This window comes from Ursus americanus, chromosome X (genome assembly GCF_024610735.1).
Source record: "Ursus americanus isolate L20-20 chromosome X, mUrsAme1.1.p, whole genome shotgun sequence".
In the NCBI taxonomy this organism is placed as follows: Eukaryota; Metazoa; Chordata; class Mammalia; order Carnivora; family Ursidae; genus Ursus; species Ursus americanus.
Window position 1 is genome coordinate 79,522,025 of NC_142164.1, and position 144,179 is coordinate 79,666,203.

The following is a 144,179-nucleotide window of genomic DNA, read 5'->3' on the forward strand; positions in this document are numbered from 1 at the left end:
TGACCACTCTCTCACACCATACACAAAAATAAACTCCAAATGGATGAAAGACCTCGATGTGAGGCAGGAATCCATCAAAATTCTAGAGGAGAACATAGGCAGCAACCTCTACGACATCGGCCACAGCAACCTTTTTCATGACACATCCCCAAAGGCAAGAGAAACAAAAGATAAAAAGAACGTGTGGGACCTCATCAAGATTAAAAGTTTCTGCACAGCCAAGGAAACAGTCATAAAAACTAAGAGGCAGCCCACGGAATGGGAGAATATATTTGCAAATGACACTACAGATAAAGGACTGGTATCCAAGATCTACAAAGAACTTCTCAAACTCAATACACGAGAAACAAATAAACAAATCAAAAAATGGGCAGAAGATAGGAACAGACACTTTTCCAATGAAGACATACAAATGGCTAACAGACACATGAAAAAATGTTCAAAATCATTAGCCATCAAGGAAATTCAAATCAAAACCACACTGAGATACCATCTTACGCCAGTTAGAATGGCAAAAATAGACAAGGCAAGAGACAACAATTGTTGGAGAGGATGTGGAGAAAGGGGATCCCTCCTACATTGTTGGTGGGAATGCAAGTTGGTACAGCCACTCTGAAAAACAGTGTGGAGGTCCCTTAAAAAGTTAAAAATTGAGCTACCCTATGATCCAGCCATTGCACTACTGGGTGTTTACCCCAAAGATACAGACGTAGTAAAGAGAAGGGCCATATGCACCCCAATGTTCATAGCAGCAATGTCCACAATAGCTAAATCGTGGAAGGAGACGAGATGTCCTTCAACAGATGACTGGATTAAGAAGTTGTGGTCCATATATACAATGGAATATTACTCAGCTATCAGAAAGAAAGAGTTCTCAACATTTGCTACAACATGGATGGCACTGGAGGAGATAATGCTAAGTGAAATAAGTCAAGCAGAGAAAGACAACTATCATATGATTTCTCTCATCTATGGAACATAAAAACTAGGAAGATCAGTAGGAGAAGAAAGGGATAAAGAAAGGGGGGGTAATCAGAAGGGGGAATGAAACATGAGAGACTATGGACTATGAGAAACAAACTGATGGCCTCAGAGGTGAGGGGGGTGAGGGAATGGAATAGACCGGTGATGGGTAGTAAGGAGGGCACGTATTGCATAGTGCACTGGGTGTTATACACAACTAATGAATCATCGAGCCTTACATCAGAAACCGGGGATGTACTGTATGGTGACTAACATAATATAATAAAAAATCATTAAAAAAATATTATTATAATAAAAAAAGAAAAAAAAGAAAAAGAAGGTAAAAATAAATAAATAAATAAATAAAATTCAAAAATTAAATAAATAGTTGATTGGGATTAAGGAGTGTACTTGTGATGAGCAACGGGTGATGTAAGGAATTATTGAATCACTATATTGTACATCTGAAGCTAATATAACACTGTATGTTAATGATACTAGAATTTAAATAAAAATACACAAAAAATTGAACTCTAATAGTTTTATTTTTGCTTTTGCTTTTGCTGTTGATTTGATTTTTCCTCAAGAATCATGGGTTAAAATTCTGAAACGAATTTCTGTGTAGACTAGCATTGAGTAAATAAATAAATTATATACATAGTTGGATAAGGGGAGTTATGTTTCTTACTGTCAGAGAAGGGGTTTACAATTACTGAAAGGAGAAAGTTGAAATGAATCCTGTATTGGACTGTAATTTGAGTAATAGTATGAACTCATGGTTTTTAATATGGATGTTAAATAGATTAAAATATGGATACATACACACATACATACACATATATATCTCCCAGATGTGTCCTCTGAGAGAGCCTAATAGCAATGATACCTCAAAAGCAGTGAGTACACTTAACACCCAGAGCTTGGTTTATAAGCACTACTACCCACAGATAAAAGCCAGGGCTCCATGGCGAAATGTATGATGGCTGGGGCAAGAAACATTCAAGATGAATCTGTACTACCTTGCTGTGCCAAATGTGAGAAATGTTTTTAAAAAATGATGGGGGTATTTTAAATGGACTCAGGAGTCAACTTGAAGGGTTTCCTACTGACCAAATCTGTAACTATTATCATATCTAAATAATTAATCTTAGTAAAGAATTATAACACATTGAATAGAACAATAATGAGTCAACACTGATACACATACATGCTTATATGCATTCTTACATGGGAAGGTAAAGAAATTTCCTTACAGCAAAATATAATCAATATAGAAATCCAACCATCCAAGCTGGCCCCAACACATCATTGGTCATTAGCAACAGGAAGTTTTTCTTGCCAATGCAAATAAATCAATGTTACTAGAAAGATGTCAGAGACTCACAGAACTGAAGGGTGACTGAAGAAAGTAACTTGAGACCTGGATAGGAAGCACAAAGATAGGAATTATCTGGATCAGGATTCTGCTCTGGGGATAAAATCACATAAACTATTCTTTTTCACTCCTGTGTCAATCACTTAAGTTTCAAAGTCCAACAAAAGGACATGTGATTAAGTAAGAGTAGATTGCATGCCTGCCCCTTAGCAATACCAGAACAAGGAGAGGAAGAATCTGGCTTACTCTATTTCAATAGGGGGAGGCAAGCATCTAGACATGTCATCTCACAAAGACTACATACAAGTTTTCTATTAATGCACAACAAATGACCACAACTTGGGTGGCTAAAACAAAATCCATTTATTATCTCGTAGTAATTGTAGGTCAGAAATCTGGGCATGGTTTGACTGGTTTCTCTGTTCAGGCAAGCCTGAAATCAAGGGGTTGGCAGGGCTACATTCCCTTCTGGAGCCTCTGGGGAAGAATCCACTTCCAAGCTATTCAGATTGTTGGCAGAATTCCTGTCTTTACGTCTGTAGGTCTGATGTCGTTTCTTTGCTGGCTATCTGCTAAAGGCCTCACTTAGTTCATAGAGGTCACCCAGGAATGGAGAATTTCATTGCATCAAATCCCTCTGATTCTTCAAATATTTCTTGCCAGTAAGAGTGCTGTTCCCTCTAAGGGCTCACCTGATTAGGTCAGGCCCACCTAAGATGATTTCCGTATTTTAAGTTCAACTGATTTGAGACCTTAATTACATGTGGGAAAATCCCTTCACAACAGCATCTAGATTAGTGTTTTATTGAATAATGGTTAAAAGGTATATGTAACCAAGGGATGGGGATCTTGTAGGCCATCCTTGAATTCTGCCACAGTTTTACCTACCACAAAAATGGGGGAACTGTATTACCTAAACGGAAATTGAGTGCCACCAGGAAAGATAAATGGATACCAACAAGAGAAATATTCACTACAGTACATTTGTTCAATATCTGTACATATTTTTGCCATCCCATACTTTGGAAAAATGCCAACAGTGCAACTATTCTTCATACAAGCAAAATGCATTCAGTCATCCCCAAATGGAGAGAAACATAAAGTCTTATCAATCCTAGCATCAATTCTAGTTTAGGATCTTCAGATGACATCCATTCTTCCTCTAGTTCAAATGAATGCTGTATCAATATTCTGTAATAAGGTGGATAAATAAAAACTCACTGTTACCAACTCACCATATATAAAATAGTAAGTAAAAGAGAAATACAATGGGACACATTAAAATATAAAAATATATACATATTACAAAAAATAAAATATGTAACTACTGTAGTCTTCATTTCTAAAACTGGTTACCAGGTCAAAGTTGGTATAAACTCTTTCTTTACTCTCCACACCACTTTTTCTGTCATCAAGTCACCATCTCAGTCAGATGGGCTCTTTACCTAGAAAAATGATTCAAACATTTGCAGCAGCCCCTGCCTGAGAGCTTATACTAAGGATATAATAGGAAAACATGTTTGTGACCTTGCGGGCTTTAGCGTAAACATCAGAGCACAGTGGCTGGGAACGCCAGGCTCGCTCAGGGCAGAACGCTGCCCCAACCGAAACTTGATTGCCCTTGACAATAGCCCGTGGGGTCCATAGAAACATGTTTAAGAATAGGCCTCACTTGCTGAACGTTAGATCATCTAATCCTGTGACCTTCCTCGTGACGTACTACTATTCACTAGGATGTAATATGGATTATTCCCTTGATTGTCTTTGATTGTTTATTGCCAATAAATACGCAAGGTTGCAGCTATTTGGGGCGATCGCACTCTTGGCAGTGGAGCGCCGGGTTGTCGTCCCCTGCACCCATGCTGTCTTTCACAAGCTAACCTGTCTGTGCCTCGTGCTTCTCCCGAATCAACGCCGCGGCACTGCGGTTGGTGTCGTGGCAAACATTTATTTATGTGTATAGTCTGAGGGATTGGTAGCCTTGCACGTATGGGGTTGCTGTAATAGCGTAATAATTTTAACCACTTTGGGATGTGATAAAGGCATCCCAGAAGATCTTCTAGCCTCCAGACACACTCCTTTCTACCCCCATTATGTAGCCCCAACCCTACTTCCTCACAAAAATTGAAATCAATCATCTTAGCCAGTACACAAGCCCCCATTTTTACTTATTTGTCCATTGACATGATGATTCCAAAACTGCCAGGTGGACATCTCAACTTTCAAATCAATGGAATCATTGTTGAGTAACCTGATAGAAACATGCCTTGCTTGGGTACTAAAAATTCTAACCCAGTAGAGCCCAAAGTTACAGGGACCATAAACAAAACATTTTGTGAATATGTCTTTAGGAACAACACTAACTTTCATCATTTAGTTATTAGACCTAGGAATCCTGGTTGTTGACTAGATGGTATTATGTATATTGGTGGCTAGTTTAGAATATATACTATATATTGTAGGACAGCACCTCTAACACATTAAGTGTTGTCTCTTGACTGGTGGCAGCCATAATTGTCTTCAATAAAGTCATTATTCCATTGTATAACTTTTTTCTGAGTGGAGCAGTGTATGATAAAACCAGTGAATTCCATGGGTATAAGCCAATCACCAGACTTTGGGTTTTAAAGTGAGTCCCTTGATCAGAAGCAACATTGTATGAAATTTCAGAACTGTGGATGAAGCATTCTCTGTAAGATCATAGATGATGGTGCTGACAGAAGTACTGCAGGCAAAAAAGGCAAATCCATACCTAAGATACTCATTTATTCCAGAAAAATTATAAAGCCAAGTAACTTATTCATGATATAATTGGTCCAAATTAATTACCATACTCCCAGGTACCTGACTGGTCCCCTTGAGATTGGTACATATCAGGAACTCAGTATAGTGTTGCCAAGTTGGGCATTCAGCAATTGGTAGGAGGGTGCTCACATCAGCCCTTGTGATGGGAAACCATGTTGCTGAGGCCATATATAGCTTCTGTTCGTGTTACTGTGACCACAGGTGCCCATTGAGCAAGCACAGGAGTAGCTGAATAAAGAGGCTTACTGACCACCACTGAGTAGGTCGTATTGCCCACCTGATTACTGAGAGAGCCTTTTGGTGAGCATTCACAGCTTACATAATAGTCTCATGCTCCTGACCAGTCCCAAGAAGTTCATATACCACTTCCCTAAATCTGTTTTGTGTCCATTTCCCCCAAATGTCTTCATTCAAAATCTCTGCTAATTGGGATGAACCATTATCCCTGGACTTGGATCTGGATGCAACAACTTGTGAAACTTAGGTTTTTTTCTTTTTAGAGAGGAGTGAAGACATTTTTGTTTGCATGAAGAATAATGGCATCATGTCACAGTGTCCTTTTTCCAAAGGATGCAATGGCAAGAAGTGTGTATGGATGGATAAGTAAACTTTAGTGAATATTTGTTAAAATAAAAATAATTTTTATTTTTTACTTGTTATTCTGATGTAAGTCAAGACTTACAAAAAAAGTTGCAAGAGGGACACCTGGGTGGCTAAGTCAGTTAAGCGTCTGCCTTCGGCTCAGGTCATGATCCCAGGGTCCTGGAATCAAGTCCCATGTTGGGCTCCTTGCTCAGCAGGGAGCCTTCTTCTCCCTCTGTCGCTTCCCCTGTTTGTGCTCTCTCTCTCTCTCTCTGACAAATAAATAAAATCTTTTTTTAAAAGGTACAAGAATAATAAAAATAGTTCCTGTATACACTTAACCTAGATTCCCCAAAGTTAACATTTATTGTATTTATTTTATTCTCTCTTTTTCTCTACACACACACACACACACACTTTTTAAGGCATTCTCTTACAGAAAACAGTACAGTAATCAAAATCAGACCACTAACATTGATATAATACTATTATCTAATTTAAAGACCTTATTCAATAGATTTTGCCAACTGTCCAAATTGCACGAGAATTTTGTGATCAAGTAAGGGACAGAATCAAATCTCTTCTGGGGTGTGAAAGGACAGACAGTGCACTGAAGCCCAGAACAGGGTACAGTCCACAGGGATAGAGTTAAGGGGGCTTCCATGGGTATTGGGCCTTTCTGCCACCCCCAGGCTCCAATGATACAACCTTTCCTCTCTTTAGGCTTCCAGAATTCCCTTGTGACCTTCCACACCTCTGGTGTTGCCATAACCACATTGTTCTTTAAATAAACTTTACTTGAGACTGATTGCCCCAAGACTCTTTCACCACTTCAGCACCTAACACAGCTTAGAAGATCCACAGAACTCCATCACTATTATATAGACTGCTATCTCACATAGCACAAAAAGTGGGGGAGTCCCCAGAGATCATCTATTTTCATCTCCTTCCCATTTGCAGTTGAGCAACTGAGGCTCAGAGAACTCTGAGACTATTAGGGGCAGCTGGGAGAACATCTCATTGGCTTCTCGTAGACCTGGTGTCTTCCCCATACATCACACAGCTGGTCTACATTCCCTCCCTACAGAAGAGTCACAATCTGCACACAGGATGGAGCTGGGGGTGTGGGTGGTGATGGATGTGGGAGCGAATGACTTCAAGGAAGAACTGTACTTACCTTGGGGAGCTAATGGATGGGCAGGTCATTCCTTTCTGAGACTCCGAAGTAGAGTCCATCTATCTGAATGTGGGAGCCATAAACATACACTGGGAGAAATCTGAGGTAGGTGACAGACTCTGTGGCCTAAGTTGGCACATGGTGAAAGCACCCACCTGAACAGAAAGGCTGTCCCAATCCCACAGAGCTTGGGTGTTTCATACCAACAAGGAAAATAACCAGCACCCAGAAATGCAGGAACCATGGCCCAGGCCTGAGGTGCCATAGAGATGCAGGGCTAGAGCATCCTCTATCCCCAAAGTCCTCAGGTTGAGATTCCCCAGAGGCTTGCCTGAGAAAAAGGTCAGAATCCAGGCCCGGCTGAAGGCAGGAAGCCTGGCAGTGAGGACAAGAGGCAGGAGAGGGGCTGGAGCTCCACAGTGTTGGCTCCTTCCTATTAATCCTGGGCTCTCTCCCCCCAGAATGTGGACATCACTCCGGAACCTGAGGAAGCCCTGGACACCATCCCTGCACACCATCCCTGCACATTATTGAGCCCTTCCCAGGAGGCTAAACTGCCTTTGCTCTTGCTTTTTTCTACCCTGGGAGCTCCTGTTTCTGTCCTTGCCCACTTGCTTGGGTACCACCAAGCCTCTAAGGAAGTTATGGCCTAGGCTTAATTTCATCCTCAGTGATAGCTCCAGTGAAGATTTCAGCAGCTCAAGCCAGGTCCTTGTTCAGTCACAAGGCAGTCTAGCTTTACACAAAGCCTTGTCTTATTTCCTCAATTCTTATTCTCTAAGCAACAAACGTTACTCTTTCTCCTTGTAGGAGGGGAGAAGAGGCCAATGTGAGTTCTCCTTCACTGTCCATAAAAACTTGTCTCTGTGATGAGGCCCTGCTCCTGCTGGGGTGAGGGATTGTGAGGGCTTTCTAGAGGGACAGGATCCTGGGCAGCATTTCCAGAGATGAAGAGGGGGCCTCGTGAACCTATCTCTCTCTCTCTTTTTTTAAAGATTTATTTATTTATTTATTTATTTGACAATGAGAGAGACAGCTAGAGAAAGAGGGAACACAAGCAGGGGGAGTGGGAGAGGAAGAAGCAGGCTCCCAGCGGAGGAGCCTGATGTGGGGATCGATCCCATAAGGCCAGGATCATGCCCTGAGCCGAAGGCAGACGCTTAACGACTGAGCCACCCAGGCGCCCCGAACCGATCTCTTTATGGACAACGTGGCTAGGGTTGAGATTTTTTCTCACAGGAGACTCTAGTACCTGGATCATAGTGTTCTCTGCTCCTACTCCTGCCCCCATCCTGGAGTTATTTCACTTTCCACACGGATAATACAACCAACACCCTGGAATCCGAGGGACATCATCTCTAGGAAGTTATTTTCCCTCCCCTTCAACCACCCACTCTCTGGACCTTGTCATTAGCTGGAGTTCTACCCCCTCTGCCTTCTTAAATACAACTATCTGACCACCTACACCCTCTCTCATTATTTCTTTTAATGTCACTCCAGGACACCTAGCAGCATGTCTATCACCTATTAGTCACTTCAGTAATATTTATAAAGTAAACCATACTAGTTCTTGGACCTCATTAACATCTGTGTTCATTACCTCCTCTTTTGTTTCCCAATCCATTAACAGGATCTACCCATATTTTTACCAGTCGAAAGCTAATCTGCCTCTCAGGCTAGAACTGAGGCCCTCTCTTTCCCATATAAACAAGTTGATCTCTCCCCAACATGGAAAAACCAGACAGCACATCTAATTCACTTTGCAGTTTCAACGTTTATTTCTGATACCAAAACTTGACAGCACACAAGGGGGAAAAAAGCAACAGACAAGGAACAGCAAATAAATTTATCTTGCATGCCACTTTCAGTCAACAGGATGTGGCTCTCTAGATAGCTGTGTTTAGAAGGAATCTGAGGCTTCAGCCTCACTCAGGGGAAAGACTATTGCAACTGATTAGCAATATCTGTGAACATAAGAAAAAAATTAACAATCAATGACATATTTCAAATAGTGAGAAATATAAATACCAAACAGTGCTTCCCTATACTTCCCTCATCTCCCCACCATGGGTTTCCTAGGACTCCCAGATCGTGCACATAAATACATTCCCACAGACCCTATGTCTCCCAATAACCTTAACTGCCCAAACCAAAGTGATATACCTACCCAACATCTCACTCAACCCAGAAGAAACCAATGGCACCAAAGTTGGCAGCGAAGTTGGCACTGGCTGTACCACCAGGGCCAATAATGGGGCCAGCGAAGGTCTGAGGAAATCTGGAGCGGGCATTCTGGTGGTATCTGGCCCAGAAGGTAAATGGGATTCTAGACCAGGGATCGCCAAAATCTCCTTCCTCATCCCAGGTCAGCAGCTCAAATTCAATGTCATCCCAGCTCCAGGGACCAGATACGGCCTCATCTCCAATCCCCATGCGGGTTCTCGCCTCAGCCCGGGCCTCAGCCTCAGCTGCAGCAGCGTCCAGAGCATCCAAGGCCTCATCTGCAGCCTCCATGAACTGCGCAGTCCAGTCACGAGGATCTCTTTTCTGAACCTGAGATGAAGAATAGAAAAGAAAACAAAATCCGTAATAGTAGGAGTTAATATTTATGAAGCACCCGCTATATATTTAGTACCCTACTTTGTGCTACTGATTACATAACAGCAACAATAAATACCACCAGTAATGCAGCACCTACCATGTGCAATACCTAAGGTCTTATTCCTGCTCTGGACCTTTCCCAGCCAGTCATACCTCACCCCTTGACCTATCAAGTCTAGAGCAGTTCCCCTATTACCTCTGCAATGAATCTCAGCACTTTCATCTTGCTAGTTTCATGGTAGGAACGGAGGCCCCAGAGGAACTCATACTCAGGAGGGTTGCTGTTGGGCACTCGTCTGTAATCCAGGTACCTTATAGAGCAGAAAGGTCTTTGTTTCTACCCAGGTAAGAATCGTAGTCCAACAATGCATCATACTATTTTTGACACTCCCAATTTCAGGTAGCAACCTCCCCAGGCTCATTCCTAAACCTAGCTTAATTCTATTCTTTTTTAAAATTTATTTTTATTGTTTTTAAGTAGGCTCCACATTCACTGTGAAGCCCAATGCAGGGCTTGAACTCATGACCCTGAGCTTAACACCTGAGCTGAGATCAAGAGTCAGATGCTTAACCAACTGAGCCACCCAGGTGCCCCATAAACCTAGCTTAATTATATTCTTATAGCCAGGCCTTCAAACTCCTGTACCAGTGCTTCTACATTAAGCAGTCACCTAGAACTGCCGGGCGGCTTATATAAGGTCATAGAAAGGACAATACTTAATCTCACCCTTTGTGTCACGGCTCTAGCTCCACGTTCTTGTAATCTTGTTACCGAGACACAGTTAGCCCATTGCAATGATTAGTGTGCAGTGTAAACCTCAGCCTTGGAAATGTCTACTGTGAGTAGATATTACTTGCAAGATAACTATACTGCAGAAAAATCCAACCACAAGCAGGGATACTCAATAAACACTTCCAAGTATGTATGTGTTTTTCTATGTGAATATATATGTATAGTGTAAGAAATGAGCATAGGAAGGACTGTCTGAGGCTGACCAGCACATAGAACTCATGAGGACCAGAAAAAAACCGTTAGAGATCACTTACTTTTGCTTTACAAACTCGTAAGTGAGAAGTTTCCTCAGATCTCCGAGAAGAGGATGTCTCACCCTGACAGTATAAAAAAAGAAACCCATATTCAGAGACTGTGACACTGCCCAAAGAAAAGAGCTTTCTAGAGGTCAGAGATGAGAGAAGAGGCATAGAGTTCAGAATTATCTGCCTATCCACCCAGGTCACATCTTTGGGCTCTGTACCTCCCCAAACCAATTCCCCTAGACCACCAGGCTGATGCAATCCTGGGACCATCCTCTGTTGCCAAAGGATGATATAAACAGGCAAGAGATGAGAGAGCCCAATCATACCCAGGACGCAGTCCCATCTTGCGTAGTGCCTCCCAGAGGACAGCTGCAATGGGAGGCAAGGGGAGACAAGGGACGGAAAATGAGCATGAAAATCAGGCTGTAGCCAACCCCCAGCTGCAGGTCCAGCCACTCACCTTCACTGGCACGGTTGCCATTCATGAAGATGACGCCCAGTATCACTAAGAGGAGACCCAGCTTGGGTGTGTCTTTGGTCCTAAAAGAGTACAAAAAAAATATTTTCAGCAGCCATTTGTATGAGACACCCCAGACAGCTTACCCATCTAGCTTCCCCAGTATTCCTCAGCAAGGGGGTAATTCTACCTCAGTGCTGACCATGACCTGGTCTATGATCCTAAATCTTGGACCCTGACCTACTTGACATTCCTGGGAAAAAAGCACCACTGAGAAAGGCAATGTTCCACCTCTTTTCCCATCTTACGTTCCCAGTATGCCAGCCAGGGACTCGGGGGTACTGATGAGAATATACAGGTGTTCTTCTTTGTCAATCTCCTTCAGTTGAATCCCAAATTTCTACAGGGACAAGAAAACAGACTATGAAATTACAATATCTAGCACCAGCTACCCCTGCTCAGTTGCTCACCTCCCTGTGAGACTTCAGCTCTAAACTCCCAGTAGGAATTCCATGAATCTTTGATATCAAAACCTTCGCTCATTATTCCTATTCCTCAGGGCTGCCTTCTCACCTTCTCCAGGACAAAGCATGCACGTTCAATGATTTCTGGATAAACATCAGTGTATTCACGGATGATATCCCTCAGCATTTCTGTAGGAGAGAGAACAGAGCACCTGAGCTGAGCAGGGGCCACAGAGCTACAAACCCTTTGCCAGTCTTGTTAAAGGGAACACGCTCAGGGTTCTCAAGGATGAAAAATGAAGAATCAGCCACAGAAAGAGGGAATTGAAGGGGAGGGGACATATAAGCAAAGGGATGTCCACAGAACATGGGGTGAGGGGAAGGGCAGAGTGCTGGAGGAGGGCACTGGATGCCTACCTGAGCGCTTGATGGGCACCTTCGTATAATCTTTAAGCATCAGGTACTTGACCAACTTATTTGCCTAGGAGGGGAAAAGGAAATCATTAAAGTTATTAAGATATTTACAGGAAACTTGATTGAATTATAGATAAAAGGACAAGACAAGAGGAAGAGACAGAGAAATGACTGGGAATAACAGTTCTTACTCTTTCCTGAAGAAGGGCCACATCTCGGGGCTGTGAGGCACCCAGGTTCTGTGAGGCACGCGAATTGGGAGAGGGGCGCAGGTTTGGTGAGGGTCGCAGGTTCTGCCAGTCAGGTGGAACTGGCCAATCAGTGGGGATCCAGTCAGGTGGGAGTGGCCAGTCAGTGGGAAGTGGCCAATCAGGTGGTAGAGGCCAGTCAGGTGGTAAAGGCCAGTCAGGAGGGCCTTGCCAATCTGCAGGACCCTGCCAGCCTGGTGGGTTCTGCCATCCAGGTGGGGTCTGCCATCCAGGTGGATTCTGCCAGGCCAGTGGGTTTGGCCAGACAACCGGACCAGGCCAGACAATGGGGTTCGGCCAGATCACTGGATTCTGCCAGATCACTGGGTTCGGCCAGATCACTGGGTTCTGCCAAGCAACTGGGTTTTGCCAGGCTGGTGGGGTCTGCCTAGCTGGGGGGCTCTGACGTGCTGGTGGGGTCTGCCTGGCTGGCTGGTTTTGCCAACCTGATGGGTTCTGCCAGGCCAGTGGGGTCTGCCAGAGCACATTGGGGGGTGCTCCAGGTGGGTTCTGAGTGGTGACTGGAACCGGTGCAGACCTCCATGTCCCTGTAGCCAGTGGGGCCCGCCTCTGATCCCCACCGCTGTTCTCATCCACATTCAAGTTATTAATCTGCATCATCAGAGAGAAGAAAGGTCCAGGGTCACCAGATGTTTCTGTTTCCTCACCCTATCTATTCCAGGAAGGCCCCCTAAAACCCTCACCTGTAGTGACAGCCTGACCCACTAGCCAATGGTCACCCTGAGTCCAGGGCTTGTCTTTCACTGTCTTCCAGGCAGGAGTTTCATCTCTGAATCAGGTCAGGAGCAACCCAAGGGTGGGGCCTGAGGCTTCTCCTCTTCCTATGTCCAACACTGGCTCTGCTTGTACCACCCTGGACAAATCACTCAAGTCACTTCACCTCTCTGGGACTTAGTTTCCTTCTCTGTAAAACTGAGACTATGAACCCTAGCTGGTAATATCTTGAAGATTTAATGAGATAACCTGTGAATGTGCCTAGCTCAAGACCTAACACATAGTGGCTACCATGAAAACGTAAACTAATTATATACAGAGTATGTATATATATATTATGTGTCCATGTCTCATCTCCCCATTAGTCTGTGGATATTCAGAGGACAGAAATTATCACATTCACCTTATCAACCCCTACAACCTAACTGAATACAGGCCATCATATATGTATGTTTTGTTTTGTTTAGAACAAATGAACCTCAGAGAAGAAAGGAGAGAGCCCAAATCAAAGTGGAGCTAGCAGGGATCTCACCTTGCGGGTCCTCTTGCCCCGTATTATAGTCCTGGACTCCAGATTCTGAGCCTGGGAACCATCTGCTGATGTCTGTGCAGCTGCACCATCAGATTCAGGGATACCTGGGCTGGTCTCTACCTCAGTCTGGGAAGTGGCCATCTTGGCTTGGTTAATATTCTGGGTCTGGGTATCAACTGTAGGGGCCTTAGTGGTGTCATTCCAAGCCTTAAAAGCTGTCTTAGGCTGAGTGTTGGCCATCTCACTGGCACTGAGAGACTGAGAGAAATTGTAGGTGGCATTTGGGCCCACCTTAGTAGTGGCATTCTGGGCCTTAAAGGCCATCTCGGACTTGTTAGCAGTTAACTCACTGGTGGTCGCTGCCTGGGAAAAATCATAGGCAGCATTTGGGCCCTTTGGGGTGGCATTCTGGGCCTTAAAGGCTGCCTTAGGTGGCGCATTGGGCATCTCCTTGGCATTAAGAGCCTGAGAGAAATCATAGGCACCATTTGGGCCTTTTGTGGTGGCATTCTGAGCCTTAAAGGCTGTTTTGGGCCTAGCAGCAGCTGCTAAAACCTGAATATCAGCCATCTCACTGGCTGTTGGGGGCTGTGAACTCTGGGGACTAGCATTCGGGCCAGCTGCTGTGGCCTGGTTGGTAGGTGGAGCCTCCGAGATCTGGATGGCCTCCATCAGGGTCTGCATAAGCAAGGTGCTGTCTTCTACGGAGGCCTCAGCCTGCAAATACAGGGGGAGAAAATGAAATTTCTGGGCCTCCGAAGCGGAAGCAGGAGTGTAGGGAGAGCAGTGCAGGGGAGGTGCAGGCAGGCGAATGGTGCAGAAAGGCTGAGGCGCAGACCACCAGCAAGGGGAGATGGGAGGCGGAATGGTAACAAAACGTGTGGTAGGGATGGAATGGGGCAGGACCAAATGAGGGGTGGGGCGGAATGAGGAGTGGGGATGAAGTAGAATGAAGGGGGCGGTGGGGGTTGATGGAGGAGGTTAGAGCAGAGCAATGCGGTGTGCGGCAGGAGCTAAAGACGTGAGGGGAGCCAGAGCAAGGGTGCCGCCTGGAGGAGTTGAGGAGAATAAGGGGGGTCGCAGGGGTGGGGAATGCAGGAGAGAGGGAGGGTGGCGGAGGGAGGTTGGGGGAGGGGGTGGCAGACTGCTCTAAAAGCGTCAGGACTGTGGAAAAAAATGGTTCCTTACCCAACCCGCATTCTCTGGGCAGATTGCCCTGACTACTAACAGGGTCTCCCCTTTCTCTAAGCAGGGACTGATGGCTGAAAAGGGACGCCCCTCCCCCCCCCCCCATAAACCATGGGAATTTGAAAGACGACGGAGTCTAGGCACGAAGAGGGCAAAATCAGATCCAGGCTTTTGGACGGCCAAAGGGACCCCAGGGAACTGTCGGCTAGGGAAATGGTGGGGTGGGGAGTGGAGATCTCACCTGGAAGCCGAGGAGGCCCGCACCACAGTCCATTTTCTGAGCCATGGCTCCTGTCCCTCTGGCAAGAGCAGAGCCTGGGGGATGTGGGGGAGGAGCTGGGCGTTATACCACAGAGGGCAAATATGAAGAGCCGAATTTGGGTGGGGAGGTGTCTGGGATTGACTGTGGGGGCGAATGAGGCGCTGAATGTGAGGGGGAACGGGCGGGATCAGAGTGGGAAAAGTGAATGGGTGTCAGGATGGAGGCTCTGAATCCCGAGAAGCTACTGACGGGGAGAAGCTTCAAATCGTGATTCGGAAAGCCATTAACAGTTCTGAATCCAGGGGGAGTGGGTTGGGACTCGCATATGGTAAATTGAATGGAGGTTTCGAATCGGGAGGAATCGTATGACAGTACAGATTGAGGTCAAGAAATCTGTGGAGATTTTTAACGATGGGAGGGGTTCGGAGAACGAACAGGGGTTCTGAGCAAGGGAGGATCGGGTGAGGGGTGTGAATGGGGGGTTCGGGGAGTGGAAGGGGGATCGGAATCCGGGGTAAAGGGATCGAAATGAAAAATGGGGGGCCCGCACCAGGGGGCAGATGCCCTGTCTGGGGGCTAATTCTCACCTTGCCTCAGGCCCCAACCCCAACCCCCTCGTTGCCTCCCTTCTTCACGACTCAGAGGATCGGGATTGCAGTGCTCGGCTCTCCGCAGCCGCACCCTCTCCTTGTCCAGGAGAAAATGCCAGCGCGGCAGCTAGGACGACCCCGCCTCTCCGCCTAATATACCACCCACCGCCTCAGATAGTTATGCGCATGCGCAAGAACTGACCGACCAAATAAAAGTCCCGCCCGCTTCCCCAACAAAAGCTTCGTCCCGAACACCATGGTGCGCATGTGCAAGGGGAAGCAATCCCGCCCCTTTGCCAACACACCATCCCACCACCAACCAGGTCGACAGTATACCACGGTCCCACCTCCTTCATCAATATCCCCTCCCCCAAACAGATGCGCTGTGCCTTTAGGTCCCACCCCTTGCCCCACACACCGGCCCCCTACCTTTTCCGCAATGCGTCTCTGTTCTATCCCTCGCCTTCTGTGGCCCCTCCTGTCCGGTCGGCAAGCATCTCTAGCCCCCTGCCTAGCACCACTTAGGTCACTATTAAGGAGGTGTCCGTGTGGGGTCTCAAACTGCAACAAGTGCTAGGCTCCCGCTAAGCTCACCCAGGAAAAGGAATGGCCAAAGAGAATACACTGTTGGAGGTAGAAGAAGTCTGCACCTGCCACAAGAATCTGTATGATCCCCCTCAACAGATCCCAGACTCATAAACATTAGCTTCTCTCCTGCTCTTTGTGCAGCTCCAGCCATGCGCATATTTTGTGTGCAGGTGAGGAGCGGAGGGAAGGGAACAGTTTGAACATCACAGCGCAATCTGTGCTGGGGCTTGTCTTTCTCTTAAGGCAGCCCTGGGAGTGGATATCAGCATCCCCATTTTACAGGTCAGAAAGCTAAAGCACAGACACACTGCATGAACTAGACAAGGCCAGAGCCAGTAAAGAGAAAATGCAAAATGTGGGCCTTAGGTTTTCCTTAATCCAAAACCCATGTTCCACTAGTGCTGGCCCAGGAACTGAGGCACCCTCCCCTCTTCAGTTTTGAGCGACAAATCCCACACATACACCTCCCCTGCCCTGTCAACACCTGTCCCAAACAAGCAAGGTTTGTGTTCTCCGGAGACTTTAAGCTCATGCTCTGCATTTAGGAGAACATAGAGAGAGACCCTTAGTCCCCACCCCATGTGGGTCCATCCAGGTGTGGGAATTGTTCCTGGGGGTCCACTCCCTGCTCCGATTGTCAGTTCTCTCCCTGTGAGTGGCACAAACACCGCTGCCCCTGAGGCCTTCCTGGTGCCTGCTTGAGCAGCCAGGACAATCAGGCACCTGTGCGTCTGAACCATGGCAAGCCCACATTCAGTGTAAATGTTTACCCTGGTTCCTTCCAGGGCTCAGGCCTCAATTCCTGGGACGAATTGCTGGGCCATTCTACCCCTAGCTGTGTGAGCTGTCTCAGGTCATTCCACTTCTCTGAGCCAGATTCTCAATATACAAAATGGGAAGCACAAATAGCACTGACTGGAGTTGGACCCAAGGACACACATGCTGCTATGCTTCCACATGACTGGAGACTCAGACAGAAAATCATATACAGATGTGAAATGACTCAAATTGAACTGATACTTTCCAAAAATACAAGGCAGACCTTGGTACATTTCACATTTGTTCTGGCATCAGCTTCTGCCAGGAGTCTGCATATGAAAGAAAGCTAATGCTAGGAAGGATGGCAGCATTTGGTCCCCAAGGGCCAACATCAATTCTGCCTGGCTGGATGACTTTCCTCATCTGTTGCATAGCAACCTCCCCTGTCAGCTGCCTGTTTTTCCTCAGCACTTCCTCTGTAAAGTGTCTGCAGTGGGACGTGATCAGACTCAGGAAAGAAGGTCTGAAACACCATTTTAAATGCTATCTGCTTCTGTATCTGTATCTCCAGTCTTGGTTTGGCCTATGAATTCTAGATCCATAATCCAACTGCCTGCCTCTCTTATGCAACTGGATATCCCTCAATATTTTCAAATTTAACAGTCTCAAACTGATTCCTTTGTTTATATCCTCTTCCTCACCAACACTGTGTTTCTCCTCTAGTCATGCCACTCTCTCTCCCTTAGAACAAAAAGCCTTTTAGGGAGATGGATTTTTATTTATTTTATTCATTGCTGTGTAACCTGTACCTACAATGATACCTGGCGTATTTTATATGCTCAAAAATGTTTGTTAATAAAAGAATGAATCACACCATCCACCCTGTTGCTCAAGCAAGAAACCTGAGAGGTATTCTTTTTTCCTTCCTGTGATGAGTTCACTTACTTTTCCTTATACAAACAATGCATATTTGTCACTAAAAATTTAAATATTGGGGCGCCTGGGTGGCTCAGTCGATTGAACCTCTGACTCTTGATTTCAGCTCAGGTCACGATCTCAGGGTTGTGAGATGGAGCTCCGCTTTGGGCTCTACGCTCAGCAGGGAGTCTGAGATTCTCTTCCTCTCCCTCTGCCCCTTCCCCCACTCACACACACTCAAAATAAATAAATAAAATCTTTAAAAAATGAAGATAAAAAAATAAAAATTTAAACATCAAATATTTTAAAAATTAAGTAAACATCACTCCAAATGGCACCACACCACCCTGAGACAACCGCTAGTAAGATTTTGATGCTACCTTTTCACATAACATATATATGCTTACATAAATGGGATCATATGTCATATTTTAAATTGCATTCTTTTGCTTCTGCCTCCCACTCCTTTCCTCCACCTCAACCCTCATCTGCCAAACATGCATTTTAACAACCATTTTTATAACTTTCCATGTTCAAAAAGTCATCTTATTTTTTTACTGTTTTACAAAAATTAAGATCATATACACTTCAATGTATCAGATTTATTTTAATTAACACTGATCTACCTCTTCCCCACTCTTTTACATTGCTGCATAATATTCCATGATAGGGATATACTGCAACGTAGTCAATCATTTCCCCACTGATGGTCATTCTAGTTTCAAGGTTTTGGGGAGCACATACACACAAACACTGCAATAAAATACTTGTACATATATCCTCGTATTTTATGCTTAATGTTCTTCATTCCTGTGACACCAGATGCCCAGGAATAAGACTGACATACTGTACAGTGCTTGGTAATATAAAAACTTTTTCAACCTTTTGCCAATGTGATGTGTACTTTATTGGTATCTCCTGTGGCTTAATTTACATTTCTGATGTAAATAGTGAAACACACATTCATATATTAATGGAACTATTAGATTTCTTTTGTAAAGTAATTGTGCAAGTACTTTATCTTGTGTTGTCTGTCTTATTTTTAGAACTTCTTTATATAGTCCCACAGATGCTTACTGAAAACCCTTAGGGCTAGATATATTTCAATTATTTTTTTCACATTTTAATAAGGGAACACTGTGTATATACTCTATATTACATAACAGTTCAAACTGCAAAAGCCTTTATAAAGGCCAGATGTTCACTTTTTCACACTCCCGTAGCAGCCAAGAGAATGTGATCTAGGATTTACCAGTGTGGCAGGTCCTGAAAACTACCCTGAGGTTCGATGATTCACTAGAAGAACTCAAAGAACTCAGAGGTGTTATGCTCATGGCTATTGTTTATTACAGCAAAAGCATACTAATTTTAAATCAACCAAACCAAAAGGTGCACAGGAAAGATTCCAGGAGAAACCAGGCGTATGCTTCTGGCTGTCTTCTCTCAGTGGAGTTGGATGGCCAGTGCTTAAATCTCCCAGCAAGATATGTGGCAACCTGGGAAATTTCCCTGAGCTGGGATTTTACTGGGGGTCAATCAGATAGGCACTAGACACTCGTGTGGCTGACCTTAGTTACTCAGCCTCCAGGCTGTGCAGAGGTGCTACAAGACCAGAGGCCCACTATATAATACAAAATGGGCCAAGGCCCACTATAAATCACACTGTTAACATAAACTATCTAGTATGGCCCAAAGTTCCAAGTGAACAAAAAGACACTCTGATCAGGCAGGATATTCCAAGGGCTTGGAGATTATCCCCCAGGAGCTTGTTAAGAGCCAGACCTATCTTTGGAATGTACAGACATTTTTTGGAAATCACAGGATTTATAGACCCCACACACCTGTGGAATCAATTCTTTTCTACAATCCAGTTTCTAGGAGCAGCACTGGTAGCAGGGCTAAGGGCAGCATCTAGTATCCAGTGTTCAGTGGTGGCAGTAATGGCAGCCAACCAGCTAATACTTATGGCATGATTTTTGAAAAAACAAATTATTTTATTAATTCTACTTTAAAAGTTTTTTAACTTTTTATTTTGAAATAATTATAGATACACAGGAAATTGCAAAGATAATACAGAGAAGTCCTATGTACCCCTTCAGCCAGTTCCCCCAATGGGCACAGTTATGAAACTGTAATACAGTATTAAAACCAAGAAATTGACATTGGTATGATATATGCATATAGTTCTATCACATGTGGGGAGGTTTCTATAGTAATCACCATAGCAACCAATGTACAGAATTATACTAACCCCACAGATTTCCCTGTACCACCCCTTTACACTCACATTCATCATCCTTCCCTCCACTATCCCTAACCCTTAGCAGCCATTAATGTGTTCTCCAACTTTGTAATTTCAACATTTCAAAAGGTTATAAAATTGGAATCATACAATGTCACATTGTGACTTTTTCTTCACTCAGCATAATGCCTGTGAGACACACCCACATTGTTATGTGTATGTGTTAATGGTTTGTTCCTTTTTATTGCTGAGTACTATTCCAGGATATAGATGTGCCACAGCTGGTTTAAAAATTTACCCACTGAAGGACATCTGGGCAGTTTCCAGTTTGGGGCTATTACGAATAAAGCTGCTATAAACATTTGCGTATAATTTTTTTTCTGTGAACATAAGTTCTCATTTCTCTGGGATAAATGCTCAAGACTGCAATTGCTGAGTAGTATAATAAGAATGTTAGTTTTATAAGAAACTGCCAAACTTTCCCAGAGTGGTTGTATCAATTTTACATTCCCACCAGCAATGTGTAAATGATTCATTTTCTCCAAATCCTTGCCAGCAACCTGTTGTATTTTTTTAAGCCACTCTCATAAATGTGAACTAATAACTCATTGTGGTTTTAATTTGCATTTCCCTAACGTCTAATGATGTTGAACATTTTTAACATGTACTTACTCGCCATCCATGTATCTTCTTTGGTAAAATGTTTCTTCATGTCTTTTGCCCATTTTCTAATTGGTTTCTTTTTCTCTTTTCCATTTCTTTATTTCTTGCCTTCTGAAGAGCTAAACTTTTTTGTAGAATTCTGCTATTCTGTTTGTATCCCTCTAAAATTCCTATGTTGAAATCGTAACCTCCCCACAGATGATAGTATTAGGAGATGGGTCTTTAGGAGGTGTTTAGGTTGTGAGGGTAGAGTTCTCATGAAAGGGATTAGTACCTTAGAGGCTCCAGAGATATTTTTAATCCCTTCCACCATGTGAGGACACAGTGAGAAGAGGCCATGAAAAGAGGGCTATGAATAGAGCCCTCACCAAATGCAACCATGCCGGTACCCTGAACTTAGGCTTCTCACCCTCAGAACTGTGATAAATAAATTTGTTGTTTATAAGCTACTAGTCTGTCGTATTTTATTACAGCAGCCCAAATGGACTAAGACAAAGTCTATTTTATCTATGTTTTTGAGCATATAACATTAAACAGACTTTTATAGTGATTGCTATAGGTATCACATTATATATATTATATATTATCATTTCATATATATGTGTGCGTATACTTGTATATACACACATATATTTTATTTTTTAAAGATTTTATTTATTTGTCAGAGAGAGATTGTGAGAGAGAGAGCACAAGCAGAGGGAGCAGCAGGCAGAGGGAGAAGCAGACTCCCAGCTGAGCAAGGAGCCTGATGCGGGACTCGATCCCAGGACTCTGGGGATCATGACCTGAGCCAAAGGCAGATGCTTAACTGACTGAGCCACCCAGTTGTCCCAACACACATACATGTTAAGGTTTTACTGATATTGGCCTGACTGAGAGAGATCTGGGTGCCTAATTACATTTACACACACACACACACACACACACACACACACACACACATACACATTTATAAAATTTATTTCTTGCAGTTCTGGAGGCTGAGAAGTCTAAGATCAACACACCACTCATGTAACACTTTGCCAGTTTGGTGAAGTATAGAAAACTTACCTCTGTTTACATACTTTTACCATCATTTATATTACATTTATAATATAATTTATATATTAAGTTTATATATATATATATATATATAATCATCTTAAATATCTCTTCATACACTGAGAACTACAGACAGATGGTGTCCTAATTCTGGCTTCAATCATCAAGTATAATTTAAAGAACTCAAGAGAAAAAGGACTGTCTCTATCTCTGTCAAATAAATAAATAAAATCTTAAAAAAAAAAAAAAAGGGGCGCCTGGGTGGCACAGCGGTTAAGCGTCTGCCTTCGGCTCAGGGCGTGATCCCGGCGTTATGGGATCGGGCCCCACATCAGGCTCCTCCGCTATGAGCCTGCTTCTTCCTCTCCCACTCCCCCTGCTTGTGTTCCCTCTCTCGCTGGCTGTCTCTATCTCTGTCAAATAAATAAATAAATAAAATCTTAAAAAAAAAAAAAAGAGAAAAAGGAAAGTCTATTATGTTTACTCATATTTTATTTTGTTGTCCTCTCTTCCTTACTGATGGTCCAAGACCCTTTCTCTTATCATTTCCTTTCTTTTTCAAGAACTTCCTCTAGCCATCCTTTTAGGATAGGAAGGCTGGTAACAAATTCTCTTAGTTTTCCTTCTTTTGAAAACGTCTCAATTTCCTCTATATGGTACTAAAGAATATTTTTATTGGATATATAATTCTGGGTTGACAGTTTCATTCTCAGAGCACTTGAAAAATACTGTGGCCTCCATGGTTTCGAATGAGATATCTGCTGTTATCAATTTGGTGTTCTCCTACAGGTAAAGTATCATTTCTCTGTCCGGCGGCTTTCAAGATTCTTAATTTCTGTCTTTAGCTTTCACAAGTTTGAAAATGATAAGCCTTGGTACGAATTTATTTGGCTGTATCCTTTTTGGAGTTTACTCAGCTTCTTGACCCTATGGGATTATGCTCTTTTCCAAATTTGGAAAATTTTCAGCTACTTTTCTAGCCCTTCTTTCTTCTTCTGTGACTATGACAACACCCATGTTAAATCTTTTGTAATAGTCCAACAAGGGCCTGAGGCTCTGTTTTTGTTTTTCACTCTATTTTTTTCTCTTTTGGTATGACTGGATAATTTCTATTGTTCCATCTTAAGAGTTCACGGATTTATTCTTCTGTTATATTATTCTCTTGTTGAAGTCACCTACTGAGGTTTTTTTTAAAGTTCATTTATTAGATTTTTCAGTTCTTAAATTTCTTTTTGATTCTTCTTTGTATCTTCTATTTCTTTGGGAGATTTTCTTCTTTTTTAAGATTTATTTATTTATTTGAGAGAGAGACAGACTGAGAAAGCATGGGCAGGGCACAGGGAGAAGGACAAGCAGACTCCCCGCTGAGCAGGGAGCCTGATGTGGGACTCCATCCCAGGACCCTGGGATCATGACCTGAGCCCAAGGCAGACACATAACCAACTAAGCCACCCAGGCACTCCTCTTTGGAAGATTTTCTGTTTCTTTGTTGAGACTTTCTATTTTTCCATTTGTTCTAAGAATGCTCACGACTGTTCACTGAAACATGTTTATGACGTCTATTTAAAAATCCTTGTTCGATGATTCTATTATCTGTGTCATTTTGGTGCTGGCGTGTGTTGACTGTCTTTTCTCATTCAAGTTGTAATTATCATAGCTCTTGATATAACTAGTCATTTTCAACTGAATCTTAGATATTTTGCATAGTATGTTATGAGGATTGAATCTTATTTAAATCTTCTGTTTTACCACACGTAGCTAGGTCCACATTCCTACTCAGCCACCACTGGCACCTGAGAGAGAGGGGCTCGTTTTCATTGAGGGCTAAGTGAGAGTTCCAGCTCCATACTAAGGTTTTACTGGTATCAGCCTGACTGGGAGGGAGCTGGGTACCTAATTACATGGTAAATGTGTATTATTTTTAGTGCTGGGTGGTAATAAAAATCCCATTTGTCCACTGTGCCTTCTTTTGACGTGACTTCATTGGTTAGGGGGAGATGCATCTCATTATCATCTTCAGTGATAGAGAGCCAGGCTCCCCACATAGTTTCTGACATTGTGGGGACTGGGCTATTATTCCCACTCCCTATTTGCCCTTCCCTGACACTCTGTCAGGAGATTAAAGACCTCATTACAGCCTGGCAAGAGTGGAAGTAGAGGGTCTCTAGTTGGCTTTTGCTGGTAGGCACAAGGCCACAGTCTCCCCTCTGGCATTTAGCTAGAGTAGGGCAGTTATTGTCTAAAAAAATTTTTTTGTCTTGCTATGCTGTCTCTGTCTTTTAGATATGTTAAGAACAGAGTTATGTTGGGGCTTTTTGTTTTTTGGTCTATGTCCTTTGGTGTTTCCAGTTTGCAAGCTTCTTCAGCATCTGCTTTGGGATATATGAGGCCAAAAGAAAACCCAGGAAACTCACCACCATGTCACTCTTTGGGATCCAAATTCCCTAGAAGGTTTGCCATCTTATCTCTAACTTTCAAGGTCTTCTCATGTTTGGTTTATATACAATGCCCAGGGATCAATAGGGGAAAAAGCGTATCTATACCATTTACCCCTTCCTGCTGGAAGCAGAAGTCCTCAATTCTGATGCTTTTTAAAAATGTACAACTATTGGAATTTATAATGTACAGTCATACTGTAAGAAAAATAATTTGATCTCTTATTTTACAATATATACAGCACTTATTTTGTTGTTTTAGATGATCTGCTAAAACATCAAGAACAATTTTGGGTAATAATCTCAATAAGCAACATCCTTTTCTTTTTCCTGAAATGACTTTACCATTTCACCATTTAGAATGTTTGTTGTTCTTTTATACGTAGTTTTAAAAACCATATTTAGTAGTTTCTCTTCCTATTTTACTTATTCATAATATTTCCTCTGCCTTACTCACAAACCTAATCCATCACCTATTCCTGTTGAGTCTACCATTTTAAGTACACCTTAATTGCATTCTATTCTATCTTACTGTTAGAAAGGAGCATAGAGGGAGAAATAGAGAAAGAAAAATTCAAAAGGGGGGAAGAGGAATAGATAGAAGAAGGAAAGAAGAAAACAGGGATCAGAGAAAGGATGAATGAAAATAGCTGCAAGTAAATCGAATAATTAAGATAAGGAGAAATAAGAGTGGAGAAAGAATAGATATTAAGCTGAAACAGAAAAACCAGTAAGAAGGAGAGTAAGGAAATAGAATACAGAAGGAAGAAGAGATGTAGGATAGAAGAGTATGAGGGGGAGACAGGAGGAGTTAGAGAGATTAATAAGTAGATGAAAGGAAAATTAAAAAGGAGAAGGAAGAAGGGGGTTTCATGGGAAAGAAGGGAGTAGAGGAAATGATGAGGGAGAAAAGATTTGAAGTAAGAGGGACAGGGACAAGAAGAAGAAATGACATGGAATCACACCTTTAAAAACGGCAGATTTCACTCTGCAGAGAGAAGAATGTTGAATGTAAGAAGTTCCTCTTTTTTCCTCCTCAAATACCCAGTTCCCTTTACATTTGGTACCCAGCAAAGTGCCACAGGTCATTTCTCACATGATGTCACTCTTGCCTTGAGGTAAGACCACTGTGGTTTTCAACTAGTAAGAACCATGTGCCCCACATTTTGAACAGATAAATTTGTTTACTGTACTCATCATTTATCACATACTTTCTGCTGCTGGTTGTTCATCAGGTATGAATATTATCTGACAAATTCAGGTATGCAGGAAATACAAGTTTTCTTTTTCTCTGCAACTCATTTTATAAATTCTATGTCTTTGGGGTTGTGTCTCAGTTATGAGACCTTGGGGTCAAAACATCAGAATGGGTTCTGTTGAGTAGCCCATATCCACTCTGACATTCATGTGATATCTGGTTCACCAATGTCTGTCCAAGCAGGTAGCTATTGACTTGAACCTCATTCTATACTACAAAACCCTCTTGGGGTCTGACTCTCTCTGAGGGCGTCACATACCACTCATATACATGGGAAATATTCCGCTGCTCCTATCATATAATGGGGCCTGTTCATCTCTGTGAGGCTGTCTTTGCTTACCACATTGTTTACTCCCATGATACCCTGAGCTGAGAGAAACCATATGAGGAGGCCTAAAGCTCAAAATCCCTATAGACACCACACAACCATTTCTATTTTGTAGTCTTCATCTCTCCTGGCCTTACCCAGGAAGTGAGGCACAAGATCACATTGGTAGAGGATCTCACAAACCAACCTGGGGTTTCTTTCCATCCCTGAAATACAGGGCCTAGGTTTCTCCAGTTTCCAGGAACCCACAGTATCTACTGACTCTTTGCTTCTTGTCTGTTTTTCTTATCAACACAATGTGAAGATGGAGGTACAGCCTTGAAAAGAAGTGATAAAAACAACAAAACGCTAAACAAATTAAAAATCAATGACTTTTCTTGGACCCGACAGAGAAATGATGTTTCAGAACAAACCACCATCCTGAAATCTTGAGGAATAGGCAAATCCAGAATCACAAATGAGATATACTTACCTGAAACAGAAGCCACTAAAGCTATAAACTTGTAGGAACACTTAACTGATAATTTTGACAAGATGCTGGAGGCTGTGTGTGGACTAGAGTGAAAGTGAGAAACTCCTGGGAGTGGTAGTCTTGGGGGGAGGCACACTTTCATGGGCTTTACTTCCAGGAATCTCACCGGGTTCTCAGAGTGCAGATCCAAGAAAGACACCCTTGTGGCCCTGGCAAGTACAGAGGAAGAGTCCTTGTGAATATCCTTATGAAATATGCCCAGAGCCTTCTCCACAACAAAGGCCTACTCTCCAGGAGAAAAGACTACCAGAACCTTGTTCCAGAGCCATGGAGGAAGGGTATCCTTCTCATTCCAAACCCTCTAGCTTTCCTATCTCACCTAAGGTAGGGGCACAGAGAGGGGGGCTACACAAGAAGAAATACCTGTAAAGGTCACAGGCCCACTAAAACTCTGAGATTTAACTGGAATATTACAAAACACTCCCTTTTCTCCCATACCATACCACCACAGCAACAGGGCTCCAGTATATTAACAATGGGCTATAACACAATGAACTGCAAGACAAAGACTCTCTAAGGAAGGGGACTTAAGGAAGCCCAAAGTCAAAAGAGGAAACAAAATCAAGGATGCTAGAAGAATATGGAGCCTCTGACACCTAACGCTAAAGGAAACTTTAAACAAAGCCCACTCCTAGCAAGATTAACATGTATCTTCACACTAGAGACCAATCTATCTAACTTCCTATTACCTAAACATCATATCCAGCTTTCAACAAAAAATTAGAAGGCACACCAAAAAGCAAGAAGAAAAAGTCTGAAGAGACAAAGGAAGCATAAGACTCAAATATGAAAGAGTGTTCGACTTATCAGACAGGGAATTCAACACACTGTAATTAATATGTTAAAGGATCTAATGAAAAAAAAGCAAACGACATCAAGGATATGGGTAAAGTCAGCAGAGTGATGGAAATTCTAAGAAAAAAACCAAAAGGAAATGCTAGAAAAAATCATAACAAATGAAGAATGCCTTTGGTGAACTCATTAGTAGACGGGACACAGCTGAGGAAAGCTGGAAAGTGGATTAAGAGATACCTCCCAAACTGAAAGGTAATTAGGAAAAATAATTTTTAAAAACCAGAACATTTAAGAACCATAGGACAATTTCAAAAGATGCAACATATGCATAACTGGTACACAGAGGGAGAAGAATGAAGCAGAAGAAATATTGCAAAAAATAATGCTAAGAATTTTCCAAAATTAATGAAGACAACAAATCAGATCCAGGAAGCCCAAAGAACATCAAACAGGTAAATACTAAAAGATTCACACTGAGGCACATAATTTTCAAACTGCAGAAGACCAAAGACAAAGAGAAAATCCTCAAAGAAGCTAGAAGAAAAAAGTATCTTACTTATAATGGAACATAGGTAAGAACTACTGAAGGTTTCTCATCAGAAACCATGCAAGCAAAAAGAGAGTGGAGTGAAATATTTAAAACATTAAAGAAAAAAACCCACTGACCTACATTTCTATATCTAGCAAAGTATCCTTTAAAATTGAAGGAGAAATACTTTCTTAGACAAACAAAAACTGAAGGAATTCATCACAGTAGATCTATCCTACAAGAAATGTTAAAAGATTTTCTTGGAGCAGAAGGAAAACAATATAGGGCAGAAACTTGGAACTACATAAAGACAGGAGCACTGGAGAGGGAATAAATGAAGCTTTCCTTCAAAGAGCAAATAAAAACTGCAATTATAGATATTTTGGGATGCTTTAATCAATGGAAATTTATGCAAAACACTTCCCCATTATTGCATGCAAAACATAATAGAAACATAAACATATATCCAGGATAAAAATAAAAAGATGGAGTAAGTTATGGTACACAATAAACAAATGATATATTAATATCAGACACAGTACTTTATTTTTTTAAGATTATTTATTTATTTATTTGACAGAGAGAGAGGCAGCGAGAGAGGGAACACAATCAGGGGGAGTGGGAGAGGAGGAAGCAGGCTTCCTGCTGAGCAGGGAGCCCGATGTGGGGCTCGATCCCAGAACGCTGGGATCATGACCTGAGCCGAAGGCAGACGCTTAACGACTAAGCCACCCAGGTGCCCCCAGACATAGGACTTTAAGGTAAAACATTATTTTAGATGAAAAGTTCACTGCGTAATATAAATATACAAATCATAACTTAACAGATATGCAAGAAGAAATAATAAAACCAAAATCATAGTGGAGTAAATGATAAAATAATCATATGAAATAATGGGTCCTTCTTGAAACTTCTATATAGGTACTATACATTGAGACCCAAGCATAAAACATATTAGGATGCTTCCTACTGGGTATCTACCCAAAAAATACAAAAACACTAATTCAAAGGGATATATGCATCCCTATGCTTATTGTAGGTAGCCAAATTATGGAAGCAGCCCAACTACCCATTGATAGATGAATGGATCAAGAAGATGTGGTGTGTGTGTGTATGTATATATATATACATATATATACATATATGGAAAGTAATTCAGAAATGTATACTTATATACATATACTATATATATATATATATATATATATATATATATATATATATATATACACACACACACTATACACACACACATACACACACACAATGGACTATTATTCAGCCATAACAAAGAATGAATGGAGCTAGAGAGTATAATGCTAAGGGAAATAAGTTAGTCAGAGGAAGGTAATACCATATGAACTCACTTCTATGTGCAATTTAAGACACAAAACCAACAGGTAAAGGGAAAAAAGAGAGAGAGAGAGTGAGACAAACGAAGAAACAGACTCAACTACAGAGAGCAAACTGATGGTTACCAGAGGGGAGGTGGGTGGGGGAATGGGTGAAATAGGTGACGAGGAATAAAGAGCACACTTATCATTATGAGCACTGAGCAATGTATAGATTTGTTGAATCATTATATTGTACTAATTGAAACTAATTGAAACTAATATTATACTGTATGTTAACTATACTGGAATTAAAAAAAACTAAAAAATGTAAAAAACATTATGGTGCCTCAAAATGAGCACTATAGAATTCTTACATCCTTCCATGTTTTTGGATGGAAACTAATTAGATTTTACCTCCCTTACTTATATCTGTGTAAGAATTTTAAAAGAAATTTAAGTATGTGTACTAGATGCTACGCATTATAAGTGCTGGGGAAACGATGAGCAAAAACACATGTATTACCTCTTTTCAAGGACTACTGGATCTCAGTCAAATGTAAACAAAACTGAGTCCAGTTAGACTTGTACAATTTTGAGATACTTTATGGAGTTTTTAATGCCAATTTGCAGCATGAGAGCAGGCAAAGTGATATCTCAAGATGACATCAAATGATCTTGGCATACATCAAAAAGAACGATTTCTCAACATCTGCTGCAACATGGACGGTACTAGAGGAGATAATGCTAAGCGAAATAAGTCAAGCACTGAAAGACAATTATATGGTTTCACTCATTTGTGGAACATAAGGAATAGCAGGGACATCAGTAGGAAGAGGAAGGGAAGAATGAAAGGGGGGTAAACAGAAGGGGGATTGAACCACGAGAGACTATGGACTCTGGGAAACAAACTGAGGGCTTCAGGGGGTGAGGGAGAATGGGATAGGCTGGTGATGGGTATTAAGGAGGGCACGTATTGCATGGTGCACTGGGTGTTATACACAAGTAATGAATCATGGAACTTTACATCAAAAACTAGGGATGTACTGTATGGTGACTAACATAATATAATAAAAAATATTATTATTAAAAAAATAAAAAAATAAAAATGCTAAGTAGTTTGGGAAAAAAATGATCTTGGCATAAACTTAAATAGGTTACATCTTCCTTCACACTGACCAATTCCCTATTCCCTTCCAATTAATTCCTCACTCCCATCACTACAGCAATTAACATTCCATTAACAAGGAGAAGGTTATCAGAAGAGACAAGAGGAAGTCTGCAAGTAGAACCTCCATGCAGTTTGAGGGTGTTTGTTTGATATCTCATCAGATAATCTTACCATATGGGCTTTTGGTATCTTGTGACTTAGAGCCCTTCTGTCATTTGCACTAGAAAATTCATAGGTATATCTGAATGTTCTTGGGTACCTGGGATATGACTTAGCTCCATAGGTGTCCTCGATGTTCAGCATCAATATAACCTAATTTGAGAATCATGAAGCATTAATAACTGTTAACAGGTATAGAGCTGGACTTCAGTCATCACATACTTCGGCTTATGGCATTTTCTGATTTCATTTTATGAAACAAGGATCATCTGAAAAACACTGGAAAAATGGTCCATACCAACTCCAACATCGCACACACACCCCCACATGCACAACGATAATATCCTGCATCTGAGACTGTTTTGAGAACATAATGTTACATAATAATTATTCTGATATTATTATAACATTTTCCAAGATACTAAAAAGCCTTTGTAAGCTTCTTTATAATTATATAATATCCCATTATATAAATGTACCTACTCAACTAATTAACAAAGGTGTTGTTTCTATTTATTTTTGTTCATTAGATTATCATTGTGGTGATTTTTCCCCACAAAGTTCTGTGCATATCTCCAATTATTTCCTTAGGGTGTATTATTAGAAATGGAATTACTAGGTCAAAGGGGTATGAACTATTTTAAGGCTGTTATTCAATACCCAAATGCTTTCCAGAAAGTTTTATCAACACTAGTAATGTAGAAGAGTTCTCAAGTACCCTTGATCATATTCAGTATTTCCTTTAAAAATATCTTTTCTGGTTTGATAGACAAAATATTTAATTGATTTAAATTGTATTTACTTTGTGATTAATGAAGGGGAACACACTTTTCAGTGTTTTTTAGTCATTTCTACTTCTGTGAGAGTTCTTTAAACATTAAGGATATTAACTTTATGCCTATCATATTTGTTGCAAATACATTTTTTTGGTTTGTGGCTTGCCTTTTAATTTTGTTTGTGAATTCCTGATCTAGGAAGGCATGCAACTATTACCTTCTTTTCCACTGTCATTTCCTCCATTTAAAAAAAATACCAGGGATGTCCTTACCCATTCAAAAGCCAAGCAAATATTCATTTTTATGGAAAGTAATTCAGAAATGTATACTTGGCACCTAAAATAATCTATACTTTCTTAGTAAATTACCTATGAAGACTTTGCACTTAGTGGGAAATTATACAAATCTAAATTATTCTGATGTTTAAACAATGACAGAAGCCTATTTCTATTACAGCATGAAGAAAACACAATACAAATTTCGCAGGATATTGAATGTGACTTTTAAAGTTGCCTCAGAATTTTAAAGACACACAGCTTAAAAAAAAAAAAAAGATACCAAGTATCTCCCTATTCTAAAGGGAGCCACCAAGGAGTTCTGAACACATCTTACAGGACTTATGCAGAACAGCAGACTAGTCACCCTACTAATACTTATTCTATTCCTTTGACCAAATGTACTTAGAGACTAGGAAAAATTAGAGAAGAATTCACAGTGTTGTAAGTCTTTGGCTTGGGAAAGAGTGTTTTCCCTCCTTTGTCAAAAAGCCATGGGAGGAGGGATCTGAGGAATCACTTATAGAGACTGGGGGAACCTGCATGGGGTAAGAACAGAGGGAAGTATTTTATCACATTTTGGATATTTAATAATTTCTCTCCAGATTGAAATTTGTGATGATTACTCAAGTTTGACTCCCTCCTAAAGGCTTTTCTACATTAACTGCTTCCTATGGCTTCTCTTCACTTAATTAATTCTTCATTAATTCAGTATAGTTGAATTAACATTTGAACATTGGTTCAAAGACCCATAATCACTACATTCATAGGGTTTATCTCTACTGATGAATTTTCTGATGTTAACAAAATCTGAAGCCTGCCTAAAGGCTCTTTAATGCTCTTTATACATGTTTTCTCACCATCATAACCTTCTTGGTGACCTGTGATCTCTGAAACTGAAATTGGATAAAGAAAGCTAAGATCCTGTGACCCACACCATGGGCTGCCTGTCCTATGTATGGGTTCATCCTCATGTACGACAGTGTCTGAGATTAGAGCACAATTATTCTAACACTTACTATAGTCTTGGATACAATCCTGTATCTATCCCAAGCCTAAAACATCTATCCTTTGAAGGGAAGTTAATCTGCCTCTTTAACTTGACTTTATACTCAGAAATATAAGTTTGAAGTCATGAAGATTTACCCTTGGAATATGTGGTTATATCCCATGATCCAAAAATCTTTATACCCCTGATTTTGAATATGTTTCTTGTTTTGTTCAGACTCTTCCTTCTCATCTTGATAACAAAAATTTTAGAAGTACAACTGTCACTTATATCTGATACTTGGCAGTACTGAGGAAACCAACAAGCTCAAAGGAGAAGAGAGGAGAAGGAGAGAAAAGGAAGAGAAAAAGAAAAAAAAGGAAAAGTAAAAGGAAAGGATTATCTAACGAGTCTCCACCATACAGCTTCCTAAGAGGCAAACCAGGGACTGATTTACCCTCCAACCTGAGAGAAACACTTAAAAAAGGGGGACAAACATATGAAATCATTGTTTCTAAGACATCAGACATCAGGCAGTGAAAAACAGTGATCCCTGAAAGATGGGAGTGGGCAGGGGATGAGGTGAGCCTTTTCAACTTGGAAGAGTTTCCAGTTCATGGTGCAATGAAGGAGAATGCAGTCAGAGCTCAGAGGATTTCCTTCGTTGAGGTGACAGAGATGAGATCAGAAAGAACAATGTGGCTAGAGTTCAGAGAAGAGAATACCAAAAAGTAGAGAGCTGCACTTAAGGAGAATTCTCAAGAATTTCGAAAGATTGCCATAAAGTATTCAGCAGAATACTGATCAGTTAATGCATATAAATAAGTACCCAAAGCTGGGGAAAGAACCACCCAGAAAGATTAGAGAACACTAAGTACCCAAAGCTGGGGAAAGAACCACCCAGAAAGATTAGAGAACACAAATGTCAAAAGCTCACACAGGTCTGGGGATCATGCCTGTTCCTGCCTGTTCGCACCTGTTCCTACCATCCAGAGCAGAATAACTCATAATTCCTGAGGCATGGGGTATTCAGATGGACCTTGCTTCACTAGTCTGGGATAATTAGCTTTATGCAAAAACATTTCTGTGGTCCTGCCTAAAACTTAAAAGACTCAAAAGAGATTTAACTGCTTCTAAATAACTACATCTTATAATAAACCTCAAGATGATGTATAATACAAAAATATCTAGCACCAAAAGGCAAAAAATTTACCAAGATTTCACCAAAATGTAGGGTTCAAAAGGTAAAGTTCATAATGCCTAGCATTCAAAAAACAAACAAACAAAAAAACAAAGCCAGGCAAGCCAGGAAGCAGAAAAATATGAGGGGAAAAAAATCAATCCAAACTGACCCACAACTTACACAGATGTTATATATTCAGCAGACAAGCTCATTTAAAAAGTCACTGTAATTGGGGTGCCTGGGTGGTTCAGTTGATTTAGTGTCTGACTCTTTATTTCAGTTCAGGTCATGATCTCAGGGTGGTGAGAATGAGCCCCACCTCAGGCTCCAGTGGGCTCCACACTGCGTGCAAAGCCTGCTTAAGATACTCTCTTCTCCCTCTGCCCCTCCCTCCAATCCGACAGTTCTCTGTCTCTCTCTCTAAAAAAAGTACTATAACTGTGTTCCTTATGTGCAAAAAGCTAGAAGAATAGTCATGTTAAGTAGAGAAATGAGACATTTTTAATAAGGTGCAAATCATGTCTAGTAATAAAAACCATAATATTTGAAATGAAAAATTCACTGGATGGAATTAACTAGTAAATAGATGAGTGAACCTGAAGACATAACAACAGCAAATATTCTAAATGAAATAAAAATAAAATACATTTTAAAAATAAATGGAGCACAGAAGTGCCTTTGTTCATGCCATTTCCTCTTCCGGGAACACTCTTCCCCCATCCCAACCATCCACCCATCCTTCAACCAGTTAATTCTGAATCTGCCTTCTGGTCTCAGTTCAATTGTCACTTCCTCCTTCGCTGGCCTTCAGAGTGGGTCAAACCCTCTAAATCTATTCACAGAACCATGCACTTAGCTTCCACAACACTTATTACAATGTCAACCTCACAAATATTTGGGTCTGTGATTAATGTCTGTCTTTAATTACAAGACAGTAAGCTTCATGAGGGCAGAGAAAACATATCTATTTTTGTTTACCATGATATCTCCAGCATCTCAAACCATGCCAGTCTTATAGTGCCCCTGTACATTGAATCCTACCTGTATCTGTTACCTCTGGGATTTTGATCTTTTAATTATACTCTCTCCCATATCTGCAACCACTCTCCTCCTCTCCTGGCTATATCCAACCTAACATCCCTTCTTTCTTATTAAATAAACCTTGACTTTTATTATAGTTGACAACGTTCTTAGCTGTAAACTTATATTTCCCAGACACCCTTACAAATAGTGGTGGCCATGTGTCAGTTCTGTCCTATGGATTTAAGTGGAAATTGTTGGGTAAAATTTTTGGGAAAGCTCCATATAAAGGAGACTAATTCTACTGACAAGGTATTTTGTTCTCTCCTCTTCCTTATCTTCCTACCTGAAACAGACATGATGGATAAAGTTGTATAAGGCATCCTGCAACCATGAGGCCCCTGAAAGATGGGAGCCACATGCTAAAGATCATGAAACAAAAAAAATATATGTATGTGAGGGGCACTGATGAAATCATGGGGTTCCTGGACTTCAATCCACTGGATTTTAGATAAGAGAAAGATATCTCCTAATCATTTTAAACAACTCATTTCCAGATCTATTACATGAAAAATTTGTCTCTCTTACACAGTTTTTAACAGAGTATCTCATTCACACATAACTCCCTCTATGACTTATAATGACTACTTTATGACTTATGATATCTACACACTGTCCCAATTCTCCGAACTATCCCACTAGCATGCACACTATCTCTATTACTCCCATTCCTGCACATCCACTGTCTTATCCTATATTATACGCACAATGTCCATACAGTACCATGACTCTGTCAAATACAATTAGTTCTAATCAACACATAGCACTGCCATCACTCAGCCACACCTATAATCACTCAATCGCTACATTATTAGTGTCTAAACACACCCACTGTCACACAGTCCATAACCCCACTATAAAACCTTCGTCATCTTCCAAAACTTTCCCACATGCTCATGCCATCTCCCTATTATACACTCACAACCAATACCCACATCAACTCTATTGTCACACACATTCTTTTCCTGTTCCTGACAGTTGAAACTGCATTTTCCCATCATACGGATTTATTCAACAACCCCACTCAGACACTCATGATAGCCACACTCCAAGTTATCATAACACTTTTCCACTCCCCCTTATCACACATACTCACCACATCTATCTGCTCCCAAAAGTAGATACACTTCTCATTTCCCCCAGCATCACACACACATTCAAACACTAACCCTATCACTTCCACTATGAATCTGTCTTCTACCATCACTTAAACTTTCCCCATTCCACCCACTGTCTACATCCTCCCATGGCTACTTGAAATACCCATTCACATTTTTACACATAATAATCCCAGTCTCACTGTGTCCTTTACCATTATCTCTCCTTCCTCACTCTCACACACAACCATACACACACATGCATAATTCTCATCTTTCACAGTAGGACATACATCGTGTCCGTAACTACCATTACCACATATATTCTGATCTTGTCCTATCACTAGCATTCACACTGGCAACCCCTTCATTTTCAGTGATTTCAGACCATTCTCCCTCATTATTCACACTGTCCCCAATGTCATGATTATCACACATACCTTGCTTGTTCATATCACTCCCACTATCCCACTGTCACTCAATCCTCTCCCCATCTCTGCATCAAACACATGGCCCAGATTATCCACAATTTGGTGCCCTTTCCCTGAAATCTCATTTTCTTTTCTCCCTTCCCTTCCCTTTTCTCCCCACCCACACCTATACACTTTCCCAACATGTGGCTACTACATGAACCCAGATAATACAGAGAAATTTCTCACCTGAAGCTTCACTGCAAAGCTCTAGTAAGTAGAGGAACGTATCATGCTCAAAACGTATAATATTTAATGTTCTCACTTGGTAAATAGTTGTGAATGGATTCCTTTTGGTATATTTGCCTTTAAGAAGCATTTCTTCATGTTTTGTTACAGCATTTAGATGAGGTTTTTAAATACTTCACTGATGTGTCTTTAATTATGATCTATGCAGTTAAGCTATCCGCACTATACGTAAGTCTTCCCAAAATATACTAATAGCTTTTCTTGTTACAGCAAAATTGTGATATTTTTGGTCCTGAAGAGACAGACAGCTTCAAGCAAATGGCAATACTGAATATATCACTGAGCTGTGCTGGAGGGAACACTTAATCTTTACTTCTCATATTTCCATGTGGAAGAACTTCAAGTAGACTAGCACTCCTGCTTTTCTGCCCACAGGAGAATGAATGAGTTATAAGACTAGTATGTTTGAGAGACATATCTGAGTGTGCTTGGCTCACGCTCTTGCCTTCTGCTTTTCTCCCAGGGGTCTCTATGCCTATGGAGAACATGCATTCTGACTAGCTCCTTGCCATGCAATAAGGAGCCTACTTTCGGCCTGGAGTCTCTCGATTTTTCAGCATTGCTTGTAATTGCCTAGGTAAGTCTGCCTAATTCTGGGGCCCAGCATTAGGAAGTTCACACTAACACCGCCTTCTCCAATGATCTTTATCAGCAATGAAGATGATATTTTGATCTCCATCTATCTGATTCCTAAATTTATATTTCAATTGGTTCTGAACCTAGGCAGGGAAGACAAATTGTTATTTATTGGTCTTTTAAAATACCCACACCATTGAAATCATGAAAATTCTTTACCAGCTTTATTGTTTTAATACAGAGAAGTTTCTACATGAAGTTTGTTTTTGATTAACAAACACTTGGCAGAAACGGAGAATAGGTCTAAACAAGGAAACTGTATGTCCACCACCCCTAAACTCCCAATTCCTCTGGATTAGGGAGTCCAAAATCTGAAGTAGAGTTACCATTGTACAGTAGGTGCTACTTAATCAGGATAGTGGGGAGCAGGCACTAACTGGACCTATCTTCCTTGGCCATACTGTTAAGTCCTAGGAGGGCAAAACCAAAAGAGCTCTGTCATGGGACGGGGTAGCAAACCTTTATATGGAATATTAGAAAAGGGTTTAGCCATTCATCCAGATGTAGGGAAGCCTTATTAAAGAAAGATCAATGTGAACCATTTCTTAAAGGGTAAAAAAACCTTTTAATAAAAAACTAGATTTAGTCTGATAGGATGCTCCTGTTAACAAGTTCTCTAAAAATTTAAATCTAACGGTCATTTTAGTTCTCATTCTTTTTGCTAGTTAGCTTCATGCTAGCTTTTGAGCCCTTGCACACAAACTTAAATACTGTGTTTGTCTGCTCTCAATGAAAGAACACCTGCAGAGTACAATTTGTGTCCAAGGTAACTAGGACCAAATACTGAAATTTTCAGTTCTACCCTGGGACAATCAGTGGTGTGAAGAAATGCCAACTGTTCTCTGGAAATGCAACAGTGTGAGGATTAGAGTTCATATGTGACCTCTTTTGCATAGGAACACTTTTCATACTTACACAGTTGGTGTTCTAGAGGTACTGACTCAAATGCGCCTTTTCCAATGTACATTGGGGCTAATAAAGTGATCACTCATAAAAACAGACATATAAGCAAAACTATGTCTCAGCAGTCAAAGAGAAATGAAACAAAAGTGTTGGGTAAGATATGTGAAAACCTGACTAAAGAGTAATAAGAACAGCTAAGAAAAGTCAAGTACAGCACACACATGTCAAAAATTTTCTGTAAGTTCAAAGCTTTAAAACGTTTCAATTAAATAATAAAATGAAAAATGACGGGTCACTAATGAGCTCCGAGTTACTGGACTAGAAAATGAAATGCAAGATTTATACCAAAGCACTGAAATAATCATAATAATTACTATTATTATAAAGTAATAGAGTCAATGAATGACAAAAGACTTAGGGACCTACCATGTGAATACAGGTGGGTGGATAGGGGAGTTAAAGGATAAAAGAGACATGGGCAAGAGAGGCCACATTAAATAAATGACAGAAAGGAATTTCCCTGAGCTAAAGAAAGGGCCCTCTGAATTCCAGACAAGATTGATTTACCTATCCATTCACCCATCCATTTATTAATTTATGCTTCCATACAGTCATTTAATCAATAGATTAGTAAGGACCTATTATATATCTGGCACTTTTTTAGGCACTTAAGATATTTATCAGTGAACAAAATAGGCAAAAATCCCTGCCTTCACGGAGCTTACATTCTAAGACACACTTAGGCATACCCTGATCAAATTTCTGAACTCAAAGAATAAAGAAAACATCCTATAAGCTTACAGGTAGAAAAAGTTACCTACAATAGAAAAAATAAATTAGACAGACATAGGACTTTCATCAGTAATAGCAAACTTCATGATGTCATTCACCAATTTTCCCAGAAATGGCTTTATTAAATTCTCAGGGAAGGTGAAGTCAGTCTTTGACCCAGAACCTGTTTTCTCGGAAGACTTTAACAAGGGCAATATTACCCATTCCTCATGCAACCAGATTTGTGCTTGCTTTTCAATTTTTTCAAAACTGAACAATATGTTGTTTATAATACCACCTGTAATACATATAGATGATAAAACTGTAAGAAAACCAAGGGGATTATTAATACAATGCCCAGAGTAGTGCTATCTCAAGGTGGAGGCAGACAGGAGTGTGACCAGAGAAGGGCAATGGGGAGGGTGGGCACTAAGGTACCACTAATGTTCTATTACTTGTCCTGGCTAGTAGGTTTACTGGTATTACTTTATTTATATTATTTTAAATGTAAATAGCAATTCATTCAACAAATAATAAGTGCCTATCATGTATCAGGCATTATTATTATTCAGGCACTGGGGACACAGAAATAAGATAGATAAAAATCACTGTCCTTATGGAGCTTGCAAATTATTAAAAGAAATAATAAAATTTCTAGAGCCTAAGCACAAGAACATATAAACTAAAGGAGTCTACCAAGTGTCCAGCATAATAGATGCAATATCTACACGTCATCACAAAATTTCAGAATATCAGTGATGAAGTGGAAATTCTAAAAGCTTCCAGGAATCAGGAGTGCAAATAGTCCAGACTGAAGCAGAACAAAAGGCCTTACGAAGGGGATTTCCAGGAAAAAAAATTTTTTTTGATAATCTTACTTGGGAACATGTTGGAAAAAAAAAAGAACCCAGACATGATAGATCGGAGGGAAAGGAGAGGAATATATTAAATTATGGAGGTGAAAAGCAATTATTATCTCTAGAAATGACAAAAATGTATATAAGAGAAATATAATCACAATTACCTACTTGTCTCTTTAGTGTACACTGTTTGCACAACCACAATATAAACATTATCATTAACCAAAATATATGCTACAACTATATAAAAAGATGGAGAAGAAAAGTGGAAGAGAAAAAAACAGTTTAATCTACATCTACGGTAAATAGGCATATTTTGTTTTATTGCACTTCGCTTTATAGAGCTTCAGATATAGTTGCATTTTTTTTAAAGATTTTATTTATTTATTTGGGATAGAGAGATCTCGGAAGAGCGAGCGAGGGACAGAGAGAGCAGAGAGAGGGGCAGAGGGAGAAGGAGAAGCAGGCTCTCCACTGAGCAGGGAGCCCAACACGGGGCTCCATCCCTGGACCCTGAGATCATGACCTGAGCAAAAGCTTAACCGACTGAGCCACCCAGGCTCCCCAGGTAGTTGCACTTTTTTTTTTTCAAATTGAAGATTTGTGGCAACTCTGCATCAAGCAAATCTATTGGCACCAATTTTCCAACAGCATTTGCTCACTTTGTGTCTCTGTGCTACATTTTGGTAATTATCACAATATTTCAAATTTTTTAAGTATTACTATATTTGTTATGGTGATCTGTGTTCAGTGATTATAACTCGCTAAAAGCTCAGATGATATGATGATCAGCATTTTTTAGCAATAAAGTATTTTTCAATTAAGGTCTGTACGTTGTTTTTTAGACATAATGTTACTGTACACTTAGTGGACTACAGTATAGTGTAAACATAACTTTTACATGCACTGAGAAACCAAAAAACTTCATTTGACTCACTTTATTGTAATATTCACTGTTTTGCAGTTGTCTGGAACTGAACGCACAGTATCTCCAAGCTATGCCGGTATAGCTATATTATTTAGCATTATTGGGATAAAAACCAGAAGAAATAGCTAATATATTTCAAAGCTGGCTACTTCAGGTATTTGAGCCTGGGAGGGTGGGAAAAGGTGAAGGTAAACACTACTATTTTTTGTTACTATTTAGTTTTTAAGCCATATATAGGCCTTACTATAATAAGTAATATATATTATGCTATTATATATAACAAAAATACAAAATAAAATATATTTCAGTTATAAAGGGAGCCATTTAATTATAAAGGAAAGGGATGTGATGAGAACTGGGATTTACTGAAATTAATATGGCCAACAGAACAGATCAAAAGAGGTGGGGAACATATAAATGTAGAAACTGAAGGGCCCCCAATGTTTGCTTTTTATTCTTTTGCAACTCTTTTGTAAGGGGGTGTTCCAAATCTCTCTTAAATTGTAGCAATCAAAGAGGAGTTTTACACTTAAATGACTGCCAGAGGACCTGGTAACCCCAGTCTTACCGGTAGAGTGGGACTGGGAATTATGGGTCCAAATTAGTCAGGGATGGGGGAGCCTGGAGACTAAAAACAGGAAAGGGGTATTTATTCTGGGAAAGAAACTCAGACCGCCACAAGAGGGCACAAGGAGAATGCAACAGTTCCTCTGGTTCCCCTCCTACCTTTCCGATCGCTCTTTCACAGTTTGCTTTGCCCTCCCTTAAAATGCCTGTTTCTGGGATTCTGCCCTGCTCTCCCGCCCTCACCTTTTATTCCCTCACTCCACACACCCCTGGAGCAATTTCATTCATACCTTAAAACCACCACCTCTATGCTTAATGACTTCCAAATCTTTCTGTAATCTTACTTGCTTCACAACAGCTGAATAAATTCCTCGTTACCTACTGGACATTCTGAAGGTGCCTGAGACTTTGCATGTTCAAAATTGAACTCATCATCCCTCCCCACCCCGCCAAATGCCTTTTTTTTTTTCCAGGATTTTATTTATTTGAGAGAGAGAGCGAACAGGAGCGGCGGGGGTGGGGGTGGAGGTAGGGAGGAAGGGCAGAGGAAGAGGGAGAAGCAGACTCCCCCACTGATCAGGGAGCCCAATGCAGGGCTCAATCCCAAGACTCTGGGATCATGACCTGAACCAAAGGCAGATGCTTAACCAACTGAGCCACCCAGGCGCCCCTCATGAAACGGCTTATACATCTTCTCAACCACCTAAGGCAGAAAGAAAATGGAGGATTGTCCTAGATTTCTTCTTCTCCATTGGCCCTCCCCACAAATCCAGTCAGTGACTGAGTTCTTAATTTCTCAAATGTATGTATTCTCATTTCCTTCCCACTGCCTTAACTCAGGCTTCAACAGCTCTCCTCTTCTGTAATAGCCTCTGAATTGGTCTTCCTATACCCAGTTCTGTCTTTTCCAGTCTATCCATTTTACTCTCATCGACTGGATAGTTCTAAAATGCAAATCTGATCCTGTTTATCCCTTGATTAAAATCTCTAAATATCTCTCCGCTGTTCTTAGTATAGCATTCAAGGCTCTCCCTGATCAAACTACTGTCTCCTTTTCATTATACCCTCTCTCACTCTCTATGTTCGAACTACACTTAGCTTCTTAAACATACCACAAACACACTGTAAACACAGAGTTATTTCATGATGTATCTTTGCTCATACCACCACGGCTTGAAATGACTGAATCTCTTCTATTCCTCAGCCCCAGCAGTTAACACTGGTAACATCTACACACATTTCAATATTTAACTTAAGCATTAATTTCTTTCTGGAACCCTCTCCCACCCACTGAAATTAACTATTTCCTCCTTTGTGCCTCTAATGTATTCTATATATATTCTTTTTATCAAACTTGTAATATTCTGCTGTGTATATTTGTTTACATGTCTCTTCTACTAATATCTCTTCTGCTCCTCTGGGAGCAGAAAAGCATGTCTTATTCACATCTCTACTCAAAATATCTACCACAGTGGCTGGCATAGAGAAGATGCTTAACGAATGTTTCTGAATGAATAAGAGTCATCATGAGGATGTAATTAATATATGAGGTCAGTCTGACACCAATCTCGCATCTATGGCAGACGTCAGTAATTAACCCCAATATTGTCCCCCTTTACCTCAGAATCATTCTCAAGACAGCATACTATGAAAACCTATTTCAATCAGCTGGAATTGGCACGATATATACAATTTCTTTCTCTTCCTGGAGCGTAGCCTGTCACAATGACGTGCCTCAATAATTATCAGAGTTGATCTAAGAGAATTAACACGGGATTAGGCAGATATTTCCTAGACAATGTTGGCAACAGTATGACTACAGCAATGGTACATGTAACAAAGGAATGTTGTAGCAAAAATCAGCATTGGGAGGTAAATTCTGTTCATGTACATCTAGCACTGCCCATTGGAGAGACATCTTGTCATCAGAGAAGACAAAACCCCATATACTGGCATTCTGACTTATACTTCAGTTTTGTCAATTCATTCAGAAAATAGTCATCTCTAACTAAAGGTCAGAAATCTGGTAACAAGTGAAATGCTACACCGGAGAAAACAGGTAACAGGCCTACCGCACTTAGTGAAACAATGGATCGACTTACCTTCTTCATTTCTTCTGCATCCAGACCCCCTGGAAAAGTACAGTGGAGACTAAAAACCTCTTTCTCAAATAAACAACAATCTACTGGAGCATTTTTTCAAAATTCCAAAATTTCACTTTAATCTCACTCGCACTGATCTTCGAATGCTAGAACAATGAATATTCCTGTGGCAATTTCAAGTCGCAGTTCCTCTGAATACTGGGTAACAGACAAGCAACCTATATCTATACCCATCCAAGGAGAAAAATCATAGCATATACCCTAGTTTCTCTACTTCTTATGGGCTAAATTCTGTTTACTTTGGCTTGTCTAGTTATAATTCCTAGAATGACCTGGCTCTGTTCCTAAAGCTCCCAGCACATTTGTCTGTCTTCCATCCCTACTCAGTCTTTTTTAGAATTGGACTGCTCTCCCTTACTTCCTGATGATGAAGCTGTCCTAGCTAATCCCAGAGCCTGGGATTGTTCTCTACACTACAGCAAATTGCCTAAACCATGAGAAGTGGTTAGGATGGACATTTGAGAACAGAATTTTGTTATTAGTGAAATCTTCCAAGATTAGAGGTAATAATCCCTATTCAAAAGGAGTTATAGGATAAACTCTTTATAACCCTTACTCCATTTTATGGAGCCCAATGTGCAGTTTCTGGGAGTATCTACCAGATTCCAAATCTGACTTAAAGCTTCCAAAACTCACTGCACTGAAGAGTGAATTCCAATTTCTCGAATGAATTCCTTAATGATAAATAAACGCTAACACATCTCTGAAGATTTACACATTGCCATTATAAACCCCTAACAATTAAATTATGCAGGATTCAAATCCTGGCTCTTCCAGTGATAGCTATGTGACCTTAGGAAAATTCTTCCATCTCATTTCTTCAGTTTCTTCACATGCAAAACAAGGATAAGATTTCCTATATCACATGATTGTTGTAAGAGTTAAATGATTAAACACACTACATAAAGTTCTTATACTGCTTGGTACATGGTAGATGTATAATTATATGGAATAAATGTGAAGTATTTCAATCAACTTTTATTATGAATCTTTTTTTTTTCATTTCTATCATGATCTGATTTTCTCACAAAGACCTTCTCACATCATTACATTAGTAAGATGCCTGTAATGTCTAACGCTGAGTAAGACGCCACTTCAAATTGAAGGCCTTTTCGGGATGCCTGGGTGGCTCAGTCAGTTAAGCATCTGCCTTTGGCTCAGGTCATGATCCCAGAGTGCTGGGATCGAGCCCCACATCGGGCTCTTTGCTCGATGGGGATTCTGCTTCTCCCTCTGTCCCTCCCCCTGTTCATGTTCTCATTCTCTCTCTCTCTCTCAAATAAATAAATAAAATCTTTAAAAAAAATTGAAGGCCTTTCCACATTCATTGCACCTGAAAGATTCTTCTCTACTATGGACCCACTGATGTCAAATAAGACTAAACCTGCTGAAAGCGTACTAACATTTTTTATAAACACAGAAGATCCTGCCTTTATGAATCACTTGATGATAGATAAAACTTAGCCTGTAAGGATGTGGAGAAAAGGGAACCCTCCTACACTGTTGATGGGAATGCAAGCTGGTGCAGCTACTCCAGAAAACAGTTTGGAGGTTCCTCGAAAAGTTTAAAATAGAGCTACCCTATGACCCAGCAATTGCACTACTGGGTATTTATCCCAAAATACAAATGTAGTGATCCGAAGGGACACCTGTACCCCAATGTTTATAGCAGCAATGTCCACAAGAGCCAAACTATGGAAAGAGCTTAGATATCCATTGACAGATGAATGGATAAAGAAGATGTGGTGTAGAGGAGGAGTTAAGATGGCGGAGGAGTAGGGGACCCCTTTTTCAGCCGGTCCCCTGAGTCGAGCTGGATAGGTACCAGACCAGCCTGAACATCCACGGAATCAGCCTGAGACGCAGGAAGATACATCCGGATCTCTACAAATGAACATCTCCAGCGCTGAGTATTGAGGTACGAAGAGGGGAGCCATGAAACCGCACTAAGATATCGGAAGATAAAAGGAAGGGGGAGGAAACCGCCGCGTTCGGGCGCCGGGAAGCTGTAGCCACCTGCACGGGGGAGCGGGCGGACTCACGGAGGGCAACCGCGAGAGAGCGGACTGAGACCGGTGAGCCGGGAGCGCGCGCCACCAGGCATCTCGCGGAACTCCGGAATCCCGGTCTGCTCACTGGATCCAGACAGAGACGGGGAGCTCCCGGAGTGCGCGTGGGGCGGCTGGCGGGCCACCTGCATGGGGGACCAGGCAGACTCGCGGACGGCACCCGCGAAAGAGCAGACTGAGACCCTGAGCCGGGAGCGCGCCCCACCAGGCTTCTCACGGAACTCCGGAATCCCGGTGTGCTCACCGGAAATAGACTGAGACCCGGAGATCCGGAAGCACATGGGGGCGGCTGGCGGATGGCTGCCTTAGAAACACAAAGGACAGAGACGCGCCAGCCCTGCAAGTGAGGGCTGGGACGCCGGGTGTGGGGCACACATCCCGGGACACTGCAGGGTTGAGCAGCACCAACAGTAACGGAGTTAAAGTGGCCAGAACATCAATGGAGAACGGGCCACAATCCCTCTGTTCTGAGACAGAGGCTGGGATTCGGCCGCTGCTGCTCTGACTCTCAGAAGAGGCACAGCAGACCGCCAGGGAAAGCCGCAAGAGAACAAAAGCCTGGAAACACTGGCTCACAGCGTGCCCATCCCCATTGCCCCTCGCAGGGGACACGGAGACTCTACCCAAACAGGGTTGCCTGAGTATCGGCGCGGCAGGCCCCTCCCCCAGAACACAGAAGGCAGGCTGAAAAATCAAGAAGCCCACAACCCGGGGCGCCTGGGTGGCACAGTCATTGAGCGCCTGTCTCCGGCTTAGGGCGTGATCCCGGCATTCCGGAAAGGAGTCCCTCCTCGGGCTCCTCCCCTGGGAGCCTGCTTCTTCCTCTCCCACTCCCCTGCTTGTGTTCCCTCTTTCGCTGGTTGAATCTCTGCCACATATAAATAAATAAAATCTGTAAAGAAGAAGCCCACATCCCCAAGATCCCTATAAAATAAGGGGTACGGCCTGGGACCCAGTCAATAATTTGGGCTCTGGAGAAACCCGCAACCTCTCCTCATCAGAATGACAAGAAGGAGAAGCCCCCCACCCCAGCAAAGAAAAGACAGTGAGTCTGTGGCCTCTGCCACAGAAATAATGGATGTGGATGTAACCAAATTATCAGAAATGGAATTCAGAGTAACAATGGTCAAAATGATGAGTAGAATTGAAAAAACTATTAACGAAAAGGTTACTGAGAATATAGAATCCCTAAAGACAGAAATGAGAGCGAATCTGACAGAAATTAAAAATTCTATGACCCAAATGCAGGCAAAACTAGAGGCTCTGACGGCCAGGGTCCCAGAAGCAGAGGAACATATTAGTGAATTGGAGGATGGGTTAATAGAGGAAAAAACAAAAATAGAAGCTGGTCTTAAAAAAATCCACGCCCACGAATGTTGGCTACGGGAGATTATTGACTCAACGAAACGATCCAATGTTACAATCATCGGCATCCCCAAGGGGGTGGAGAAAAACAGAGGTCTAGAAGAGATATTTGAACAAATTGTAGCTGAAAACTTCCCTAATCTAGCGAGGGAAACAAACATTCGTGTCCAAGAGGCAGAGAGGACCCCTCCCAAGCTCAACCACGACAAACCTACGCCATGTCACGTCATAGTGCATTTCGCAAATATTAGATCCAAGGATACAGTATTGAAAGTGGCCAGGGCAAAGAAATTTCTCACGTACCAAGGCAAAGGCATCAGAATTACGTCAGACCTGTCTACACAGACCTGGAATGAGAGAAAGGGTTGGGGGGGCATTTTTAAAGCTCTTTCAGAGAAAAACATGCAGCAAAGGATCCTTTATCCAGCAAGGCTGTCATTCAGAATTGATGGAGAAATAAAGACATTTCAGAATCGCCAGTCATTGACCAATTTCGTAACCACGAAACTAGCCCTACAGGAGATATTAAGGGGGGGTTCTATAAAGGTAAAAAGGCCCCAAGAGTGATACAGAAAAGAAAGTCACAACCGATACAAACAAAGACTTTACTGGCAACATGGCATCATTAAAATCATATCTCTCAGTTCTTAGCACTAATGTGAATGGTTTGAATGCTCCCATAAAACGCCACAGGGTTGCAGATTGGAGAAAAAGAAATGACCCATCCATTTGCTGTCTACAAGAGACTCATTTCAAACCCAAAGATGCATTCAGATTGAGAGTAAGGGGATGGAGTACCATCTATCATGCAAATGGACCTCAAAAGAAAGCTGGGGTAGCAATTCTCATATCGGAGAGATTGGATTTTAAACTAGAGACTATAGTTAGAGACGCAGAAGGGCACTATATTATTCTTAAGGGAAGTATTCAACAAGTGGATATGACAATTATAAATATATATGCCCCCAACAGGGGAGCAGCAAGATACACAAGCCAACTCTTAACCAGAATAAAGAGACATATAAATAAAAATACATTAATAGTAGGGGACCTCAACACTCCACTATCAGAAATAGACAGAACACCCTGGCAAAAACTAAGCAAAGAATCAAAGGCTTTGAATGCCATACTCGACGAGTTGGACCTCATAGATATATACAGAACACTACACCCCAGAACCAAAGAATACTCATTCTATTCTAATGCCCATGGAACATTCTCAAGAATAGATCATGTTCTGGGACACAAAACAGGTCTCAACTGATACCAAAAGACTGAAATTATCCCCTGCATATTCTCAGACCACAACGCTCTGAAATTGGAACTCAACCACAAGGAAAAATTTGGAAGAAACTCAAACACTTGGAGACTAAGAACCATCCTGCTCAGGAATGATTCGATAAACCAGGAAATCAAAAATCAACTTAAAGAATTTATGGACACCAACGAGAATGAAAACACAACGGTCCAAAACCTATGGGATACTGCAAAGGCAGTCCTAAGGGGGAAATACATAGCCATCCAAGCCTCACTCAAAAGAATAGAAAAATCTAAAATGCAGTTTTTATATTCTCACCTCAGGAAGCTGGAACAGCAACAGAGGGACAGGCCTAATCCACGCACGAGGAAGCAGTTGACCAAAATTAGAGCAGAAATCAATGAATTAGAAACCAGAAGTACAGTAGAGCAGATCAACAGGACTAGAAGCTGGTTCTTTGAGAGAATCAATAAAATTGACAGACCACTGGCAAGACTTATCCAAAAGAAAAGAGAAAGGACCCAGATTATTAAAATTATGAATGAAAAAGGAGAGGTCACGCATTGAAATTGGAAGGATTATTAGAAATTTTTATCAACAGCTATATGCCAATAAACTAAGCAATCTGGAAGAGATGGAAGCCGTCCTGGAATCCTACAAACTACCAAGATTGAAACCGGAAGAAATTGATTTCTTAAACAGGCCAATTAATTATGAAGAAATTGAGTCAATGATAAACAACCTTCCAAATAACAAAACTCCAGGCCTGGACGGTTTTCCTGGGGAATTCTACAAAACATTCAAAGAAGAAATAATACCTATTCTCCTAAAGCTATTTCAAAAAATAGAAACAGAAGGAGAGCTACCAAACTCATTCTATGAGGCCAATATTACCTTGATCCCCAAACCAGGCAAAGACCCCCTCAAAAAGAAGAATTACAGACCGATTTCCCTAATGAATATGGATGCCAAAATCCTCAACAAGATACTTGCTAATAGAATCCAACAGTACATTAAAAGGATTATCCATCACGATCAAGTGGGATTCATACCTGGGATGCAAACGTGGTTCAATATTCGCAAATCAATCAGCGTGATACATCATATCAACAAGAAAAGACTCAGGAACCATATGATCCTCTCAACTGATGCCGAAAAAGCATTTGACAAAATACAGCATCCTTTCCTGATTAAAACCCTTCAGAGTGTAGGAATAGAGGGTACATTTCTCAATCTCATAAAAGCCATCTATGAAAAGCCTACTGCAAATATTATTCTCAATGGGGAAAAGCTGGAAGCCTTTCCCTTAAGATCAGGAACTCGACAAGGATGCCCACTCTCGCCACTATTATTCAACATAGTACTAGAAGTCCTTGCAACAGCAATCAGACGACAAAAAGGGATCAAAGGTATTCAAATTGGCAAAGAAGTCAAAATGTCTCTCTTTGCAGATGACATGATACTCTATATGGAAAACCCAAAAGAAGCCACTCCCAAACTATTAGAAATTATAGAGCAATTCAGTAATGGGCGGGATACAAAATCAATGCTCAGAAATCAGTTGCATTTCTATACACGAATCACGAGACCGAAGAAAGAGAAATTAGGGAATCCATCCCATTTACAATAGCATGAAAAACCATATGTTATCTTGGAATTAACTTAACCAGAGACGTAAGGGACCTATATTCTAGAAACTATAAATCACTCTTGAAAGACATTGAGGAAGACATAAAAAGATGGAAAGATACTCCATGCTCATGGATCGGTAGAATTAACATAGTTAAAATGTCCATGCTACCCAGAGCAATCTACACTTTCAATGCTATGCCAATCAAAATACCGAGGACATTTTTCAAAGAACTGGAACAAACAGTCCTTAAATTTGTTTGGAACCAGAAAAGGCCTCGAATCGCCAAGGAACTGTTGAAAAGGAAAAACAATGCTGGGGGCATCACAATGCTGGATTTCGAGCTGTACTACAAAGCTGTGATCACAAAGACAGCATGGTACTGGCACAAAAACAGACACATAGACCAATGGTACAGAATAGGAACCCAGAAATGGACCCTCAGCTCTTTGGGCAACTAATCATTGATAAAGCAGGAAAAAACATCCGGTGGGAAAAAGACAGTCTCTTCAATAAATGGTGCTGGGAAAATTGGACAGCTACATGCAAAAGAATGAAACTTGACCACTCTCTCACACCATACACAAAAATAATCTCCAAATGGATGAAAGACCTCGATGTGAGACAGGAATCCATCAAAATTCTAGAGGAGAACATAGGCAGCAACCTCTACGACATCGGCCAAAGCAACCTTTTTCATGACACATCTCCAAAGGCAAGAGAAACAAAAGATAAAATGAACTTGTGGGACTTCATCAAGATAAAAAGCTTCTGCGCAGCCAAGGAAACAGTCAGAAAAACTAAGAGGCAGCCCACGGTTGGGAGAATATATTTGCAAAGGACACTACAGATAAAGGACTGGTATCCAAGATCTACAAAGAACTTCTCAAACTCAATACACGAGAAACAAATAAACAAATCAAAAAATGGGCAGAAGATATGAACAGACACTTTTCCAATGAAGACATACAAATGGCTAACAGACACATGAAAAAATATTCAAAATCATTAGCCATCAGGGAAATTCAAATCAAAACCACACTGAGATACCACCTTACACCAGTTAGAATTGCAAAAATAGACAAGGCAAGAGACAACAATTGTTGGAGAGGATGTGGAGAAAGGGGATCCCTCCTACATTGTTGGTGGGAATGCAAGTTGGTACAGCCACTCTGGAAAACAGTGTGGAGGTCCCTTAAAAAGTTAAAAATTGAGCTACCCTATGATCCAGCCATTGCACTACTGGGTGTTTACCCCAAAGATACAGACGTAGTGAAGAGAAGGGCCATATGCACCCCAATGTTCATAGCAGCATTGTCCACAATAGCTAAATCGTGGAAGGAGCCGAGATGCCCTTCAACAGATGAATGGATTAAGAAGCTGTGGTACATATATAGAATGGAATATTACTCAGCTATCAGAAAGAACGAATTCTCAACATTTGCTACAACATGGACGGCACTGGAGGAGATAATGCTAAGTGAAATAAGTCAATCAGAGAAAGACAATTATCATATGATTTCTCTCATCTATGGAACATAAGAACTAGGATGATCGGTAGGGGAAGAAAGGGATAAAGAAGGGGGGGTAATCAGAAGGGGGAATGAAACATGAGAGACTATGGACTATGAGAAACAAACTGAGGGCCTCAGAGGGGAGGGGGGTGGGGGATTGGGATAGACTGGTGATGGGTAGTAAGGAGGGCACGTATTGCATGGTGCACTGGGTGTTATACGCAACTAATGAAGCATCGAACTTAACATCGGAACCCGTGATGTACTGTACGGTGACTAACACAATATAATAAAAAGTCATTTAAAAAAAAAAAGAAGAAGAAGATGTGGTGTATACACACACACACACACACACACACACGCTGGATTATTATGCAGCCATCAAAAAATGAAATCGTGCCATTTGCAACAATGTGGATGGAACTAGAGGGTATTATGCTAAAGCCAAATAAGTCAATCAGAGAAAGACAATTATCATATGATCTCACTGATACATGGAATTTGAGAAACGAGGCAGAGCACCATAGAGGAAGAGAGGAAAAAATGAATCAAGAGGAAACCAGAGAGGGAAACAAACCATAAGAGGCTCTTAATCTCAGGAAACAACCTGAGGGTTGCTGGAGTGGAGGGGGGTGGGAGGGATGGAGTGGCTGGGTGATGGAGATTGGGGAGGGTATGTGCTATGGTGAGTGCTGTGACTTGTGTAAGACTGATGAATCACAGACCTGGACCCCTGAAACAAATAATACATTACATGTTACTAAGAAAATTATTTAAAAAAAGATATATATATAAAAAAATCTTAGCCTCTAAATGAAGGCTTATTCATTACGGGTACAATTTCTCTCCACTATGAATTTACAGATGATAAACAAGGATCTCTTTCCATCTCCGTTATAAATTTTCTGACTGATATCACCAAAATCCCTTTCCCACATTCATTACACACCATAAGGTTTCTTTGCACTGTCAATTCTTTCATGCTTAGCAAGGTTTGAACTGGATCTGCAAGCCTTCCCACAGGCATTGCGAACATAGAGTTTTCTCCCCTATGAACTCTCTTACACTAAAAGAAAGTCTAGGGGTGCCTGGGTGGCTCAGTCAGTTAAGCGTCTGTCTTCAACTCAGGTCATGATCCCAGGGTCCTGGGATTGAGCCCTGCGTCAGGCTCCCTGCTCAGCAGAGAGCCTGCTTCTCCCTCTCCGGCTGCTGCTCCTCTTGCTTATTCTCCGCCCCCCCGATCAAATAAATAAATAAAATCTTTAAAATCAAATACAGAATTTTTAAAAAACTTTTAAAAAGTCTGAACTTGTTCTGAAGTCTTTCCCATAGTCAATACATTCATAGGGTTTCTCTCTGCATTTTCATTATGACTGAGAAAGCTTGATTACCCACTGCAATTTCTCTCACATTGGAAAAGTTTTCCTACCCTATGAAATCTCTGGTGTTGAAAGAGAAATTAAATTCTGCCTGAAGGCCTCTCCATGTTTTCATAGCCATATGAATTAATAAGTTCTCAGGTGTGAGTCCTCAGATGTCAAATAAGCTCAGCATCATGACAGAAATTTCTATATTCGTTACCTTCATAGGGTTTCCCTCTACTATGAGTACTCTGAGGCATCGACCCTGAACACCAACAAAAGGCTTTTAGACATTAATCATACATGTAGGGCTTCTCCCCATTGGAAATTTTCTAGTGTCTCACAAATTCTAAAACCTTTGCACAGTTATGGTCCTATAAACTATACCTCTGTTACCCATTACTCCATCCCTGGGTGATGGACATTAAGGAGGGCACATGATGTAATGAGCACTGGGTATTATTTAAGACTGATGAATCACTGAACTCTACCTCTGAAATTTATAATACAGTACATGTTAATTAATTGAATTTAAATTAAAAAATAAACCATACCTTTCTCCTAAAGGTTTTCCTCATATAAAAACATCTAGCTCAGTCTTTCCTTAATGTACTCAGTCTTTCTCTTTGGTAGGATTATTTTTTGAAAGTGGCAGTATTGTGCCCACAACAGATTTCTGCAGAGAAGGGAGTATGTTATATCCTTCCCTGCTAAGCTTTCTTGCAGCCTATGTCATCACATGCCAAGTCTTCTCCACAGCAGAGACTATGATGAATTGGCCTTGGATTCTGGATCTCTAACATTCTTTAGAATTTTGACTTTTTCTGAAATTTCCCTCTTTGAAGTAGATACTATTCTTACCCAAAATCTTAACAACTAAATGACAGACCCAAATACAGAAACAGGCAAGGAACATGAGTAAACCATTCACAAAAAAGAAATGCAAACAGATAATAAATACATGTAATAGTCCATCTAGAAAAAAAAAGAAGGGAACATTTTTCTGCCCCTACAGTTGCAACAAGAATTATAATAATACTACAATTCTTTAGTAAGCATGTACCAAGCGCAAACACTTTACCAAAATATATTTCCTATATTTCACATGGAAACCTTGAGAGATAGGTATTATTATTCAAGTTATATAAATGAAGAAACTGATGCCAGAGAAGAGAACTGATTGACCCAGTATTTTAGAGTTAATAAGTAAGGGAACTGAGTGTCAATTCAAATGTGTGTGGCTCCAAGGCTCCTGTGTTTTCCACCATGTCAAGGTGCCCTGTGGGCATTCGCCAACCAAAATTCCAAAACTATCTTAACACTAACAAAACTATAAATTCTCGAGCTCCTACCTGTCTCATTCTCCTGTCTTCGTTCACCTGAGAGAATTTCTTCTTGGATCCCTTTGTCCTTAGCTCTTTCCAAATTCAGCTGGGAATGCATTTTGGTCTTTCGAGGTGGAAAATCCTGCAGGTGAAAAGAAAATAAAACCTTGTGGTTAAAGCTGGGGTACTGACTGTCCCTAAATTCAGTTCTGAAAGGCACAGGGTAGATGTAGAAGAGGGTCTCTTATTTATTAGGATGTCTCAGAAACAGGCATAGATCTTCTGAAAGAGGCATAGAAATGCATGTAATCCCCAGGAACAAGAGAGAGGGTGCTGATCTTGAGGGATGAAAACTTAGTAAGAGAAACACAATGCAACATTTACTCTCCTCCTAGAAGAAAGATGTTCCATATTCCAGAACAAAAAAACAACAGAATCCAAAGGATGCAGTGCACTGAACTGGTTAAGCACACAGGCTTCAGGACTAGACAGAGCTGGGCTCAAAACCAGTATTATTACTTACTTGCTAGGTGACCTTGGGCAAGTATCTTTACTCTTCTAAACACTGGATGTTTCGTCTATAAAATAAAGAAAAGAAAACCCACAAGGTAATGAGAAGCTCTGAGCCTGAACCTAATCCCAAAGAAAGCATAGGAAAGAGTTGTAGGAAAATTTCCTAATTCTGGTTATTGCCCACAAGGTTGTTTGGACAAACCCTCATGCTGAAAACAAAACAAAACAAAATCTTGATGACAAAGAAATAACATCTACTTAAAAACAATAAAAGTACAGGGCAATAAAAATACAGAAACATCAAGGAAACAGCAGGGGAAAAGGGGAATCTAGAGAAACAGATAAGCAAGGAGGCAATTTCTGCCCTGAGGGCATTTGTCCATTCCAAAAAAATTTTAACTTTCATTTCGGTTGTTTTGAAGGCAAAAGAAACAAATTAAAGTCTAGAACTATACCAGGCTACTCTCTCAGGGGTTTGATGAGTGGAAGCAGGTCATTCTGATGCTCAGGCTGAATTACATGACTTGGCCTAGGGATCCTTGAGCCTTGAATTTATCTAAAGAAGCCAAAACAGCAGGATCAGCTGGTAACAGGAAAGACTTAACACTGGGATTAGCAAACACAAACTATAAGATAATTATTTTACTACACATAAAGAAGTAAATAACAAACTTGAAGGTATTTCCAAGCATCAGGAAATTATAATACATGGTATATATCACAATTAAACCTAATCGAAATTTGGAAGAAAAAAAAAACAGTGCCTCAAATGAAAAACCCAAGGGATTGCATTAATCAACAGATTAAGAAAATAATTTGTAAAAATTATTAGAGTACAGCACAAGGAAACAAAAAGGTGGAAAGTACGGAAAAGAGTATTAAAGACTCAAACTGCTCTCATTCACTAAGGTGTCAGGGCCTTGTAAAGTGATCACACTGAATCTGAACAACTACTTTACAAGGCACAGAATACAGAATTTCATTGATAATAAAGTTCTTTTCAGCCCTTTCTCCATTTCCTCTCCATTTCCACAAGCAAAATTGGCTCCAGACCTGTTTTCTACTTAAAATTAGCTAATGGAATTCCAAAGCCTAACTTTACAAATACAAATCTTCACAATCAACAAAAGGAAACTCAAAGAGAGATGAAGGCTCTGTACTCTTCCCTCGAGCTGTGGAGGGGTAGAAACCATCTTGCTTCACACTTATCTCAAAAAATCTAAATTTAAAAGATGTTAAATTGAGAAATTTTAACAAGAATGTCAATCTACAACTAATGAATCATCGAACTTTACATCAGAAACCAGGGATGTACTGTATGGTGACTAACATAATAAAAAAACATTAAAATAAAAAAAAAGAATGTCAATCTAGTTCTCTCTTACAATATGGAGACTTATGAATAATCATAACTGTTACCAAGTAGTTCTATTCTCTGTTAATACAAATCTTTCCTTGGAAGTACTATTTAAAGAAAGACATTTTGTAGGACTCCCACAACTTTAGAAATTGATGAAAATAACCTATGAAAATAACCTACAAAAGAAATATGTAATTCTAACTAGGTATCTTGTTTGTTAACTCATTAACCTGGTGTAACAGACAGAATAATAGCCTTCCCAAGATGTCCTGATCCTGTGAATATGTTACTTTACATGGCAAATGGGACTTTGCGTAAGTGATCAAGGATCTTAAGATGAAAAAGTTATCCCGGATTACCGGTGGGCTCCACGTAATTACAAGAGTCCTTATAAGAAACAGAAGGACCAAAGTCAGAGACGGAGATATAACAGTGGAAGTAGAGAGTCAGAGTCAGAGAAGGTGAAGATGCTATACTGGTGATCTGTAGAGAGAGAAAAGGACCATGAATGAAAAGGAACGCAGGTGATCTCTAGAAGCTGAAAAAAGCAAGAGAATATATTCTCCCTGAGAGCTTCTGGAGGGAGCTCAAGCCTGCCAACACCTTGATTTTTAGGACTGCTGACCTCCAGAATTGTAAGATAATATATGTGTTTATTATTTATATTTGTCAAAATGTATTACAGCAGCAAGAGGAAGCTAATACCACCTAGTGATAAAGTTGTCTCTGCAATCTCTGTATTTGGAAACGGATTAATACTTTAAGATCATTCTAACAAATTAGAAAGGATCATTGGCACTTTCCTCTTCACCCACAGGCATGGATTATCAAATCTAAACCCGTAATTCTGCAGGATACAGCAAATAATTTGAAAAAATATATTTCTTTTAAATTAGCAGTGTCATGATTTCTACTCCGCCAGTGAGAAAAATGAAACTCTGAGAACTAACTTGCCTAAGATCAATACGCAAAGAGCTAGGATTCAAGTCCCTGTCAACTGTCAACAAAACCCAGTATTTTTCCACTACATCTTGCTGCCCCTCAAACTGCTTGGAGTGTGATGAAGAGAGGGTAGAGCATTCAAACGCATTCCTCAAATGATTCACAGCTGCACAAAAGACCCCATGCTTGTGAGATTCTCTGCCTTCTTTGCTTTAATTCCATGCTCACAGTAAGCAACAAGCTGTTTTCTTAGTTTGATTTCCCAAGTATCCCAATGTGGGAACTGACGTGCTCTGGAGAAAGGACCTGACTGTTCTGGTCACTAGAAAGTATGTATTACTGTAGGATGGGTGTGTTTTTCTTTCTATATCTATCTTAGTCTCAGTACATTAATTTGTATATATTTGTTTTTCACCAAGTTTCATTTCAGCATTTCACAAATGCTGAACACCAAATCCTGGACTACAGTCAATTATCTGAAATATCACTACCCTGCAAGCTCTTTTATTAAGTTCTGTTGGAATTTCCAAGTAAAGGTAATGTCCTTTCTTTGATAACTTCAAAAGTATTTACATACCAAACACCACTATGTAGAGCATGAAGCCTCAGAAACGCTTCAGTGAAAATAGTTTAAGAAAAGAAATTCTATTTTATTTTATACAGAATGATATCAATATTTGGAGGTACAAGGGCTGCAAGGGGAAAAATTACAATTATTCACAAATTACACTAACAAGCCAAAAATACTTCGTGATAATTCAATGAGCTGTACAGTTATGATTTACATACCTTTAAGTATGTTTTATATAAAGTTTATATAAAAACACAACAAAACCTATAAACAACTGGATCTAGAAAAAGAGGTAAGCAAAGTAAGAACAATGCACCAGAATCAAGCACTCCCATACACCAGCCACAATCAGTTACAAAACATAATTTAAAAAAGATCAGCGAGGACAATAAAAACTTATCAGGTACACAGAAATATGTCTAACAAAATATGCATGAAACCCTTACGGAGAAAACTATAAAACTTTTTTCCAAAGACATTAAAAATACCTAGACAAAAGGAGGGATGAACCGTATTCATTGTTGTAAAGATGCAACAAAATCTATAAACCTATAAACAGAAACAAGTTCTAATCAAAATTTCAATGTTTCTTATAGACCATGTTAAACTTACCTTAAAATTCATATGGAAAAGTAAAGGGCAAAAATATATTTTTGAGGAAGAGGAATAAGGAAGGAGCCTTTCCCTACCAAATATTAAGATGCATTACAAAGCTATAGTAATTAACAATGTAGGACTAGTATAGATACAGACAAATAGAACAATGGAACAGAATAGGAAGCCTAAAAGCAGACATATACATCTATTACAACTTGGTATATGATAGAGACAGCATTATAAATCTGTGGACAATGAACAGACTATTCGGTAAATAATCCCAGAACCACAGATAAATCATTCCGGAAAAAAAAAAAAAGTAAGTTCTCTACGTCATACAATACACAAAAATAAATTCCAACTGGAAACTAACTGTGAAAAGAAAATTATAAAAGTTTTATAGGAGAATATAGTAGAATACCTTTATGAAATCAAGGTAAGAAAGAATTCCTTAAACAAGATGAAAAACACATATATGGAAAATGATTATCATTTCATGGCATAGTGAGGAAAACAGAAGAGGCTACTCTTTCATGAGGGCTAAGGTTATTAAAACTGCATCATAAATTTAACCATTTATGAAATGATTCACTTCTACTTGACCCCTTTTCCCTAGCTCTACTAAACCAGAGTAGCCTCTCAACTGTCCATTTCTTCAGGTACTTCCCAAGTTCAAGACTAAATGGCTAACCGGGCAGCTACGATATACCTGCTCTCTGGTCCCCACCCTCAGACGATTCTCATCCATTGCCAGAATAATGGCTACTTCTATGCAAAATTAAGTTCTCAACCTGGTGCCTTCCAGGAGGCCTTCACTGAGCCTCTAGGATGGGTTAGAGGCCCTCCTCCATGTTTCTTTTGACAGTACCACACCCTGGTCTCCCCTCCATCATAGCACTCCCTGTTGCAATGTCTGTGTCTATCTCATCCACCAGACTCAGTAGAAAATACACCTAATTTAATTGTGTCCTCATTATCCAGCAGAGTCTAGATCACTCCATTTTTCCTTACTTGATTAATTAATGGTGTATCTGACTTTTTTAAGGTTTCCACTCTCTTTCCCACTGGTATCCTAGCACTTCTGACATTCTTAGACTGTGTATGTTTCCCCTCTCACCTTCTATGACTTCCCCCTTTGTTCATTCACACTTGTCTGCCAGTGCCCTGGGAAAATATTTTCCTGATAACCAAAACAAATAGAGGGAATGAAAAGTAGCAAGCTATGCCCATCTCCCCCTGAAGCTATCGGTTCACTGTGCTCCTTTCCACCTGGAATCTTTCCTTTGTGACCTCTAGAATCCCCATTCTTGAAAAATAAGCTTACGTACACCCTTCAGTGATTTTTAGAACATCCCTTCACCTAGCCATAGATGAGCTAGTTTTCTCATAAGCCTGCTGATTCTTCCACACCTCTGGTCCCAACATTCCCAACTAGTAAACCACAGCATACTGGTATGCCAAACCTGTGCATAACATACCATTCAAGCAATATCTGTGAGATGGACATCCTCAGGCGGGTTGCCATGTAATATAGAGCAGAGCACAACATGTAAAAGCTAACAGGGTTAATGTCGTGTCCAACCGATAATAAAGATAACACATTTTCTAGAATATCTTTGCCTTGCGAATATGTGAGGGGCTATAGTTAGGCATTAAACAGTTTGACAAAAACAGCAGCCAAAGGATGAAAGGATATCAAGTGAAGAGCTACAACAAACATGCCACTGTTTTCAATGACTTATCTTGAAAATTCAAATTCTCAACATGTACAGAGAAAGCAAAAATAATAACAGTAGTAAAATGTAAAGAAAGAGTGAACTAATATGCTAATATATTAATTTTTGTGAAATAACTAAAAACTATAGTCACATCCAAAAGGTACATTAAATACTAATTGCAATTAAAGTTTGGAATTATTTATTATTCCATTATTTGTTTTAAAATAAAAAATCAATAATACACATGTATAATATTTCACATCTTCATATAGAACATTTTGTCAATTTTCTGAAAGTTAATAAACTCATTTTTTAATCACTACAAGTGTACTTCTATAAAACCTTGAAACTCTGGGGAAGAAATAAAAAAGCCAGGGCCCTCCTGGCCCTGTGCAAGGGCTCCCTAAAGGACAGACTCTGGGAAAGAAAGGGACAAGGAGGGAGCTGGCTAAAGACAGTTGTTCAAGGACCCTCCAAAGACACAGGGTCATCTAAGCCACTACACTAGTCTTTACACTCGGCCATCCACAGATGCTGGTTATTAACTTCCTGGTTCTGATTCTTGACCCTTGAGTCTGAAAAAGAGACAACTGACTCAGAGCCCCCCTACAGAACTCCTGGCTAATTGCTAAAATCAACTGTTTGCATTGCAGGATAATAATGCAGCCTCCTTCATTCTCAAATGCCCTCAGAGGCTGGGCAACCACACTCAATTCTGGAGCCCAATTCTTGGGCCTTAAGATTCTGGGAAAGATGGGACCAAACCAAGGTTCTCCTGTGGAAGCCCCCTGAAGCAGTTAAGTGCAATTGTTCCAGGAGAAATGTGAAACAGTAATCAAGTCCCCCGTATCCACAGCAAATCACAGGTCCTGGCTACCCCTGGGTCATCTCCAAGCCATAGTTCTCTGGCCTCAAAACTGTGGAGGAGAAAAAAACCAAGGTATAAATCCACATACATTTCATAGTCAAAACTGGTACAATTCTTGTGGCGATCCACTTTCCATCATCTAATAAAGTTGAAGGGATGCACATACTATTACCAAGTAATCCCTCTGCCAGATATATATCTTAGAGAAACTCATGCACATATGCAACAGGTGTACAAGAATATTCTTAGCAGCACTAGTCACAACAGCCAAAAATAGAAGGTAATCCAAATGTCCATAAACAGTAAAATGTATAAATAGGTGTATATGCGTGCACGTGTCTATACAAACGGGCAAATAAGTAATAACCACAAAAGTCAAGTCAGGATAAATGGTTACCTCTGGGGGAGAGAGAAGATTATGAGCGGAGGCTTCTGAATAATTTCCAATGTTCTATTTTTGGTTCTGGAAGGTTCTTTTATGGGTGTTTACTTTATAATTATTCAGCTTAGTGTACATTTACATTTTACAGAACTTTTGGTATTTTTGTTATATTGCACAATCTAAAAATATTTTTTAAAAAAGGAAGAATCCAGGGCCTTCCTACGGAATTCCCTTAAAGTATGTGTTCTCAACCTTTCTGAGATGATGAATGATATTATATAAAAAGCACCTACCTCTCTCTATAAAAAGTATGGGGACTGGCTAACATATCCATTTGCAATAGGATTTTTGGAAACACACACCTGGGCAAGCCAGGGTCCTACCCTAAAGTAGCTAAGGGCAGTTAAGTCCCTCCAAAAATAGAAATCAATATAGAATGCTATCTTAGCTCTCCTTACATTCAAGACCACCAGTCCTTTCTTGGCCCTAACCCTGGTTATTGCCCCCCACCAAAAAGGGCAAAGACAAAACTGAGACAAACAAAGCCAGGGCCATCCAAGGAATCTGCTGCTAAACTGGTTAAGGGCAACAACTCATGTTGGCAACTGCTGCTTCCATTCCCTAAATCATCTCCCTGCTGTGAAAATCTCTGCTCCTTTGATTTTCAATGCCATCTGTCTCACAGCTATACTAACCCCTTCTACAAAATATAGCATCTTCTTCATCTTCCTCTCCACTCTTTTTATCACCTTTTATCTTCTGCAGTATCTTTGATATCTCATGGCTAACTTGTCCATCACCCCAGCTTCAGTTCCTTGACCTCCTCTACTCCAACTCACTCATCATCCAGAACTACTTTTCCTCTGAACTCTTAAGCTCCAATAACCTACTCTGACCACCATTTCTTGTCTGCCATATCACCTTGTTACTTCTACTCTTTTGAGCTTTGAAATTTTTATACAACTTCTCCCACACCCATGCACATATTCACACAACTTCTCTTTCTCTGGATCCACAGAATTTTCCTGAGAATATACTCTTCCCTGATGAGACTAGATCCCATGGTCTATAACCTGAACAAATCCCATCAGTAACCTCAACAACTTATTTATTAGCCCCTCAAACCTTCCACCACCCACAATCACCACCACCACATTCACAGTCTAAAATCAAACCCAATGTTTGCCTTCTTTGCTCCTACTTCTTGGCAGTTGAACGTACCTAGAAATAAAAGACAAAACTACAAACACTTCATTTCCAACCTAGATAGGTGTTCATTACTGCCCATCAATGTTCTTTCATTTCCTAAAGATGGTTGCAAGCTTCCTTGTCTTTCCTCTGGCCCCTGGCCATCCCCTCTCACACTCCAGAATGCCCTTACTACCTTATTCACAGGGAATAAAAGGGCACCAAGAAAGAAGCTCTCCCTATTTCTTGCTTTTCCAAAACCGTAAAAATTAAAAACATCCCTTTCTGACTCTCCTTAATACCAGTGTCAGAAGTGATGTCCCTTCTCTTGTTCGTGGCCAGTACTTCGTATGTTCTCTACATATCTTTTCCACATTTTGCTTCGCCAGTTATCCCCGTTCTCTCCTATTATTTTCAACCTCTGTTTTTATCAGCTCCTCCCCTGCAGAACATTATAAACACGTTCGAATCTCTCATCCTAAAAATATACATGTACCACCTATTATCAATTCCACTTTTCACAGACAAGATCTTTGACACGAAAGTCTACACTCATTTCATCAACACTTTCACCAATTATATTATTAGTCCTCTGCACATCAGCCTTCACTAACACTGATCCATACATAATCACTGCCCTGGTTTTCCCTAAATCCCTAATGTAACAGAACCCTCTCAGTCTACATCTTATATAACCATGTACAGGTATTTCACATTTTATATTTTTAAAAAGTTTAAGATAGTAGTCTTGAAAGACAAATGCAATATATGTTCATTAGTATACAACAGTGCCTGGCACACAGAAACACATAAAAGGAGATAAGTATCTTTAATTATCATTCCACTCTCCTAGAGATAACTGTTAAGGCTACATTCCAATAGTCTGGGAGAAGCTGAGCAATCTCACTCCTCCTTATACCATTAAATCCCATGAAGAAGAGGAGGAAGAGGAATTCTCAGATTACTCAAGGATGCACAACTGGGCCTCACTGTCAACTGGTGGAGCTCTGAAGAGAAAGAACACAATAAGCAAAAGTTCTCGTGGGGTCTGTTAAAGAAAAAAATTATCCTGACACTTGTTAAAATGATAAGATTAAAAGGACTATTGCGATAGGCATCAAGACTACTGCAATAGCAAAGAGAAAATGGACTCCACTCTGAATACAGTAAAGACAGCTGGGAATCTATAGCCAAGGAGTAGATCTGGGCAGTGATGGGGGGGGTCAGTAGATAGAAAATTAAGAAGAGACACCAAGAATAGGGGAATTCTTGCTAAACAGACTTAGAATTCTTGTTGAAGGAAGACCAGGATGATCATGTATTAAGGGGCAGGGAGGGGTCTCATTAAGTTGATTCAGCATGACTCTTTCTAAAACTGGACTAGATACGTCAAAGACAATGCCCAAAGATGAGATCTAGTTGAAAAGAGGGCTCCAAGGAGCATGACTCAGGTTTGGTCAAGGAGGGAGTGTTTGTTAGTCCTTTTCCACTCTTCAGCTGTCCTTGGGCAGTGTTTTTTCACTGAAATATTCTCTATTTTAGACTTGTTGCAATGAGACGGCCCCTGGATATTTATGCACATACAGAATTACAGACATGCAACACTATGTACATGTGTATGCATAGAGCTATCTTATATACATATAATATATATCACGTATATATTATACATATATATAAAATGTCATGTTACACTGCACCCTATGTTTATATACATATATTATGTGTTATAATAGATTATATGTAATACACACACACATGACTCTCCCATACACCACACACACATATAGGGTGGAGTGTAACATGACACTGTCTCTCTCCCAGACCACTACACCTCTCTCCTTATCAGTCTCCTACTGTCTCATTCTCATTCCCCCACCCAGTGCACCATCAGTACATCACAAAGAGAACTGTGTATCTCATCCACTTAGGACAATTCCATTATTTCTTCTTCATAAGCTTCAGAATGAAATCCTAGTTCTCTGACCTAACTTTTGGGGCTCTCAACATCCTGTCCCCTATCTATGTCTCCAGTTTCATTTCTTCTCCTCTACATAAAACTTATGTTCCAGTTATAATCAACTACACATATGCCTTTCTTTGAATATATCAAGATCCCTCCACAGTTCTTCCAGTTTTCTGACTGGAACACCTTTCCTAACTTTTCGGCCTTCATACTTCCTCTATTCATCCAATATCAAACATTATCTTCCTTTCCAAAGCATTTGCAGATGCCCCTTCTGTGCTCCCCCACAGTCTATCACTTGCCGCCACTTGCCTATACCCACCACAGTACTCATCATACTCTTTAGACACTGTCTGTTCATTTACTCATACCCCCACTATAATGAATCTTCATCAAGAACAGGAAACCAGGGGCGTCTGGGTAGCACAGTCATTAAGCGTCTGCCTTCGGCTCAGGGCGTGATACTGGCGTTCTGGGATCGAGCCCCACATCAGGCTCCTCCACTGGGAGCCTGCTTCTTCCTCTCCCACTCCCCCTGCTTGTGTTCCCTCTCTCGCTGGCTGTCTCTCTCTGTCAAATAAATAAATAAAATCTTTAAAAAAAAAAAAGAACAGGAAACCAGTCAGGCTTAGCTTTACAAGTCCTCTGTACCCAGCGTAAGACCAGATACAAGGTAGTGTGGTCTCTAAACTTTTACTGAATGAATGACTACATAAACAAATGAAAGCCATGCTTAGCTTAATTTTCAATGGAATGCTGGTGGAGTCATTCACTTGTACTCAAAATAGTGAGGAAAAAGGCATAACAAAAGGTCACGTAGCATGACTAAGAAAATAGTAATAATCCCCTGAGCACACACATCTTGCTTTCTAAGTACCAATCCCTACTGAAATACATGCCTCCTAACAAAATGGCTGATTCCAGGATGGGGGCACAGAATGTACATAATGAACCTAAAGTATCTTATGTCAAAAAGCAAGGAAGGGCTAGATGGGTGATGGGTATTAAAGAGGGCACTTACTGTGATGTGATGAGCACTGGGTGTTGTACGTAAATGATGAATCACTGAATTCTACTCCAGAAACCAATATTGTGCTGTATGTTAACTAACTAAAATTTAAATTAAAAAAAAAGAAAGAAAGGAAGTCAAGATCTAATGAGATCATGTAAAGAATACAGGAGCCAAACAGAAAAGTCTAATTTCTATGATGACACAGTTTGAACATCAAAAATAAATCACAGTGGATACATATAATAAAATACATAAAAATCCACAAATTCCTAATGATATTAAAGAAAACAATGAAAGCCCCTAGGAAACCAACCCATTACTCCGATAAATGAAAAAAGGCATTCACCCTGACTTTCTTTTTATAAAATATATTTTGGGACCCAAAAAAAGCTGATAAAGAAAAGGTCTGTTTTAGGGGCACATGGGTGGCTCAGTCGTTAAGCGTCCCTCTCTCGCTGGCTGTCTCTCTCTCTGTCAAATAAATAAATAAAATCTTTAAAAAAAAAAGAAAAGGTCTTTTTATAAAATAATTTCAGCTAATAAATGCAGAAGGATTGATAAAATTAGACCACTCTTTTTCAACTACTACTGAAATAATGAATTTAGACAATTATCTTCAATAGCTGCTAAAATCAACAGGAGAAAGGTTGATAGGAGATGCTACAATGGAGAGATCAGGCTGACAAAACCTGAAACACAAATCAACCCCAGAATCAGTTAAAATGTTAAACCAGATACGATGAAATACAATGGAAAGTGCGTATCACTACCTGCAACGATTTTTTCCCTTAAAAAATAATTGAAGGGATGCCTGGGTGGTTCATCAGTTAAGCGTCTGTCTGTCCTAGCATCATGGGCTCAAGCCCCATGGCAGGCTCCCAACTCAGCGGGAAGTCTGCTTCTCCCTCTACCCTTCCTCCCGCCCCCGCTTATGACCTCTATCTCTCTAATAAATAAGTAAAATCTTTAAAAAAAATAACTGAAACTGAATCTAATCAATCCTCTAGTTCTAAATGCCAGTGAACAGAAACATGCAGATGGGAAAACAAACTGAATAACACCTCAAGGAAGCAATCATCTAAATCCGTTCATTGACAGGATAAGTAACTTAGTTTCTCTAATAAACCATTGGTCTTTAAAATGTGGGGGGGTGACTACAGATGGTCAGGAAAAGAGACTTAAAGAAAAATATCTAACGGCAATAAAGTGGCCCTTGTTTAGATATAGACTTAACAAAGCAACTACAAAAAGACATCTTTTTTATTAATACTTTTTTTAAAGATTTATTTACTTGAGAAAGACAGAGAGAGAGAGCACACACACATGTGGTGGGGGAGGGGCAGAGGAAGAGGGAGAGAAAGAATGCCGAGCTCAACACAGAGCTTGGTATCACGACCCTGAGATCATGACCTGAGCAGAAATCAAGAGACACTTAACTGACTGAGCCACCCAGTTGCCCCTAAAAAGACATCTTTAAGACAATCATGGAAATTTGAATATGGACGGGGCATTAGATAATATAAGGAATTACTGTTAATCTTATTAAGTATAATGGGTTTGTGGTTACTTAATATAATGCACTTAAGAGTTAGAGATGTGGGGTGCCTGGGTGGCTCAGTCGTTTTAAGTGTCTGCCTTCGGTGCAGGTCATGACCTCAGCATTCTGGGATCCAGCCCTGCTCGGCTCCCTGCTTAGCAGGGAATCTGCTTCTCCCTCCCCCTGCTCTTGTGCTCTTGCTTGCTCTCACACTCTCTCCCTCTCAAATAAATAAGATCTTTTTAAAAAAAAGAGAGATGTACAGTGAGTTATTTACCTGTAATGACATAACATCTGGGACTGCTTTAAAATACCCCAGTGAAAAAAGTGGGTGAGGAGAAAAGGTCTCCTCAAATGGTATTAAGTGTTGAAGCTGAAAAATACATGCTTCTTTATTTTACTATCTTCTACTTTAAATATATTTGAAAATTTCAGTAATAAATGAAAAAAGCAGGCAATGCATGTCAGGGGTTGCAACTAGCTCCTTCCAAACTGGACAGTTTGAGCAACAGAAGAAATGATGACTGCAACGGATTGAAAAGTACTAAATATATAAATAGCCACAAGTTCAACAAAATAGAGAAAAAGATAACAAAAAAAATTCTCAAAAAATATAAATATACTTTAATCTAGGTTGGATGATGGTTTTAAAAACCAGCTATAAGACCTATATTTTGCATTTTATAATTAATAGGTCCCTCGGCAGGATTTCTTCCTCTCCCTACCTCTTTATTTTTTGATTTTTACCTTTATTCTTTTGTATATTATATGATACAGTGATAAGAGCATGGGATTTCATATTATAGAACTATGCATTTGAATATGAACAGCCTTTGAAGCTTTATGATTGAATAAGTTTCTTAGCCAAGTATGATTCCTTTCCTTTACTATAAAATGGAAGAATATGTACATCTTTACTCTTTGTTTTGATTAAATATGTATACATTGCCTGATGAAAAATAGAACCTTAGTAAACAGTGCTTGTCTTCTTTTTTTAAAACAAGAAATACCAGCTATAAAGGCTCACTGGGGGAAAAAAAGAAATTTGAAAATGGATTAGGTATTAGATGATATTAGGAAATTATTTTTAATTTTTCTTGGTGACATCATGGTAATTAAATTATTTACAAAATGTCCCTAATATTCAGAGATGAACACTGAGATATTTAGGGGTAAAGTGACATGATGCATGCCCTCAAATTGATCTATTAAGTAGTATCTCAATCAAAATGCCAAGAAGCATTTTTGTGGAAACTGACAAGCTGATTCTAAAATGCATGAATAACCAGACATTACTGAAGAAAAAGAACATAACTGTAGGACTAAATAACTATATATAAAGTATATTATAAAATGACGTTAATTATGACAGTGGTACTTATACAAGAATAGAAAAACCAAGCAGAACGGAATTCAGAAACAAACCCATATATATAATCTAGTCATTTGATGTATGAAAAACATGACTCTATACAAGGGAAAGAACGATCTTTTCAGTAAGTGATAATGGGCTGACTGAAAGTCCATTTCTTTTTTTTTTTAAGAAGTTTTATTTATTTGAGAGAAAGAGCATGCACATACACATGCATGAGCATGAGCAGGAGCAGGGGAAGGGGCAGATGGAGAGGGAGAAGCAGACTTCCCACTGAGCAGAGCCCATTGTGGGGCTCAATCCCAAGACCCTGGGATCATGACCTGATCCAAAGGCAGACACTTAACCGACTGAGCCACCCAGGCACCTCTGAATGTCCATTTTGACATATGAAAAAAGGGGGGGGGCTTTACTCATACTGAAATCATACACAAAATCAATTCAAATAAATTGTGAATACAAATGAAAAGATTAAACAATAACACAACATAGAAAAATGTATTCACGACTTTGAGAAAGGCAAAGATTTCTTAACAAAACAAGCACTAGCCATAAAGGGGAAAAACTATGAAACTGAACAATATTAAAATTGAGATATTCAGTTCATCAAAAGACACCATTAAGAAACTGAGAATGCAAGAAACTGAAATTTGCAATAAATATATCTAACAAAATATTAACATTCTTAATATAAAAAGATCTCCTACAAATCAGTAAGATAGTCCAGGGAAAAAGTGGTCAAAGATTAAACAGGTATTTCATAAAAAGATATCCAGGCCTACAAATATATGAACAAATGCACATTTATCATCAGATTTGCAAATTAAAACCACAATAAGATACCATTCATAACCACTAGAATGGCTTTTTTTTCCCTTAAAAAGCAAAAAAGCAAAGACAATGACAAGCGTTGACAATACACTGGAGCAAGTAGAACTCTTAAAGATTTATAAGAGTTTTATAGTACAGGCACACCTCAGAGACATTGTGGATTTGGTTCCATACCACCGCATCAAAATGAATACCACAATAAAGTGAAAAGAATTTTTTGGTTTCCCAGTGCATACAAAAGTTATGTTTACACTATACTGTAGTCTATTAAGTATGCAATTAACATTATGTCTAAAAATGTATATACTGTAATTAAAAAATATTGCTAAAAAATGCTAACCATCATCTGAGCTTTCAGCGAGTCATCATCACTGATCACAGATCACCATTAACAAATATAATAGTAATGAAAAAGTGTGAAATATTGCAAGAATTACCAAAATGTAACACAGAGACATCAAGCGAGCAAATGATGTTGGAAAAATGGTGCCGATGGATTTGCTCAACTGAGGATAGCCACAATCCTTCAATTTGTTAAAAAACGGTATCTGCAAAGTCCAATAAAGCAAAGTGCAATAAAATGAGGTGTGTCTGTACAACCATTGTGGAAAACCAGTTGATATTATCTACTAAAGCTAATCATATACATAATCTTTAATTCAGCAATTCTACTCTTTGATACATGCCCAACAGAAATGTGTGCATATATCACCAAAAGACATGTACTAGATCGTTCACAGTATTATTTACAGGCCAAAAATGGAAACAAACAAAATGTCCATCTGCTATGATATATTCACATAGCAATGAGAATGAAGGAATTACCACTGCACCCAATAATATGGATGAATCTCGAAAATGAAATCTTTTTTTTTTTAAGATTCTATTTTTTTGATTGAGAGCCCACGTGCAGAGAGGGAGAGTGAGAGGGAGAAGCTGACTCCCTGCAGAGCAGAGAGCCAGATGCTATACAGGGCTAAATCCCAGGACCCTGAGATCAGGACCTGAGCTAAAGGCAGACACTTAACTGACTGAGCCACCCAGGCACCCCTTAAAAACAAAATCTTAAGCCAAAGAAGTCAGGCACACACAAAAAATACTATACTACCATATTTTTATAAAGTCCAAAAATAGGCAAAATTATTATACCATGATAGAAGCCAGGACTGTGACTAATGGGAGTTTAGATGTGACTTGTAGGGGATACATTCAAGGGCCTTGAGATGCTAATCATGTTCTATTTCTTAATTTGGATGCTGGTTACACAGGTGTTTACACTATGAAAGTGCTTCGGGCTGTACACTTATGATACATGCTCCTTTCTGTTTGTATTTAAGTTTACTTAAAAATAATGCCTGCAAATCTCAAATGGTTCAGCCAAAATAGATAGATCAGAAAACAGATAAACGATTACACTTTAATTAAAAAAATGAATGGCTGGCTGGCTGGCTGGCTGGATGGATGGATGGCTAAGAGGAGCAAGTGAGTGAACAAGTGAACTAATACGGCAAAAGTTAACAACTGCTGAATCTAGGTTCAGAGCATAAAAGTATTCATTGTACTCTTCTTTCGACTTATGCCTGTTAAACTAAAAAATGTTCAAGTAAAAAAAGCCACCATGCCTCTCAGCTCTTAATATTTATTAACAAGTACCTGATATAATTTGACTTATGAAAGGAAATTTTTTTAAATGAAATTTCTATACCCAGATTATGTCTCATAAAATAATAAAATAATCCATATATTTTCTATTTCTCATTAATAAACAGAAAAAGAGAGACAAAAAGACAAAGAGAATCTGCTCAGGACTAAGTGTTTCACAGACCTCACCTCCATGAACCTCATCACCAACAGTAAGTTACTATCTACCTCTGAGTCTTGGTTTTATCATCAGTAAAATGACAATGATAATACTGACCTTAAAGGATGGTTTTGAACATTAAGGGACCAACTATATTTAAAAGGTTGCCTGTACAGACAGACCAGTACTGAATTCTTCCAATTTAACACACCAAACATTTATGGGCAACATACCATGAAGACACAGTGATAAGAGCAGTGAGAGAGGTAAGCAAATACGCCCCAAGACAGCACACAATGTACCACAGATAAACAGACTGAGGGAGAAGTGAGGATGGATATAAAGGTATGTCTTCCTAGCAGGGCTGGTAACTGACAATATACCTAAAGATAGCAAGAAGCTAGCCCAGGATAAAAAGAATATGGAAAATGTATGTGCCTGGATTAGGTTGATTCAGTATACAGAGTGCTGCATTAAAGCTATGCAGGAAAGTGACCAGGGGCAAGGGTGTGTGTGTGTGTAGGAAGCTGAATGAACAACAAATACAGAGACACCGACATAGATATATCCTGTTTTTCCCACTAATAGCTGTACACTTTGTGCCCTCACTTCCTTTAGGTTCTGCTCAACATCAGGGAGGCCTTCCTAACCATCCTATTTAAAATAGTACATCCCCTCCCTGTCACAACCTATTCATATTTATTGTATATTCATTTATTGTCTATCAACTACAGTATAATAAACTTTTTATTTTCCACTGTTGTATCCTCAGTGCTTAACACTGCCTGACACATAAAGTTATTCAATAAAAAATTCTTGGATGAATAAATGATGGTTGCACACTGGGCTGAAGCTGTGTGACATTTAAATGCTGTGTAATTATGACTTAAATAGAGAATATGGAGACATCAGCAATACCCTTCAAAAAAGTTCCTAAGTGTTTTAGTATCGTGAAAATCTCCACCTCATTTTTTTCTAAAAGAACTGAAAATTATCCCTGGCCCAGAAAAAAAGAGTTACCTCTTATTTTGGCAAGTATAACACAGTAGTTACAGGAGGAGAGGAATAAATTGCTTGTTCAAGAAAATCCTTGGTTAAATTCCTCTTTAGAGCCTGAAAAGCCCTGACCCTCATCATAAGTTTAATGATCATGATGTCCCCTCTCTTGGGTAAAAAACTGGAATAATAAATTATGATTAACTTACGTTCTCACAACACAAATTAAACCTGATGAATGGGACAGAAAAATACATTTTTGCACCAAATAGAGAATACTTGCAAAGTTCCCAGGAAAACTGTGTCTGAAAAATCTGCCGGCCTGCTGTTCAATGTTGCTACCAGATACCAGAAAAGGATCTGCATAATAAACGTAACTCATATGAAAAAATAAATTTGTGATTGGATGTCATATCTGTCAACCATTTCTATTCCATGAGAAGTTCTAAAGGAGATGGGAAAGCTTCCACCATTACAAATTACAGGTTACAGGCAAAACCCACTATATCTGCACCTTTAAAAAGTGTGGATTGAGTTCTATGCCAATTTTTTTTTAATGTCATGAGTAGAGGGTTAAAAATCAGTGCAGTTTCTGATGTATCATTTTGTTTAGAGTAAAAATAATAATAAATAATAATAACAATAATAATTTGAACAAGACCCTACGTCTCTAAGGGCTAAAATTTCTGCCGCTGCTTATTTTTAAGAACAAAAACGGCGTTGACCAAGAAAGTGAAGTCACACCTGGTTTTGGCAAGTATATAATTCAATGGCCTTTGCAGGAGGGGGGCAGGAGGGATCAGAAGGCTTGTGGGGCAGGGAGGGAGGTAAAGTATTGGAGTCGAAGGAAAAGGAAGAGTGGGATAAAGGGGTTGCAGAAGTTTTTAGGCTAAAAGGGGGCAGAGAACAAGGTGGGAGGTAAGAGGGAGGAAAAAAATCTGTGATAGAGGGATTGACCCAGGCTCAGAACGGTCAGGGAGAGATCTGGGATAACGAGGACAGGTGAAGAATGAGCAGGGATGAAAGAACTACAAGAGAGAAAAGGGAGGGGATGACGGCCTGCCATCTTCAGAGTAGGGGAGAAAAGATAGGCGACCGGAACCTAAGCGTCAGAAGCATCCTACACACAACGTACTCTGGGGATGAAAACTTCTTTCCGCCCCATGTAGAAGCGAGGAGGAAAGCTTCCCCGAGGGTCTGGGGACTCAGTTGTGAAAATTATCACCCTCTTCTTTACACTCACCTTGCAGAAGAAAGCCGCGACACAACGATGGCGTGACCGGAAGTGCTATTTTCCTTCGTTTGGAGAGGCTTATCTTCCGCTGCCACGCCCCCTTTATCATGCAACTTCCTGTGCCTCTCTAGCAAGCTCTTACGACGCTTTATCTCTCTGGCTTTCTCACCCTATCAGATGATGTAAACTGGCTGGGAGAGGGATCAGTAATTTTTTATAAATCCTAGCTCTAGTCATCCCAAGAACTGAATAATTTCAGCCAAACCCCACGTATCCAAATTTGTCACCTTGCCTTGTTGATTTAGCCTTTGAAATACCTTCCTAACCCTTAGTCCCTTAACTCTTGGACTTCAACAGTTACCTATTTGTCATACTGGTTTACTGTTTTCTGACATACCATGTTGAAAAAAAAGTTCATCTTTATTAGTGGCATACTTTGATTTCAAGGTTTTGAAAAATCTTAAATCTGAATCATTTTTTGTCTCAGAATGGTATCCAAAGAGTTACATGCTATACTCAGTTTCCAAGTAAATAATAGTAAACTCATCTAGAAAGCATTCTTATATATGTATATACTCGCCCCCTAAGAAAATGATAACTGACAAAATTTTCAATAATAAAAATAATTCTTACTGTGGTTAAAAGTTCAGTAGTGAATTACCTATTGCCACTATCTCCAGAAAGCTCTTCTGGGCCCAAAATCTGTACCCCAATTCTCCTTTTTTGCGGTTATTTTCAGTCAATCTACAAGTATATAGTGAGCATCTACCATGTCCCAAATACTATGCTACACCCATGGGCATTGCAGTAGGAGTCCCACAGCTTAGAGGCTAAAGGTGCATTTTAAACACATAAGAGCCTGGCATAAAATAGGTGATTATCAATGTTTGTTGGATGAATAAATAACCAAAATGTGGTCAGGGAAATGACTGGGGCCAGCACCAGGTCCTTACTTTTGCTGGTATTTTTATAGTTCATTTCAACATTTTAACTCATATTTTTTCATTCAACCAGCAGATTCTGAACAACCACTCAGTGTAAGGTTCTGTTCCTGATATTGCCCATATAAAGAAAAATAAGACACAGTCCTGGATTTCAAGGCCATCCAAACAGTGGGGGAAATGAACACATAAACATCTAACAGCACTATAATGCAACAAAATAATAGGTAGAGAAGACAGTGTAGGAACTATGGCTATCCCATTGATTGGTGAATATTAAAAACCTGAAATATACCTTATCTCCTAAAGGGTGCTCATTAAAGACTTGTTTAATGTTGACTAGATTATTGAATGGATGAATGAAATGGAAGAATGGCAGTGGACTTGAAGTATAGTGTGAAAGGAACAGTAATGAGTAATGAAGCTGAATATAAGAAGAGGCCAGAAAAGGAAGGACCTTGCAAGCCACGTCATGGAGTTTGAGCTTAATCATGAGGAAAACAGAAACCCAAGGAAGAATTTTAAGCAAGAAAGTGTATGGTAATGTTTAAAATGAGAATATAGAAAATGGGTTGTACTGGTGCAATCTGGAGGCAGAGAAGTTGATTTAAAGGATATTGTAGTAATCAACGAATAAATACAGAAAATTAGGGGCTTATGCTATTAATAATTAATTGTATTTGGGAATTGAGCTGGAAAAATTAGCCAGTAGATTATCAGAAATCCAGACGCATTGAAACCTGATAATATTTCTTGACTTCCTCTACATTCAAAGTTTTGAAAAATTCATGCAACAAATATTTATCAAGCAGTTAATATGCACCAGGCTCTAAGGATAGAACCATAACCAAAATGGCAAAAATTTCTGCCCTCGGAGGGACTACATGCTTGTGGCAGATAATAAAATATTTAAGAAAATACATGCTAGAAAGTGACAAGTATTATGAAGAAATAAAGCAAATAAGTAGGATAGCAATGTACACGGAGAAGGGGGAGAAGATTGCCATTATGGAAAAGCTCACTGAAAGGGTGATATATGAGTATTTATAGACTTTTCTCTAAGTCATCAGGATCACTTAGTTCAGACCCTCTGTTTCTACCAAAATCCCAACTCCTTAGCATGGTATACAGAAGCCTTGGTAGTCTAACTTGATCTCTCTCTCTCCAGCCTCATCTCTCACCACTCAGCTTTTTCCACCCTAAGCCAAAGTCTCACACGAGTGCTTACAATTTGGAAAGTGCACTAAGATCTCAAATATGTGTGCTTTCATACCCTGCTATCTAGTATTCACCTTTCATAGATCAGCTCATATTTTAACTCTTTCATTGAGCTTTACTGACTCTTCCTTCCATTCCTTAACCAAAACCAGACAACTGTTCCTCTTCTCTGCTTCCACCATACATCCTGTTATCACTTTATTTTATTCACTCAACAACCATTCGTTGGCCAACTACTGTGTGGTTGTCACTATTCAAGGCAGTAGAGATACATGCATAAACAAAGGAGTGGAAAAAATCCTTGCACGTTTAAAACTTACCTTTTAGTGAGGAAGACAAGCAATAAGCAAAATAGCATAATAAATATGGAACTTATAAAAGAGTAGTTTTCAACTCTGGGTGTCCATTAAAACCACATGCATTATTTTGTATATATCATATATTATAATAAAGATATAAAGAATAATTTTAAACAATTACCCAAAGCTGACACAAAATCATATACAATAAAAACTTTTTATACCTGGCCCCTACACACTTAGTGAGTTTCTTAGTTATTCTTTCAAAGATATTTTATACATATGGAAGCAAACACACACACACACACATACACACATATATTACATTTTTACCAAACAATAGTATATAATACAAACTATTTTGCACCAAGAGTTTTTTTTACTTAACTATATATGTTGGCATGTGTTTCATCTTGTTACATAAAGAGATTTGTCATTTCTTAAAATTACATATAGTAAATTACTTTTTGATATGAATGGCACTGTGAGTATAAATTCATGTAACCGCACCACAATCAGGATACAGAACAATCCCATAACCCCCAAAAGTCTCTATGACATACTGTTTTAGTCACACAGTCTTCCTCAACTACAAACCCTGGCAAAGGCTCCTGTTCTCTTTCAATCTAGTTTTCACTTTTCCAAAATGTCATATCTATGGAAGCATAGAATAAGTAACCTTTTGAGACAGGCTTCTTTTACTTAGGATAACACCTTAGAGATTCATCCAAGTTGTTACATGTATCAATTATTAGTTTTTATTTCTGAATAGTATTTTTTGTATAGATGTATCACAAATTGTTTATCCATTCACCGATTTAAACATATGGGTAATTTTCACTTTTGGAGATGATGAGTTAAGAGGCTATAACATTCATATGCAGGTTTTTGTGTGAACATAGTTTTAATATGGCAAAAGAAATGCCTAGCAGTAGGCTTGCTCATAAATTGTTATGGTATCTGGATGTTTAACTTTATAAGAAACTGCCAAAATGTTTTCCAAAGTGACCGAACGATTTTGCATTCCTACCAGCAATGTGTGAGTTCTAATTGCTCCACATCCTTGCCAGCACTTGGTATTTTTCATACTTTTTAAAAAGTTTTTATTTATTTAAGTAATCTCTACTCCCAACCTGGGGCTCAAACTCACAACCCTGAGATCAAGAGTCACATGCTCTTACAGCTGAGCCAGCCAGGCGCCCCTTCATACTTTTCTTAATGTTAATTATTCAAATAGATATATTGTAGGTAGAACTTCTGTGGCTTTAGTATGAACATTGTTTGTTGAAAGGACTATTATTTCTCCATTGAAACTGCATCTTTGTAAAAAATCAGCTCACCATATTTGTATTGGTCTATTTCTAAATACTCTATTCTTTTCTACTGATCTATATGTCCTTCCTTTACCAATATCACACTATCTGGATAACTGTAGTTTTAAAGTGAATTTTAATCTCAAGAAGTGTGATTCCTTCAAATTTATTCTTCTTTTTCAAAATTGGTTTAGTTATTCTAATTCCTTTGATTTTTCCTATATGTTATGGGATCAGCTTTTCTATAACTATAAAAAATCTTGTGGTGTTGGTGGGAATTGTGTTAAATCTAGATTAATTTGGGGATATTCTTCATCTTATTATGTAGATCGTACAAATCCATGAATACTAGATGTCTTTCCATTTCTTTAGATCTTCCTAGATTTCTTGAATCAGTGCTTTATAGTTTTCAACATGCAGATCTTGTTTACTTTTTGCTAAATTCACACCTAATTTCTTCCCTTTTTTGAGTTATCATAAATTGTATTGTTTCCTTCAATTTTGTTTAATTGTTGGAGCTATTGCAAATTTTTAAAAATTTCATTACTGGTTTTTAGATGTATGATAGATTTTGTGTGTTGAGTTATACCCTGAGTTTTTGTTGAACTCACTTGATATTTCTAAGGGTTTTTATTTTGTAGATTACTTGGGAATTTTTTCTAGACAATTATGTTGTCTGCATATAGGGAAAGTTTTTTCCCCTTTCCAATTAGTATTAATGTTATTTCTTTTTCATGAGTAATTGCACTGTTTAAGACTTCCACTACAATGTTGAATGGAAGTGGTGAGAAGAATCTCTTTGCTTTGTTCCAGAAATTAAAGGGAAAGCATTTAATTTTTCAGCATTAGGTAAAGCTGGAGTGGCTATAATATTAGAAAAAATAGACTTTAAAACAGAAAAGTTTATTACAAGTAAAGAAAAACATTTTATAATGATAACAGAGGATATCCATCTATAAGATATTAAAATCACAAACACAGGTGCATATCCACCTAAAACTGGAGCCCCAAAAGAAGAAAAACAGAAAGTTATAGAAATTAAGAGTGTTATGGAGAATTCAACAATATTTGGAAACTTTAATACTCCACTTTCAGGAATGTATAGGACAACAAAGCAGCAGATCAACAAGGAAATAGAAGACTTGAACAACAATATAAAGAAACTAGGCTTAATAGTATACCTGCCTCTGAAAAGGCAAAATACATATTCTTTTCAAGTGCACATGGAACATTCCTCAGGATAGACAATATGTTAGGCCACCAAATATTTGAAATCAACAAAACAAAACAAAAATTGTTTCTCTGAAAAGACCAACAGAAGTCGCAAATCTTTAGCTAAACTGACCAAGAAAAAAGAGAAGGCTCAAGTTACCAAAAGGAGTAATGAGACAGCAGTTGTTACTACAGACATTAAGGAAAAAGAAAGAATATAAGAGAATATTATGAATAACTGTTTGCCAATAAATTAGATAGATTAGGTGAAATGTACTTATTCTTAGAAAGAAACTACTGAAACAAATTCAAGAAATAGAAAATCAAAGTAGACCCATAACAACTCTAGAGATTGAATTTGTAATTTAAAAAACTTCCCACAAGAGAAAGTCCATGTCCAAATTCACTGATAAATTCTACCAAACTTTTAAATAACTTAATTACAATCAATACCAATTTTCTATAAATTGTTACAGAAAATAGAAGAGAAACATTTTCCAAATTCTATAAGGCTGGCATTTTCCTGCTAACAAAGGTAGGCAAAAGCATGACAAGAAAAGAAAACCACACACCTTTATGCCAAAATCCTCAGTAAAATACTATCAAACCAAACTCACTGACATACATAATTATACTCCATGATCAAGTGAAATATATTCAAGGAATGCAAAGTTAGTATAACATCTGAAAATCTATTAAAGTACAACACCATATCAATAAAATAAAGGACAAAAACCAAATAATCATTTGGACAGACACAGAAAAAGTATTTGACAAAATCCAACACCCTTTCATGATTAAAAAACAAAACAAAACATCAGACTAGGAATAGAATGAAGCCTCCTGACCCTACCTCATACTACATACAAATATTAGCAAAAAGTAGATTATAAACCTAACTATAAGTGCTGAAGCACAAATCTTAGAAAAAAATATAGTAGTAAATCTTCATGACTACAAGTTAGGCAAAGCCCTCTTAGATATGCTACAAATGTCCAAATAACAAAATAAAAAGCTAATAGGTAAATTTGGACTTATCAAAATTAAAACCTTTCATGCTTCAATGGATACCATCAAGAAGGTGAAAAGAAACCACTCAAAATGGGAGAAAATGTTTGTAAATAATATATTTGATAAAGGACTTGTATATGTAATATATAAAGAATTTGTACAACTCAAAAACAAAGACAAATAACCCAACTTAAAAATGGGCAATGGATCTAAATGGACATTACTCAAACGGCCAGTGAGTTCATGAAAAGACGCTCAACATCATTAGCCATCAGGAAAATGCATGTCAAAGCCATGAAGAGAAGAATGATAAATATAACCTAGTCAGTCATTCAGACTGTCCACCAGTCCTGCCTCAGGGACCCAAAGATTGAGTTTTAGGGAAAGATTATGGTAATAAAAGCAGAATGCAAAATAAAAGGAACTGTAACAGTTCCTTGAGTATGGGATCTGAGATAGTTCTGAGATGATTTTGATAATGATCAAGGTGAGAAAACCTGGGGGCATAAGAAACCTCCTTAGTTTCATTCAAAGCCATTTAGGTAGAATTTGGCAAGGATTGAAGTTTCTAAACACTAAGTGAGAGCAGAATTAAAGGAATATTCCTCTTTAATTATTACTTTATTTCTTGGTTGCTGAGGTCTGGGAAATGTGAAATATTGGTAATTGGCAGACAAAAAAATCATAAACTTAGAAAAGCATACCATGTATTTAAAATAGAGTTTTTGACTTACTGTGTAGGCAAAAAATAATGAAAAAGAGGAAATCACTATTTATTTCTGAGCAAAGTCATAATCATAATTCCATTAGCACCCCTCAGCTTTGCTACTGTCTTTTAATATTCAACTGTGTGAATGATAAACAACTGATAATAGTGAGATTGGGGTGGGTTATAGTATAAAACTTGGAAAATCTGTATATTTAAGTAGGCTGAGTATTTTGGGAAAAAAGTATTGGCGAGAATGTGGAGAAAAGGGAACCCTCTTGCACTGTTAGTGGGAATGTAAATTGGTTCCACAACTATAGGAAATAGTATGAAGTTTCCTTGAATATTAAAAATAGAACTACCATATGATCCAGCAATTCTACTTGTGGGTATTTATCCAAAGAAAAAGAAATCACCGCTTTGTACCTCGATACCCAGCACTGGAGATGTTCATTTGTAGAGATCCAGGTATATCTTCTTACTTCTCAGGCTGATTTCGTGGGTGTTCAGAATGGTCTGGTAGATACACAGCTCAATTCAGGGGACTGGCTGAAATAGGGTCCCCCTACTCCTCCACCATCTTTTTTTTTGAAGGAAACAAACTGAGGGTGTTGGGGGGGGGTATTGGGCTAGGCCAGTGATGGGTATTAAGGAGGGCACGTATTGCATGGAGCACTGGGTGTTACATGCAAATAATGAATCATGGAACATTGTATCAAAACCTGGGGATGTACTGTATGGTGACTAATATAACAAAATAAAAATTATTTTAAAAAAAGAAAGCAAAACCAAATCACTAATTTGAAAAGATCTATGCACCCCCATGTTCATCTCAGGACTATTTACAATAGCCAAGATATGCAAGCAATTTAAGTGTCTGTCTATCAATGGAAAAATGGATAAAGAAGATGTGTTGCACACACACACACACACACACACACACACACACAGGAATACTATTCAGCCATAAAAAAGAAGGAAATCTTGCCATTTGCAACAACATGTATGAACCATGAGGGCATTAATGCTAAATGAAATAAGTTAGACAGAGAAAGACAAATACTGTATGATCCTACTTACAGTGGAATTTAAAACAAAACAAAACAAAAACCAAGCTCACAGATACAGAGAACAAACTGGTTGCCAGAGGCAGAGAGTAGGGGATGGGCAAAATGAGTGAAGGGGGTCAAAAGGCATAAATTTCCAGTTATAAAATAAATATGTTATGCGATGTAATGTAAGCATGGTGACTATAGTTAATAATACTGCATTGCATTGAAAGTTGCTAAGGGAGTAAATCTTAAAAGTCCTCATCACAAGAAAAAAATTTTTTGTAACTATGTATAATGATGGATATTAACTAGACTTGTGGTGATCATTTCACAATATATATGTGTACTGAATCACTATGCTATACGGCTGAAAATAATATAATGTTATATGTCAATTACACCTCAATAAAAAAATAAAGCAAAAAATTCACTCTATTTTGTAATGGCCATCTTTAAAAAAAATAGAGAATATATGAAATGAGACTACTTCTAGAAGACAGGGATTTATAGTTGAAGTGCAGCAGCAATAAAATGACATGGCTTTATCCCGACTGTAGTGTAAGTTTCCTCAAGGTCAAAGTGAAAGAACAAGGTGGTTAGCTTCCAATAAAACAGCAATGGAGAGGGATGAGGGAGCCTTCTAGAAGTCCTTGAAATTTTAAATATCTTGATGGTGATTACACAGATATATAAATAATTGAGCTGTGCACACACGAGTAGTGCATATTACTGCTTGTAAAATACCTCAATTTAAAAGATATTTAAAAAAAGAACAGATGCTTTTGCTTATGGGCAATATGGAGTAAAAAAGATCAGATTTACCCTCATAGCTGAGACAACAAAAAATGTTTCAAATCATATGAAACATCAGTTTTCAAGACACTGGAGATCCAGAGAGTCAAATATGGAAACAAATGAGGTGATCTCAAAGATTTCCCCAGTTTATTGCCTTAAGAGATTTTTCTGGGCTATGGTGCAGGGAAGGAGAATTGAAGAAAAGACTGATGGACTCCCTGCATTGAGAAGATAGAACTGAATGTCCAGAAAGACCTAGATGGCTAGAATTTTCAGGAGAGAGAACTGAAGAGGAGAAACTGCACAAGGATAAAACCCCAGATATCTACAAAGATTCCCCTTTAGCATTCAGCTGAGGACTGATCAGAACACGCATTTGAGGAAAGTACCCTCAAGGTCAGGTAGAGAATCACCCAAAAGGATTAGAGCTAACAGTGTCTGGAGTGAATGCAGGGCCAGAAACAATGCCTGTTCCCACCAGTCACACTAGAAAACCTCAAAATTCATTGGGCATTGGGTAGAGTACACAGAAGGGTAGCTTTGGTAGGGGAATAATTAGGCCTATATTGAACACCATTCCAGTCCTGTAACAAAACTTAAAAGCATGACCTATAGGATCAAAGTATTTTCAGGTACCTTAACATGTCCCAGAACTATGTCAAGAATATTTGAAAGAATACAGACATATTCAGTATTAACAAGGTAAAATCTACAATGTCTGGCTAATATCCAATGGAACGTTACAAAGACTGAAAAGAATGCATAAAAATATAAATTATATTGAGGAGAAAATTAAAACAATTGGAACTGATCCAAGGCTGATAGAGATGTTATAATTAGGAGCCATAGACATTTAAATAGACATTATAACTATATTTCATCTGTTCAGAAAATTAAGTAGAGACACGGAATATATATAAGAAGACCCAAATAGACATTCTGGAGATGAAAACAAAAATTTGTTCGATGTAAAATATGATGGATAGAATTAATGGCAGATTGGACACTGCAGGAAAAAAAAGATTAACGTAGTTGGTGGCATAAACTATCCAAAATAAGACACAGAGGAAAAAATGAATTCTACAAAATGAACAGAGTATCAGTGAGGTCAGTGAGTTGCAGGACAATTTACCAAATGACTAATGGATGGATAATTGGAGTGTCTCAAAGAGGAGAGGAAAGAGAAAAAAACTAAAGAAATAATAGCCGCAAATTTCTAATGATGAAAACTATAAACATAAAGAAACAGGAAGATAAATTTCAAGCACAAGAAAAATGAAGAAAACTACACTTGTGTATATTATGATCAAATTGCTTAAAACCAGCGAAGAAGAGAAAATCTTTAAAACATCCAGAGATAAAGCCATGTTATGTCTGGAGGAACAAAAATAACGATGACGTCTTACTTCTCCTTGGAAACAATGCACACAAGACAGTGAAGAAGCATTTTTAACATACCGAAAGAAAAAAAAAAGTCAAGGTAAAATTCTGTATCTGACAAGAATATCTTTTGAAAGTGAAGATAAAATAAAGACATTTTTTCAGACTTACAAAAGCTGAAATAATTTATTACTGGCAGGCCCGTACTATAAGAAATGTTAAAGAAAGTGCTTCTTGCAGAAGGAAAACGAGAGCAGTAAAAATATGCATCTATAGAAAGGAATGAAGAGGGCCAGAAATGGTGTGATATTACTATTTATAATAAATACATATTTGATCTTTGTTCACTACTCCTGGCAAGTATTTCCTAAAATCCTTATAATTTCTCAAGAGCCATAAGGACATCTTTTGTTATACTATTTGGTCTTTGTTCTCAGTTCCTGAAATAGTTTCAGAGCATAAAGGTGAAGTGGATGTCTTTTGTTATTCATAACAAACCCCTTTCAACAACACCTGAGATTATGTTAATGAGGTGACTTTTGGAATGCCTTTCAGGATGGGGACTGGTTGCCAGGGGAACCAAACCTGATAACAAGGTTGGAACTTTCAGTTCTATCTACCCTCCCCAACCTGTAGGAAAGGGGGAGGGCTGGAGATTGAGTTCAATCACTTACAGCCAAAGATTTAATCCATCACTCCTTTGTAATAAAGCCTCGATGAAAACCTAAATGGATGGGTTCAGAGAACTTCCAGGTTGGTGAATATTTGGAGATGTGAGGAGAATTGTGTGCCCTGAGAGAGCATGGAAACTCTCTCCTATGTATCTCTTCCATCTGGCTGTTCATCAATTATATCCTTTTATAATAAACCAGTAATCTACTAAGTAAATATTTTCCTAAGTTATGTGAGCTTCTTTAGCAAATTAATCAAACTCAGGAAGGGGGGGGTCATGTGAAACTCTGATTCATAGTCAGTAGGTCAGAAGCATAGGTAACAACTTGGACTTGCAATTGGTGCCTGAAGTTATGGGGGGCAGTTTTGTGGCGCTGAGCCTTTAACCTGTGAAATTAAATTGTAGGAAACTCAACTGATGAAGAATTGTTTGGTATGGGGGAATGGCTCTCTACACACACCACACACACACACACACCTCTGGTGTTAGAAGTGAAGTAGTATTGTAGTAGAGTATTGAGAGTGGAGGAGACACACAGAAGGGTGTTTTTCCTCTAGAAATGGTAACAAAATGGATAAGGAAGTGTTTTTCTTATTTAAAACTTTTGAAAAGAAAATTGACTGTTTAAACAAAAATAATAATAATATGTATTGTACGTTTTATAACATATGTAAAAGTAAAATATATATAATAATGGAATAAAGGTCAAGAGGCAAGAATGGGCAAGCTACTTTAAAGATTTTATATTGTACCCAAACTGGTGTAATATTACTTGAAGGTAGACTACAGTAAGTTAAAGATGCATGTCATAAATCCAAGACTGATGACTAAAATAAAAAAATTAAAAAGTTATAAGTAATAAGCTGATAACAGGGATAAAATGGATTCAGAAAAATACTTGACTAATGGAAAAGAAGGCAGAAAATGAGAGAAAAAGGAACAGAGAACAAATAAGACAAATAAAAGATAGAAAAATACTAAACTCAAACCAAACCATATCAATAATGACAAAATATAACTGGTCTGGACATTCCAGTTTAATGTCATAGCTTGGCAGATTGGATAAAAATGAAACAACTATCTGCTGCCCAGTAAGAGGTACACTTTACTTTTAAAGACACAAATAGAAAAAAAAATAAAAAGTTTGATAAAAATATACCATGTTAACGCTAGTGTAAAGAAGAGACAAAGCAGATTTCAGGGCAAAGAGTATTACCACATTAAAACAAGGGTATTTAATAATGATAAATTAGTCAATTAGGTAAGAGGATATAACAATTATGTCTATCTACCTAATAAGAGAGCATCAAAATACATGGAGAAAAACCTGATAGTACTGTTGTGTTAGGATAAAATCCAGTTCTCCTCCAGTGTTTTTCCTTTATTCTCACAGTACTGCCACACTTATAACACTTCTGACACCAGATATGTGTGTGGGGTTTTCCCAATCAAGCAATTCTGCTACACCAACTTGGTGTCCTACAATTTAACTCAGTTCAATTCAGTTCTGAAACTATCTACCTGAAGATAGCATCAGGTCCACAGGTTAAGAACTCAGGCCCACAAGACCTGTGCTTCTCACTAATGGGTTATAATTCTGAGGCTCCCACAACCTCATCTTTAAATATGATTAATTTGCTATAGTGACTCGTAAGACTCAGGGAAACACTTATGTTTACCAGCTTACTTATTTTTTTAAAAATTTATTTATTTATTTGAGAGAGAGAGAGAGAGAGCATGAGCAGGGGGTGGGGAGGGGCAGAGGGAAAAGCAGACTCCCCACTGAGCAGGGAGCCAGACATGGGGCTCAATTCCCTGACCCTGAGATCATGACCTGAGCCAAAGGCAGCCACTTAACTAACTGAGCCACCCTGGTGCCCCCATTTACTGGTTTATTAAGGATATGATTGAAGATAGAGAGGAACAGTCAGATGAAGAGATACATAAGATGAGGTCTGAGATGGTCCTGAGCACCAGGATGTCTATCCCCATGGAGTTGGGGTGCATCACCCTCTTGGTATGTGGGTGTGTTCACCAACCTAGAAGCTCTTTGAATCTCATACTTACTGGGATTTTATGGGGACTTTCTCACATAGGCATAGTCAATTATTAACTCAATTCCCAGCCCTTGCCCCTTTCTGGAGGATGGGAATGAGGTGGATAGTGCTGAAAACTCCAAGCTTCTAATCTTAGCTTGGACTTTCTGGTGACCAATCACCTATCCAAGATCCCACCTAGAGTCACCTCACTGGAACAAAAGATGCTCCTAGTGTTGCCGGATTGCAGGGTTCTTGTCTCACGGAGTCCAAGAATGAATCTCATGGACACAAAAGGGTGAAGTGAAGTGTAAGTTTATTAAGTGACGGTGAGAGCAGAAAGGAAAGAAAAAAGCTCTCTAGAGTGAGAGGGGTCCCAAATGGGTTACCACTGAGGGCCTTTAGCGGCAGTCTTTATTGAGAACTGACTGGAAAGCTTGCGGCCATGAGATTCTTGTCCCGTCTTGGGGACTATTCCTGCCAGGAATAGTTTCAGAGCCCAGTCAGAGTAGTCAGGGGCCTCCTCTTTCTTCTGCCTATACCTTAACCCCTTCCCTATTCATGGGACAGGACCTGTGGGCAGAAAGGGCTATACTGGGATTGTGAGGAGTGATGGATTGTATGGTTTTTAATTTGTGGGAGTTAGGGATAGTGCAAGTCTCCAAGAATCTGGAAGCAAGGCTTCAGGACCTTGAGGGGCCAGCTGCTGCCAAGATCAGGTTCCTTTTAAACATTAAGGCACTAGGGCAGCCATGAGTTCCTTGAGGAAGGTCACGCTCTGTATGTTTCAGGTATCTATCAGTGGGCTGCAAGCTGTAAGGAGATTTTTTTTTAAGATTTTATTTATTTATTGACAGAGAGAGAGACAGCCAGTGAGAGAGGGAACACAAGCAGGGGGAGTGGGAGAGCAAGAAGCAGGCTCCCAGAGGAGGAGCCCGACATGGTGCTTGATCCCAGGATCCTGGGATCACGCCCTGAGCCGAAAGCAGACGCTCAACCACTGAGCCACCCAGGCGCCCCAGGAGATTTTAATTTAAGCTACATTTCTTTCGCCTTTGTTTCCCACATCACTAGTCCTTTTATCACTTGAGAATTCGCAAGGGTTTCAGGAGCCCTGTGTCGGGAACGAGGGTCAAAGAGCAAATATCATAACAAAAGATGCTCCTGGTACTCTTAACATTTAGGAATTTACAAGGTTTTAGGAACTCTGTGCCAGAAACTCGGGGCTGAGACAATATATATTTTTTCTATTATCTCACAACTGCAAAGTGAAATATTCAAATCCACAATTATAGTCAAGGACTTCAATACTCTTCTCTCATATCTGATAGAAAATATAAGCAGAAAATTATCAAGGATATGAAGCAGACTTGAACAACACAATCAACCAGCTAGACTTGATTGACATTTATAGAACACTCTACTGAGCAACAGTAGAATATACATTCTTCTCAAGTACACATGGAACACTTAACAAATGAATCATAGTCTGTGGAATAAAAACAAGTCCCAGTAGAGGTGCCTGGGTGGCACAGAGAGAGAATTAACCCCAAAGTAAGCAGAAGAAAGGGAATAATTAAGATCAAAGTAGAAACTGATGAAAGAGAAAAAATTAAAACAATGGAAGATCAATGAACCCAAAATCTGGTTCTATGAGATCAATAAAATTGATAAATTTCTAATCAAAGTGAAAAAAAGAAAATTCAATGACCATTTCTATCTAAATGGGGCAGCATCTACTGAGTTTTGACTTCTTCCACTAGGGAATGCAAACATCATGTTACTGGTGCTTCTAATTGTGAAGAGAAGTTGCAAGTTCTCATTTTTATGTGAAATCTGATTTTTAAATGTTGGCCATCAATTCAAAAAGTTTCAGCATTATGAGGGCCAAACACAACCCATCTGTAGGCTTCCAGGTACTATGTAATTATGGGATAAACATTTTAAGTAGAAGTTGAGAACTGAGATACTTCATTTCTTACAGAAAATTGCTAAAAATTAATTCTAACTGTAATGTTGAATTTTTGTGTAATTAGATAATTTAGTACACTTGCATCTTGTTTTATCTAGCCTCAATCCCATCGTTCTGAATCTTGGCAGCATAAATTACCTGGGGAGCATTTATTTATTTATCTATTTATTTATTTAAATTCAATTAATTAACATATATGTATTATTAGTTTCAGAGGCAGAATTTAGTGATCCATCAGTTGTGTATAAAACTCAGTATTCATTATATCAAGTGCCCTGACCTGGGGAGCTTTTAAAAATATGAAAGACTAGGCATGCCTGACTGGCTCAGTCAGTAGAGTATGCCACTCTTGATCTCAGGGTTGTAAATTCAAGCGCCACACTTGGTATAGAGATTACTTAGAAATATAAACCTTTAAAAAAAGTGTAGGAAATACTGAAGACTAGATCACACCTCCAGAGATTCTAATTTGATTTGTCTGAGGAGCAGCTGGAGCAATTGGATTTTTAAAAAGGTATGTAGGTGTTTCTAACTTGCAGATAAAGTATCTTTGGCATAGACTGATATAAGAATGAATTCTTAGTAGGACAAATTACCTTTTGAATACCCAGGAAAAGGAGGATACGATTTGCTCAAGGGAAACTCAGTTTTCGTTACTTCTCTTTAGTCCCAAACTAATCTCTATTAGGGTCATTTTTCAACTTGTGCTCAAATAAGTTGTCAGCATTCATTTGCTTGATGATCACCAATTCATTCAATGTTTTGTACTCTGCATTTAAATCCTGGGATTCAAAGAAAATAAGATATAATTGCTTGGGTTTTACATGCCACTATCTAGTAAAGGGAGTGAACATGTTAACAAATCTTCCTTGTTATAATCTACTGTGTCCTAAGTCATTGCTCTTTGGCATATAGTCAGTTCTTGTTTTCCACCGCAATTTCTACCACCATTATGGGCAACTTCAAGATTTCTTTAGACTGTCCATCCAAGTTATCTTCAAAGCTCCTTGATGCCCACAACTCCAACAGCTATTAATTCTATCCACTTTAAGCTCCAACTCTATGGCTTTTACTATGGATCATACATTACAACTTGATATAATTTGTCTCTCAATATTCACCAGTGATAATTTTCTTCAAAATTGATACCTTTCTATCTCTTTTACCTCTACTACTTGGTACTGTTAGCCTATGTCCCCTTCTTCTTGATGTTCTCCCAGGAGCATCATACTTCAGGTATACTTTATTTCAAGGACAAATCCAATTGATAGTAATGATGCCTGAAGCAGTAGTAAAAAATTTTAAGGCCATATCTGAGATCATGTAGTAGTGTCTGTCAATGGATATAGGAAAGAGGATGTCAGCATACTCGCCCTCCTAGCTTTAACACTGTGTTCCCAGACATCAGGGTTAACAAAATCACACATGTAACAGTTAGATACAAAATTTTGACATCAGTTACCACAATTCAAGGTTTTGAACTCACAGCATTTGGTAACCCTACCTCTGTGGCATTTATCTTATAAGAGCTATAGCTCTTATAGTAGCTATTTGCATATCCATTATATCCTTACTTTTTTATTATTATGTCCAATTAGCCAACATATAGTACATCATTAGTTTTTGAGGTAGTGTTCAACAATTCATTAGTTGCTTATAACACCCAGTGCTCATCACAAGCTCCTCAAAAACAAAAACCATGGCTTACTCACTTCTGTACCCCTTACACTGCTTGGAATGACACAAAAATGACTACGGAAACCACATTTATTGGGTGCCGAGCACTGTGATAAAGCATCTTAATTAACAAAATGATCTGTTAAGTATCACAACTACCTTGAGCAATGGGCCCTATCTTTACCACAGTATTACAGATGAGGAAACTGAGTCTCAAAGAGGTTAAATGACTGCTGGGTCAATTAAAACTTGGACTAGAACCTAGGCCTGACATCAATATCCATAATCCTTATGCTGTACTCAAAATTTGCAGAACCATGAGTCCCCATGGACTGGGAGTGTGGGCTCCAGAATCTCTGCCACCATGTGGAGGCTGAGACAGCACAGGAACACGTGCAGAGTGGCAGCAGTTCATGCCTATGAAAGCATAAGCCACAATGGCATGGGGGCTGCATGTGTGGAGGGCCGTGGATGGGTAGAGGACTGTGGTGCAGTTTGGCTTGAAGAGCAGCTGAGCAAGGTGTGAGGCAACTGCTGGTCTGCTGAAGGGTTGGCAAGCACTGGACTCCCTGAGTCTGAAGTGAATTCTGCCCTGTGCCATAGAATCATGCTTTACATTCACACCTTGACGTTGCAGATGACTGGTGCCAGAGTTGAAAGTAACTTGCCCAAGGTCACCCAGTGTAATGTTCAAGCTCAGGAATACCTGTGTGAAACATCACAGTCACATTTGTGATTTTATAAGACATCAAGGAAAATGAAAACACTGGGAAATGTCTTCGAAGGTACTTCATATTGGATACAAGAGAAGATAGTTACTTTTTAAGTTTTTATTTAAATTCTAGTTAGTTAACATAGAGTGTAGTAGTTTCAGGATCAAATAGAGTGATTCAACACTTCCATACAATACCTGGTGCTCACCATGAGTCCGCTCCTTAATTCCCACCACCTATTTAACCCATCCCCCCCCACCCCCTCCCCTCTGGTAACCAGCAGTTTGTTCACTATAGTTAAGAGTCAACGTCTTGGTTTCCCTCTCTCTCTTTGTTTGCTTTTGCTCATTTCTTTTGTTTCTTAAGTCCCACATATGAGTGAAATCATTTGGTATTTGTCTTTCTCTGACTGACTTATTTCACTTAACATAATACTCTCTAGCTCCATTCACATTATTGCAAATAGCAAGATTTCACTCATTTTCATGGCTGAGTAATATTCTATTGTATGTATGTACCACAGCTTCCTTATCCATTCATCAGTCAATAGACACTTGGGCTGTTTCCATAATTGGACTATTGAAAGTAATGCTGCTATAAACATAGGAATACATGTATCCATTTGAATTAGTATTTTTGTATTCATTGGATAAATACCCAGTAGTGAGATTGCTGGATTATAGGATACTTCTATTTTTAACTTTCTGAGAAATCTCCATACTGTTTTCCACAGTGGGAGCACCAATTTGCATTTCCACCAACAGTGCGAGAGGGTTCTCCTTTATGCACATCTTCACCAACACATGTTGTTTCTTGTGTTGTTGATTTTAGCTATTCTGGCAGGTGTGAGGTGATATCTCATTATAGTTTTGATTTGTATTTTCCTAATGATCAGTGATGTTGAACATCGTTTCATGTGTTTGTTGGCCATCTGTATGTCTTCCTTGGAAAAATGTCTTTTCATGTCTTCTGCCCATTTTTAATTGGATTATTTGTTTTTTGTTTTATTTTTAAGATTTTATTTCTTTATTTGACAGAGAAAGAGGCAGTGAGAGAGGGAACACAAGGAGGGAGAGTGGGAGAGGGAGAAGCAGGCTTCCCACTGAGCAGGGAGCCCAATGCGGGGCTCGATCCTAGAACGCTGGGATCATGACCTGAGCCGAAAGCAGACGCTTAATAACTGAGCCACCCAGGTGTCCCATGGATTATTGTTTTTTGAGTGTTGAGTTTTATAAGTTCCTTATGTATTTTGGATACTAATCCTATATTGGAAATGTCTTTTTCAAGTATCTTCACCCATTCCATACATTACCTTTCAGTTTTCTTAGTTGTTTCCTTCGCTATACAGACGTTTTTTATTTTTATGAAGTCCCAATAATTTAGTTTTGCTTTTGTTTCCCTTGCCTCAGGAGATATATCTAGGAAGAAGTAGCTATGGACAATGTCAAAGAGGTCACTGCCTATGTTCTTCTCTAAAATTTTCATGGTTTCAGGTCTCACATTTAGGTCTTAATCCAGTTTGAATTTATTTTTCTGCATGGTGTAAGAAAGTTGCATGGTGTTGTCCAGTTTTCTGAACACCATTTGTTCAAGAGATTGTCCTTTTCCTTTTGGATAATCTTTCCTTCTTTATTGAAGATCAATTGACCTATATAGTTGTGGGTTTATTTCTGGGTTTTCTATTCTGTTCTATTGATCAATTTGTTTATTTTTGTGCCAGCACACACTGTTTTGATGACTACAGCATTGTAATATATGTCAAAATCCAGAATTGTGATGATTCCAGCTTTTCTTTTCTTTTTCGAGGTTGCTTTGGCTATTCGGTGTCTTTTTTGGTTCCATACAAACTTTAGGATTGTTTGTTCTAGCTCTGTGAAAAATGCTGTTGGTATTTTGATAGGGAGTGCATTGAATGTGTACATTGCTTTGGGCAGTACAGACATTTTAATATAAGTTGTTCTTCCAATCCATAAGCATGGAATGTCTTTCCATTTCTTTGTGTCCTCTTTAGTTCCTTTCATCAGTATTTTATAGTTTTCAGGATACAGGTCTTTTCACCTCTTTGGTTAGGTTTATTCCTAAGTATTTTATGGTTTGGGGTACAATTGTAAATGGGGTTGATTCCTTGATTTCTCTTTCTGCTGCTTTATTATTGGTGTATAGAAATGCAACAGGTTTTTTTTTTTTAATAATGATTTTTTATTATATTATGTTAGTCACCATACAGTACATCCCCGGTTTTCGATGTAAGGCTCGATGATTCATTAGTTGTGTATAACACCCAGTGCACCATGCAATATGTGCCCTCCTTACTACCCATCACCGGTCTATCCCAATCCCCCACCCCCCTCCCCTCTGTAGCCCTCAGTTTGTTTCTCATAGTCCATAGTCTTTCATGTTTCATTCCCCCTTCTGATTACCCCCCCTTTCTCTATCCCTTTCTTCCCCTACTGATCATTCTAGTTCTTATGTTCCATAGATGAGAGAAATCATATGATAGTTGTCTTTCTCTGCTGACTTATTTCACTAAGCATTATCTCCTCCAGTGCCGTCCATGTTGTAGCAAATGTTGAGAACTCGTTCTTTCTGATTGCTGAGTAATATTCCATTGTATATATGGACCACAACTTCTTAATCCAGTCATCTGTTGCAGGGCATCTCAGCTCCTTCCACGATTTAGCTATTGTGGACATTGCTGCTATGAACATTGGGGTGCATATGGCCCTTCTCTTCACTACGTCTGTATCTTTGGGGTAAACACCCAGTAGTGCAATGGCTGGATCATAGGGTAGCTCAATTTTTAACTTTTTAAGGGACCTCCACACTGTTTTCCAGAGTGGCTGTACCAACTTGCATTCCCACCAACAATGTAGGAGGGATCCCCTTTCTCCACATCCTCTCCAACAATTGTTGTTTCTTGCCTTGTCTATTTTTGCCATTCTAACTGGCGTAAGGTGGTATCTCAGTGTGGTTTTGATTTGAATTTCCTTGATGGCTAATGATTTTGAACATTTTTTCATGTGTCTGTTAGCCATTTGTATGTCTTCATTGGAAAAGTGTCTGTTCATATCTTCTGCCCATTTTTTGATTTGTTTATTTGTTTCTCGTGTATTGAGTTTGAGAAGTTCACAGCTACATGCAAAAGAATGAAACTTGACCACTATCTCACACCATACACAAAAATAAACTCCAAATGGATGAAAGACCTCGATGTGAGACAGGAATCCATCAAAATTCTAGAGGAGAACATAGGCAGCAACCTCTACGACATCGGCCAAAGCAACCTTTTTCATGATACATCCCCAAAGGCAAGAGAAACAAAAGATAAAATGAATTTATGGGACTTCCTCAAGATTAAATGTTTCTGCACAGCCAAGGAAACAGTCAGAAAAACTAAGAGGCAGCCCACGGAATGGGAGAAGATATTTGCAAAAGCAACAGGTTTTTGTACATTGATCTTGTATCCTGCAAATTTACTGAATTCGTGTATCACTTCCAGCAGGTTGTGGTGGAGTCTTTAGGGTTTTCTACATAGAGTATCATGTAATCTGTAAATCATGACAACTTTACTTCTTCCTTGCCGATTTGGATGTCTTTTATTTTTTTCTTGTGTGATTGTTCTGGCTAGGACTTCCAGTACTATGTTAAATAATAGCAGTGAGAATGGACATCCCTGTCATATTCCTGACCTTAGAGGAAGAGCTCTCAGTTTTTCCACATTTATGATATTCACTGTGGGTTTTTCATATACGTCCTCCAGTATGTTGAGGTATGTTCCCTCTAACCACACTTTGTTGAGGGGTTTTTATCACAAATGGGTGCTGTACTTTGTGAAATGATTTTTCTGCATCTATTGAAAGGCTCATATAGTTCTTATCCCTTCTTTTATTAATGTTGTATATCACATTGATTGACTTGCAAATACTGAAATACACTTGCAACCCAGGAATAAATGCCCCTTGATTGTGGTGAATGATTCTTTTAATGTGCTGTTGCATTTAGTTTGCTAGTATTTTATTGAGAATTTTTGCATCCATATTCATCAGGAATGTTGGCCTGTAATTCTCTTTTTTAGTGGAGGCTTTATCTGGTTTTGGTATTGGGGTAATGCTGACCTCATAGAATGCATTTGGAAGTTTTCCTTCCTCTTCTATTTTTTGGAATAGTTTCATAAGAAAAGGTATTAACTCTTCTTTAAATGTTTGGTAGAATTTGCCTGTGAAGCCATCTGGCCCTAGACTTTTGTTTATTGGGAGATTTTCATAACTGATTACATTTCCTTGCTGGTTATCAGTCTGTTCAAGTTTTCTCTTTCCTCCTGCTTCAGTTTTGGTAGTTTATATGTGTTTAAAAATTTGTCCATTTCTTCCAGGTTGTCCAATTTGTTGGCATACAGTTTTTCATAATATTCTCTTATAATTGTTTGTATTTCTGGTTGTTATTTCTCCTAGCTTATCTGTGATTTTATTTATTTGAGTCTTTTCTCTTTTCTTTTGGATAAGTCTGACTAGAGGTTTATCAATGTTATTACGTTTTTTCAAAGAACCAGCTACTAGTTTCATTGACCTGTACTATTGTTTTTTTAGCTTCTAAATCATTTATTTGTGTTCTGATCTTTAATACTTCCTTCCCTCTGCTGGCTTTAGGCTTTGTTGTTCTTTTTCTAGCTTCTTTAGGTGTAAGTTGTTTGAGATTTTACTTGCTTCTTCAGGTAGGCCTTTATTTCTATATACTTCCCTCTTAGGACCACTTTTGCTGCATCCAAATGGTTTTGGACCATTGTGTTTTAATTTTCATTTGTTTTCATGTATTTTTTATTTCTTCTTTGATTTCCTGGTTGGCCCATTCATTGTTTGGTAACATGTTGTTTAACCTCCATGTATTTGTGGTCTTTCTAAAATTTTTCTTTGGGTTGACTTCTAGTTTCAAAATGTTGTGGTTAGAAAAGTTGAATGGTGTGATGTCAATCTCTTTGTATTTGTTGAGACCTGTTTTATGACCTAGTATGTGACCTATTCTGGAGAATATCCCATGTGCACTTGAAAAGAATGTGTGTTTGACTTCTTCGTCAATTTGAATGCCTTTTATTCTTTTTTGTTGTCTGATTGCTGTTGCAAGGACCTCTAGTACTATGTTGAACAATAATGGTGAGAGTGGGCATCCTTGTCGTGTTCCTGATCTTAAGGGAAAGGCTTCAGCTTTTCCCCATTGAGAATGATATTTGCTTTAGGCTTTTCATAGATGGTTTCTTTTTTTTTAAAGATTTTATTTATTTATTTGACAGATAGAGACAGCCAGTGAGAGAGGGAACACAAGCAGGGGGAGTGGAGAGGAAGAAGCAGGCTCCCAGCAGAGGAGCCTGACGTGGGGCTCGATCCCAGGACTCCGGGATCACGCCCTGAGCTGAAGGCAGACACTTAACGACTGCGCCACCCAGGCGCCCCTTCATAGATGGTTTTTATGAAATTGAGGAATATACCTTTTATCCCTACACTCTGAAGGGTTTTAATCAGGAAAGGATGCTGTATTTTGTCAGTGCTTTTTCTGCATCAACTGAGAGGATCATATGGTTCTTGTCTCTTCTTTTATCAATGTGATTTATCACACTGATCAATTTGCGAATGTTAAACCACCCTTGCATCCCAGGGATGAATCCCACTTGGTCATGATGGATAATCCTTTTAATGTACTGTTGGATCCTATTAGCTAGGATCTTGTTGAGAATTTTGGCACCCATATTCATCAGGGATATCAGTCTGCAATTCTCCTTTTTGATGGGGTCTTTGCCTGGTTTGGGGATCAAGGTAATACTGGCCTCATAGAATGAGTTTGGCAGTTTTCCTTCTGTTTCTAGTTTTTGAAACAGCTTCAGGAGAATAGGTATTATTTCTTCTTTGAATGTTTGGTAAAATTCAATAATTGTAAATATTTATGCACCTAACAAGTGAGCACCCAAATATATAAAACAGTTAAAGACAAACATAAAGGAACTAATTGATAATAATACAATAATAGTCAGGGGAATCTGTCAGGCCCTGGACTCTTGTTTTTGGGAAGGTTTTTGATCACTGCTTTAATCTCTTCATGACTATTAGCCATCAGGGAAATTCAAATCAAAACCACCTTGAGATACCACCTTACGCTAGTTAGAATGGCAAAAATTGACAAGGCAAGAAACAACAAATGTTGGAGAGGATGTGGAGAAAGGGGATCCCTCTTACACTGTTCGTGGGAATGCAAGTTGGTATAGCCACTATGGAAAACAGTGTGGAGGTCCCTTAAAAAGTTAAAAATAAAGCTACCCTATGACCCAGCAATTGCACTACTGGGTATTTACCCCAAAGATACAGACGTAGTGAAGAGAAGGGCCATATGTACCCCAATGTTCATAGTAGCATTGTCCACAATAGCTAAATTGTGGAAGGAGCCGAGATGCCCTTCAACAGATGAATGGATAAAGAAGATGTGGTCCATATATACAATGAAATATTACTCAGCCATCAGAAAGAAGGATTACCCAACATTTGCAGTAACATGGATGGGACTGGAGGAGATAATGCTAAGTGTAATAAGTCAAGCAGAGAAAGACAATTATATGGTTTCACTCATTTATGGAACACAAGAAATAGCAGGGAGATGGGTAGGAGAAGGAAGGGGAAAATGAAGTGGGGGGTAAGCAGAAGGTGAATGAACCACAAGAGACTATGGACTCTGGGAAACAAACTGAGGGTTTCATAGGGGAGGGGGTGTGAGGGATTGGGCTAGGCCAGTGATGGGTATTAAGGAGGGCACGTATTGCATGGAGCACTGGGTGTTATACGCAAACAATGAATCATGGAACACTACATCAAAAACTAATGATGTACTTTATGGTGACTAACATAACATAATAAAAAATTAAAAAAAAGAAAAGAATGTGTGCTCTGATACTTTAGGATGGAATGTTCTGAATATATCTAAGTCAATCTGGTCAAGTGTGTCATTCAAAGCTATCGTTTCCTTGTTGATGTGTTACAATGATCTGTCCATTGATGTAAGTGAGGTGTCCCCTACTATTATTGTATTATTATCAATTAGTTCCTTTATGTTTGTCTTTAATTGTTTTATATATTTGGGTGCTCACATGTTAGGTGCATAAATATTTACAATTATTACATCTTCTTATTGCATTGTCCCCTTTATGATTTATATTTCCTTCTTTGTCTCCTGTTAAGCTTTGTTTTAAAGTCTACTTTTTCTGAAAAAAAAGTTTTGCTACTCTGGCTTTCTTTTGACATCCATTTGTTTGGTAAGTGTTTCCTCATTCCCTCACTTTCAATCTGCACATGTATTTAGGTCTAAAATGAGTCTCTTGAAGGCAGCATATAGATGTCTCTTGTTTTTCTTTTTAATCCATTCTGATACTCTGTGTCTTTTCATTGGGTCATTTAGTTCATTTGCTTTCAAAGTAATATGTATTTAGTGCCATTTTATTACTTGTTTTGTCTTTGTTTCCTGAGATTTCTCTGATCATTCCTTGTTTTTGTCCTTTTGGTCTGGTCTTTCCTACTCAAAGAGTCCCCTTTAATATTACTTGCAAGGCTGGCTTAGTGGTGATGAACTCCTTTCATTTTTGTTTGTCTGGGAAACTCTTTCTCTCTCCTTCTATTCTGAATGATAACCCTGCTGGATAGAGTGTTCTGGTCTGCAGATTTTTCCCATTCAGCACTTTGAATATATCATGCCAGTCTCTTCTGGCTTGCCAAGATTCTGTGGAGAGATCTGAAGCTAACCTTTGGGTCTTCCCTTGTAAGTTAAGGACTTCTTTTGTCCCGCTACTTTTAAGATTTTTCTTTATCACTATATTTTGCAAATTTAATTACAATATGTGTTGATGTTGGCCTGCTTTTGTTGATTTTGTTTGGGGGGGGGGTCTCTGTTCATCCTTTATCTGGATGTCTGTTTCCATCCCCAGATTAGGGAAGTTTTCAGCTATTTTTTCTTCAAATAAATTTTTTGCCCCCCCCCCTTTTTCTCTCTTCTTCTTTTTCTGGGACTCCTATAATATGAATGTTATTAAGTTTGATGGAGTTACTGAGTTCCTTATGTCTATTCTCATGTTCCATAATTCTTCTTTCTTTCTTTGTTGAGCTATAATATTTTCCATTATTTTGTCTTCTATATCACTTATGTGTTCCTCTGCTTCTTCCAGCCTGCTGTTCATTGCATCAAACCTGTTTCCAATCTCATTTATTGCACTTGTCATCTCTGATAAATCTTTTTTAACATTTTATCTTTGTAGTAAGGGTCTCCCCGATGTCTTCTATTCTTTTCTCAAGCCCAGTGAGTATCCTTATGATTGTCGCTTTAAATTCTCCATCAGGCATTCTGTTTATATGGGTTTCACTTAGATCTCTAAACATGACCTTATCTTGCTCTTTCATATGGGATAAATTCCTCCATCTTTGCATTTTATCTAGGTCTCTGCCTTCTTCTCTGTGTTAGAAAAGGCAGTCATGTTTCCAGCTCCTGAAAGTAATGGCCTCTGAAGAAGAGGTCATGTAGTGCCCAGGGCTTGCCACCTCAGAGAATGTCTCTGGTGTGTGCTGTGTATACTCTGCTGTTGTGTTGTTGCTGCTCTATCCTTCAGGCCAGTCATCTGCAGAGGCTGTCCTTGCTTGCTGTAGGTGGTGGTTGGTCATTGGCCAGAGTGTGGTGATTTTTTAACTACATGTGTTCTGGACTGTTTGTGAAATGAGACCTGACACTAACTTCACCAGAACTGAGGCCCTGCAGAACTCTCTGTTTGGGGATGTGGTGTGGGCATTGATTTGTGCTGGTCTTCTGGGGAGGGAGTGAGGTATGTGTGACTGAGGAAGGTAGTACCACCAGAGTGTAGGGTGGTAGGGCTTGGTGTAAGCAAGTTTGGCATCCAGTGCTGGTGCTACACTGCTTCCCACAGATGGCTCTGTGTTTATGCTGAGGGATAGGGTAGGAAAATGGTGCCAGACAACTCTTTTCTTCCTGGAGATGTGTCTCCATGAATGCTACCTCTCAGGGACACACTGTGAGAAGAGCAAATAATCTCCCCGTGATGTGTCCCAGGCATTCTTCAAATTACTTTTTCCATGCTGTCTGACCCTGTGTTGTTTGCCTGCCTTCTCTCCAGGAGCAGCACTGTGCCCTCAGGCTGTATCCTAGACAAGTTCACTGACCTCCAGGCTTTAGGGGCACCTGGGCGGCTCAGTCGGTTAAGTCTCTGTCTTTGGCTCAGATCATGATCTCGGGATCCTGGGATCAAGCTCTGCATGGGGCTCCCTGCTCAATGGGGAGTCTGTTTCTCCCTCTCCCTCTGCCCCTGCTTGTGTGCTCTTGCTCTCTTTCCCCCTCTCTCTCTCAAATAAATAAATAAAATCTTTGAAAAAAAAAAAACCTAAGCAAAACTCCAGCCTTTAAGCCCTGCTGGTTGTAAGAACTCATGAAATTCAGCCCTTCTTGTTTTCCAAGGCAATGACTTTGGAGAAACGTTCTCTTTGTCTGTTGTCCCATGTGCTCCTCTCTCTCTTGCCCTCTCCACGACTAGGGCTCCCTCCTCTCTGCAGCGCCCACAATTACATTTCTCCCCTAAATCAGGTCTCCAAAGTTTCTACCTTCTTTGATGTGGACTCTTCTCTCCCTTTAGGTGTGGAATTTTTTCTGTCAGTTTTCAGGTTGATTTCTGGGGTACTTAGGATGATTTGATAGTTATCTAGCTGTGTTTGTGGGATGAGGTGACCTCCTACTCCACCACCATCTTCCTCTGTCCCGAGAAGATTGTTTTGTGTGGTACATGGGTAATCCACAGAACTTTCCTTCTGGATCATCATACGTTGGAGCCATTAATCTTACCTACATTTCAAAAGTAGCATTGCAAGTAAGCTAAGACCAAAGGATGAATTCTTTTTTTGTCATGAATGCAGGGATAAGGAAGTATCTCCTTACAAGCTAATGATCAGCAGTATCTAGTAGAATAAGTAAATGTGTTAAACTAATATAAAAACTACAGTACAAAGCAGTCAGATTCACATCATTCTGATAACCTAAGTCACCGGGGTGAATGTGGGAAGAAGCAAGCATCTTAGAAAACTGGCGTTGGTGGTATACCCATCATTACTCCAACTCAGTAAGAAGTAAATAAATATGGTGAAAGTATTGACAAATAATTTGAAGTGGTCATGAGGCCGTCTTCTTTACTCCTAAACCTCCTTCAGATAGTGCAGTTATCAAAGCTGGATATTGTGTTAAGCAAGGAGTGGTGATGAAGCAACTGGAAGAGAAGATTTTTTTTCAGTTGGATGAAAACACAATAGGCTACTTCAAATCTAAACTGGAGAAGGAAGCTCTCCAGATAATACCACTTAAAGAAGATTATGAAGTACAGGAATGTAGACACAGCAATGTAATGATGAGGGACAATCTCTTTGAAAGTGTAACATTGTTTTGAACTTTCTATATGCAGGCTGATAGCCCTGAAGAGATGCACACCTGGATTAAAGCAATCTCTGGGATTTACACAAAAAAAGCAAGTCCCAGGACTTATACAACTGATCATAGAAAGTTGAGTTAACCAAATTGCCTTTTACAGTTATGGTAACTGACTTTGTCAACACTAATGCGAACTTTCTCTACAGTCCTCAGGTTGTATATGTATATTTTTTAATGGTAAATTATTAAAAAAAGGAACTTTACTAATTGAAAAAATCACATTAAGTTTTCTTCCTAAAATTAATTTACTGAATTGGCCCTAGAGTTTCAATTTCTATGTTTTATGCATTTTGAAATTTTTTATACCACACCATTTGAAATGCATCTTTGTTCTAAAAGTACATGCAAACTCATACATTTATATGCATTGGATAAACTCTACATTACTATAATTTGCATGGAATTTTAAATATCAGGTGAAATTTAGCCACCTCATAGGAAACTATAGTGTTTTGTTAATTTGTACCACTTTGTTTTCAAAGTCACCAGCGTCATAAATAAACACGATATACTAAGGACTGTATGGTAGTGCATTTGGAATGGTCATATTTAAGGATATATTTAGATTTTATTTAGGTGGAAGCAAATTGAAATTAATATTTACAACTAATAATTATTTCACTACAGTTTTTTCACAGAAGTTTTAATAAATGATTAAATATGTACTCTTTGTTACATTTAAAATCTTAAGTTGTATTAATGTGTTACATATTCAACACTAAACAAATACAATTAAATGAAAGGTGAAAAGACTACGCTGTTATTGGTTACAGTAAAATTCGGGGAAGAAAACTAAATTTGTCAGACTGCCAGACAAAATAATAAGTGTGAAAAATGTTGAGCTCTGCTAATTAAAGAAATATAAAGAAACATGACCTTTTGTTTTTGTTTTCTGCATTTTCGTTTTTTTGTCCTAAAATATGTGGGATAATTCCTAGTGTTCATTGAGAATATACACTGAAATAAAAGGATAAAATTAGTAAGCTTCCTTTTAAACACAGTTTAGTTGCAACTGGAACACTGCATTCTAGTTTAGGCTGACTGAATCTTCAGGTGGTAAAGCTGCCAAATTCGGCTTTGGTGACAGAAATGGTTTCTTCGTGGAAATGATTGTTAAGTGTCATTGCTTTAAACTCACTTCTAAAAATGCATTGTCTTGGATTGGAAAAGACAAATACCATATGATTTCACTCATATGAGGAATCTAAAAAGAACAAATGAGTAAAGAAACAGAAAGCAGAATCAGACCTATAAATACAGAGAGCAAAGTAATGGTTGCCAGGGTGGAGGGGGGTGAGGGGAATGGGCAAAATGGGTGAAGGGTAGTGGAAGATAAATATTTCTAGTTATGGAATGAATAAGTCATGGAAATACGAGGTACAGCCTAAGGAATATAGTTGATGATATTGTAATAGTGTTGTGGTGAGCATAGCATGATGCATAAACTTTTTGAATCACTATGTTGTACACTTAAAACTAATGTAATGTGCGTCAACTGTACTCAAAAAAATTAAAAAACAATGAAATTAAAATGCATTGCTTTAGGAAAGAACTTGTGCATGTATGCCGCATGGCTCATCCTTCTGCTCTGTGTGTGTGTTTTGTTTGTTTTTCAGAGAATAAAGTCTCACACTGAGTTACTAAAAAAATTTGCCATAATATGAACCGTAATAATGATTCAAAGAACACAAAACTTTAGCATAAGCATAGTTTAATTTATTAGGCTGGATGGTGGGTGCATGGGCTACATTGTATGACTCTGTATACATTTTTAAAAAATTAAATTTATTTCAATGAATTTGAATGAAAGCTTCCTTTTCTGTTGGTTTAAATTTCAAGCATCAGCATCTTTTTTTTCTGTTGTGTAGTTCAGGTAAGGAAGAAATTATTATAAGCAATGGGCTAGACATTGCGCTAGATGCTTGGGGTACAAAAGTGAAGACACACACAGTCCCAACTTTTTCTAACAGTCTGGTGAAACAATAGAAATAGTTCACATTGGCTACATGATTATGTAGAATTTATGAGAGACAGAAGTATTTTAAATGGATCTTATTTAATTTTCACAATGATGCTATGAAGTAGGTATTAATTTTACCCTGTTTCTGACACAAATTAAAAAGCTTTTCTAAGCCCACGTTCACCCAGCTATTAAATAGCAAAACTGGAATTTAAAAGGATATCAGCCTGGTTCACCATGATGTTAGTTAGACAGCCTCCCAAAATACATCATTTCCATATAAGCAGGAACTCCCACATAATGTAGGAGGTGATACTACCTAGCAAACTGCATAGATGCTGTGGGTGCCAGGGGACAGGCACTGTGCCCAAGCATCCAGGTATGATGTCAGGAGACATTGTCAAGGAGACACGTGATGAGCAAAATATCCCTACGCTTCCTTTAAAAGATCAAAACCTGGTGAGGTAGTTCTGACTTACAGATTTACAACAGTAACTTCAAGAAATACCAAAAATTCCCTCAGAGAAGACCCTCGAGAAGGAGACTTCATGCTGTTTCTCCAACACAGACTCAGGAATTATACCAGCATATCTTCCAGTCCCATGGCAGCAATGTGGAGAGCACAACTTCATTCTGCATTTCATCTTGAGCTGCTGCCTAGCTGGACTTGCACCTGATTTTTTTCTCCCTCCCCCAAACTGAAGGACTTTATTGAAAACAATGACTGATAGAAACTCTCGATTTTTGCTTTAAAGTAAACTGACAACATCTTCCAGATTTTCCTGGTACTGCACATTCTTGTCACTGTTTTAAAAACTCTGAGTTTCAAAACCAAATTAACAAAAACTTTGCTGGCAAAGATTCTCCTCAAAGATCTAGCCCTCATACTACTTATTTTTCTAAATTTCATATCTGTACCTTTTTTTTTACTATGTTCTCTGTGCTGTACATTACATTACTGTGTGTTATTTATTTTATAACTGGAAAACCAGGGGCACCTGGATAGCTCAGTTGGTTAAAAATCTGTCTTTGGTTCAAGTCATGATCCCAGGGTCCTGGAATTGAGCTCCACGTCAGGCTCCTTGCTCAAGCAGGGAGCCTGCTTCTCTCTCTCCCTCTGACTGCTGCTCCCCCTGCTTGTGCTCTCTCTCTCTCTCTCTTGCTCTCTCTCTTTTTGTCAAATAAGTAAGTAAAATCTTTAAAAAAAATAACTGGAAAACCATACCCCTTAATCCCCGTCACCTATTTGATCTATCCCTCCACCTCCTCTACTCTGGCATCCATTAGTTTGTTTTCTGTAGCTATCTATGTTCCCTGTATCTATGAACAAAACTCATAGATAGTTGGTAAATTTGTTAGATTGTTAGTTTGTCTTGTATTTTAGATTCCTCATATAAGTTAAGTCATACAGTATTTGTCTTTGTCTGTCTGATTTATTTCACTTAGCATAATACCCTCTAGGTCCATTCATGTTGTCACAAATAGGAAGATTTCATTCTTTTTTATGACTAATATTATATTGTATGTATATATGACATCTTTCTCATCCATTCATCTATCAATGGACATTTAGGTGGCTCTCATACCTTAACTGTTGTAAATAATGCTGTAATGAATATAGGGGTACATAAGTCTTTTCAAATTAGTGTTTTCACTTTCATTGGGTAAATACCTAGAAGTGAAATTGCTGGATTGTAATGTAGTTCTATTGTAAATATTTTGAGGAACCACCATACTGTTTTTCACAGTGACTGCACAAATTTACAGTCCCACCAACAGTATATAAATGCTCCCTTTTCCCCACATCCTCCTGAGCACTCGTTATTTCTTGCTTTTTCGATAATAGCTATTCTGACAGGTGTGAGTTGAAATATCAAATTGTGGTTTTGATTTGTATTTCCCTGATGGTTAGTGATGTTGAGCATCTCTTCATGTGCCTGTTGACTACCTGTATGTTTTCTTCAGAAAAATATCTATTCAGGTCCTCTGTCCATTTTTTAATCAGTTTATTTTTTTGATATTGAGTTTTATGAGTTCTTTATATATTTTGGATGTTAACCCTTTATCGGCTATATCATTTGCAAATATCTTTTCCCATTCACTCGGTTGCTTTTTTTGTTTTGTTGATGGTTTTCTTCACTCTGAAAAATCTTTTTTGTTTGATGTAGTCCCATTTGTTTATTTTTGTTCTGTTGTCCTTGCCAAGCGGCAAAAATGAAAGATGGTTTCCAGCCATGGAGAGCTCATTGAGGGTGGGAAGCTGGCAGAGATAGTGCAGCACATACCATAGATGATATTGGTACACAGTGATGTACTGGAGGTAGGAATTGCAGGTAGGTAGGTAGGTAGGTAGGTAGGTAGGTAGGTAGTTGGTTATTAGCTAATTGAAGATGACATAATTCTCTCAGATAATCAAATTCTGGGCAAATAATTTCTAAGGTGTTGTCATGAAGTCCCAAACATTAGAGTTTTACAAGGGACCCAGTGGATTTTGGAACTACAACTATGTCATTTGAGTGAAGGTATAGTTCCACAGGGTTTGGAAGCTTCTGAGCAAGGTTTTCTGGAAAGTTTGGATGCCATGATTGAACATATCCCATCAGGCACACTGTAGCACTACATTTTGTAGAAATTGGTCCATTTCTCAGTGCTGATAGGGCCAGTGCTCCAGATGCAGGTGGCACTGGATGGCAAGCCCTCTGTATACATTTTAATGGCTTTAACATGTTATATAATATTTTAAATTAATGATCATAAGAACACAGATAATTTAGTTCTATCTCTTTCTAAACTTATAAAGTCAATTTATAATGCCCCTAACATATGTTAAGTTCACTTTAACAATTTTATTATGTATCATTCAGATATAAGATGCTCTTACATAGCATACCATGGTTTATCATGTATACTATATTGCACTCGTGTTTCCAAATTTGTATCTGAGGTAATTTAGCAATACATAGTCTATATAAATAATGAGAGTGAAATATTAAAAGAGGAGGATAAAATCCAAGAAACTTGAAACCTAAAAGACTACATTGGGCACAGACCGTAGAGAAATTAATAAACAAATGGGAGTGGGGGATGCCTGGGTGGCTCAGTCAATTGAGCGTCTGCCTTCCGTTCAGGTCACGATCTCATGGTTCTGAGATTAAGTCCCACGTCAGGTTTCCTGCTCGGTGGGGAGCCTGTTTCTCCCTCTGCTGCTGCTCCCCCTGCTTGTGCTCTCTCTCTCTGTCTGGCAAATAAATAAACAAAGCTTAAAAAAAAAAGAGGGAGTGGGCTGTCAGTATAGAGTCCAGAAAATGGTACATTAAGAAGAAAATTTGAAGAAAGGGAAGAAGAAAGGGGGGTAAACAGAAGGGGGAATGAACCATGAGAGACTATGGACTCTAGGAAACAAACTGAGGGCTTCAGAGGGGAGGGGGGATGGGGGAATGGGATAGGCTGGTGATGGGTAGTAAGGAGGGCACTATTGCATGGTGCACTGGGTGTTATTCGCAAGTAATGAATCATTGACCTTTGAATCAAAAACTAGGGATGTACTGTATGGTGACTAACATAATACAATAAAAAAATTATTATAATAAAAAAAAAGACAAGCTACCACTATCCAACCACCTGAGCCCTAAATCAAAGGCTATACAAAATGATAAATGGCATAGATTTTGGAGTCAAATAAAATTGCATTCAAATTCAGCTTTGCTATTTGTCAAATGTGTGAGTAGAAACAAATTTTTTAACTTCTCTGAGCTTCCAAAGAACTTTTTCTCACCATCTACAATCTGACTGCTAAGTCAATGCCATATATTTTAGGCTTTCATGGGTTTTGTTTCTGGAACATTCCACTTCCAGTACCAGTAGCTATTTCAGTCAGGCTAAGCAAGATTTGGTTGTTGTAATAAAATACAGCAAAATCTCAGTGGGTTGACATTTATTTCGTGTTCATTGTACATGCTTTTCATGGATCAGAAGGGGTATTTTCTCTATATTATCCTTACCTGGGGACATACGATAATGGAGGCTACAACCTCTAAATCCTCACCAATTATAGAAGAAGAGAGAAGGAAGCATGGAGAAACATTCATCAGTTCTTAATTGCTCCCAAAATAAGTGACACTTTTTACTTCCTTTTATATTTTATTTATCAGAGAAAGGGACATAGCTATACCTAACTTCAAGAGAGCGAGGAAATGTGACACTTCCTGTTGCACAGCATTTCTCGTATTTAAAATTGATAAAGAGTAGTAATATTTACTGCATATTTGATTAAAATAAATATTAATAAGTATTTGCCTCACATGGTATATATGACCCATTGGCCAACTCTGTCAACTCTACCTTCAAAATGTATCCTGAATCTGTCCAATTCTCATCTCCTGCAATATTAATCTTGGTCACAGATTGAGATTTTCAGAAAACAGATGCTGACATGAAGTTAGGAGTGCAAAAATGATATTACAGAGTATATTTGTAAGTGTTCTCCAAGAAACAGAATGAGATTGCTTAAAAGGAACTGGCTCGCTGACACTGGCTGTTCTAATACCAAAGCCCATATCCCTGCACTCTGGCTCAACTGCCCTTCTTGGTCAAGCTTGCCTCAGTCTAGTGAGGCAGGCCCCTCCCCCAGAAGACCAGCCCCAGTCCCAGCCCACACCGTGTCCCTAAACCCTAGAGTTTTAAACGTCAGCAGGCTTGGCTGAAATAGAGCACACAGGGCACTATGTTGCTCTTGGAGAGAAGGCAGGCAAACAACCTGAAGGCAGACAGTATGGAAACAGGAACCTGAAGAACAACTGGGACGCACAGTGGGAGAATATTCAATCTTCCTAGATTGCTTCCCTGAGAGGCAGCATTCTTGGAGATGCCTCTCTGGGGATAAAAGAGCTGGCTGGTGTCATTTCCCTCACTTGCCCTTTAGCACAAACACAGAGCCACCTGCAGTAAGCGGCACAACTCCAACACTGGCTGACTAACTTGCTTATACCAAGTCCTACAACCTTGTGCTCTGGCAAGACTGTCCTTTTCAGTCAATCTTGACTCAGTACCAGAGAGGTGGGCCCCTGCCACAGAAGACCAACAGAAACCCCTGCCAACACCATGTCTCCCAACCAGAGAGTTCTGCAGGGCTTTTCAGTTCTAGACCTAGGGCTTCAGATCTCATTTAACAAGCGGACCAGAGCAAACCTAGTTAAAACTCCCTACATTCTGACCAAGGACAAAACACTTCATGCTACAGGCAAGTAGAGGCTCTGCAGATGATAGGCCTGAAGAACAGAGCAGCCTAAACACAACAGCAGAGAGCAAGCAGCACACATTGGAGATGCTCCCTGAAGCCCCAGGTCCTGGATGCATATGATCACTTCTTCAGAAAGCCATTATTCTCAGGAGCAGTAAACATACCTAGCTTTTTCAAACATACCCAAAAAGGCAAAGACTTGGACAAAGTACCAAAATGGAGGAATTCATTCCAAGTGAAAGACCAAGATAAGGCCAGGCCAGAGATCTAAGAGAAGCGGATATAAGTAACATGCCTAATGGAAAATTTAAAGCAACAGTCATAAGGATACTCACTGAGCTTGAGAAAAGAATGGAAGATATCAGTGATACCTTTACCACAGAGATAAAGGAGTTAAAAAAGAATTAGTCAGAAATGAAGAGTACAGTAACTGAGTTTGAAAACAGGCTTGATGCAATGAACAGCAGGGTGGAAGAAGCAGAGGAACAAATAAGTGATATAGAAGACAAAATGATGAAGCTGAACAAAAGTGAGAGAGAAATCATGGAATATGAGAATAGACATAAGGAACTCAGTGACTCCATCAAACTTAATAACATTTACATTATAGAAGTCCCAGAAGAAGAGAGCAAAGGGGAGCAGAATACTTATTTGAGGAAATAATAGCTGAAAACTTCCCTAATCTGGGGATGGAAAGAGATATCTAGATCCACAAAGAGCTGGAACAAACAGCCCTTAAATTTGCATGGAACCAGGAAAGGCCCCGAATTTCCAAGGAACTGTTGAAAAGGAAAAACAAAGCTGGGGGCATCACGTTGCCAGATTTCGAGCTATACTACAAAGCTGTGATCACAAAGACAGCATGGTACTGGCACAAAAACAGACACATAGACCAATGGAACAGAATAGAGAACCCAGAAATGGACCCTCAGCTCTTTGGGCAACTAATCTTTGACAAAGCAGGAAAAAGCATCCAGTGAAAAAAAGACGGTCTCTTCAATAAATGGTGCTGGGAAAATTGACATTTTACGTCTTTCAAAATATCTGTCCAGACAGCCTCAAGATAACTGCAACTCCTGCCACACAGTAGCAATGTGCTTTTTGAAAGTAAACTTACATTTTGAAACAGTTTCAGCCTTACAGAATTACAATGAAGAGAGTAAAGAAGGTTCCCATATACCCCACAAGCACATTCCCCTATTATTATCATTTTATGTCAATGTGGCACATTTGTAACATTAATGAACCAATATTGAGATGTTATCATTAACCAAAGACTATACTTTATTCAGACTTTCTTGGCTTTTCTCTAGTGTTGTTTTTGTCTTCCAAGATCCAATGCAGGATACGAACTCATATTTAGTACTCTCAGTATCTTCTTAGGCTTCTCGTGGCTATGACAGTTCTGTTGATTTCTGTGGGTTTTATGCCCCCTGACAGATTGAAATTAGTATCGATACTCCAGAGTTCTTTAGCTTACTGTTAGCATGGTATGTCTTTCTCCATCCCTTTACTTTAGCCCATCGGAATCACTCTATTGAAAATAGGGGCTTGCAGACAATATACACTGCTGAAGTTTTAAAATTCACTCTGACTTTTGATTGCTATTTATAGACCATTCCTATTGAAAGTGGTTCCTGAAACACTTGCGTTGATATCAACCATGTTTGTAGCTGTTTTCTATTCATCAGAAGAGGCTTACTTTCCTGCCTTCTCTGGTTTTAATTGAACATTTTACATAAAGGCAGTTTTTTGGTTGACCTCGTAGTGTACCAACTACAGGTGCTTAAAAACATTTTAGATCTTTCCTTGGAGGTTACATATACATTTTAAACTAATGTAAGGCCACCTTCAAGTGACACTATTGACAAATCAAGCGCTAGCTTACAATATTTCTGCCCATTTCTCCACGACTGCCATGCTTTTCACTTACTCATATGCTATACTCACCGGCTACATTATGACTCCCATTATTTAAACATTCATTTGCCATTTATCAAGAATAACATAAATTTTATTATTTAAACAAGTTACTTTTTGGGCACCTGGGTGGCTCAGTTGGTTAAGCGTCTGCCTTTGGCTCAGATCATGACCCCGGAGTCCTGGGGTCCAGTCCCACATCAGACTCCCTGCTCAGTGGGGAATCTGTTTCTCCTTCTCCTCCCAGCTTGTGTGCTCTCTCTCTCTCTCTCTCTCGCTATCTCTGTCTCTCTCTCTCTCTTGCAAATAAATAAATAAAGTCTTTAAAAACACGAATAAACAAGTTACTTTTTGATCTCTTAAGAACAAGAAAAATTAACTTTATTTACCTTGATGTGTTTCTTCCCTGATGTACTTCCTTTTTTATGTAAATCCAAATTTCTGACCTTTATCATTTCTCTTCTTCCTGAATAAAATCCTTTCCACTTCTTTGCAGGATAGGTCTAATGGTGACAATTCCCTTCATTTTTCTTTGTCTGAGAGGAAACGTCTCTATTTACTCTGTCTTTTTTACCGCACAGTTTTTACTAGATACAGAAGGATCCTAGGTTGGTGAATTATTTTTCTTTTGGTACACTAAAAATGTTCCCTAACTCTCTTCTTGCTTGCATGGTCGCTCACAGGACTTCACTGTAATTTTCCCCTTGTTCCTCTATGGGTAGGTAAGGAGGTTTTGTTCGTGTTCTTCTTGGTGTGTGTGTGTGTGTGTGTGTGTGTGTGTGTGTGTGTGTGTGTGTGTCTTGGTCTGGCTTTCTTCAACAAGGTAGCTTGCTGTCCTGTGAGCTTTCTGGGTATCTGATTCAGTGCCTATCAGTAATTTGGAAATTTCACTGTCATCATTTTTCAAATATTTTTTTCTGCTCTTTTTTCTCTTACTTCCACTTTTGGTATTCCAAGTATGTGTATGTCATCTATTTTGAAATTGTTCCACAGTTTTTGGATGTTCTACTCCACATTTTTTCATCTTTTTTCTATTTGCAGTTCACTTTGGGAAGTCCTTGTTGGCCATTCCTCAAGGTCACTGATTCTTTACCTGGGCAGGTCACAACTCCTGAGGACCCCAGCAAAGACATTTTTCACAGCTATTGCACTAGTGTGAATTTTGGCACTCCCTGTTTATTCTCTTTTACAGTTTCCATCTACCTACCTCCATAACTTACCTATTGTTGCATGTTGTCTACTTTTCCCACTAGAAATCTTAACACATTTATCATAGTTGTTTTATCTTCCCTGTCTGATTACTCCAGCTGCTGTATCATATCTGAATTGGATGTACATTGCTTCGACTGTTTGTTCTTTCTGGAACTCAGGTGATTCCGATGTTAGCCCTTTGGCTTTTGTCCCACCACTTCCAAACCGTCTGTCCATGTTTGTTTGCTCGTTGTACCATTTTCCTGAATAGTATATTCTGTTCATCTGTCCTCAGGTTCACTGATTTTGTCTTCTGTCATCTACATTCTACAATGGATCCCATCCAAAAGAAAGTTTTTAATTTTCTTTATTACATTTTTAAATATTTACTTTCCATTTGGTACGTTTTATATCATTTCTGTAACTTGGCAGGGGTTTGCTCTCTTTTTTTAATTTCACAGAGATCCATAATTGCTCCTTCAAGAATTTTTATATTGGCTACTTCAAAATCTTTGTAAACTAGTCCCAACATCTGATTCATCTCTGTTGTTGTCAGGGCTTGCCTTTTCTCATTTAAGTTTTGACTTCCCTGGCTCTACAGATGAAGAATGATTTTTTATCCTGGCCCGCATAGTTTGGATATTCTATGAAAAGACTCTTGATCGTTTCATAGTGAGTTGCCCTGTTTTAAGGTTTGGCCTGTCTGTTCTTTGGGGGGCTGTAGTTCCATAGTCACTTGGTTTCATGAGCTTTTGCAAAGCACTCCTGAACCACATTGTTCTGAGTCCACCTGATTTTCTGATGGGTAATGGCCAGAGATAACCGTGGTACCAGAAAATGGTTCCATGGGCCGTGGGGTGTCATTAGGTGGGGGTGTGGGATTCGGGACCTAAAGGATGTAGAGCATTTTCCCCTGGCCTGTTTTTCAGTCACCCAGTACCACTGGCCTTCCTACTCTCTATCTGCCAGTATACTCAGGGGAGGGAGGCATCTACCATGACACCTGCTGCTGCTGGTAGGAGGGCTAGGGGGTGCAGGCCGGGGTATTTCTCCGCCACTGGGTGGAGTGTGGCGGCATCCCAAAACTAGTTCACCTTCTGGTGCAAATACCGGGCCTGGGTGCTTTCTGCCAATGAGTGGAGGGGCTGCAGGTGCCTGGCCTGGATGTTGTTTTGCTGGGCAGAATGCCATGAGCCACCACATCCAGCTGGAACCCTTCTGTTGACTGGAGTAGAGGGAGCAGCTGGCCTTGGATCACCTTCTGCCATTGAATGGACACCTAGGAGACATGAAGCCTACTGGAGTCGCCTGTGCAGGTGCCGAGGCACAACTGTGGTAGTCTCGAGAAGTTTGCAGGGTGGGCCAGGCTTCTGAGAATCAGCTATAGGTGCTGCTTTGGGAAAGTGGATCCTGATGTTTCCTACATTTTGGGGGGCAGAGTGGATGGACCTGCCCCGCAGGCCAGGACTAGCTCTTGTACATGCTGCAGGAAGTTCCTCTTGGTGCTTCTATTGTGGGTCCATCTCTCCTTTATGTCACAGTTGAGCTTCCATTTTTCTTGATGTGCACCCATTGAAAGCAGGCCCTGGTTTTTTGTGTGTCTGTGTACATTACTTCTTTCTCCTTTCTTCCTTTGTTTTTCTGTGAGTATTGGCGTTTCTTTGTGGCCCATTGCTGGAACTCGATTCAAGACTAGAGAGTGGTAGGGGCTCAGGGGAGGCTCACGTGATTAAATGTCTGCATTTGGCTTGGGTCATGATTTCTGGGTCTTGGGATGGAGCCTTGCCTTGGGCTCCCGGCTCAGCAGGGAGTCTGCTTCTCCCTCTCCCATTCCCCCTCTTTGTGTTCCCTCTCTCGCTGTCTCTCTCTGTCAAATAAATAAATAAAATCTTTTAAGAAAGAAAGAAAGAAAATCTCAGAGGCAGTGTTGCATTATTCTCTCAGGAGGCACATACTGCAGGGCTGCCCCTCTTTTGATAATGCCAGCATGGGGCACTGGCATCCCTTGAGGCTTAAAATGGAGATATTTTAATTCTATCTACCCTTCTTTATATATGAGATGGAACTCCTCTCTGCTGAGCAACTTCCCTCATCCACTCTTTGGGAACCAATGTTACAGTTCATAAGCCAAACACGGGATAACTGTTTCATTATTTGCCTCCGCTCACCCAATTTCAAAATAATGAATATATTTCCTAGCATTTAATAATGGTGACTACGAGGTCTTTGTCTCTTTAGAGTCGCTATGGGGACTCAATATTTAATCACAGTTGATGTGTTTAGGTCCGTCTTAGTTACGATTCTTAATGACGCTCAGTTTGTCCCTAAGTGGCGCAGACTCGGTCTCAATCTGCCTGTGCAATCCTGAGCTCTCAGCAGGTACGTAGTAAATGTGTGCTGAAAGTATGTCAAATAACTGAGTGAGGTGTATGGATACCACACTTGATTGTTTTGTCATAACATCATATTATTGCGCCCGCCCCTCCAACAAATGATTGAAACCGACATTACCCCTTTGCCCTCTCTGGTATTATTCAAGTAGTACTGCAGTGGGATCGGAAAATTTAACACTCACTCCCCTTCGTTGGATCTTTCTACATTAATGGGCGCGTGGTGGGAGACAAGTGACCTCAACGCATGGGTTTGATTATCTTTTGGCTTCCAAAATTCATTTCCTCTCATGACCATTAATTTGCACTCGCACTGTTTTCTCTGTGCTCATCTGTGCCATCACCTGCTATTGTTCTACCTCCCAGAACCTTGCAGAGCCCAAATTTCCTCTTTCCCTAACACAGCTCCTCCTTATCACTGTGCCAGCACTCCTATGGAGTAGTTTGTCAGCAAATCAACAAGTGTCTTTATTCTGCTTCTTCTTCTTAGTGGTTTTTCCAGTATGGCTGTGCATGTTGAAGGTCGAGTGTTTGACCTTGGTCACATCAAAGACCCTTTGGTGACCAGCCTCCGTTTCCTCAAACTTCAGTTTTCTGATTTCTAACGTTGGGGAAGAGCTACCTCTCCTGTATCGATGTGAAATGAGTTCCACAAAAGATTGTTAGAACATTATAAATCATACAACGTCCGGATGTGTAAAATTTTTGTACCCACAATTACTGGAAGACAGGCTGCTGTGGAAGAAGAGTTGGATTAAATGTGGGGGAATTAGACAACACTTTGAGCTTATCCCAGTACTCTTAGAGATGGCAGTAATAATTACACACGGATCACTGGATAATATGCAGGAGTTGGTTGGCTACTGTGTTAACATATAGGGATCCTTTTTTCTCCTTTTAACCCCCAGATTTGACTACTTTCTGGAAGGGCTACTGTAGCACTTGGCTATTGGGCAATTCAATTCTAGTGGAAGTTGATGACCCAAATTTTATTTTAATTTTTGTTTCTTATTGTGGTATAATTGACATGTTATTTTGTGTAAATATAACGTGGGCATGTTTGGTATATTTTGTTTTATGTGTGTGTGTGTGTGTGTGTGTGTGTGTGTGTGTGTAGATATATATACACACAGATAATATACTCCTAGTATTAACTAATATCTCCATGATGTCACATAACTATAATTATGATTTGTATGCCTCCTTGAATTTTGCTGTAGCCATTTTTGGTTCTGGTTGAAAATGATCAATGCTGAGGGTTCAGTGCTCTTCATATTCCCCTTAATTATGTGTAAATTTTTTTGAAATTTATAGGATTGCCTCATCCGTTTTGGTTTTGTAGTTCTGTTCTCACCTAGTATTTGGAACTTTGGATGAATAACTTCCCAGTGTGTGTGGTGTGGACACTGTAGGAAATAGGGACTGTCTTAGAATGGCAATACATTTCCCCTACTTTAAACTCAAATGAGGCTATTTTCCCTGTGCATATGCCCTGGCTTGTCTATCGGGCATTTCAGCTGTGATTGATGTTGTCGTCCCACACTTTACTATAGTAGTGGTATCTGAGCAATAATGAAACTGCTGAAGTATCTTGTAATTTCAGCCTCTGTGGTTCTTTGTACCCTCCATGTCTTCTTGCACCTTGCACCTCAAGATGTATGTATGAATATGGATTCATCTCCACTTATCTAAGGAAACTGAGGCACAGAGTGGTTAAAGAAATTTAACAAAGGAAATAGTTTGAAATGCCAGGCCTTGAATTTGAACCCCAGCTTTTTCGGCACTTCTACTCGTTAGTGTTTGGTTGCTGTTAATAGAAAACACTATGTTAATAGCACAGGGATTAATTGGGGAGTTAGAGGCTTTTAAATATTGTCCTTGTAAAGCCTAGAGATGTAAGTCTATTCATGGCCTCTCAGAATGATTATCACATAAATCAGAATTGGCCCACAAGGGGAGCTGTCACTGCTGCCACAGTTGAGGAGTGGGGAAATCAGTGTATTTTCAGTGTAACCGGTTTTCAGGCAAAGGGTGCCCTAGTTGCCTACCTGGAAGCAGGAGAATCTACCAGAGTTGTTATCTCAGTGATACTTCCTCAGCTGGATTCATAGCTCCAAATCAAGCCTGCCTTACTCCACATCTCACTACATTTAAACTGGCTCTAAAGTAAATCTGATCAATGTGCATGAGATTGACAGAAGGTAAAATGCATCAGGAACCTTAGGAGCAAAAACTCTAGGGAATGGAGACTTATGCTTTCCATCTTCTTTAATATAGAGAGGCAAATTTATGAACAGAGCTCAAAGATATACTGAGAGAACAAATATAAGGCATCCAACACAGTCTTCTTAACCCTATCCCCTTGATATTTTCCTATTCTCCTTTTAGTCCATCTAATACTATTATTCCTCAATCCTGGATGAAACTTAAAACTCGACTTGTGCTCTAGGCTGCTCAATGTTAGGTGTATGTTGGGGAAAAAGGGAAATCTCCAAACCTGGAGTACTCTGTATTATGTTTTTTTTATGTATTTATGTATTATGCTTTTGTTTAATTGGAATTCTAAAAAAAAAATAATTTTACTACTCCCAAGTCAGCCACCTTACCTATACCCCAAAAGTCTATTCTATATCTTCCCCCATTCCTCATTTTTCTTGTTGGAATCTCCACAGGGTTATCTCTCACTTCAGGAAGAAAACATAAGTCCTCATAAAGAACTCAACTGAATTACCCTCTCTCTCTTAAATTCATCCATATTTCCATTCTCTGCAGATAACCTAAGACTTTATCCTCTTCCTCCATTTGTGATTTATACTCACCAAATCTCCTGATTCCTTTCTTGATATATGAATCTTTTTGTCTGTGTTCGAACACCAAGTCCACTATTTACTAGCTACGTAACCTTGGATAATTCAATCAGTCTCTCTAAACATCCATTTCTAATCTGTAAAAGAGTGATTTAAGATTACCTTCTTCACAGAATGGTAGGGAAAACGAAATGAGAGAATCCATAGAAAATAATTGAAATATGACCTGCTACTAAAAAACTCAACAAAGTGAGTTATCATCAGGTAGATGTAGTTTAACCGTAATGTACTGGATGAGAACATGGAGAGCTTGTGAAAAAAAAAATCTATCTTCTCTAATCATATTGATGTTGGTAGTACCTGAGACTACTTGTGTAAAAATGCAATAAGTCAAATGAGTATTTTATTTCCTAATTTTATTATCCCTGTTATCATTGACAACCAGGATTCTTGATTTAATAGAAGCGTATAAAATTGGTCTGGTACATTTTGTCATACCAGATAATAAATAAACCAATAAGTATAGTAAGGAAAATTGTTTTAAACACATCAAATATATGTAAATCCAATAATTCATAATTATTCTTTTGAAATATCCTTATTTGTCACTCAGGACAAGAGGTTAGGTATAAAAGTCTACATATTTATGTGATCCTATTCAGAGGGAAGTCCAGAAAGGAGAACCCGGGGAGACTAAAGGACTAGGGGCTGGGAGGCTGGCGAGGTGGCGGCTGAACCCTGTCGCGTTCCTCTTGCAGGGGATAATCGTGTTCCAAATCGACTGCGGTGACGGAGGCAGCCCCTCATCAGCGTCCCTGCCGCCAGCGACCCCCGGGCCCTTCACTGGGACGGCAGGGAGCACCCACATGGTCGAGGGCGGGAGAACCCAGCCAGCTCTTCCAGAGCCGTTAAAAATGTTTACAAACGTTTGTGGTGAAACGCAGACAACACGAACGTGTGATCCTAATGAGTCTCGAGTGCACAGCTCACCGGCATTAAGCACGTCTGTAGAATATCCCACATTTTTTTCTCTATTTCCTGTATATCAATAATAGGATCTATGAGCTTGACCAGATATAGCTGCAATTTTTAACAATTTGAGTATTTCCATAAAAAGACACAATCGGATCTATGAGCTTGACCAAATATAGGTGCAATTTTTAGCATTTTGAGTATTTCCATAAAAAGACATAAAATCAGGTTGTGACTCATTTTACAGTTAGCAGAAATTAATGATGATTGTGTAGAAACATTATATCATTAGGGGTTGCAAAATTATGATATTATACTTCTGTCCTTTCTTTATTAAGTGGAATACAGCTCGTTAGTATATTCACAGACAATTCTCTCACTTATTGATGAACTCTTTCAAAGTTCTAGGCAGATAAACTTGAGACACTCACCCAATCTCACAAATCAAATGAGTTTTGTCCAAGGTTAGTTTCCATGTAAATAGCCCTGTCAATGTTTGTCTCTCTTGGGTGGACCTGCCCCAGCCCTGAGCCCCAAGGATGATGGCTTGTGAGGACATCCTCTCACTATTTCTCATTTTTTCTTTAAAGTTTTAGAAGTGAAGCATCCTCTGTTCTCTAACAGAGATATTACTAAGTAGTAGCCATGTTAACATTTTCATGATCAATGCAATTGACCCAGGTGAAGAAAACATCCCAGGTCTGTCCTGTTTTCTTCCTAGTATTAACCTTATGTGAACACAGCTGCCTAAACCTTGCTTGACAAGTTCTCCCAGAGACATCTCATTAAGTCTATCCTAGGTTTACAGAATGTCCAAGAAAGGCTCCAGCACATGTGTGGAGTATTGTCCAAGGGTCTCTGCACATTCAACCTCTCAGTTCTTCCCGTTCATTGTGTATAAGCGTGCATGCTCTCTTTATGTGACAACAAATAATTAAACCATTACCAGAGGCAAAAAGAATGAAAGGGTTTGATATCTAATGGCTTTGGAACAGCACAGAACTAGTAAACAAGTGAGAGCCTCAGACCAAAACCATCAAGGGTCCAGGTCTGTTAGAAATAGAACAATTTTTTCTACTCCTAAAGTCTGGAGAACAAAATTGTTAAGTTATAAATCAGTCACCGATTTTTAAAGTATTTTGACTTGTTGGATTTATTTAATATCCAACTTTATGACCTTATCTTGTACTAGCAAATTATATTTTCTCAAGATCTTTTTTTTCTATTTCAGTTTTATCTAAATTAAGATAATTTACAGACCAGCTTTTCTAGGCTTTGGCGCAAATGTTACAAACTCTTTCTGAGGGTGAGATTCTATTGATTAGTGTCTATGGACTTTGTTCATCTCAGAGATCTTAATCAATTTAATTAGGCTGACATCCACAGCCTCATGTCATTACCACTAACTGAGGAAGCTTCCAACATGACACTGATTTGTTCTTAGACAAACCCGGTACCAGCAATACGAGCAGTGAGTAGGGTTCCAAGCCTCCAGAATGGGGCAAGAAAGTCTGTGGACCCAGGCAGGGTGTACTCTGGGGAGGTGCTGGTGAGTGGGGCAGGATACAGTTGGTTAGAGTACGAGTGATCTGAGTCCAGTGCTTGCCTGTGTGATCCACGACGGCATTTCAGGGTAGCCATTGTTCAGGCACCTGCACAAAAGCTGTTAAGTTGGGCAGTCTCACTGGGACAAGGTTCTGCTTCGGCATTCCTTCCACACACGCAGCACAGTGCTTATAACATGAAAACAAGTTAAAACCCCATCCTTACACCACAGAAGCCATCAGCAAGAGTTACAGGCTTACGGGGGCCCTCTGGAAGAAGGAAAATAAAAAAGCCTCTGGGTTTCAAATTAATGAATGATCTTAAGTCGCATTTCCTAGGTTCAGCTAACATCTTCATGTATTTCGTGAGTGCCTCTCTAGTCACTAATTTCTTCCTTTGATTGCTGGGTTTCTGGGTTTCTGGGTAGTTAACCCATCTCCTGCCTCCATTTGTTCAATAGCAATTCTCGTTTTTACTTGGATCTTTGAGTAGAATTGTAAATCAGGTGTGCCGGTCTAGGTTTAATCATTACACTGTCAAATTGCTCTCCCAGATCGTGTGGACAAAAATGAATGGAAAATTTCGTTTTACAAATCCTACTTTTGGACTTAGCCCATGGCTGAGAACTAAGGAGGCCGAGCGTACGGATGGCAGCGAGGGGTCAATCCACGCCCCGCGCTGGGTCGGCAGTGGAGGAGTCGGAAGTGGTTGGGGTTTGGGGGAGGAGATCCGCTCATACACAAGAGGAGAGGGTTGAGCCGCCATATCTGCTGCTGCTGCCGCAGTTGCGAATGCAGTGTTGGGACTTGGCTGCCGCCGCGCTGCCGCTTAGGTTCGTGTCGCTCCCCCTTGGCACTTCGCTTCTGCAGCCTTACCCCTTGGCGGCATAGCCCGCTCTTTCTGGCGTGTTAACCCCGCTCCCTCCCCGCCACCCACCAGGTCCTCAGACCATGGATCCCGGCAGCAGCAGCAGCAGCGACTCGGCGCCCGACTGCTGGGACCAGGTGGACATGGAAGTCCCAGGTTCGGCCCCGAGCGGAGACCGAGCCTCCTCGGCGGTTGCCGAGGCCCAGCAGGAACAACTCAGCTTGGCCTTCAGCCGTCAGCTCAACGTCAATGCCAAACCCTTCGTGCCTAACGTACACGCCGCGGAGTTCGTGCCGTCCTTTCTGCGGGGCCCGGCCCAGCCGCAGACACCCCCGGCCGACATCACCAGCATCGATGAAACCTGCACCGGCGCGGGCGACCCTCAAGGTAAAAGGCTGGGACGGGGGGCACCTGTGGAACATTCCAAAGAGGAGCAATTAGTGTTGCATGAAGGTTCCAGTTCAGCCATTACCATGGAACTTTCAGAACCTGTTGTAGAAAATGGAGAGGTGGAGATGATCCTAGAAGAGTCATGGGAGCATAATAAAGAAGTAAGTGAAGCTGAACCAGGGGGTAGTTCCTTGGGAGATTCAGGGCCCCCAGAAGAAAGTGGCCAGGAAGTGATGGAGAAGGAGGAAATGAGAAAATCTAAATCTGTGTTCGTGCCCTCAGGTGCTCCTAAAAAAGAACACGTAAATGTGGTATTCATTGGGCATGTAGATGCTGGAAAGTCAACCATTGGAGGACAAATAATGTTTTTGACAGGAATGGTTGACAAAAGGACACTTGAGAAATATGAGAGAGAAGCTAAAGAAAAAAACAGAGAAACTTGGTATTTGTCCTGGGCCTTAGATACAAATCAGGAAGAACGAGACAAGGGTAAAACAGTAGAAGTGGGTCGTGCCTATTTTGAAACAGAAAAGAAACATTTCACCATTTTAGATGCTCCTGGCCACAAGAGTTTTGTCCCAAATATGATTGGTGGTGCTTCTCAAGCTGATCTGGCTGTACTGGTAATCTCTGCCAGGAAAGGAGAATTTGAAACTGGATTTGAGAAAGGTGGACAGACAAGAGAACATGCGATGTTGGCAAAAACAGCGGGGGTAAAACATTTAGTAGTACTTATTAATAAGATGGATGATCCCACAGTTAATTGGAGCAGCGAGAGATATGAAGAATGTAAAGAAAAACTGGTGCCCTTTTTGAAAAAAGTCGGCTTTAGTCCCAAAAAAGACATTCACTTTATGCCCTGCTCAGGGCTGACGGGGGCAAATATTAAAGAGCAATCAGATTTTTGCCCTTGGTACACTGGATTACCATTTATTCCGTATCTGGATAATATGCCAAACTTCAACAGATCAATTGATGGACCAATTAGGCTGCCAATTGTGGATAAGTACAAGGATATGGGCACTGTGGTCCTGGGAAAGCTGGAATCGGGATCCATTTTTAAGGGCCAGCAGCTTGTGATGATGCCAAACAAGCACAATGTGGAAGTTCTTGGAATTCTTTCTGATGATGCTGAAACTGATTATGTAGCCCCAGGTGAAAACCTTAAAATCAGACTGAAGGGAATTGAAGAAGAAGAGATTCTTCCAGGATTCATACTTTGTGACCCGAATAATCTGTGCCATTCTGGACGCACCTTTGACGTTCAGATAGTGATTATCGAGCACAAGTCCATCATCTGCCCGGGCTATAATGCGGTGCTGCACATTCATACTTGTATTGAGGAAGTTGAGATAACAGCCTTAATCTCCTTGGTAGACAAAAAGTCAGGAGAGAAAAGTAAGACACGGCCCCGCTTCGTAAAACAAGATCAAGTGTGCATTGCCCGTTTAAGGACAGCAGGGACTATCTGCCTTGAAACATTCAAAGATTTTCCTCAGATGGGTCGTTTTACTTTAAGAGATGAGGGTAAGACCATTGCAATTGGAAAAGTTCTGAAACTGGTCCCAGAGAAGGACTAAGCAGTTTTCTCGATGCCCCTGCACAATACTGTGAGAATTGACTACGGAAGTTCACCACCTTCTCTTATTTACTGCCCATTGACAGACTTTTCTTCATATTTTGCAAAGAGAAAATTCACAGCAAAAATCCGTGTTTTGTCAGCTTTCTCATGTTGAGATCTCAGTTATGTCACTGTTGAATTTACCCACAGCGTTCCTCCTCCTATGCTGTTTTGCTTCCTTGGACAGAACCAGTGATAGCTTTGTAAGTGATGTGGGTGTAATTGTCTATAACAATGAAAAATTAATATATTTTTTAATTTTTCATTTTCCCCTAGGGTATTTAGACAACCCTTGTTCCACGCAGATCAATCAGAGTGTGTCAGTGTGTGTGTACATGTTAAAAAGACAACTAACATGTCAATAAAATATTCCATTTGAAACTCTTACTGGCATCTGAAGTGCTTTTGAATATTTTTAAAAATTTGTACATAATAGTTTTCAATTAGCTTTTTCACTTTCTCAAGTCATTAAACACATTTTATTACTTGGGCTTTTAAAAACTGTCCTCCGCTCACTGTTTTAAATGAGGCATTTACAAACAATGCACAGGTTTGTATTAAAAGAAGATTTTTCATTCAGAAAAAAATCTATTTGAGGGCTCTTCCCAGTGAACTTTGTTTTCTCTGTCCAATTCGAATCAATAAAGGAGCTCTTTTGTCTCCCCACTTGTGATTTGTAGAAGAAAGCATTGCCACATTACAAATATACCTGGGGATTCAGACCATATGTTGACTAAACTCTTATCCATACCCCATCATCTGAGTATACCCCTTTGTTTTGTTCACCATGAGACTTGTGATGTGGGATACAACACAATAAAGGGCATGACTGTAGAGAAGAGACATGCTTGCAATAAGGCTGCAAGTCATCTACTGAAAAATAGGGGTTAGTATGGGCCCCGAGCTGGGAAATGAGCCCATTCCTCCTTTGTAATTCTTCCGTGCCTGGAATTGGTAGGAAAAGTGGAAGTTCATTTTTACGATCAGATCACAACCCACTTTTGAGTCAGAGATAGTGGACTGGTCTCTGAACAGTGTATCGAGGAAAACACCCAACTCTCCATCCCGAGGTGGCTACTTTGATTGTGGGACTGTGGCTTTATAACCTGCATAACAACAGCTGCAAGAGCTTTCAGTATTGGTAAGTGGGTAGTGACCCAATGTAAACACCTGCCCAATTGGGAGGGCAGGGCCAGTTCCTCACCCTCATGGGCTGGTTGCACAGGGGTGGAGACTGGCTGCCGAACAACCTGGGCCCATGCTTAGGCAAAGACAGTGTCCCCTTCTTCATGGTCCCTTGGTTTGTGTACCCATGTACCTCCAGGATTTCTGACCTGTCAGAGATAGCCACAGGTCTTATCAGAGCGTCTATAGCATGGTTCTGTGAATCATCCATCATAGATCTTCAGGGGCACCCACATGGGAAACAAGGATTTTGATTTTGTCCTATGTCAGCTAACCTAATCCACATGGATACATCTCATATTGTCTTGGACCCAGTCCTTTAATAATAGAATGTCAGTGGCAAGAGTTTGATCTTTATTTTAGATTCCTTCTCTTGCCTCTGTGCTCTGAATTTTGTACAAAATACAAACCAATTCAGTGTCTGCCAGAAGTTATGCCCTGCAGCCACTTAAAATGATTTCTGGTTCTGTATCAACCTTATTTTTTCACAATTTTAGTAGTTTACCAATAGGATTATTGTAGATACCTTTCACTAATAGGCCAAAGACACAAGGCAGGATTTTCTCCATCCAATTTGGATAATTTCCCCTCAAAAACTGGCCCCTAAATGTCTTTCTCAATAGCCAGTTGAATAGCAACTTCTCCATGAGGAGCTCTGAATTCTGTGTGTGTGTGTGTGTGTGTGTGTGTGTGTGTGTATACACACCTTCAGAGACCACAGCATAAACCTTTGGAAATAGATTTCAGAAACTAACACTTTTCATTTCAGTGAGAAACAGATCTTCCAGGGGATTGGAGACACCAGACTGGCTCTTTAGAAACTGGATGTAAACTCATGGTAACATTTCTTTCTAACTTCCTGAATACCTCCCTTTCTGGTTCTTAATGTCTGATGGTGGTCTCCAATACTACAGACTTGGGCTGTTCACAAACACAACACTAGTTTTCCCTAGGGCATACTGAGCAGTGTCCTTTCAGAGGTCCCCTATTGCCTCCGTTCCAGGCCAGTTTAACTTAACTGTCTTCAGAGCTTCGTCTGGCAACCAAGATAATATAGAATCTCCCCAAGTCAGGCTGCGTGCTGTAAATACATGATGAACTTTCTGCTTAAGGCTTTCTCAAGAAATGTCTACCCATTGGCTCTTGGCAGCTTTTCTCCCAAGCCTCTTCCTTTATTTCTCTGGTCATTATGGGACAAATCTAAAACTCAGGGAAAGGGGCCAACTTACTCTGTATTTCAGCAGAGACCCAAAAAGGAAAGAAAAGGGAAGGTTTGGACTGGGTAGAAGCTAGCAGACCTCCCACATTACTCACTTTGAGCATCTTTCTCTGGTACCCAGAACAAACTGCCAGTGCTTTTAATACTTACTACAGTTACTGTTCCTGTCTTCAAAAGACAAATCCTTTCTCAAAATAGACACTCCTTTCACAATATCTTGATTCTGGTTTACTACAATGCAAGAACCTGCTTTTTATAAAGTTTACTCATAAACATTTTGCAGTTCAAATATTCAACTCATTTTAGTTAAAATGGACTGTTTGGCAGCAGGGAGATGATTAGTTACCATTTCATGACCATTAAAAAAGAAACCCTCCAATGACCACGGAAGTTCTGCCAAAACCTGAGCATTTGAATATGTTCACATTGATCCAGATTTTATGTTCAACAGGGTTCTTTTTATATTTTTTGTTGAGACTGTTGCTATATTTCCATTTATTCTAGTTTTCAGTTACAATATCTGCTTTACTTACCCTTAAAAATATTGTATGGTTTCTTTCATAAGTTAGTGGGTGAAAGTTTCAGTCTCTAAGAATCAGCCATCAATAAAAAAAGTTCAGCAAAACCCCTTATTTTCTACAGATTCATATTAAGCAACCAGAATTTACATACACAGAAAATTTGAAGACATTTCTCAGCCATCTAATGAGGGTATTTCTTTGATTGCTGAACTTCAAAAGTCTAAGCAGAGAATATTGAGACCTGTGCCCCAATTTTAGCATGAGAGGGCAAAAACAAAAAGACTTGTCCATAGTCAGGCTGCTGTACACAATCGAATCACTGTATCTCTCACTTGCTACAACATGTATCCAAAATGTATCCACTTAAAAGCTCTTCTTTCACATTTTGGACACTGAGTAAAAGGCTTCCTAAAGTCTCTAACAGAGACTTGGATGAATTATCTCCTCCAGAGACTGCTTTTACTAGCTCTACCAGCGACCTTTTGCCACACCAATAAATTCGCAGAATACATTGTCACTTGGCAAGTGATTAAGACAGACCCCAAATGGCTTCTGTAGATTTAACTGACAGTCCCTGGATTAAAGGTTAGTGTTTGGTTTCTACCTTTGTATTTCTTTTGGCAAGTTGCTTTAACTGATGTTCATGTAACATTTATTATTTAGCTTTCTAAACTGTTTTAGCCTCTTTTGCCAGTTTGGTAGGGTATATGTGAATAGGTGAAATAAAATGTATTAATACATTTTTTAAACATCTAGAGGCTTAGCTCTGAGTGGTGCTAATGACAGAATGCTCTATCCCCATCCATGTTCCTCAGTGCATGCTAAGCCAAAAAGAACTGTGTTCTGAAATAGTAGATGAGCTGCAACTATGCATTTCACACATTTAAGAAGGGCACACAGGGGACACCTGGGTGGCTCAGTTGGTTAAGCGTCTACCTTGGGCTCAGGCCATGATCCCAGAGTTCTGTGATAGAGTCCCATATCAGGCTCTTTGCTTGGCAAGGAGCCTGCTTCTGCCTCTGCCTGCCACTCCCCCTGCTTGTGCACATGCTCTCCTCTCTGACAAATAAATAAGTAAAAATCTTTTTTAAAAAAAGAAGGGCACACAGAGGGTTTGAAGGGCAGGAGATACATCTAAGGAGGCCCTAACCTTAAAGCACGGTGATTCAGGATGGATGAGAGGTGGCTTCACAAGATCCTGGTGGTGAGTAAAATATTGCAGTGACCACAACTTAATGTAATTCAAGAAGAACTTTTTGCTTCTATGGATGGCACAGTATTCAAGGCCTGGAGGAAGTTGGGAAACTGGGAAATCTGAGAAATTTCATAGCAGAATCTGAACTGGGCCTGCGGGTAGTTGGGGGGGTGTTGAATGCACATCAGATTTATTCTGTACACAAAAAAGTCAAAACTGCTGGCAATACTGGCAGCAAGAAAGCCAACTCTGAGGATGGTGACATTGCCAAGACCCCTAGGTGTAAGTGTCAGGCTCCACGCTATCCACCAATGCCTGACTGAGTTAGTGGGATCCAAGATAACACATATGACCTGAGTGTGCAGACTGCTAACAGCTACCATGAAGGGCAAGTTCTGCTTTAGCGTACCCTAGTGTCTCCATCTCCGGCAGAAGACTCCATCATTAGAGAAGTGGCCAGCATCAAAATAAATCTGTTTGTTTCAGAAAGTGATCCTGGTAAGCCAGAGAAGGAACTGTAGCCCATGGCAGAGGGGTAAAGTAATGTGCTGTGGAGGCACTAATAGGACCCCCAAACAACCCACCTCCCCCCTCTTCTATGAATCTCTGGTCCCTCATGCATAACATGGAGATAATGCTGGGTGCCTGTGTTATGGAATTATTGTGAGGCCTGAACAAGTTAGGAGTTACCAAAGTCCTAGAAATGGTATGTGGTTCAATGCTTATGAGTTTATTCCCCTCAGGGCATATTCGATCTTTGCCCTTGATTGTGTTTTCAACCCAACTAGCTCTGCTTCTCCTTCTCACTAGATTTGTTGATTACTGACCCAATGGCTTTTCCTACCAATGCCCTGTAGTAAGAAAAACTGATTTTTTTAAAGAAGCAGTATGTCCAGTCCAGGGGGGGAGGCTCAAAATTTCTCCAATCCAATCATGGCTATCCTATTCCCCTTTGTCAGGTGATGGTTCTTTCCAGCCTCCCTTACATTTAAGTGTGGCCGTGTGGTCCAGGACTGCCCAATGAAGTATATGGGGAATATGTAGGGTATTTATATAGAAAAGGCTGTTTCTTAATAAAAAGAATACATGTGAGCAAAGATGATGGTGCTTGGGATGTGATAGAGATACCTGGAGCTGTTGAAGCCATGTTGTGACCAGCATATGGTCATGGAGTTAACCTGCTGAAAATGGTTGAAAAGGAGGTTAGAAGCTTTGGTATCCTTGTGGCATCTTTGAGCAGCTGAACCAATGCAAGTGTACTTCTGTACTTCTTATTCTGAGTGGGGGGTAGGGAAGGTAAGGCCCTGCTTATTTATACTATTTTCTCTAAACTTTAGCTGCATAGTAAATTCCCTGAAAATAGTTTTAGAAATACCTATGCCCTGGCACCATACCCAGAAATTCTGATTAATTGGTCTACATTGGGGTGGCTCAGTCAGTTAAACGTCTGCCTTTGGCTCAGGTCATGATCCCAGGGTCCTGGGATCGAGCCCAGCATAGGGCTTCCTGCTCAGCGGGGAGCCTGCTTCTCCCTCTCTCTCTCTGCCACTCCCCTTGCCTGTACTCTCTTGCTCTCTCTCTGTCAAATAAATAAAATCTTTAAAAAATTTGTCTACATTGTGGCTTTGGACATTAAAAAAAGCTTTCTCATAAATAGTGTGAGATACATGACAAGATATAATATAAAGAAACCACATAAGTCTCACACAGCTTCAACAATTAAGAATTCTTGGATCTATACTCTCACATTCTTCTCTCTATCCACAGGTTATTTTGAAGCTAATCCTAAACATCATATCACTTAATAGAAGATTATTTCAGTATGTATCTCTAAAAATATAGACACTTTGAAAATATAAGCACAATAACATTGCAGTTTAAAAATTAATTATAATTGCTAAATATCTTCAAATATCCATCGCTAGCTTACCATTTTCCAATTGTTTCATACATAGTTTTTCTTTTTTTAAACATTTTTTTATTGAAGTATAGCTGACATTCAATGTTATATTAGTTTCAGGTGTACAGCATAGTGATTCAACAATTCTGTACCTTACTCAGTGCTCACCACAATAAGTGTAGCCACCATCTGTCACCATACAATGTTATTACAATATTGACTCTCTTCCCTATGCCGTACTTTTCATCTCCATGACTTACTAATTTTGTAACTAAAGTTTGTACCTCTTGGTCCCCTTCACTTTTTTCATCCATCCTTCAGCTCCCTCCCTTCTGGCAACCATCAGTTTGTTCTCTGTATTTATGATTTCTATATATGTTTTTTGTTTGTTTTGTTTTTTAGATTTCACATATAAGTAAAGTCATATGGTATTCATCTTTCTCTGTCTGACTTATTTTACTTAGCATTATACTCTCTAGGTCCATCCATGTTGTCATGAATGGCAAGATCTCATTCTTTTTTTTATGGCTGAGTGATATTCCCTTGTATATATATATATACCACATCTTTATCCATTCATCCATTAATAGACATTTATGTGTCTCCAGATAGAAGCACACAGCACTACCTATGAGATATTCTTGTCAAAAAGAAGAAGGAGAAAAATCTAACTTGAATCAAACAAAGGCTCTGTCTCTGATTTGAAAATCAGATTTCATAAGTCAGTGAGAGAATAACAAATACCATATGATTTCACTCGCATGTGAAATTTAAGAAACAAAACAAATGAACAAAGGGGGGGGGGAAGAGAGACATAAACCAAGACAAACTCTTAGCTATAGAGAACAAACTGATGGTCATGGGGTGGGGGATGGGTGAAATAGATGATGGGGATTAAAGAGTACATTTATCTTGGTGAGCACCAGGTGATGTATAGAATTGTTGAATCACTATATTGTACACCTGAAACTAATTTAACCCTGTATATTAACAATAGTGAAATTAAAATTTAAAAACTTAATAAAAAAAGAAAATGAAATTTCATATATTTACTTAAAAATGAACAAATATTAATTTCAACTCAGGATCCAGTTTACTTCACGCATTATAATTTGTTAATATGCCTATGAGGTCACTTTCAATCTATAGGTTGTTCCTTTCTTTCTTTTGTTTTTCTTGCAATTTATTTGAAGAATTTGGGTCCATTACTCTCTAGAGTTTCATAGATTTTTCTGACATCTTCCCTTTGTCATTGTTTAACATATATCGATATGTCTCCTGACTTAACCTATAAATTGGTTGTTAGAGACAGGGCCTTTATTAGACCCATGTTGCTTTTTTTCTTCTTCCTTTTTTTTTTCTTTTAGCAAGAATACCTTACAGGTAGGAGACACATAATGTCTGGTTGTCTCTTTTTTTATGATGTTAGCAGACACTGATGATTATCATCTAGATTTAATATTTCATTACAGATTGTAGAATGAAGATATTTTATTTATCCTTCTCATTCATTTACAAGAATATTTCTCTAAAGAGAATCTTCTCCACATTAATTATTTGGTAACACAGTAGATACACAAATGGAAGAATCATTATTTGATTTTTTTCCTTCTATTTACCAGTTTCAAATTATGAATTTATTCTCTAGTGCTTTTTAAGGTTATCACAGAGTATATTTTCAGAATTATTATGAATGCAATATTTAAATGCACTTAATGTGTTTAAATCAATTGAATTATTCTTCTTACAGATGCTCAAACTGTTGCATTTTTAGGCATCTAGGCTTTTCAGATTAGCCCTCGAATACTTTTTACACAATCACAGTAGTCCTTCCTCCCTTCTGGTACGTCAGGTTGTTCTTGGCTCACCTTATACATTTCCTAAAATTAGCTAATTCAACATGTAATCTTGATGTATTTTTGAGTGGAAAATGCTTGGTAGAGAGCAAAATTACGGTGCATGGCTGCATGTTACCGGATTCATCACAGTTTCTAGCGCTTGGCAGAGCTAAGAAATACATATTTTTGAAGTAAAATATAACACGAGTTTATACTGATACTTCTCATTCAAATTCATGGCTTCAGGGTATATACTTTATGTCATTGATCTTTCATCAATATATCCTTTCTCTGAAGACACAGTCCTGACTCCCAATGACATCAACAAAATTACTCATTACTGTTATCCCACAATTCACAACCAACAATGAAATAAAACATACTAACAACACCAATAAAAATAGTGATTCTGAAAACAGTTTCAAATTTTCATCTGACTCTTTTGATTCTCATATTGTATCCCACTAGGAATTTACAGGACAAATGACTGTATTTTACAATCATTAAAAATAGTTTCTGTATTGTAGTGCCACCAACTTGGTTCATGATAAAGTCTATTAGATTCATTGTACTTTTCATTGCTTTTATCTTATTCAATTAGTTGCTACAAATATGTACAAAAATTACATAATGCCAAAGTTAAACCTACTAAAGAACATATTTTAGCAAAGCCCAGCTTGTCTTCTTGTTCTTTCCAGTCTGTGCCTTCTGTCCCATATGTACATTTTTTTAGTTTGTTGATTATAATTCCACATGTATTCATACCCATTGTGTGTTATAAGTGATAACTATACTATACAGCTTTCCCCATCTTGATTTTTTTCACTCATCAATATATCCTGGAGAGTTTTCCAAATCAATATGTAGAAATAGTCATCATTTCTTTATATAGCTGCAAAATATTCAATTATTTTATTTTTCAAGTCCTCTATTCATGGATATTTAATTATTCCAGTTTTTGTTATAACACATGTTGCTACAATCAACAATAATTTCATATTTTCTCAATGTTTCTTTGATTTTGAGAATTAGGATTTATGAGACAACAGGTATATGCTAAATATTGCTAAATTCTCCTCCATAAAAATTTTACCATTTTGCAAAGAGTTTGTCTTTTTAGAAAATGTCCCAGGTGATTCTGAGGTTCTGGATGGGTTGGAGAACCACTATCTTAATTCGTTGTTGGTTGTTTTTTACTCTTGTTGTTGTTTGATTTTTTGTTGTTATTGTTATTGGAGCTAAATGCATAACAATCTAGTGCACAATTCATCATTGAGATGTTCCTACTAGATTTGATATTTAATTCAAGGACTGTGCTGAATATATCCCTATATCCGCAGTGGCTAGCACTTAATAAGCAAGTGCTTATTAAGTATGTGTTGGATGGTAAATGAAGTAGTGAAGTATAGTGACATCATATGTGATTGCTTTAAAAAAAGCATATTATTATACCTGCCCCTATATCAGATGTTTCATTCTCTGAAGGCATGGAGTGTGTATTATTCATACATCATGCAGCAAACATTTATTTAGAGTATACCATGTGACCAGCAGTATTCTGGGTGGTGTACACAGCATAGAAAACAAAACAGGTAAATGTCTGTGCTCCTTTGGAGTTTATATTTTAGTGGGGTGGGAGATATTAAACAAAATAAGAATTGAATATGAGCAGAGGAGTACTAAGCAGTAAGAAGAAAATTAAAGCAGTGTAACAATGAGACTGACAGAGATTTTTGCTGTGGTTAGATCTGCCCGTGCCTTTTAAGCAGAAACCTGAATTAAATGAAAGATGGTTTGTCATAGAAGGCATTTTTGAATATTTATTGACTAAATGAATGCTTATGATTGGCAAGAGAATTTTATGTCTCTGGCTATGTAGCAGTCCCCAGATCAAAGCACCCTTCCTTATTTCTGTGTGCTAAACTCTTCCCTTTCCATCCCTTCAAGGTGGTCCACAAAGTCTGCCTGGGAGAAACTGAACCTCATTCCACATAATCAATACAGTAGATCTTCTGGATATATATCAAACTTTACAACTAGACAATAGAAAAATATCATCTCAAGTATACAGGGAGATTCATAAAATTTTACTATATGCCATATCACAAAGAAAGTATCATCAAACTCAATAAAGTAGAAATAACACAAGCAGCATTCTTTTATCATGATACAGTGAAGGTAATTTTTAAAAAAGTCTTTCCATCAGAAAATTTTAAAACTCTATGGGGCGCCTGGGTGGCACAGCGGTTAAGCGTCTGCCTTCGGCTCAGGGCGTGATCCCGGCATTATGGGATCGAGCCCCACATCAGGCTCCTCCGCTATGAGCCTGCTTCTTCCTCTCCCACTCCCCCTGCTTGTGTTCCCTCTCTCACTGGCTGTCTCTATCTCTGTCGAATAAATAAAATCTTAAAAAAAAAAAACTTAAAAAAAAATAAGAAAATTTTAAATCTCTATCAAGGGCAGCAGAATTGTACAACAGAAGCATGCTGGGCCCATAAAACTCTCTACTAAATGCCTTGAGTGAAAGGAGAAATACAAACCAAAATTGCAGCATTAAAAAAAATGGTAATGGAAGCCTACATATTATAAATGTGGGAAATATTTAAACAGTTATAGAAGAAATTTAATATTTAAATTTAATTGAAATTTAATATTTGTATCAATAAAATTTTAAAATAAAATTAATGAATTTTCAACTCCTTAAGTTAGGCAAAAAACAACAAAGTAAACCAAAAGAAAACACAAGAAAACAATGATAAAGATTACAAAAAACACTAAAGATACAGGAAACAGAAAATTAGTACAACTAAATAAATAAAAATACTGAATTTTTAAAATAAATTAATAATAAGGAATCGACCACTAGTTAATGTAATAAATAAATAGGTAGAAAACACAAATACATGAAATAAGAAATTAATAGAGGAAAATAACCAGTAAGACAGAGAAAAATTTTAAAAGATCAACAAAATAATTCTTTGCACAATAAATTGAAAACCTAAATGATAAGTATGATGTCCTAGGAAAAAATAATTTGTCAAAAATAACTCCAATTGAGATGGAGATCTAAAAAAAACCAATTTCCATAGAAGAAATAGGGATACATATTAAAGAATTGCCTCACAGAAAAGCATCAGGCCTTAAATTTTTCACAGAATTTTACTAAAAACTTAATCACCAACTAATCACAATGCTGCACAATATATTCCAAACATAAAAAAGTAAGAGAAATTCAAGTTATTTTTATGAAATGAGAATAGCCTGGATACCAAAACCTGAAAAAGATAGTATATATAGTAAGTTAGAGAACAATTTCAATTATGAATATTGATGCAAATCTCCTAGATTTAATATCAGTAGGCAGAATATAACACCACGTTAAGAAAATAATATATGAAAAGGGCACCTGGGTGGCTCAGTCAGTTGGACGTCTGACTCTTGACTATGGCTCAGCTCGTGATCTCAGGGCTGTGATCTCAGGGTCATGATCTCAGGGTCATCTGATCCAATCCCGGGTGGGCTCTGTGCTCAGCAGGGAATCTGCTTTTCTCCCTCTCCTTTTGTCCCTACCCTGCTTGCCTGCTTTCTCTCTCTCCCAAATAAATAAATAAAATCTTTTAAAAAAAGAAAATATTATACCATGAACAAGTGGGATTTAGTGTAGTCAATCAGGGGTTATTCAATAGTTAGGAAATATGTTAATATACTTCATCTTATGATAAGCCTAAGAAGAAAAATCATATAAAAATCTCCAGAAATTCTGAAAAAGAATCCAATGCAATCCAACACTTATTTTAATAAAATCAAAACAAAACAAAATTAAATTAAAAAAAACTCAACAAAATAGAAAATTACAGGTACTTTCTATCTATCATCTATCTATCTATCTATCATCTATCTATCTATCTATCTATCTATCTATCATCTATCATCTATCATCTATCATCTATCTAGAGAGAATATATATTTGTAAGGAAGTGTCTATTTTATATCAATACTCAGTAAATAATAAAATTCATAACGGGAAACACAAGAGAACTTCCTGCTAAGGTCAAGAACAAGGAAAAGTTGTCCACACTTTTTCAAACATTTCAGCTTTCACTATTCAAACTTGCAGTGGAGCTACTAGCCACAATTAAAAATCAAACACTAAAAAAATAAAAATTAAAAAACCAATTATAGGTATATGAATTACAAAAAGAATTGAAACTCCAGATTATATGGTATTGGGACAAGTCAAAAATGTAGTGATAAAACTACACAAATGATAAGAGATTTGGTAAATTTAGGAAGATATAAATTAATATAAAAAATCAATGACTTTTTATACATATAAACAATAACCAGAAACAAGATATAATGGAAGACAAAAATCTCATTTATAATAGCAACAAATTAGATAACATTCTTAGAAATAAACTTGACAAGAAATATGGAAAAGCTATATGAGGAAAAGTTTAGACTCCTGAAAGCCATAAGAAGTAGAAAAATTCTATTTTGTTTTTGAATGGGAAGGTTCCACATCACTAAAATATAATTAGTGTCCAAATTTAATGCATTCTCAATATAAATATACCAGCAAATTGTTGTTGTTTCCTAGAGAAAGATGAGTTTTTTCTAAAGTTTCACTGGAGAAAAAATAAACATGCAAGAATAGCTACAATACACAATGGAAAAAAATAACAATGAGGGAGACTAATAAAAAGACAAGCAAATAGGAATTGAATAATCAACTGGGAGAAAATATTTTACCCCAAATATATAAAAGATAAAGAGCTAATATTCCAAATAAATGTACTTTTTAAAGTCAAAGAAAAAAGACAATAATCCATCACAAAAATGACCAAAAAACCAGAACAAATACTTTAGAAAAAGAAATATAAATGGCCCTTATATATATGAAAAGATGTCAAATCTACTGATAGCAACAGGAACGTAAATTAAAACTACTTTGAAAAACCATTTCTCACCTATCAGGTTGTGTGTTCTCTGTTCCTATCTGTTATGATTCATGTACCATTATCTCATGCATATATTATTTTGGGTTTATTATACATTGACTAGTAAGCTGGTGCTAATCAAGCTACCTTTAGAGGATAAGGAGTAGAGCTTCATAGATAGAAAATGCTCAATAAGCACTAGTTAACTTTATTTCAATTCATTAAAATCATGAATAATATATGAGCTGGGTGCTCCTTCAACACTTTGGAAAGCAATTGGTGTGCTTTATCTAGTATTTCAGATTGTACAAATGATCTATATGTGCCCATCCCGGCCTATAATAGTAAAAGTTACAGAAGCAATCTTGTCCAATTATGACACCAAATTACTTATACAATAGTGAACATCATTGGGAAAATAATTCTGTTGACTCTATTTTTCTCACTCTGAACTGACAAAGGAGATGGTGCTGGCAGCTGAGGAAAATCTGCCTTTGGTGTGTCAGGTCTGAACAAGACTGGGTCAAGTGCATGGTTACCATGGCAACAACACAATCAGGATGCATCATCTCCCATAGCAACAGCACTGAGGGGGCCTAATGTCTGAGTAAAAGCTTTCACTCTGTGTCAGGCCCTGTTTGAGTCCACATCTATAGCTACACCCTGGGGTCCTAGTTGCGAGGATACAGAGAGGCCACAAAGAGCCAAAAAAGCAAGAATTATAAAGGATTTCAGCAGCTTCATCTTTTTTCAGATGCCACTGCCCACCACTATTACAGTAAGGTATGGGAGAGCACTTTCAGTCAGAGCTGAAATGCCGGATAGCCAAGTATGGGAGTAGAAAAAGGCAAAATTTTAAGTTAAAAAGAAAAAAAATTGTATCTCCATTCTAAGGCAGTCCCCATTACCTACAACTTCCACAACACGCTCTCAGAAATTACTCATCCAAAGTTTCCAATGTACAGTAAGGATAGAACTACAGAACCAAACTGACACTACAATACTCTTGCTGTCAAATTTCTACACAATTACAAGTAATATGAAAAACGCCAAAATTTAGGATAATTTAACACAGCCTTGTTCATTTTCTATCAGCACCCACAACTGCTACCAAAAAAATAAGTGACGCATCCTCAGCTAGAACTGAATTGCCCAATAGCCAAGTGCTACAGTAGCCCTTCCAGAAAGTAGTCAAATCTGGGGGTTAAAAGGAGAAAAAAGGATCCCTATATGTTAACACAGTAGCCAACCAACTCCTGCATATTATCCAGTGATCCGTGTGTAATTATTACTGCCATCTCTAAGAGTACTGGGATAAGCTCAAAGTGTTGTCTAATTCCCCCACATTTAATCCAACTCTTCTTCCACAGCAGCCTGTCTTCCAGTAATTGTGGGTACAAAAATTTTACACATCCGGACGTTGTATGATTTATAATGTTCTAACAATCTTTTGTGGAACTCATTTCACATCGATACAGGAGAGGTAGCTCTTCCCCAACGTTAGAAATCAGAAAACTGAAGTTTGAGGAAACGGAGGCTGGTCACCAAAGGGTCTTTGATGTGACCAAGGTCAAACACTCGACCTTCAACATGCACAGCCATACTGGAAAAACCACTAAGAAGAAGAAGCAGAATAAAGACACTTGTTGATTTGCTGACAAACTACTCCATAGGAGTGCTGGCACAGTGATAAGGAGGAGCTGTGTTAGGGAAAGAGGAAATTTGGGCTCTGCAAGGTTCTGGGAGGTAGAACAATAGCAGGTGATGGCACAGATGAGCACAGAGAAAACAGTGCGAGTGCAAATTAATGGTCATGAGAGGAAATGAATTTTGGAAGCCAAAAGATAATCAAACCCATGCGTTGAGGTCACTTGTCTCCCACCGCGCGCCCATTAATGTAGAAAGATCCAACGAAGGGGAGTGAGTGTTAAATTTTCCGATCCCACTGCAGTACTACTTGAATAATACCAGAGAGGGCAAAGGGGTAATGTCGGTTTCAATCATTTGTTGGAGGGGCGGGCGCAGTAATATGATGTTATGACAAAACAATCAAGTGTGGTATCCATACACCTCACTCAGTTATTTGACATACTTTCAGCACACATTTACTACGTACCTGCTGAGAGCTCAGGATTGCACAGGCAGATTGAGACCGAGTCTGCGCCACTTAGGGACAAACTGAGCGTCATTAAGAATCGTAACTAAGACGGACCTAAACACATCAACTGTGATTAAATATTGAGTCCCCATAGCGACTCTAAAGAGACAAAGACCTCGTAGTCACCATTATTAAATGCTAGGAAATATATTCATTATTTTGAAATTGGGTGAGTGGAGGCAAATAATGAAACAGTTATCCCGTGTTTGGCTTATGAACTGTAACATTGGTTCCCAAAGAGTGGATGAGGGAAGTTGCTCAGCAGAGAGGAGTTCCATCTCATATATAAAGAAGGGTAGATAGAATTAAAATATCTCCATTTTAAGCCTCAAGGGATGCCAGTGCCCCATGCTGGCATTATCAAAAGAGGGGCAGCCCTGCAGTATGTGCCTCCTGAGAGAATAATGCAACACTGCCTCTGAGATTTTCTTTCTTTCTTTCTTAAAAGATTTTATTTATTTATTTGACAGAGAGAGACAGCGAGAGAGGGAACACAAAGAGGGGGAATGGGAGAGGGAGAAGCAGACTCCCTGCTGAGCCGGGAGCCCAAGGCAAGGCTCCATCCCAAGACCCAGAAATCATGACCCAAGCCAAATGCAGACATTTAATCACGTGAGCCTCCCCTGAGCCCCTACCACTCTCTAGTCTTGAATCGAGTTCCAGCAATGGGCCACAAAGAAACGCCAATACTCACAGAAAAACAAAGGAAGAAAGGAGAAAGAAGTAATGTACACAGACACACAAAAAACCAGGGCCTGCTTTCAATGGGTGCACATCAAGAAAAATGGAAGCTCAACTGTGACATAAAGGAGAGATGGACCCACAATAGAAGCACCAAGAGGAACTTCCTGCAGCATGTACAAGAGCTAGTCCTGGCCTGCGGGGCAGGTCCATCCACTCTGCCCCCCAAAATGTAGGAAACATCAGGATCCACTTTCCCAAAGCAGCACCTATAGCTGATTCTCAGAAGCCTGGCCCACCCTGCAAACTTCTCGAGACTACCACAGTTGTGCCTCGGCACCTGCACAGGCGACTCCAGTAGGCTTCATGTCTCCTAGGTGTCCATTCAATGGCAGAAGGTGATCCAAGGCCAGCTGCTCCCTCTACTCCAGTCAACAGAAGGGTTCCAGCTGGATGTGGTGGCTCATGGCATTCTGCCCAGCAAAACAACATCCAGGCCAGGCACCTGCAGCCCCTCCACTCATTGGCAGAAAGCACCCAGGCCCGGTATTTGCACCAGAAGGTGAACTAGTTTTGGGATGCCGCCACACTCCACCCAGTGGCGGAGAAATACCCCGGCCTGCACCCCCTAGCCCTCCTACCAGCAGCAGCAGGTGTCATGGTAGATGCCTCCCTCCCCTGAGTATACTGGCAGATAGAGAGTAGGAAGGCCAGTGGTACTGGGTGACTGAAAAACAGGCCAGGGGAAAATGCTCTACATCCTTTAGGTCCCGAATCCCACACCCCCACCTAATGACACCCCACGGCCCATGGAACCATTTTCTGGTACCACGGTTATCTCTGGCCATTACCCATCAGAAAATCAGGTGGACTCAGAACAATGTGGTTCAGGAGTGCTTTGCAAAAGCTCATGAAACCAAGTGACTATGGAACTACAGCCCCCCAAAGAACAGACAGGCCAAACCTTAAAACAGGGCAACTCACTATGAAACGATCAAGAGTCTTTTCATAGAATATCCAAACTATGCGGGCCAGGATAAAAAATCATTCTTCATCTGTAGAGCCAGGGAAGTCAAAACTTAAATGAGAAAAGGCAAGCCCTGACAACAACAGAGATGAATCAGATGTTGGGACTAGTTTACAAAGATTTTGAAGTAGCCAATATAAAAATTCTTGAAGGAGCAATTATGGATCTCTGTGAAATTAAAAAAAGAGAGCAAACCCCTGCCAAGTTACAGAAATGATATAAAACGTACCAAATGGAAAGTAAATATTTAAAAATGTAATAAAGAAAATTAAAAACTTTCTTTTGGATGGGATCCATTGTAGAATGTAGATGACAGAAGACAAAATCAGTGAACCTGAGGACAGATGAACAGAATATACTATTCAGGAAAATGGTACAACGAGCAAACAAACATGGACAGACGGTTTGGAAGTGGTGGGACAAAAGCCAAAGGGCTAACATCGGAATCACCTGAGTTCCAGAAAGAACAAACAGTCGAAGCAATGTACATCCAATTCAGATATGATACAGCAGCTGGAGTAATCAGACAGGGAAGATAAAACAACTATGATAAATGTGTTAAGATTTCTAGTGGGAAAAGTAGACAACATGCAACAATAGGTAAGTTATGGAGGTAGGTAGATGGAAACTGTAAAAGAGAATAAACAGGGAGTGCCAAAATTCACACTAGTGCAATAGCTGTGAAAAATGTCTTTGCTGGGGTCCTCAGGAGTTGTGACCTGCCCAGGTAAAGAATCAGTGACCTTGAGGAATGGCCAACAAGGACTTCCCAAAGTGAACTGCAAATAGAAAAAAGATGAAAAAATGTGGAGTAGAACATCCAAAAACTGTGGAACAATTTCAAAATAGATGACATACACATACTTGGAATACCAAAAGTGGAAGTAAGAGAAAAAAGAGCAGAAAAAAATATTTGAAAAATGATGACAGTGAAATTTCCAAATTACTGATAGGCACTGAATCAGATACCCAGAAAGCTCACAGGACAGCAAGCTACCTTGTTGAAGAAAGCCAGACCAAGACACACACACACACACACACACACACACACACACACACACACACACCAAGAAGAACACGAACAAAACCTCCTTACCTACCCATAGAGGAACAAGGGGAAAATTACAGTGAAGTCCTGTGAGCGACCATGCAAGCAAGAAGAGAGTTAGGGAACATTTTTAGTGTACCAAAAGAAAAATAATTCACCAACCTAGGATCCTTCTGTATCTAGTAAAAACTGTGCGGTAAAAAAGACAGAGTAAATAGAGACGTTTCCTCTCAGACAAAGAAAAATGAAGGGAATTGTCACCATTAGACCTATCCTGCAAAGAAGTGGAAAGGATTTTATTCAGGAAGAAGAGAAATGATAAAGGTCAGAAATTTGGATTTACATAAAAAAGGAAGTACATCAGGGAAGAAACACATCAAGGTAAATAAAGTTAATTTTTCTTGTTCTTAAGAGATCAAAAAGTAACTTGTTTATTCGTGTTTTTAAAGACTTTATTTATTTGCAAGAGAGAGAGAGAGACAGAGATAGCGAGAGAGAGAGAGAGAGAGAGAGAGCACACAAGCTGGGAGGAGAAGGAGAAACAGATTCCCCACTGAGCAGGGAGTCTGATGTGGGACTGGACCCCAGGACTCCGGGGTCATGATCTGAGCCAAAGGCAGACGCTTAACCAACTGAGCCACCCAGGTGCCCAAAAAGTAACTTGTTTAAATAATAAAATTTATGTTATTCTTGATAAATGGCAAATGAATGTTTAAATAATGGGAGTCATAATGTAGCCGGTGAGTATAGCATATGAGTAAGTGAAAAGCATGGCAGTCGTGGAGAAATGGGCAGAAATATTGTAAGCTAGCGCTTGATTTGTCAATAGTGTCACTTGAAGGTGGCCTTACATTAGTTTAAAATGTATATGTAACCTCCAAGGAAAGATCTAAAATGTTTTTAAGCACCTGTAGTTGGTACACTACGAGGTCAACCAAAAAACTGCCTTTATGTAAAATGTTCAATTAAAACCAGAGAAGGCAGGAAAGTAAGCCTCTTCTGATGAATAGAAAACAGCTACAAACATGGTTGATATCAACGCAAGTGTTTCAGGAACCACTTTCAATAGGAATGGTCTATAAATAGCAATCAAAAGTCAGAGTGAATTTTAAAACTTCAGCAGTGTATATTGTCTGCAAGCCCCTATTTTCAATAGAGTGATTCCGATGGGCTAAAGTAAAGGGATGGAGAAAGACATACCATGCTAACAGTAAGCTAAAGAACTCTGGAGTATCGATACTAATTTCAATCTGTCAGGGGGCATAAAACCCACAGAAATCAACAGAACTGTCATAGCCACGAGAAGCCTAAGAAGATACTGAGAGTACTAAATATGAGTTCGTATCCTGCATTGGATCTTGGAAGACAAAAACAACACTAGAGAAAAGCCAAGAAAGTCTGAATAAAGTATAGTCTTTGGTTAATGATAACATCTCAATATTGGTTCATTAATGTTACAAATGTGCCACATTGACATAAAATGATAATAATAGGGGAATGTGCTTGTGGGGTATATGGGAACCTTCTTTACTCTCTTCATTGTAATTCTGTAAGGCTGAAACTGTTTCAAAATGTAAGTTTACTTTCAAAAAGCACATTGCTACTGTGTGGCAGGAGTTGCAGTTATCTTGAGGCTGTCTGGACAGATATTTTGAAAGACGTAAAATGTCAGTTTTTAAAAAAGTATACTCAACCCTACTCCCGCAAAAAGGCTGTGGCCAGCAGCATCGGAACTGCTGAGGTGTGGACGGGTGCATTTAAAGAGCCCTACGACCATCGCAACCCCCACGCCCACGTGGAACTCTTTGGGGGTGTGACAGAGAGGAGGCAGCTCCAGGCAAAGCTCCAGTGGAAGGACTTCAGGTGTTCTTGGAGAACATGTACCCTGAATTGCATGCACCTGATGACAAGCCTGCCTTCTTTGGGATGTTCTGGAACAAAGGACTGAAAGATTACTGCTTTGATTCGAACCCTCCCAGTGAAAACCAAATCGTGGGGCACCAGGTCCTTCTGTACCTCTGTCCTGGAATGGGTCAGAAGCAGTTTTTCAAGTACAGTTCTCAGAAGGAAGTAGGCTGTCGCACCCACCAGCCACAGCCTGCATAGCTGTGGACGCAGGATTGGATATTCTCATCCTGTATCTCTGCCAGGAAACTGCCACAGAGAATCAGAAGCTCATCTTGCAGGAGGATGGCTCTTTATTTCACATACAGTCCAATAAATGCGTTCAGGCTGAGAGGAAGGCGTTCAGGGACAGTTTCATACCACCCTATGGGACTGCATGGATTGGGAACATCAGAAATGGCTCTTTGAGGAACACATGTAATAATGTGTTGCTGTACCAAGGTGCCCATCGAAGGAGTGGGAAGTCCCCTAGACTCTGTGCCCAACAGAGACTTAGCTGAGTACAGTGACAGACCCACCCAAAACCTGGCTGCTTCATCTTTATAAGGAAGTCATTTTGCAATCTGTGAAATTGATGTTGGGTTTAATAAGCTTTGTACTGATTTCGGAAACCTAAAATTGCTCCCAAGTACCCTATTTTCAAAGGGTAATCATAAAATGTTAACTCTTGGTATTCAGACAATTAAAACCTTTAAGTATTTTTTATGAAGATAAATGGGATACTGAAAAAACGGTGTTTAAAATCTTTCTAAAATTGAAGGGGCAAAAAACCCTAACCCAACAACCATACAACTACAGATTCAAAAAAAGAGTGATCTCCAAATAGGAAAAACTCAACGTAATCCTTGCCAACACACAACATTTTTGAATTATAGAAACTCAAGAGAGGAAATAATCAAGAAATGAAGCACACAGACATGACGCAGACATTTTAGTGGACAGCCAATTCTGGTGACACTAGAGTTTTCATCTCAAACTGTGGTGGATGAAGGAAGTGGCATGATAGTTTTTCAAGTTCTTTTTTTTTTCGTGGTTTGTAGTGCACAGTGATGCATTAATATTCATATATATAGTGATAGGATTACCACTATCAAATTAATTAACACATCCACCATCGTACATAATTAGTCTTTTTGTGTAGTGAGAAACTTAAGGTCTATTCTCCTAGCAAATTTCAAGTATACAGTACACTGTAATTAACTATAGATTCCCAGAACTTATTCAGCTTATAACTGAACATTTGTGCCCTCTGAGCAATATTTTTCAAGTTTTATAGAAAAGAACTGATGATTGTACATTTTATATCTCGAAATGCTATCCTTCATGAATCAAGAAGAATAAGGGCATACTCAGAATAAGGAAATGTACAATAATTTTTCATTTGCAGGTGTACCCTTATCCGATGGCTCGAGGAAACTCTCGTCCCTACGCTCATCCCCCACCAAAAGAAGGAAAGTATAACTGAAGAAAGCTTGGTGCTTCAGAAAATAAAAAAAATGATAGACTGATAAAAAGAGGTGTAAATAAAATAAACTATCCTTTTTTCAGTAGCTTGTTAAATCGCATGTGATGGTTGAAGAAAAGTTAGAACATCTGTTTTGATGCTCAGTGTTTGTAAAAAAAATATTTGAGACATTTAGAACTTCAAAGTTAGAAGGGTAAATGGCCCTAAATGGAAGTAAGATATCTCTCTTTATGCAAAATTATAAAACATCAATGCCTGTAGATAGTGGTTACACATGTACATTATAATATTTAGAGCAACCACTAAATAAGATACAAAGTGATATACTCAAAAACATTCTAAAGGAATCAAAATGGAACTCTCAAACATATTCAAGTAATCCAAGGAGAGCAAAAAATGAAACTCAAGAAGGAGAAAAAGAGTAACAAAATTCAAAAACTGAAATGGTAGCCTGAAGCCATTATGTATGAATATTTACTTTAAATGTAAATTATCTAGTACACCAATCAAAGATAGAGATGGGCAGCACTGATGAAAGCAGAGTGACCCAGGTCCCCTGGGTGGCTTAGTCGGTTAAGTGTCTGCTTTGGCTCAGGTCATGGTCCCGGCATCCTGGGATTAAGTCCAGTGTTGGGCTCCTTGCTCAGAGGGGAGCTTGCTTCTTCCTCTGCCTCCCATTCCCCCTGCTTGTGCTCTCTCTCTCTCTGACAAACAAATAAAATCTTAGAAAAAAAGAAAGAAAAGTGACCCAAACATATTCAGTCTATAGGAAGTGCATTTCCAACACAACTACACAGGTAGATTAAAAGTAAGTTGATGGAAAAAGATATCATGCTAATACTAATTATTTAAACAAAAGCAGCTGTATCGGTATTAGAAAATGTATTCTTCAAAGCCATAAAATTACTATACACAGGTGGCATGGTACATGACAGTATAAGTACATATCCAGCAAGAAGTCATAACAATCCTATACTTCTATGTAGTCAGAAGCAAATCACTAAATACGTGAAACAAAAACCTGATAGAGCTGAAAGGAGTAATAGACAAATCCACAGTTGTAGTTGGGTCCTTCAACTCCACTGTCAAGAATTGATAACACTATTTTCTCATTGGATTACAAAGCAAAATTCAACTACATGCTGAATTCCCAAGACAGATCTATATCAAATGATTTGTAAATGTTGAAGGATCAACATGTTAAAGGACAAACTACCAAGTATTGCCATTTGTATTATTGTAAAAGGTATTCACTGCCACACCCTGAAGTGACTTTCCTTAGTGTAAGTATTATACATCCCTGGTTAATTCATGTGCGTTCATGTGACTTAGCCTGGTCTATGGCACATCTAATCCAAACAGAATGTCTTTTTTGTGTGTGTGTTGGATGGTATATTTATTGTTTTGATTTTTTTAACATACAGTGTTTTATTAGTTTCAGGGGTACAGTACAGTGATTCAAGAATTCCATACATCACCTGGTCCTCATCATGATAAGTGCACATCTTAATCCCCATCACCTATTTAACCCATCCCCCACCCCCTCCTCTCTGGTAACCATTAGTTTATCCTCTATAATTAAGAGACTGGGGCACCTGTGTGGCTCAGTCAGTTAAGTGTCTGACTCTTGATTTTGCCTCAGATCATGATCTCAGGGTCGTGAGACTGAGCCCGATGTCAGGCTCCACTTTGAATGTGGAGTGTGTTTAAGATTCTCTCTCCCCCTCTGCCCCTCCACCCACGCTCACACACACTCTCAGTAAAAAAAATTAAAGACTGTTTCTTGATTTATCTCTCTCTCTTTTTCCCTTTGTTCATTTTGTTTCCTAAGTTCCACATATGAGTGAAATCAAATGGTATGTGTCTTTCTCTGATTGACTTATTTTGCTTAGCCTAATACTCTCCAGCTCCATGCATGTCATTGCAAGTGGCAAAATTTCATTCTTTTTTATGGCTGAATAATATTCCATTATATATATCTCATATATATATCTCACATCTTCTTTATCCATTCTTCTATCTATGGACACTTGAACTGCCTTTATAGTTCAGATATTGTAAATAATGCTGCTATAAACGTAGGGGTGAATGTATCCCTTTGAATTAGTGTTTCTGTGTTCTCTGGGTAAATAACCAGTAGTGTGATTGCTGGATTACAG

The 144,179-nt window shown here is 39.2% G+C and overlaps 2 protein-coding genes and 1 pseudogene across 4 annotated transcripts; 2 read left to right on the forward strand and 1 right to left on the reverse strand.

Annotated features, from left to right (window-relative positions):
* Positions 1–8,656: 8,656 nt before the first annotated feature.
* On the reverse strand, positions 8,657–72,612 carry MAGED1 (MAGE family member D1). 3 transcript variants are annotated; one of them, XM_087860218.1, is made up of 15 exons: positions 72,545–72,601; positions 54,171–54,225; positions 53,675–53,789; positions 14,821–14,894; positions 13,392–14,108; positions 12,068–12,736; positions 11,880–11,943; positions 11,572–11,651; positions 11,307–11,398; positions 11,002–11,081; positions 10,868–10,910; positions 10,551–10,613; positions 9,700–9,814; positions 9,070–9,455; positions 8,657–8,866 (listed from the first exon to the last, which is right to left on the reverse strand). In XM_087860218.1, the coding sequence occupies exons 3-14, from the start codon at positions 53,763–53,765 to the stop codon at positions 9,078–9,080; spliced, it is 2,466 nt and encodes an 821-aa protein (XP_087716344.1). In that variant the 5' UTR covers positions 53,766–53,789; positions 54,171–54,225; positions 72,545–72,601; the 3' UTR covers positions 8,657–8,866; positions 9,070–9,077. The 3 variants fall into 3 exon arrangements, with proteins under 3 accessions (XP_087716344.1, XP_087716343.1, XP_087716345.1); XM_087860217.1 differs by lacking the exon at positions 54,171–54,225 and having other exon boundaries at positions 72,545–72,612; XM_087860219.1 differs by lacking the exons at positions 53,675–53,789; positions 54,171–54,225; positions 72,545–72,601 and adding an exon at positions 15,429–15,566.
* A 6,130-nt stretch (positions 72,613–78,742) lies between these two features.
* On the forward strand, positions 78,743–100,118 carry LOC123789961 (pleckstrin homology domain-containing family A member 1-like; annotated as a pseudogene).
* An 18,668-nt stretch (positions 100,119–118,786) lies between these two features.
* GSPT2 (G1 to S phase transition 2) lies at positions 118,787–121,325 on the forward strand. The gene is made up of 2 exons (XM_045793909.2): positions 118,787–118,892; positions 119,000–121,325. Exon 2 carries the CDS (start codon positions 119,011–119,013, stop codon positions 120,895–120,897), a length of 1,887 nt encoding a protein of 628 aa, XP_045649865.1. The 5' UTR covers positions 118,787–118,892; positions 119,000–119,010; the 3' UTR covers positions 120,898–121,325.
* Positions 121,326–144,179: the final 22,854 nt, after the last annotated feature.

What these genes read in the sequence shown, in the direction of transcription:
- GSPT2 (XM_045793909.2), top strand. Translation starts at nt 119,011, where the DNA reads ATGGATCCCGGCAGCAGCAGCAGCAGCGACTCGGCGCCCGACTGCTGG.
- MAGED1 (XM_087860217.1), bottom strand. Translation starts at nt 53,765, where the DNA reads ATGCATTCCCAGCTGAATTTGGAAAGAGCTAAGGACAAAGGGATCCAA. An exon ending in CGGGCCTCCTCGGCTTCCAG is followed by an intron (nt 14,109 to 14,820) that starts GTGAGATCTCCA and finishes CTGTATTTGCAG; the next exon opens with GCTGAGGCCTCCGTAGAAGA. An exon ending in TACGAGTTTGTAAAGCAAAA is followed by an intron (nt 9,815 to 10,550) that starts GTAAGTGATCTC and finishes CTGCTCTATAAG; the next exon opens with GTACCTGGATTACAGACGAG.